Source organism: Gossypium arboreum, chromosome 4, assembly GCF_025698485.1.
Source record: "Gossypium arboreum isolate Shixiya-1 chromosome 4, ASM2569848v2, whole genome shotgun sequence".
NCBI classification, from domain to species: domain Eukaryota; kingdom Viridiplantae; phylum Streptophyta; class Magnoliopsida; order Malvales; family Malvaceae; genus Gossypium; species Gossypium arboreum.
The window spans coordinates 119,160,206-119,303,308 of record NC_069073.1 but is presented as its reverse complement, the minus strand read 5'-3'; the positions used below and the strand labels follow the sequence as shown (position 1 = coordinate 119,303,308).

General features: G+C 30.6%; 17 protein-coding genes, 1 long non-coding RNA gene, 1 other non-coding gene and 1 pseudogene across 27 annotated transcripts in view; 11 read left to right on the top strand and 9 right to left on the bottom strand.

Annotated features, from left to right (window-relative positions):
- Nucleotides 1-1,090, top strand: part of LOC108460887 (uncharacterized) — a 4,609-nt gene extending 3,519 nt beyond the window's left edge. For 2 of the 3 annotated variants that reach the window (XM_053026583.1, XM_017760580.2), the window contains one exon: nt 665-1,090. In XM_053026583.1, the coding sequence (XP_052882543.1) occupies nt 665-889 (225 nt within the window). In that variant the 3' untranslated portion in view covers nt 890-1,090. Of the gene's footprint in view, nt 1-390; nt 516-664 lie in introns of all 3 variants that reach the window. The other variant, XM_017760581.2, reaches the window with a different exon arrangement.
- Nucleotides 1,091-9,503: 8,413 nt separating this feature from the next.
- LOC108460401 (probable polyamine transporter At1g31830) lies at nt 9,504-11,716 on the top strand. Its single transcript, XM_017759886.2, has 2 exons — nt 9,504-10,075; nt 10,173-11,716. The coding sequence occupies exons 1-2, from the start codon at nt 10,073-10,075 to the stop codon at nt 11,625-11,627; spliced, it is 1,458 nt and encodes a 485-aa protein (XP_017615375.1). The 5' UTR covers nt 9,504-10,072; the 3' UTR covers nt 11,628-11,716.
- Nucleotides 11,681-14,711, bottom strand: LOC108460402 (probable protein phosphatase 2C 46). 2 transcript variants are annotated; one of them, XM_017759887.2, is made up of 5 exons: nt 14,295-14,711; nt 13,465-13,904; nt 12,996-13,363; nt 12,245-12,481; nt 11,681-12,155 (listed from the first exon to the last, which is right to left on the bottom strand). In XM_017759887.2, exons 2-5 carry the CDS (start codon nt 13,781-13,783, stop codon nt 11,889-11,891), a joined length of 1,191 nt encoding a protein of 396 aa, XP_017615376.1. In that variant the 5' UTR covers nt 13,784-13,904; nt 14,295-14,711; the 3' UTR covers nt 11,681-11,888. The 2 variants fall into 2 exon arrangements, with proteins under 2 accessions (XP_017615376.1, XP_052882542.1); XM_053026582.1 differs by lacking the exon at nt 14,295-14,711 and adding an exon at nt 14,093-14,219.
- A 35,507-nt stretch (nt 14,712-50,218) lies between these two features.
- LOC108458332 (monooxygenase 2-like) lies at nt 50,219-53,486 on the top strand. Its single transcript, XM_017757685.2, has 5 exons — nt 50,219-50,443; nt 50,517-50,663; nt 51,469-51,691; nt 52,398-52,626; nt 52,789-53,486. Exons 1-5 carry the CDS (start codon nt 50,349-50,351, stop codon nt 53,307-53,309), a joined length of 1,215 nt encoding a protein of 404 aa, XP_017613174.1. The 5' UTR covers nt 50,219-50,348; the 3' UTR covers nt 53,310-53,486.
- Nucleotides 53,487-54,804: 1,318 nt separating this feature from the next.
- LOC108460040 (monooxygenase 2-like) lies at nt 54,805-58,491 on the top strand (annotated as a pseudogene).
- A 6,747-nt stretch (nt 58,492-65,238) lies between these two features.
- On the top strand, nt 65,239-72,280 carry LOC108460544 (probable ubiquitin-conjugating enzyme E2 23). Of its 6 annotated transcripts, none has more exons than XR_008281315.1 (9): nt 65,245-65,445; nt 66,162-68,240; nt 68,770-68,835; nt 69,350-69,805; nt 70,421-70,490; nt 70,581-70,720; nt 70,825-71,136; nt 71,214-71,523; nt 72,003-72,280. XR_008281315.1 is itself a non-coding variant. In XM_017760066.2 (9 exons), exons 2-9 carry the CDS (start codon nt 66,162-66,164, stop codon nt 71,463-71,465), a joined length of 3,282 nt encoding a protein of 1,093 aa, XP_017615555.1. In that variant the 5' UTR covers nt 65,245-65,445; the 3' UTR covers nt 71,466-71,900. The 6 variants fall into 6 exon arrangements, 4 of the variants coding, with proteins under 4 accessions (XP_017615552.1, XP_017615555.1, XP_017615554.1 ...); XR_008281314.1 differs by having other exon boundaries at nt 68,770-68,907; XM_017760066.2 differs by lacking the exon at nt 72,003-72,280 and having other exon boundaries at nt 69,350-69,392; nt 69,486-69,805; nt 71,214-71,900.
- A 2,662-nt stretch (nt 72,281-74,942) lies between these two features.
- On the top strand, nt 74,943-77,920 carry LOC108460442 (uncharacterized). Its single transcript, XM_017759934.2, has 7 exons — nt 74,943-75,188; nt 75,468-75,611; nt 76,008-76,204; nt 76,296-76,536; nt 76,778-76,914; nt 77,003-77,231; nt 77,598-77,920. The coding sequence occupies exons 2-6, from the start codon at nt 75,488-75,490 to the stop codon at nt 77,228-77,230; spliced, it is 927 nt and encodes a 308-aa protein (XP_017615423.1). The 5' UTR covers nt 74,943-75,188; nt 75,468-75,487; the 3' UTR covers nt 77,231; nt 77,598-77,920.
- Nucleotides 77,921-79,121: 1,201 nt separating this feature from the next.
- Nucleotides 79,122-82,540, bottom strand: LOC108460441 (26S proteasome non-ATPase regulatory subunit 4 homolog). Its single transcript, XM_017759933.2, has 10 exons — nt 82,396-82,540; nt 82,135-82,248; nt 81,927-82,032; nt 81,212-81,326; nt 80,915-81,124; nt 80,460-80,751; nt 80,257-80,380; nt 79,793-79,896; nt 79,637-79,705; nt 79,122-79,518 (listed from the first exon to the last, which is right to left on the bottom strand). The coding sequence occupies exons 1-10, from the start codon at nt 82,405-82,407 to the stop codon at nt 79,471-79,473; spliced, it is 1,194 nt and encodes a 397-aa protein (XP_017615422.1). The 5' UTR covers nt 82,408-82,540; the 3' UTR covers nt 79,122-79,470.
- Nucleotides 82,541-82,582: 42 nt separating this feature from the next.
- Nucleotides 82,583-82,875, top strand: LOC128291506 (uncharacterized). The gene is made up of 2 exons (XR_008281312.1): nt 82,583-82,613; nt 82,720-82,875. It is a non-coding gene; the product is annotated as an uncharacterized LOC128291506 (long non-coding RNA).
- Nucleotides 82,876-83,540: 665 nt separating this feature from the next.
- LOC108458956 (dirigent protein 4-like) lies at nt 83,541-84,234 on the bottom strand. Its single transcript, XM_017758343.2, has one exon. It carries the CDS (start codon nt 84,182-84,184, stop codon nt 83,648-83,650), a length of 537 nt encoding a protein of 178 aa, XP_017613832.2. The 5' UTR covers nt 84,185-84,234; the 3' UTR covers nt 83,541-83,647.
- Nucleotides 84,235-92,637: 8,403 nt separating this feature from the next.
- Nucleotides 92,638-93,623, bottom strand: LOC108459654 (dirigent protein 4-like). Its single transcript, XM_017759056.2, has one exon. The coding sequence runs from the start codon at nt 93,406-93,408 to the stop codon at nt 92,860-92,862; it is 549 nt and encodes a 182-aa protein (XP_017614545.1). The 5' UTR covers nt 93,409-93,623; the 3' UTR covers nt 92,638-92,859.
- A 300-nt stretch (nt 93,624-93,923) lies between these two features.
- Nucleotides 93,924-94,733, bottom strand: LOC108458955 (probable CCR4-associated factor 1 homolog 11). The gene has a single exon (XM_017758342.1). The coding sequence runs from the start codon at nt 94,731-94,733 to the stop codon at nt 93,924-93,926; it is 810 nt and encodes a 269-aa protein (XP_017613831.1).
- A 3,071-nt stretch (nt 94,734-97,804) lies between these two features.
- Nucleotides 97,805-98,614, bottom strand: LOC108458954 (probable CCR4-associated factor 1 homolog 11). The gene has a single exon (XM_017758341.1). It carries the CDS (start codon nt 98,612-98,614, stop codon nt 97,805-97,807), a length of 810 nt encoding a protein of 269 aa, XP_017613830.1.
- Nucleotides 98,615-100,103: 1,489 nt separating this feature from the next.
- On the top strand, nt 100,104-104,425 carry LOC108457781 (phenylalanine--tRNA ligase alpha subunit, cytoplasmic). The gene is made up of 17 exons (XM_017756918.2): nt 100,104-100,459; nt 100,555-100,644; nt 100,750-100,806; nt 100,904-100,959; nt 101,065-101,157; nt 101,235-101,325; nt 101,757-101,794; nt 102,100-102,138; nt 102,342-102,418; nt 102,501-102,585; nt 102,675-102,771; nt 103,103-103,199; nt 103,357-103,428; nt 103,547-103,613; nt 103,695-103,820; nt 103,925-103,979; nt 104,061-104,425. The coding sequence occupies exons 1-17, from the start codon at nt 100,187-100,189 to the stop codon at nt 104,112-104,114; spliced, it is 1,467 nt and encodes a 488-aa protein (XP_017612407.1). The 5' UTR covers nt 100,104-100,186; the 3' UTR covers nt 104,115-104,425.
- Nucleotides 104,426-105,627: 1,202 nt separating this feature from the next.
- On the top strand, nt 105,628-105,699 carry TRNAQ-CUG (transfer RNA glutamine (anticodon CUG)). The gene has a single exon. It is a non-coding gene; the product is annotated as a tRNA-Gln (tRNA).
- A 1,431-nt stretch (nt 105,700-107,130) lies between these two features.
- LOC108459748 (protein RADIALIS-like 3) lies at nt 107,131-109,093 on the bottom strand. Its single transcript, XM_017759154.2, has 2 exons — nt 108,686-109,093; nt 107,131-107,318 (listed from the first exon to the last, which is right to left on the bottom strand). The coding sequence occupies exon 1, from the start codon at nt 109,055-109,057 to the stop codon at nt 108,707-108,709; it is 351 nt and encodes a 116-aa protein (XP_017614643.2). The 5' UTR covers nt 109,058-109,093; the 3' UTR covers nt 107,131-107,318; nt 108,686-108,706.
- Nucleotides 109,094-115,393: 6,300 nt separating this feature from the next.
- Nucleotides 115,394-121,304, bottom strand: LOC108458953 (universal stress protein PHOS32-like). Its single transcript, XM_053027312.1, has 5 exons — nt 120,912-121,304; nt 120,209-120,288; nt 117,953-118,071; nt 116,425-116,501; nt 115,394-115,632 (listed from the first exon to the last, which is right to left on the bottom strand). Exons 1-5 carry the CDS (start codon nt 121,285-121,287, stop codon nt 115,601-115,603), a joined length of 684 nt encoding a protein of 227 aa, XP_052883272.1. The 5' UTR covers nt 121,288-121,304; the 3' UTR covers nt 115,394-115,600.
- A 1,521-nt stretch (nt 121,305-122,825) lies between these two features.
- Nucleotides 122,826-124,547, bottom strand: LOC108458306 (40S ribosomal protein S25-4-like). The gene is made up of 4 exons (XM_017757656.2): nt 124,414-124,547; nt 124,207-124,281; nt 123,957-124,091; nt 122,826-123,129 (listed from the first exon to the last, which is right to left on the bottom strand). The coding sequence occupies exons 1-4, from the start codon at nt 124,414-124,416 to the stop codon at nt 123,016-123,018; spliced, it is 327 nt and encodes a 108-aa protein (XP_017613145.1). The 5' UTR covers nt 124,417-124,547; the 3' UTR covers nt 122,826-123,015.
- A 3,142-nt stretch (nt 124,548-127,689) lies between these two features.
- Nucleotides 127,690-132,036, top strand: LOC108460588 (phosphatidylinositol/phosphatidylcholine transfer protein SFH1-like). Its single transcript, XM_017760132.2, has 14 exons — nt 127,690-128,094; nt 128,363-128,437; nt 128,567-128,828; nt 129,008-129,107; nt 129,208-129,474; nt 129,565-129,642; nt 129,993-130,094; nt 130,183-130,232; nt 130,435-130,534; nt 130,635-130,706; nt 130,813-130,893; nt 130,993-131,116; nt 131,207-131,589; nt 131,687-132,036. Exons 2-14 carry the CDS (start codon nt 128,392-128,394, stop codon nt 131,792-131,794), a joined length of 1,773 nt encoding a protein of 590 aa, XP_017615621.2. The 5' UTR covers nt 127,690-128,094; nt 128,363-128,391; the 3' UTR covers nt 131,795-132,036.
- Nucleotides 132,037-135,483: 3,447 nt separating this feature from the next.
- On the top strand, nt 135,484-136,884 carry LOC108460589 (bZIP transcription factor 11-like). The gene has a single exon (XM_017760135.2). It carries the CDS (start codon nt 136,191-136,193, stop codon nt 136,659-136,661), a length of 471 nt encoding a protein of 156 aa, XP_017615624.1. The 5' UTR covers nt 135,484-136,190; the 3' UTR covers nt 136,662-136,884.
- Nucleotides 136,885-143,103: the final 6,219 nt, after the last annotated feature.

Below are 143,103 nucleotides of genomic sequence, written 5' to 3'. Positions count from 1 at the left end.
AGGTCAATGGTTTTCAGTAGGGTTTTCTTGTTTAGTTTCTCTTTGAGATAAACTATTGTACGGAATTTGACAGAGATAAGGCAACATTTAGTCCTTAAATTGTGCAGCTTTTTCCAATTTTGGTACATGTGGTGATGTGAAACGATATCAAAGTGTCACGTCATCACATTGACCAAAATCGGGAAAATTTGTCAAGCTCCAACATTAATGTGGATTAAAAAATTCAGGGATTAAGTTGGAAAAAGTTGACAAGTTCAGCGTTTGCTTTATCCCAATCTGACATGCATTTGTAGTTGGCATGGTAGCTTGCCCTCCATCACTATAAATGTTTGAATTCAATGCCAATGGTGCTTATTGTTCTGAATCATGTAACGTACATGGATTGGCTAGCAATATCCATTCAAAAGATCTATGACAAGCAAAGGAGCTGATCTCTCAGCCATTACTATGTCTATGCAAATGGCTTTGAAACAAGCTCTCTTCTCGTTTCTTGTCTCTTGCTGCATTCAACAAAGGTAATGATCATTATAAAACCTTTTGATATTGATGATGATGACTATGAGAACAACGATAATGAGGAAGATGACACCGATAATGATAATGATTATAGCGATGACAATGTTAACGATTGCTACGATTATAACTTTGCATTTCTTGTTTCCAGTTCAAACCGAAACCTAAGGGCTGGATGTACCGATTAACCACGCCTCAAGACCTGATGTTGCACTTATTTTCGCTGCAAAGGCGAGAGGCTAGCCCGGAACGGAACGGAGAAAACTCGTCAGCAGCAAGCCGAGAACTTCTAGAACTTATATTGACATTCAATGCCAATAGTGATGCTTCTTCTGATGGAGGTAATGCCTCTGGTCCCGAAGACTTGTTTAGTTAAATGATCGTATGCATTCATGCTATGGCAAGTAACCATGCTTAGTAATTGTACATAAACATAGGGGCTTTAAACAAGTGGGGTTTCACAAATATTTATACCCACTCATTATATTGAAGTTTCTCTCTTTTGTTCTTTAAGATGTTTTTTCATGGAACAAAATCATTATGGCTTATGTAAATGCCTTCCATGGATTTGGGAGAACACTCACTTTGTCCTTGAAAATGATAGACAATGGTGGCCGAATTTAATAAAAATGTTTAAAAAAATTAGGGTTTTGGGCCAATTTCTGGGATATTTAGGAAAATAGATCGATTTTGGAAAGAGAAGTGAAAACTTGTCCTACAGGGCGTGCTTTCTGACTTTTTGATGCATCATCTCCTTTGGTCAAATAGTTAAATGTTGATGGTTTTATCTTTGAGTCTTGGGTTCGATTTGTTTCAAGCTTTACTTTTATTTTTAATTACTATTTTAAACACATTAGCTCTTGTGGTTAGATGGTCAATTAATAGTGATTTTATTTTAGCTTCAATTCCTCTTCTATGTACATTTTTATTTTTTTATTTCAGCTTGATTCAAGCTTTTTCTTTTTGATTCATGTTTTTAATTGATAACTCTTTTATTTATAAAATCAAATGATTATTGCCAATTATATAAAAAAATAGATTTTTGATAAAAATGATATTTATCATTATGTTAAATATTTAATTTCTCTATTTATATTGTGAGTATGGTAAATTTTGGTATTATATATTTTCTCCATTTATGTCAAATATACTAAAATTGAAGAATCGAATCTAGGACTCAAAGATAAAATCACTAAACATTTAACCATCTAACCAAAGGAGTTGATGTGTCAAAAGGTTAGAAAGCACGCCTCGTAGGATGTGTCTTACAGGACGCGTTTTCAACAGTTTCTTGCAAGACACGTTTTTTATTTTTTTTTTCAAAATCAACCTATGTCCTTAAATGGGACGCGTTTTCAACGGCTTCTTTCAAGATATATTTTTTTATTTTTTTTACAAAATTGACCTATGTCCTTAAATATCCTAAAAATCAGTCTTAAACTTTATATAGTTTTTTAAATCAACATTTTTATCAAAATGGGCCAGAAAATGGTATGAATATCATATATGAGTGTGTATATATATATGTATATATATGAATGATAGGAGATTATTCAATGTATTGATATATACATCTACATTTTTAGCACGTATTAAATACCAAAGTAAGAGATCAAATCACTTAAATTATTGGTTCAATCAGATCTATTGATTGGTCCAATAATAAAAAGTAATTTTTTATAAATATAAATAAATAACAGTAAGGACATGAACTTTAATTATACATTTCAACTTCAATTAAAATTTAGAACATTAACAAAGTTAACTATAGTCTTCTTTAGATTGTTTTAATTTTGCTGCTTTAGACCCTCAGTACCCAGATTTAGGTTAGTTTTTTCTCATTTTTAAAACTTTTTGTGTTTGAGTTGGTGGTTTAAGTAATTTGAGCTAAAAACAGTAATAGATCCGATCTCAGCTCAGTTCTACTTCAAATTTGAATATTTTCTTGGAAAAACAGTTTTTTTTTCATCTGTTAGCGTTTGAAGAATGCCCAAAGGACAGGCGGATTCAGGCCCAATACGTTGTTGTAATTCTACATATATTTCTCTTTCTAACCATATAATTAGTAGTACACTTATTGTGATTCTCAATACAAGAGTCAAAATAGGTACCGACATCCATACGATTCTATAGACCTCTTTTAAAGATTTCAGCAATCTACTTCTTCCATAATAATATCTATGCTACTTAGTATAGTCATAATATCAGTCAATTTCATTCCTTTAACTAATTGAGGAAGAATTTGCAAATTGATAAAACTCAGCAGGTGAATTTTCCATCTCTAAGGAAAAAAAGCTTTGATCCTCTATCAGAAAAATTCTTAATTCTCCCTTTGGGGTTTCCATTCTCACATAAAATTTTTGTCCCGGTAATTCAATTATGGGAGAAGGCTTTTTACTAATGAATCAATAATCAAAATCATTCTATTTTGAATCCCTTTCTTGATCAAAGCGTCGGATTTCTAAATTCTTATAGGGACCACCTGGAATTTCTTTCACGGCCTGTTAAATTATTTTTATAGATTCCGCCAATTTACTAATTCAGACTCAATAAGGAGCTAATGAATTTTTAATCTGATCAATCTCACATTCTATTTCTTTTTTGATACAATATTTAAAATTATTTTTAGTTCCTCAATTTTAAAATAAGAGAAAATAAATTTAAATTCATATTCTCTTGTATTTACAATACTAATTAATTCACATCTCACTTTCTATTTTAGTTTTATCAACTTTGAAATTAACAAAAAGTAGCATTTTCCACCGACCATAAAGAAAACAGACAAAAGGAGTATTGACGACACAAATGTTGTTTGGCAGACAAATATAAGCTCCTCGAAGTTTCCAAAATAGAAAAAAAAACCGTCACAAAATTTATGGTAATAAAACATCCAATCAAAGGCTAAATATCTTCAATTATTGTGACACTGACATTTTTTAGATATGTGATCCAAACATATTTCTTTCTATTTCATATTTATATTCGAGAAGATATGAAATTTCTATTATATCGAATTAAAAATTTTTATTGTATAAAAATTATGATGTAAAATCATTCTAGGTTTACTCGGATTCAAATCAGTTTCCATATTTAAAAATTGAACCACCACAAAACTTAAAATTATTATTTTAGTCAAATTTCTTTCCATTAGTTAAAACAATGTGAATGGCACAAAATGTACCCAATATTCACAACACATTCCCTTAATCCCAATACACAATTTAAGTAACGAATATGCTCATGAATATTAAACAAACAGATATAATATACATAATTTTAAAGAATAAATAAAAATAAACAAACGAACATAAATAAATTATTTCAACCAATTCTGATTTGCAATCCAAATATGATACTGTTGGTACCAAAATCAATCTAACCCTTTTATGAACTAATATAGAACTAATTACCCATCAATCACCAATATTTAGATTAACATAATAAAAAAATACAAAAACTAAAAGCAAATTTCCACTTTTCACCAACCAAAACAAAATTGTTGACAAACAAAATATGTAAAGCTACTCGAAAGAAAAGAAAAGAAAATATTATCCAAATATCACTTATTATTGTGATGTTGATATATATCAAATATGTGATCAAAATACATTTGTCTCCAAATAAATAGCCAAATTTATAATCAAACTTTAACCACAAAAATATTACTAATTGACCAAACAATAAAGTATGACCAAACTACCACATTTTCTCAAGAAAATGACAAAATGCAATGTTTTTTTTTATAAAAAAACCACAAAATGTATCAACTTTACAACAAAATAACAAAATAATTTTCCTGAAATCAAGTTGTAACTGTTGAAAAGTTGTAACAAAAAAAAAAATTCTGTATTTACAAATTAAACCACTGTCCATAGCTGAAAATCTAAACTTACTATTTCAGTCAACTTTCTCTTTATCCTCGTAATAATTATCATCAACGTAATCGGCACCAGTGGCGGAGACTTCCCTTATTGGCCAAAACACTTTCTTTGCGTTTTTCGAAATAACATCGAACATCCATGAAACGCACCCACATTCACTGCTACAGTTTTCCTTAATCCTCTCGAAAAAACCCTTTTCTCCGGGTGGCGGCAAACTCTCCATAGGCTGCAAATAAGCCAACGCGGCTTGCTTAACGAGTGGATTCTTGATGGGAATTTCATTCCAACTCGAATTATGTATTGTCGACGTCGTCGGAGAAATGATCGTCGGAGACGATGCAGGCAACAACTCTTTCAAGCTCGTGTAAGAAGTCATCATCTCTACTTCAGAAGACTGAGATGAACTTAAACCGTTGTGAAACAAAAAAGCTGATGACCTCGAGTTTATCGAAGGATAGTGATCATGATCAAGATTTTGATTGGCTCCTTTGATTATATGATTTGTTGTGGTGTTTTCAATAATGGGATTTTCAGTATCCATGAATGGAAGAAGAAAAAAAATTCCTTTTTCTGAATTTTCTGGGAATGGAAAATGGCGAAAGAAAATGAGAACTGAAATTTTAAGGAAAATAGGAGGAAGAATGAAGGGTAATTCCCACGCTCCAGATTGAAGCGTTTATCAAACGTACCAATAGATTAAGAACATTTGTTAGACAATTGACTAACAAAGGATTTATAATTGTAACTGCGAGTGGGGAAAAATCAAAGAGATGTTTGGTTTTTAAGAACACAGTCACTGAAAATGGCAGTAACTAAATAAGATTCTATTTTATTTTATTTTTAATTTTAAATTTTAAAATTTAAATAAATTAAAATATGTAGATCTCAACTGTTTATCAACTGAAGGATATTTAAATGGAAAAAATATATATGGATAATTCATGTTTTGGTTGACTGAGTTTAGCTTCAACTGTTTTGATTTTTTTTAAATTATATATTTACTGGATAATAAGAAATTCGATTTTTAAAATTTTTAAATTTAAATTCGTGAATGAAAAAAAACAGCCTTGGAAAGCAAGCAAAGAGGAATTAAAATCGTATTTTTTTTTTCATTTAACAAAGAAATTAGAAGAGATTAAGTTGAATTACTAATATTTAGCATGGATTAAATTTGGGATTGTAGCATTTAATCAAAGGGCCAAGACCCAACCAATAAGTTTCTCCCATTTAGGTTAGCTTAAATCAGATTTAGGTGGGTTTTAATAGACGGTGTGTTTATTTGTTGTTAGTGTAAAAATAGCGGTGATGGTAAGAAACAAAAAGTAATTTAAATGTACCGCACTGCACCTTACTGCCCATCCAAATCGCCCGTAGACAAAACCTTATTTAGCTATCAAACACTAATAGGTAGATCATGACTAAACTTGATCATGGGTCGGGTCATCTATCCAAGTTTGAAGATTTGTTCAAAAAGTGAGAAAGTTTGAGAAAAAATATAGGTACGAAAAATTGGTTTAGACAAAAAAAAAAAAAGAGTAAGGTTTGTTTTCTAAATGGGCTAGGCTTCGGGTAGGATTTTTTTTGCCCAAGCCTGGCCTGACCCGACCCAAATAAGCCTAAACTTTTATTTCCTATTGTTTTGCTGTTGTTTTGTTGTTATTGTTTGGATTGTATAACTCTTGTAATATTGTTAATTTTGTTACTATTTTAGAAACATTTGCTTCTTAAGTTGCACTTATATTAGTGTTATTTAAGTATAAAGATTTTTTTTAATATTTTTAGTGTATTTGATTTATTATATTTTTTAATATAAAAGAATTAATACGGGCGGGTCGGGTTTGGTTTAACATTTTTAATTTAGGTGAAGTTGAGCAAAATTTTAGACTCATTTTTCGGACCCAACCCAAATCTAAAATTTTAGTTTAGTACTATGATCAAGTCTAATAATAGCATATTAATGATATATATAGGTTTAAAAAATGTAGAAGTATATTTATTAAAATTTTATGTAAAATCAAAATAAAACTTTGATTAAAATGTTAATATTTAATATTTAAAACAATAGTTTCTTATGTTGAAATCTCATGTGTGGGCTCCTTTTCTTGGTGTTATATAAAAATATAAAAGACAAAAACCACCTTCAAAAAATATAATTTATTTTGTAAAATTATGATTTTTAGTCATTTCCTCAAAATTAAAAAGACACTCATAGTGTAATTGAAATAAAATTATATAATAAATATATTTATTAAAAGATTTTTTTGAATGATAAATATTTTTAAGAAATTAAAATAGTAAAATTAAATGTTTAAAATTCACTATGGGATAAGTTCAAATTTTACACTTATTTTAATTGAGTTTTTACTGATTTTATATAAAAATACAACAACACTTTAAACTATTCCCAAGCAAAATTTTTAAGGGTGATACTATCTCATTTGAAATATAATAAAAAATTAATATATATATATATATCATAGATTTTCGTACTCTTCACAGATTTAGAATTTAGTTTCTATATTTTTTTTATTTTTAAGAATTTATTCTTTTACTTTTTCTATCTTAAAATTCAAGTCCAATAGTTAATACTCATTTCATAACAATGTAACTAAAAAAAGACGTCGTAATGAACCTAAATTTAATAAAATAACTTTAAAAAAGTTAACAATTGAGCTTAAATTTTGAAATATAAAAAGTAGAGAAACTAAATTCTTATAAATAAAAATAAAAAAAATTCTAAATTTATGAAGATTACGGAAACTTATGGTATATTTTAATCAAAATTAAAATATATACAAACAATATACCAATGTTTTGTCCTACCAAAATTTTCACCAATGATAAATCTGGATTCTTCTTATCAAACCCTGTATAATAAATAACTTTAGGAAATCTCTCAAAGAAATTATTTTTAAAATAGGTATTGATTTGAAACAAGTTTAGGGTTTTAAAAGTTTTTTAATTGATTAAATCTTATCTCGATTGGTATGAGTATTATTGCCAATGTAGGAGGACGTGAATTCAAGTGCATTATAGCGCATTATCCTCTTATTTATGAGTTGGGGAAGGATTATGGGTAATTCTAAGCATTATGTCAAAAAGAGTAGATATGATCAGAACCTATAACAAAATTATTCAAAAAATAAATAAATTCTAAACTTATTAACTAATATATTTTAAAAGTAAGCAAATTCAGCACTATTCCTTTCAAAAGAAGAAAGCCTAGATGATTTTTTTTTCCGAGTAAACTAAGATAAAAATGATAATTCAAGTGTCAAAGTGGGATAAGAAATATTTAAATACCAAAGTGGAAAAATATGTATAATTTAGAGATCAAATCGTGACCTAAACCCCAAATATAATGATAAAATACAATCACAATCAATACATTCAAATAGTTACAATCATAATCAAAATTACAATACGCGATCAGATTGATAAACAAAATATATCCAAATCTAAACAAAAATAAATCTAAATAAATACTCTTACATGATAAGACTCGAACTCAAACTTATAGGTAATTCAATCTTTGTCTAATTGATTTTTTTTTTTTTGAATTCTACTCAACAAAGCTTAAACATTCCAATGGAGGGAGTAGACTATTAGGGTCCACATTTATGTTTTATCAATTCATGGAAAAGGGGTTATCTTCAAAATTTGCTAGAAACATACTCCACTCCTTAGAAATGGATTTTCAAGGTGGGCATTGTTTAATACCAATATCAAAATTATATTTTAAAATGTTTTATTCTTCCTTATTCAAAGGAAGCAACCCATAAATATTGAAGTAAATTTGTCTCATATGTATAATTTCATGTTACTAGTTCTATTTGATCTGATCGATTGGTTTATTTTGGGTCGAGTTTGAATTTATGTTTTTTATTTTAAGTTAGTTTAATTTGACTCGTTTTATTGTTTAAAAATAGGATAAATTATCAAAATAGTTACTTTTATTTGTCTCAGGATATGTTTCAATCATTTGTGTTTGAAATGTTACGTTTTAGTTACTTACGTTATCGTGTTAATTCCCGTCAACGGTATAACGATAAGCTGACGTGATACGTTAAATCATCATTTCAAACGAAAATTTTAAGTTAAATTTTAAAATTGATCTCTATATTTTTTTCATTTTGAACAATTTAATTTTTTTTCTTTTATGTTCTTTTAATTTTTTTTTTAAATTTTTTTTCCATTCTCTAAGAAAATTTGAAGGTTTCAAGCTTGATTTGGTTAAAAATGGTGGAAAATGACTAAATGAAAGAAAATAAAAGTTTCCTTAATACATGTGTTATCTCATGTTAGTACTATTCCCGACTCTGGGGGGTTTTTGAGGATGCTACAATGTCACCCTCAATCGAGTAACCGGCTTGGTTAGAAAAATTATCGAAATACCCTTCAATAATTAAAATAAGTTATATCATTTGAGAGTGTTTTAGTCTTATCATTTTAATAAAAATATACATATAATGGGGTTTAAACCCGCATTAATTGGATTATTAAACTGTAAAATTTACCACTCAACCAAAGTTTCATTAAACCTGCATTAATTCAGATTGATCCCATCTAAAACTAATATTTTTTAAATTATACCAGTGGTCGAACCAATGAGCTCGTCTATTTGTCGGCCTGATTAAAAATTTTATTAAAATTTCAAAAATAAAAATTCAGTTCAACATGTTCAATCGATTGGTTCAGTTAGTTTTTTGTCTGGTTCAACCTATTCGCATCAATTCCCTAATCAAAAGATTTAAAGGCCCTCTCTAGACCAATACCTCAATTGATTCTCAACCTATCAGGTTTGACCGGCCAATTTAATTCGATTCAAGCAACATTACATAAAATCAACTAGACCTGTCTATAGATCGAGTAACCCACTAGGCCCAATAGGCTTGACCCTTCTTGGGTCGGACTTGGATAAGTATTTTTGCATCTCAAGCCAAGTCGAGCCAAAATTCAATATAAACAATAAAAAATATTTAAAAATTAAATTTAATTATAAAACTATATAAAATATTAACTAAAATTATATTTTTATTATTTTATTATTTTTTTAACAATAAAATTGACGTTTTAAGAATCAAATCAAGGAAAATTATTTTTGAAATCGATCTAACTCGACCCATCGGTTCTGAAAAAACCCAATTTCTTTAAGAAAAAATTTATAAACCGTTATTCAAAACTTAAAATCTCAATTCTAAATCCATGAATGTAAACCCAAAGAAAATTGGTTTATTTCGTTTCTTAATCTTCATTAGCAAATCCCATCTTTTCGGAAATGGCAAATTAAACAGTGATTTGCTCATTTTAAGGGGAAATCCATAATCAAAACCACCATGCAAAAAATTCTATCACAGAAGAATGTTCTCTAAACAAATATTATATAGATTTTTTATTTAAACATCAGCAGAAAAACTGTCGGATCAGATCAGATCCGATCCTTCAAAACCCAGACTCCCTTTTATCGAGATCTGATTAACCCAGTTCTTATTTCTCGTACGGATCGATAAAGACACGATCAAAGAGACGAAGACACGTTACAAGCTTTGTCATTCTTGTCACGTTTTCTCTTGTGCCGACACGTCCTCTTGTTGCTTTGCCTTAATCTCTTATCAATTATCATTTCCCCAGAAAGAAAAAAACATTGCAATGCAATTGAAGCCTCTTCTTCTTCGTACATGGTTAGTTTCATTGTTTTTACGCTTTGGGTTCTTTTTTAATTTCATAAAGGTACCCTTTTTTTTTTTTGTTTTAGATTTGAATGTTTTGATTTTTCAGAAACAGAGAAGCTTGTTGTCATCAAAACGAACCCTGGCTGAAATGGTGGATCCAAGCAGCGGCGAGGCTGCCGCTGCCGACTATGTCGAATTGGGTGAACGACCATCTTCCCCAAAGTCAGAAAAATATCAAAAGGTTTCCGTCATACCCCTTGTTTTCTTAATCTTTTATGAAGTCTCCGGTGGACCTTTTGGTGTTGAAGACAGTGTTAAAGCAGCTGGTCCTCTCTTAGCCCTTCTTGGATTCTTATTAGTTCCATTCGTATGGAGTGTCCCGGAGGCGTTGATCACGGCGGAGTTAGGCACAATGTTCCCTGAGAACGGCGGCTACGTCGTATGGGTCTCATCAGCTTTGGGACCTTATTGGGGTTTCCAACAAGGATGGATGAAATGGTTAAGTGGTGTCATTGATAATGCTTTATATCCAGTTTTATTCCTTGATTACCTCAAATCGGCGATCCCCGCCTTGGAAAATGGTCTGCCGAGGACGGTAGCGGTGTTGGTTTTAACGGTGGTGCTCACTTATATGAGCTATAGAGGGTTAACTATTGTAGGATGGGTAGCTATATTTCTTGGGGTATTTTCACTTTTACCCTTCATTTTCATGGGGTTTATAGCTATTCCTCGATTGAACCCTGCAACTTGGTTCATTATGGACCTTGATAAGATAGATTGGACTTTATATTTAAATACCCTCTTTTGGAACTTGAATTATTGGGACTCCATTAGTACGCTTACAGGTGAAGTTGAAAACCCAAGTAAAACCCTTCCTAAAGGTCTTTTTTATGCTCTATTGTTAGTTGTTTTCGGGTACTTTTTCCCGCTTTTGGTCGGTACCGGCGCGGTTCCACTCAACCGCGAGCTTTGGACCGACGGGTATTTCTCCAACATCGCTAAAATGCTTGGAGGTGTTTGGTTGTTAACATGGGTTCAAGCGGCGGCTGCTTTATCCAACATGGGAATGTTCCTCGCCGAGATGAGTAGTGACTCGTTCCAGCTCGAGGGAATGGCATCTAGGGGGATGCTTCCTGAACTTTTTGCTAAAAGGTCCCGTTACGGAACCCCTTTGGTCGGGATTTTATTCTCGGCATCCGGTGTCATACTCTTGTCTTGGTTGAGCTTCCAAGAGATTATAGCAGCGGAGAACTTTTTGTATTGTTTCGGGATGATCATGGAGTTCATAGCGTTCGTGAAGCTAAGAATAGATCGTCCTGCAGAATCGAGACCGTACAAGATCCCAGTCGGGACAGCTGGGGCGATTTTAATGTGTATCCCACCAACATTGTTGATCCTCGTGGTTTTAGCCATTGCATCTTTTAAAGTCATGGTGGTTAGCATGGTGGCAGTGATGATAGGACTTGCTCTTGAGCCATGTTTAAGGTATTCGGAGAGAAAAAGATGGCTCAAATTCACCATGAACCCTGATCTTTATGATCTTTGTTCTCCTTACCAGTAATGTAATAAAAAAAAACATCATGTTATGTTTTTCTTTTATGTTTCATCAAGCTGTTTTAGTTAAATATAATAGAGATTATTACATATAAATACGTATCCGATACAAATATATTCGTAAAAAAAGAAAAAAAGCCATTAAAAGCTCAAGCACCAGATAGTTGTACTTACAATTTCGATACCTAATTGCAGAAGTGTTAAAAAAGAACATGTTTCACTACAAGATATACATAGTTTGCAGTTAAATTCCAGGCTCTCGGTTTTGTTATCCAGTAGTTTCCGTCGGTGTAGTACAAGGAGCTAATGTATTAGAAGGGAAGTTAATTCCGCCCCCTCTAACCGATATGTTTGGACCCTTCACGGAGCTAGCCTTGCTGATGAGGTTCGAGTCAAGGAACAGCACGATTACTGTGATGTCATCGTGGAAATGCCGACGTACGCCACGGTCTATCTTCTTCAGGTCGGAATATCGCATTTCTCTCTTTTTTGCTGCTTCTTGTAGAGCTGTTTTTACGAGCCTCCTTGCACTTCCCTGCATGAAAAAAGTCCGAAAACGGAACTTAAATTGCATATGCAACGCTTTTTATATGTGAATGCACGTGATTTAAGGCTTAAACTTACGGTTCGTGAATGCTTTTGAACTATGTCAACGGCTTCTTGATTGGTTAAGTGCTCCCAGAGCCCATCGGATGCAAAGATCACGAATTTATCGTGTGGTAGCAACCTGTGCACTGATATAGACGGGTCTGCACTCAATATTGGCTTTTTAAAAGGTTCGCGGAGTCGAAACCTGGGATATAATGGCTCCCTGTTGAACTCGGCCTTCTTCAAATATACATCGCCAATGGATCGGGAAATCTGTAATGGTCAACAATTCTTTCGATTAAACATAGCAAGGAAATTCTACACAGCAGATGATCATATGGCAGCAGCAACAGTTTACGATATTTATAAAGATCCCATATTTAGCTTCTCGAAAGATTTGACCAAACATCGGAAACCTCGTCATCACTTAATTGAGTTCAAAGGTGTCCTGTTGGATTTTGTAATAAGCCAAGATATAGATTCCTAATCTGAAGTCCGGAAACATAGGAAGTACAAATATCAATCATCGAAACAAGGGGTGGCTCCGACCATCTTTCAAAGCCACTATGACCATGCGAGTCAAAAGACAGCAATAAAACCGAGCGCGTTAGGGTATTCATGCACAAAGCTTATTAGCGCCTTCGGAATTTAGTCATATAATCATATTTCCGGTCCAAAATTCTAAAGACCCGGTTTATTTTCTTTAACAGCATGCTTTTATATAGTGCTCAACTAGGACAAGAACTGGTTCGAGCTCTGAAAGTTTTTTGCATAGTGACAAATTTACCTGTATGAGACCTTTTACACGCCATACATTGTGCTTCAAAACAACAATTTGCGAGTCATCCGGGTGCAACAACTGCAGCTCCTGCCTTACAGATTCTATGCAAGCGTTATGCTCGGCTGACAACTGAATGGCTAGATACTCTTCGGTTTCCTTTATGGCTCTCCCCAAAACAGCACGTGAATCACCAAGGTTGGCGACATAAAGGTTCGTGCCACAGACAACACCGACCAGGCAACATGATCCAACAGCCGCGAGTTGTGGTGTCATAGGCCATTGTCTAGCAACGAGAGACGAAAAACCCTCTTCTGTTGCTTGATATGCTTTTCGTATTACATCAACCGACATTGACTGTTGCTCATAAGTGAACCCTGAAACATAACAAATATATCAGAATAACAAACATCTAACAAGCTAACCAAACTAATTCCTTTCGCCTACTTTCCTAATTAGTAAGTACAAGGCGTCTTACGCTTGAGATGTTGAAAGAGATGATCGTTGACGTAGCGTGAAGTCTCCGGTCCCCCATGACCGTCATATACGCCAACGAAAGTGCCATAGGGACCTGACTCGTGTGTACTCAAACAACCGGACTCGAGCTGGCTTTGATCTTCAAGTAAATTGTTGGCTTGAACCACCGCCATCGAGAACTCACCGTTAACATGCTGTCCTGTGTCTTTGTACCACAATAGCCCATCTTGATGGCCTCCGGTATCTGCATTTTTGTGAATGAATCGATCTGATCTCGGCCGAAAACAGGCCTTCAATAAGTTCATCAACCTTGATAACATCCCTCATCTCATCCAAAAAACCCTCCAAACCATCTCATTTAAACAATCACTGAATACAACCAAGCCGAGACAAACCCCAACCCACTCCTCCTATTTGCTTTCTCAACACAATAGTGGATCACTACAAGAACATCAAAGAGGTCAAAACAACACTGAAATGTAAAATACAGTTACCAGCATCAATTCAAAAAGGAAAATATTCAGTTGAATATAACTATATATATATATATAAGCAATAACTAGCAGATCAATCAATGATGTATAAGAAGCCAACATTGAGCTTAAAAATGAAAAAAGTCATAACTTTACCAGCTCCATAAGCTGAAAAAATCAACAAAAGACAAAGGGTTTTTTTTTTAAAAGGAATTGGTCAAAGCTCACTTTTTTTTTGGTCAGCCATTAGAATATCCAGAAGGTCTCATGTTTCACATTGAGAGACTTTAAACAAAACCCAGTTCTATATAATCCCTTTTTACACACATTAATGAACATAAAATACAAAAAAGCTTACCTTTTTGTTAGACTATTTTGCAAAGAAGGATCTGGAACCATCATCTCAAATTAGAATTTGTAGATCTATAGATCAATCAAAACAAAGGGTATAAAAGAAGAAGGAAAAAGAAGTTTGGGATTTTGGTTTTTGATTTGGTAAATGAAATGGATGTGTTTTTGTTTATGTTAAAGATTATGGTTTGGGGACTCAACAACTTATAAAAACCCTTCCTTTTGTCACTTTGTTTTGCTCTTCTTCTTTTTTTTTTTTTTTTGCTATCTGTTTTTCTCTTTGTTTTTCTCCCTCTAATTCTTCAGCAGACAATGACTCATGGAAGACCAACAATGGAGAGCTTGAAGCCAGCTAAGCAAAGGTCCAGTTTTGGGCTCCACATTCCTCCCCTATATTAATAAGGGGAGGGAGAAAGGACAAAATAAATAGACAAAAGAAAAGATAGAGAGAAGCTTCTTAAGGGTAAAATTACTATGGAGGCTCTGCACATTAAGTCAAATTATATTTTGGTCCCTTATTAAAAAAATTTAATCTTTGTGCTTAAGATAGAGGTGTGCAAATTTTGAGGAAAACTGAATTAATTTGGTTAACTGACGAAATTCAACCAATCGGTCGGTTAACTGAATTAATTCTGTAGGGGTCAGTTAATAATTTTTTGGAAGTTCGGTTAACTATTAATTCGGTTCGAAATCGGTCGATTAACTGAATTTAATAAATAATATTATAATATATAAGTATTCGGTCGGTTCGGTTAATTTTTTGTAAATATAAATTAATCTGTCGTTTAAGTCGACTAATTTTTTATATGTTTTATACTTGTTTTAACTAAAAATAAAAAATATACATATAAATTTTGGTTAATTCGGTTAACCGATCGAATTAACTGAAAAAGTTCAGTTCGATTAATTTTTTTTGAAAAAATATCGGTTCGGTTAAAGATTAAGGGTTTAAAAGGGTCGATTAATTCTGTTGATGGTAGTTCGGGTCGATTAACCGATTGAACATCCCTAGCATCAGATCAAAGAGAAAATTAGTTCTTTATGTTAAAATTTTTATTCATTTATACTGTTAAAAATTAGCGTAGTTAACAAAATAACCAGACAATTACATGTGGCATGTCACATGTACCTTATGCTAGCGTACAAGGGCCAATTTTTAAAAGTGAAAATGGATGAATTTTTTAATAAAAGGACCAGTTTGCTCTTTGATTTATCATATAGGGACTAATTTCTTAATTTTTTAGTAGAGAGGGCAAAATATAATCCAAGCTCCTAATACAATGGCCTCCATGGTACTTTCACACTTAGAGGGGAAAAATCACTTTATGGTGTAATTGACAAAGTTATTATTTAGGCATAAGGACTTATTTGGCAATTTAACTTTATAAAAAAAAATTCATTTTAGCTCTTCATTTAGTTTTTTTTTTTAGCTCTTAAATTTACTTTATTTATCAAATCACTCAAAATAGATAAAAAAGTTAATGTTTATTAACTTTGCTTATACCAATAGGTTGTCATGTGGATACCACATCGGTAATTAATTATTTTTAAAATTTAAAATTAAAAAATTAAAAAGTATTTAAAGTATTAAGAAACTATAAAAAATATCTTAAAATATTTTTTATACTTTAATTTTTTAAATTAATTAATTGCTAATGTATGCATACATGGACTGCAACGTGGATGATATATCAATAAAGTTAACAAGCAATAATTTTTTCATTTTGAGGTAATTTGACAAACAATGCAAGATCAATGACTAAAAGAGACGAAAAATTAAATGGAATGCTAAAATGATTTTCTTTTGTAAAGTTTGAGAGCCAAATAAATCATTATACCTATTTTTAATAGGTTGATTACACATAAAGTTACTAAACTATTAGTAAGTTTACGTTTTAATCACTCAAATTCAAAAAATTATAAAATGGTCATTAAACTGTTTGAAATTTTTCATTCAAGTTGTTGAACAATTTTAAAGTTTTCATTTAAGTCAATGAGTGGTTAAGTTTTTTTTAACTCCGGCCAGTAAGCTCTAAGCGATGATTTAACAATCGATACGATGGATTAGTACCCATCAACAAGTAGAACATACTTTAGATCCAAGTTGATGTGATGGCTAGTTTCAAATATTGGAGAAGACAGATATTTCGATTTGGTTCACAAATCGTCACATTCAAAATTGTTTTATGAAAATAATATTAAATGGTAAAATATTAGAGTTTGATTTAAAAATAAATATTAAATTTTGCTTACATTTACTTTGTCTTAAAGTTCTACTCCAAGGCAAGTAATTTGAGAATATTGATGTCTATTATTTTAGGGGAAACTAGGTGATCAGTAATTTTATGTTTTAGTTATTAAAATTTAAAAAATTACAAAATAGTTATTGAATTATTCGAAAGTTTTCATTTAAATTATTAGATTTGTTAAAATCATTGATATATGGTCATTTCCGTTCGCTCCACGTATACCAATTGAAAGCTCTTCTTCCCTTTTCTCTTTTACAAGTCAATTTTTTTTTCATGAAATAGGTTTGAATGTCACATATCAATGAATCAAAATCCAATAGTTTTCTTCTTTGATCTTTGACATTGACTGTCAAATCGACTTAGATCTAAGGTATGTTCTTCTACTCGGCGATGGGTATTGATTGGTTTAAAATCTACTTTGTTACTTTTTCATCCATTAATATCCAGTACAGTAATAATCATCATTCAAATGTATAGGACTCATCTATTAAAAGAATATGCATTGGATATTAATAGATGTAAAAGTAATGGAGTGGAGCCAAACTCATACTGATCTATCGTATTGATCATCAAATTTTGGCTTGAAACTCGCCAGTCAAACTTTAAAAAAAAACTTAACAGTTCAATGACTTAAATAAAAACTTTTGAATAGTTTAATAACTTAAATGAAAACTTTCGAATAATTCAATAACCATTTTGTAACTTTTTTAAGTTAAGTGACCAAAAGATAAATTTATTAACAGTTTAGTTTACCCAGAAACAAGAATGGTTATACGTGGCAGCAAACTGGTTTGCCACGACCCTTATATTATTAGAGATGATTTTTTGTTTTGGTCCACCATTTTGTTACACGTGTTAGTTTATGGTAAGTGTTACGAAATCATTGTGCCTTTGGTGGTGGTGGTTATTACTGTTACAGAGGGAGTGTGTTTTTTTTTATTATAAATTATAGGTCCGTTTGTTTACATGTAAAAGGTTTTATGGAAAATATTTTTTGCATTTTTTTGTTTTTGTTTCACAGTAAATAGTTTGGTTAACGGAAAATGGCTTACAGGTCAACGGAAAATAAGCCTTTTTTTCCTGTAAAATGACTTACCCTCTTGAAAAGCGTAAGTAATTTTCCAGAAAGGAGCTCATCTATAGATAATTTTATTTATTTTTTGAAAATTAACTTAAATCAAGCTTAATATTATTATATTGATAATAAATTTTATTTTTATTTTTATTTTTAAAAATATTTAAAATATTATATTTTTCAACATTATTAAACATACATATTTAATTATTTATATTAGTCCTATAATAAATTATTAATATAATAAATATAATTTATTATTTTAATAAATTATTTAATATTTTAATTTTATTTTAATAATAAATTTTAAAAATAATAATTTTAAATAATATTATTCACATATTATTGAAAATTTAATATTAATATTTTAATAATAAATATTTATTAAAATTATAAATATATTAATAATAAATGTTTTGTAGTATAAAAGTTAAAATATGTCATAAGTCTATGTACACTTTACAGATTTATAATTTAGTCTTTGTACTTTTATTTTCAAGAATTTAGTCCTTTTGCTTTTCAAATTTGAAAATCAAGTCCAATAGTTGACATCGTTAATTTTTTTGTCAATTTTGTTGATGTCACATTTTAAATAAAAATACTCACTTAATAGTCATGTAATTAAAAATTACTTTGTAATTAATCTGAATTTAACATAATATTTTTAATATACGCAAAAACAATGTAAAATATAAAATTATAGATAAAAATAAATTCAATTAAACAATGAAAAAAATCTCAAATTTATGTTTGTTTAATTGAAAACAATATTTATGAAATATTTTAAGAAATCTACCAAACAATAGAAAATATTTTACAGATCCATCTAAACACCGAAATATTAACTTTTCCAAAAAGTAAATTATTTTCCGAAATTATTTTCGAAAGTCATTTCAGTGAAACAAACGGAGCCTATATTAGTATTCACTTAATTATGAAAAATTATAAAATAATATTCAATTATTTAATTTTATTTTTTTATCATTCAATTGGTCATCTAATTATTTTGGATTTTTAGGTGTTTTTATTTTTACGTTAATCAATTGATGATAAAAAGATAAAATTAAATAATTAAATGATCATTTTATAATTTTTCAAAGTTAGATGATCAAAAAAACTGTAGTTTAGTAACTTCTATTATAATTTACCCTTTTTGGATAAATATTATTTTTTAAGGAGTTTTAAATTACCCATAAAAAATGCATTTTGATAAATTAAAATTAGAATCAATTAAAATTAATATGCAGTTAGACAGAGTCTATACATCAAGTGCAAAGCTAAAAATTTGTATCACAGGGTCGATGTCCAAAAGATTAAAATTAAAGTCTAAATTTATAAAAGGGACTGTAAAGAGAAATTATCCCATTTTAACTAATCTCAAAATAATTTAAAAATATACCCATAATATTTACGCATAATAATACTCAAATTTAAATGATAACTATTATCTTATTGGCTAATACTATTGGTTTGTGCTAAAATGTTAAAATTGAACTAATAAGCGGTTAGGTGTAATAATAAGACACATTGCACTTCTAAAATGATTGTATGAAACTGTAATTTTATGTCATTCTTATCCATTTCCAGTAAGAGAATTACAATTTGATACAATCATTTCTCTATTATTAAAAGAGATAGTCACAAACTTTGAACAGTAAATAATATAAAAAAAATAGAATTGAAAAAATATCACGTATATCAAATCATATATATTTTGATGTCAAATCTAAAATTATTAAGCAACGTGGAGCAAAGGGAAAAATTATGATAATGATGTTCAAAGTTTGAATTTTGAGGGCACCATTCTATCATTTAAATGGCATTAATGATGAACATATTGATTACCAAATATACAAATGAATAACCCAAATTAGACTGTTTGAATTGGATAATAGTTTCCTTAAAAATAAAATTGGGATAATATTTTAAATATAATTAAACAAAATGGTTATATTGCAATTTTTACCCTCTTAAAAATTAGTAATTTAATTTAACTTTTTTAGCATAAAATGTTTAGGTTTGGCATCCCCAACAATTTATATTTTTCTTGCCCTAATAAAAATTTCCGGTTATTAGTTCAATCATTTTGATTATGATTATTCGGATGTATATTATTACGTATAATTTCAAAATTAATTTTGTATTAATATGATTTATGTTTGAAATAAATTTTAAAATGAATGAAAATTGTAATTATTTACTTTTATTATCTTTAACATATACAAAATCTAAATTTAAAATTAAATAAACCAACAAATATTCAGATGTAAATGCATAAAGATTAAGATGAACTTTTCAAGGGTGGATTTTAATGCCAGGTAGCAATTCCAAGTACAATTGGCATTAAAGTAATGGTTTAGACGGGCTCTTTAATTGGAAAGTTAGGGTGAATCTATCCTAATTTACCAATATCTGTTACAGAACATATTCTTACTTTATTATTATTATTATTATTATTATTATTATTATTATTACAAGGTAACTCTTTAATCACTAAAACAATCATATTCTTTTTAGAATTAAATCCTAATATTCTATGTATTAATATTTGATTCATTAGAATTAAATTTGTTAATTGGTGGGGCTAGCGGTCCAGGTCTGTTTGAAATTTGAGAGGGTTTGAAAAAAAAAATAGGCTGCTTTAAAATATGAGTCGGATTCGGCTTGAATATTCAAGGCACGATTTGTTTTAAAGTTTGTATTATGTTATTTTTATATATTATGTAATTTAGAACATATTAAAAAATAAACCTATATTAAATATATAATACTACTCTAATGTAAACATTAAAATAATGTTAAGATGACTATATAAAAATTTCAATAAATAAAAATATATAAAATTATTAAGTATTAAAAAATATAATATAAATATATATATTTAAAATTTAAAAATAATATGGGCATAACTAAAATGGGCTTGAGTCAGTCTTTTGCAAATATGAGCAGGTTTCGGGAAAAAATTTAAACCCATATTTCGGGTCAGGTCGGGTCGGGCTTGGGCAAGTATAAAGTATGTTAATATCATGCTTATACCCGGCTTGACCCGGCCTATGAACACCTCTAATTAGAACTAATTTTTTAAAAAATTTTACAAGTCGAGTCAAAATAATTGTCATTTTTTAAAATATTTAACTTTTCCTCTTTTACTACGTGTCATTCTGATAACTTTATTTGTGGAATCTAAAAAACCTATTATTATTTTTCTTTCAAATGGTAGGGTTGTATTGGGATCGAACTTGAGATTGGTGTTAAGTTAACTAGATTTGTTCAAGACTTAGGCAACTCATTCAAGCCCGAAAGCCGACACAAAATTTAGGAGTGCTTGGGTCAAAATATTAAGCCCGAAAAATGGGTTTAGACAAAAAAAATAGGTTAGTATAAAATATGAGCTAGGCTTGAACTCAAACATTCAAGACTCGGGCCTGGCTCGCCCCATTTTCTAAGTATATAATATATTTTATTATGTTATATAATTTTTAACACATAAAAATTGAATCTATAGTAATACATAGCACTAGAAGGTAACAAGTAGAAAATGTTAAATTATCTATAATATAAAATTTCAATAAATGAAAAATATAAATTATAAATAACATAAGCATTTTTAAAAAACTAAAAAAAATATAAGTTGAATTAAAATGGCTTGGATTAGTCATTTATAAATATAAGTGGGTTTTACCAAAATTTTAGACTTATATTTCAAGGCAAATTTGACTTAAACAAACATAAAATAATTTAATATCATACTTAAACTCGACCCGTGAACGCCTTTCGTGTTAGCTGAAGACTTAAACACGTATTGCGTACTACTCAACTTGTGATTCAATCCACCATAGATTCTTTTATCTTATATCCAAAAAAATAAACCCATAACTCACTATCGAAAAATGATAATAAAGTTACATTTGAAAGCAAAGACATTGTGGGTAAGCCAAAGAAGAAGAGTGTGTCAAAGTGGTTCACAAGGCACTATCAAATTTGAAAATAAAAATTGGGTAAAATATGATAGGAACCAATGTGCAAGCAACAATGCATTGTTTGGTCTGTAAATGGTTGAAATATTGGGTCCATTTTATAAGGTCACTTTATTTTCTTTCCCTTTATATGCAATGTATCAATTAATGCAATGCATGCATGCATGTACATATACCCATATTAACATAGCATAGTGTGAACTTCACATCAAAATGTTCAAAATCTTGTTTCACCTATAAAGGATTTAGGGTTTTTAACTGTGGAAAAAGTAGATAATTATAGCAAAAGGCTAAATGATATATAGAGTATAGACCACATGCATTATGCATTATTATATTCATTGCATTTGATCTTGGGTTCCTTTTTTCGTTTGACCATAATATGTTTTTTCGCTTTCGAATATTTATTCGAATTCGAAAAAAACAGACCGTCATTCTTTAAAATTTATTCTTATTGACTTTTTTCCATCAATATTTAAAATAATGGCTACATTTGTGGATCATGTTATTGTATTTCAAGAACCTAACATTGAACTTGGTCATGGAGGTTGGAGTTTGAAAGTTATGATTCAAAGTATTTTTTCTTTTTGTTTGTTGAAAATTTTACCTTATCGATATATAAATTAAATTATGATATGTTATTATTTGATTCATTGATAATAATATTTTATATTATAAATAAAATAATTTAATTTTCAAATCACTTTCATTGACCATTGATTTGGAATATTTTTCTTTATGTAATCCAGATTAGATGAAAGCAAAAGTTTGTATATAGCAACGTGAATGTTGTTTTTATTATGAATTTTATTTTCTGCATAATGAAAATTGTTCAACTGTTGCTGATGTGTCTATGATTGGTTGATATATATACACGTAATTATATATATATATATATATATATATATATATAGGTCAAATTCTTATATGATGCTTATGTTGTGGATTTAAATTTTTGTATGTTGTCGAAACCATTTTTTTGAAAAAAGCGGGATTCGACTTTGGTTTTAGAATGAAAACGAAAAAAGGGAGTCTCCACTGATCTTTATTAGGTGTGATCGGATCACCTTTGTTTTAATAAAACATTTTGGTTTACTAAAACAACATTTTTGATCTACGAAACTCGAGAGAACAGGTTCGGGAGTGATTACGTGTGAGGAAAGATTAGCACCTTCGACACGCCCAAAAAATGGTACCGAATTGATTAGCTAGTGTTTTAATGTCGAAAGTTGAAAATCGGGAACGGATTTAAGATACGATCCTTTTTATTAACGTCGATTTTAAAAAAGCTTGAATTGGTCCAAAACGATTGTTAAAGACTTCCTCGTCTCGAGATATCGGAGTATCACATCCCGTAAGTTAGGACACAATACTATGAACTCCCGAGCACAAGTTTGTCTTTAATTTTAATTGGAATTCCGTATATTTTAAAACTCAAAAGGATATTTGGCTCTTTAGAATCAACGAGAAAACCGAAACCCCGTAAGTTAGAGCACAATTCCTCGATATTCCATGTAGTAGCCCAAATTTGACCCAACTTAAAACCCATTTACAATAACCCTATTTACCAGCCCAAATTAAACTAAACAAAACCCACCCCAATCTTTTCAAATCCATTAACTACTTACCCAATCAGACCCCGCCACTCAAACAATTACCCATTTACCCCTTTTATAACCCAAACCCCAAATATTAATAACCCATTAAGCCCAACTAATACCTCAGCCCATTACAATAACCCAACTACCCATAAACCAATAAAATTAAACCCAATACCCTTTACAACCAGAACCAAACCCCAAAACCCAGAGGCCCAATCATAAACCTAAATACATTTTAAACCCAACAGCTCAATACCCAAACCCAAGATACTAGCCCAAACCCAAAACAAAAAAACAAAATACCTAACCCTAATCAGCACCAACTCTATCGGCCACCTACCCCTCTGCCACACCGTCTGCCTCCACCAGCCCCTCTGTCACCGGCCATGCCCTTCAAGCAATAAAGAGGAAGTGACAACAAATATTAAATAAAAATATTGTAAAGGCTATAAAAAGCCATCAAAACAACAAATGGGGGGTACAGTTTAAAAAAAAAAGAAGAAATACGAACTACATACAATTTTTGAGCAAATATCACTTCCATCGGCATTTAAATACAAATATCATACCAAATCAGGAGACCCAAGGGACCAAAATCGAAAGCCAAAAAAAAAACCTAAGGTGACTATTATTATTATTATTTTTATATATTCGAATCTACTCTATTCACACCTATATATACATAAATATAAAACATAAATAAAGGAAAAAATAATATAAAAAAATAAAACAAAAAAATTAGAATTTTTTTTTACCTTTCCGGCCACCGGCGGTGAAGGTCCGTGATTTGACGGTGACCCCCCCGGCGGATTTCTCTTCTCTCCCCCTTCTCCCTCTTTTTTTTTCTTTCCCAACTCAAAATGATTTTTTTTTCTGTTTTTTAGGCTATTTATAGCCTTTCAAAACGGTGTCGTTTTTGGCATTAAAATTCAGGACTGAAACGGCGTCGTTTCGCCGTGGATCGGGTCGACCCGACCCTACCCACTAGGATCAGCGTGTTTTTTCGTTGGAAGGGCTAATTGCGCTTTCAGCCCCTCCACTTTCTTATGGTTTTACAATCAGATTTATTGTGTTTTTTTTTTTAATTTAGCCCTTTTATTTGTTGCACTTTCTAATCTGGTCCCGTTCAATGCTGTGCGTTTTAGAATTCCGGGAAAATTGCCCATTTGGCCCCCCATAGTTTCATGCGTGTTCTAATAAGTCCTCTCCTCCTTATTTTCTTTTAAATTAGCCCCAAAATTTAGTTTCCCAATTCAATTTAGTCCTTTTTTACATTTTGTTCGTTATTCTACTTTAATTTATTATTATTATTATTATTATTATTATTATTATTATTATTGTAGCACCCCAAACCCGGCCCAGAAGTTATGGCCGGATCCGGCATGCCACATCAAAACGTAAAAAAAATTTCCATTCTAAGTCCAGAAAATCGTACTTGATGTTCAAAAGATTAATTCATTAAGGGTTAAAGTGAAAGGAAGCTTTGCACCGGTAGGAAACCGAAAAGAGGTGGTGAGTCCATCGGACCGCTAAGTACCAAGCTCCTTCGGATCCAATCCTAGACATGCATACCGCCATTGCCACACCTTAACGTCATGGATATTTCTAGAAACCGATTTGATTAAGTCATTTTAGGAAAAGTGATTAATTTTGGAAAATACTTTCATTGCGGAAGCTTTGCTTGTTGTCGTGTTATTTTGAAATCAACTGTTGTTTTTGAAAACGCGCTAAAAGCTATCCAATTTCAACAGTTAAAATAAATATTATCTATCTTAATAAAACATATAAAAACCAACAAAAATAAATAAGCGGCCTTATTACATTTAAAAGCCCAAAACCTCAAACGTAATTAAAAGGATGTCCAGTTCACGGAAGAAAATCAAACTTTCGAGCGGGTGGCCACTCAAATTCCCTCACGACTCCAAGCCCACTATGGTTGGGGATTTCTGCGTGGATGAAAATAAAAGGGTGAGTTTGGGGAAACTCGGTGTGTAAGGAAAACCCATTCAAAGCCCAAGTCACTCAAGCCTATTGGGCCTAAGCCCATTCAGTGTAATGATTGGTACTGGGCTAGAGCCCTTTTCAGATTACAATAAACCGGGCCTTAGCCCTTATTCAGATAATGTGATGGCCCATAGGCCCATTTCAAAATACATGCAACATCAATAACATATGCAAGCCCATTTGGGTAACAGTGGTCTTGGGCCAAAGCCCTTTTCAGATTACAATAAACTAGGCCTTAGCCCTTATTCAGATAACGATGGCCCATAGGCCCATTTCAAAATACATGCAACATCAAGAAACATATGCAAGCCCATTTGGGAGACTACTCAACCCACCAACCACTACACTCCACCCATACCAGCCATACACTCCATGTGGGGATAGCTCAACCCACCCAAATTTAACACTCCACAGCTTGCCTTTCTCACGCTCGCTTATCAATAATTGAGGCAAAGCCTCCAAGACGTGGACAAGCCACTTTCAGACTTCCTCCGTCAATATCCCAATCCCATGCATCAGATAATAACAACATGGCATGCAGTAAATAACAACAGTCAAACATGCATTTAGGTCAATTTAACCCTAGGGGTATTTCGGTAATTTTGCACCTAGGGGTATAACAGTAATTTTTCATACATAGGGGTATTATAATAATTTAGCTGCTTTTAGGGTTTTTCATGCATATTCCTACCTTTCACGTATAACGTAATCACGCATCGAGGGTTCTTACCGAATTGGGCCGTTGGCCCATCATTCCAATTTTGGCCCATTAAGCCCAAAAATATCGAGGCACGAAATCATGCACTTTGCAGTCCAAATTTTGCAGCTTACAAAAACATTAATCGATTTACCTCACGAGCATTCGCACACTCGCAAATCTACAAAATACCGGTTTTCGGCATTTCGGCTTTTTGACTTTTGCCGATCTAGACTAAGAAAGAGGGTGTTAGTTACACACCTGTTTGCGACGATATGCTGACGAGATCCACACACGAACCGCCTACAATTGGATTACTAACACGTTAATCCAACTATTCAAATACAAACTACGTATTAACCCCTTACAATATTCGGCCAACCACACCTACAGATCATAGTAAGCTTATAAGAAATCAATAAGCAATTCATTAACAAATTTTTGTCAATGTTTACCACATAATCATAATTTCACTGCAAGCTGTCTTCCTGAGCAACAGTCACTAAATTATTTATAACTGGAGCTACGAAACTCCAAATCAAGTGCCGTTAATTTTCCATGAAAATAGACTCATATATCTTCTATCCATAAAATTTTCAGAATTTTTGGTATGGCCAATCAATACCAGATTTTTCTTAAAGTTTTCCATGTTTCACTGTTTGACTAATCTGACCACTCTTCATTTCAAATCAAATTTCTCATTTTACAGAATTCAAAATATATTCTTGTTTATTTCATTTGAAACTAGACTCATTAAGCTTTAATTACATAATTTATTCAGCTTCTAATTCATCTCCCACAATTTATGGTGATTTTCCAAAGTCACGTTACTGCTGCTGTCCCAAGCAGATTTATTACCAAATCACTCTTTCACACATACCTTGCATGCATGTTATTTAAACATGTATATCACCAATCAATCATCACATATCTATGATTTTACTTAAATATAATCTCCATTTCATCATTTTAAAGCACAACATGTTAGCTGATTTTTCCCTTTAACATCTAAGGCACATGCATGCTTATTTGTTTGGCTCAACTTCACCTATCTTCCATTTTTCATCAAAAGAACATGAAACAACAACCATTTCCTTCATTTTAATTCATGACTAAATGCTCACAACACAACTAAAAATCAAAATATACTTCAACAGTTAAGGTAGAATCAAGAAGAACTCATGAACCTCAAAATAGAAGCAAGGTACCAAGAACTTACCTTCAATTTTCCTCCTCCTAATGACCAAATACTCAAGAGCTTTCTCCTCTCCTTTCTCTTCTCTAACTTTCAGCTATGATGAACAAAGATGGACAAAACTTTGTTCTTTTCACCCCTTTTTCTTTTAATAAAACTTCATATTTCATCCATTTAATTCTTTAATACAAAAGACATGAAATTCTTATCATGAAACATTTACCTAACCCATTATCATGAAACATTTACCTAACCCATTATCATGGAACATTTACCTAACCTATTATCATTGAATATTTACCTAACCTATTATCAATTTGTATCAATTTGTATCAATTTGTACCATAAATTATGGATATCAAGTACTCATATTGTCTACAACAACATGATGGCTAGCCACTTCATGTAAAATCGGAGGTTTATCATGCAAATCCTCCTATTTTGCACTCCTATTTATTTGGCCACTTCAATTTAGCCTAAGCATTTTCAAACATTTTCACATAGGTCCTATTTCATAATTTCACTCCCTTTTTCTTATGGAACAAAAATTAACTAAAATTACCGGGTTCTATCTTAAGCTTGAGCCTTCTAGAGGCCCACTAACATAATTAAACCTATGCCAACATTCACAGGATTCCCGAAAATTGGGGCGTTACAATTATTATTATTATTATTATTATTATTATTATTATTATGTGTTGTCATATATATACCTTAAATACCTATATGAATATATTTAATTAATATTATTAATAGTTATTATTATTTCAAATGTGTCTATATTATGTATTATTTTATGTATATATATATATTTATACGTTATATATACTTTTAATACTATATTTTATATATTATGTATATTTTAGTATATATATATATTTGTGAAGCATTATCAATAGTTTTTTATATATATTTATTATTATATTAGATATGTATATATTGTATATATATTATATATTTTTATATACATTGTATGTATAGATGTTTAATGTTATTAGTTATATATTTCTTTACTATTCCATGTATATATTATGTTTGTATTTTAATACTACGTTCTATATATATTTTTATATTATGTATATATTTTAAATTATTATATATTAAGTATTTCTAATCTCCTTATTATTTATACCCATGTACATACATATCTATGTAATGTATTAGCAAGTTCATTTTATATTGTTGTCGTTTCTAGTATATGTATATATTATATGTATTTATATATTATGTATATTATTATTTTTATCATACATATTATGTATATATTTTTAAAATCATGTTATTTATATATTTTATTACATTTGTATATATATCTTTAATATATATATATATATATAGGTATATCTTTATGTAAAATTGGTATTTTTATGTTTTTTAACGTTATTAGTACATTTATTTTATTCCTATTATATTTATTATTAATTTTAGTACCTATATTTTATTAATACGTGCATATGTATTTTTATATAGTATTATTTTCATTTATTATTGTACTCATTAAAATACTTGTATTTCCCTATTATCACTTATCATTTTATTTTAGTATTGTTTTGTGTTATTTGGTGTACATATATCTTTTCCTTATTATTATTATTATTATTATTACTATTATCATTAGTATCGTCTCATTATATATGTATATTGCATATGTCCATACGTAAATACATATATTATGTACTTATATTTAGTATTGTTATGCAAACATCTTTCATTCCTATATTACGTACATACTCTTAATATCGTTATTACATATGTATATTCATTGTCTTTTTTCGTGTTTGATACTATTGTTACATTTAATATCGCGTGCATTATCATCGTCTTTAATATTATTATCGTATGTATTATGTGCCTTGATGTATTTCTAACTATTATCTTTCGTTTCCCGCCCATTTTTATATATTACCTCGTTGTTCATTATTTTAAAATGTTTATTCGTGTTTTTATTTATTCTAATAAGCAAGGCAACGTGCCGATTTAAACACTATGTCATCGATTTCATCGCTATGTTGGGTGAACATCAATTGACTCGTGTTAAAACGGTATATCTTTCTCAAAAAATATAAAAATTAAAAGTTCTCGTGTTCTGGTCGGATCAAAATTAAATCTTACATTGAACTCGTATTTTTGAAAATCAAGACAACACGTGTTTTACAAGATACCAATTTTGGGCGTCGCGAGGGTGCTAATACCTTCCTCGCGCGTAACCGACTCCCGAACCCTAATTTTTCTCTGGATTTTGACGTAGATCTAAACTCGGCCTCCTTTTTTTTAAAAATAAATTTATTAGGTGTCCGATCACACCTATAAAAAAGGATTGGTGACGACTCCTTTTTTATTTCAAAATCAAATTTCAGTTTTCAAGTTTTCAATAAATCGCCACAATTAGCGACCAAGCCAAGCTAAAAATTTTTACGTCGCTACATTCCAAAACGCGAAACATTGCCTTATTTTGTAATTTTTATTTTTGAATAATAGCAAATACGATATTTAAACGACATGCGTTATTTGTTTGGAGTAAAAAAAAATAGAACGATCCATATTGGATAAAACGTTGTAGCTTAATTCATGATGCGATTTGAATAAAATAACTAAAAAAACGATGCAGAACATGAGGTAATAACATACAAATGCTATGAATGACAATAATATGAAATTACAAGTAAATGAATCATAGTATATACGAAGATGACAATCATGCAACATTTATCATTTAAATAAGAACATTAATAAATAAAGGTTGATAAATTAAATAATATATATAACAATTTAAAAATTTATAACGCAACTTAAAATAAATAAAATGTAAAAACAAATTTAAAATGATAATAAATGAATTTAAAATAAATATTGTGAAAAAGAAATTTAATATCAACAATACATAAAACAATTTAAAAATAGATTATGCTTTTTTTAAAAATAGGCAATATAGGCGAAAGTTTGAAATAAATGATATATGAGGAAAAAAGTTTAAAACAAATAATATGTAAAATAATTTAAGATAAATAATATATAAATGAATTTAAAGTAAATGTTATGTAAAAAGAAATTCAAAATAAGTACTATACAAAACATTAAAATAATAATAATAATAAATAAATGGTATATAAAAAGGATAATACATATAAAAATTTGAAATTGATAATATATGAAAAAAATTAATGTAAATAATAAAACAATTTAAAATGAATAATACATAAAACAAAATTAAAATAAATAATATACAAAACAATTTAAAGTGTATAGTATATAAAATAATTTAAAATAATATATCTAAAACAATTTAAAACAGTTTAATGTATGAAATTTAAGATAAATAAAAATAGTTTAAAACAAATAATAATAAAAAGAGTCTAAATTTATGAAAAGGGTTAGATTACAAATAAAATGAAAATTTAGGGTTCAAATTCGAATAAAATAAATGCAAGTATTTAAAAAGGACTAAATCAAAATCTAAATAAAATTAAAGGAAGAATTCAGACAAAAAAATGAAGCGACAGACCGGTTTAAAACGAGCTGAAACCTTGAGGGACCGATTGGGAAATATTCCCAACCCCTTATGCGCAACGTTTCAAGGGCCTGCTTCTTCAAATGGCCCGAGGACCAAATTGAAACAGAGGCAAACTTCTGGGGTAAAAAATCAAAATAATAAAAAGGGAACATGGGACCATATTGAAATGCGATAAGAAAACGGAGGCATCCAACGCGAAAATAGACCATTAGGTCAAAATGCGTGGATCCTCCGTGGGTACGGGTCGGGTCGCGCGGTTCCCCCCTAAACGACGTCGTTTTGAGGCGTTGGAGGGGGAGGGTCATGAAATGGTGTTGTTTCATCATTATTATTCAAACCAAAAACTTTTTTTTATTTCATTTCCAGCCCTTTTTTTTTTAACAAACAGAGAACAGCCTTTTGCTCTTTCCTTCTCCCTTCCCCATGGCCGACCATGGGTTCATTGGGGGGTCCTCCGCGCCTACGCCACGAACGACGACCGATGTTACACGAAACGGGTCCCTTTGACCCTCTTTTTGAATAGGTCCGAAGAAAGAGCCCTCATGACCGCAGCAACACAAGGAAAAAGGGAAGGATCCTTCGGTTCTTTGCTCTCTGCTGCAGCCAATGGTCGAACCCCCAGGGATTCGACAACCTTCAGATCAGCAAGAGGACGCCGGAGCGCACCCAAACAGTGAATCGAATGTGTGTTTTTTTATTATTATTTGATTCTTTTATTACTATTTTTGTATAAAAAAATAAGAAAAATAGAATACGGAAATTAGAAACTGAAATGCAAACAAGAAATACCTTTAGGAAAGTTTGTTCTATTTTTGATTAATCTTATTTGTAAAGTGTTCGTCACCGATTACAAAGAATAGATCTTGGCTTTTAAAGCCAATCTACAAACTGTTCGTTTCATGGTTTTTGTTCTTTTGCTATTTACTTCTTCTGATGCTTTGCATTAATCTCTCTGCAGGTGTCAGAGATGGCGTGCGGTGCGACGAAATGGCACTCGTGGTGGCCCTGCTGATGAGGAGCGGCGGTTAAAAATTTTGGCAGCTAGGGTTGCTGCTGTTTTCTTTGTAATGGGCTAGGGTTAGAATTGGGCTTGGGTAGTTTGGGTTTTAATTAGGTTTTAAAATTTGGGCTCTGTAGCACCCCAAACCCGGCCCAGATGTTATGACCGGATCCGACATGCCATATCGAAGCGTTCAAAACATTTTATATTGTTGATCCAGAAAAAAAAAAACTTACTTAGTGTTTTAAAAGATAATTTCATTATAGGTTAAAATGAATGGAAGCTGTGCACCAGGTAGGAAACCGGAAAAGAGGTGGTGAGTCCATCGGACTGCTTAAGTACCAAGCTCCCTTCGGATCCAATCCTAGACATGCATACCGCCATTGCCACACCTTAACGTCATGGATATTTCTAGGAAACCGATTTTGATTAAGTCATTTTTAGGAAAAGTGATTAATTTTGGAAAATACTTTCATTGCGGAAGCTTTGCTTATTGTCGTATTATTTTGAAATCAATTGTTGTTTTTGAAAACGCGCCCTAAAGCTATCCAATTTCAACAGTTAAAATAAGTAATACCTATCTTAGTAACACATATTAAAACCATCAAAAATAATTAAGCGGCCTTATTACATTTAAAAACCCAAACCTCAACGTAAATAATAGGATGTCCAGTTCATCAGAAGAAAACCAAACTTTCAGAACGGGTGGCCACTCCGAATTCCCTCACAGCTCCAAGCCCACTATGGTTGGGGATTTCCTGCGTGGATGAAAATAAAAGGGGTGAGTTTGGGGAAACTCAGTGTGTAAGGAAAACCCATTCAAAGCCCAAGTCAGCTCAAGCCCATTGGGCTTAAGCCCATTCAGGTAATAGTGATACTGGGCCAGAGCCCTTTTCAAATTACATAAACTGGGCCTTAGCCCCTTATTCAGATAACAGTATGGCCCATAGGCCCATTTGGAAATACATGCAACATCAATAAACATATGCAAGCCCATTTGGGAGACTACTCAACCCACCAACCACTACACTCCACCGTACCAGCCATACACTCTATGTGGGGAATAGCTCAACCCACCCACCTAACACTCCACGATTCTTGACCTTCTTTGCGCTTCGATTATCATAGAATTGAGGCAAAGCCTCCAAGACGTGGACAAGCCACTTTCAGTACTTCCTCATCAATATCCCAATCCCATGCATCGATAATAACAACATGGCATGCAGTAAATAACAACATCAAACATGCATTTAGGTCAATTTAACCCTAGGGGTATTTGGTAATTTATCTACTAGGGTAAAGCGTAAATTTTCACTTTTAAAGGTATTTCAGTAATTTATCTATTTTAGGGTTTTTATGCATATTCCTACTTTTCAAGTACTAACAGAATCACGCATCGAGGGTTCTTACGAATTGGGCCGTTGGCCCATCATTCCAATTTTGGCCCATTAAGCCCAAAAATATCGAGGGCACAGAAATCATGCACTTTACAGTCCAAATTTTGCAGCTTACCAAAAACATTAATCGATTTACCTCACGAGCATTCGCTTTTCTCGCAAATCTACAAAATATCGATTTTCGGCATTTCGCTTTTCGACTTTTGCCGATCCAGACTAAGAAAGAGGGTGTTAGTTACACACCTGTTTGCGACGATATGCTGACGAGATCCACACACGAACCGCCTACAATTGGATTACTAACACGTTAATCTAACTATTCAAATACAAACTACGTATTAACCCCTTACAATATTCGGCCAACCACACCTACAGATCATAGTAAGCTTATAAGAAATCAATAAGCAACTCATTAACAAATTTTTGTCAATGTTTACCACATAATCATAATCTCACTGCAAGCTGTCTTCCTGAACAACAGTCACTAAATCATTTATAACTGGAGCTACGAAACTCCAAATCAAGTACCGTTAATTTTCCCTGAAAATAGACTCATATATCTTCTATCCATAAAATTTTCAGAATTTTTGGTTTGGCCAATCAATACCAGATTTTTCTTAAAGTTTCGCATGTTTCACTGTTTGATTAATCTGACCACTCTTCATTACAAATCAAATTTCTCATTGTACAGAATTCAAAATATGTTTTCGTTTATTCCATTTGAAACTAGACTTATTAAGCTTTAATTACATAATTTATGCAGCTTCTAACTCATCTCCCACAATTTATGGTGATTTTCAAAGTCACGTTACTGCTGCTGTCCCAAGTAGATTTATTACCAAATCACTCTTTCACACATAACTTGCATGCATGTTTTTTTTTAAACATGTATGTCACCAATCAATCATTACATATCTATGATTTTACTTAAGTATAATCTCCATTTCATCATTTTAAAGCATAACATATTAGCCGATTTTTCCCCTTAGCATCTAAGCACATGCATGCTCATTTGTTTAGCTCAACTTCACATATCTTCCATTTTTCATCAAAAGAACATGAAACAACAACCATTTCCTTCATTTTAATTCATGACCAAATGCTCACAACACAACCAAAAACCAAAATATGCTTCAAGAGTTAAGGTAGAACCAAGAAGAACTCATGAACATCAAGATAGAAGCAAACTACCATGAACTTACCTTCAATTTTCTTCCCCAAGTGACCGAACATTCAAGAGCTTTCTCCTCTCCTTTCTCTTCTCTAACTTTAGGCTATGATGAACAAAGATGGACAAAACTTTGTTCTTTTCACCCCTTTTTCTTTTAATAAAATTTCATATTTCATCCATTTAATTCTTTAATACAAAAGACATGAAATTCCCATCATGGAACATTTACCTAAACCATTATCATAGAACATTTACCTAAACCATTATCATGGAACATTTACCTAATCCATTATCATGGAACATTTACCTAACCCATTATCAATTTGTACCAATTTGTACCATAAATTATGGATATCAAGTGCTTATATTGTCTACAACAACACGATGGCTGGCCACTTCATGTAAAATGGGAGGTTTGTCATGCAAATCCTCCTATTTTGCACTCCTATTTATTTGGCCACTTCAATTTAGCCTATAGCATTTTCAAACATTTTCACATAGGTCCTATTTCATAATTTCACCCCCTTTTTCTTATGGAACAAAAATTAACTAAAATTTCCAGGTTCTATCTTAAGCTTGGGCCTTCTAGAGGCCCACTAACATAATTAAACCTATGCCAACATTCACAGAATTCCCGAAAATTGGGGCGTTACAGGCTCTTTATTATTTATTTGAGTTTTATTTTGTTTGGGTGATATGGGTCAAAATTGGCTATTTGTAAGTGTCTATGAGCCAAATTAGATCGAGACCTCGATTTTAAAAATTTTTAAAATTGGACTCGAGCTCACTCAAAAGTCCATATTATTATTTAAAAAGAAAAAAAAGAAAAAAAAACATTTTATTTACATTCGAATTCATCTATTAACAAAAACTTTTTGCTTAATACTCGTCCAATTGATTTGACCGAATCAAGAGGGCTACCAACCCATTGGACAGCTCTAATCCAACAAATATTACTCTAATTACTCGTTTCTAAGCTTGGGATCGGCCGACCGCCATGATCAGCTGGTTCTTGCTAATGGAATGATCCTCACAAACCAAGTGTATGTAGCAACGTAAAAATTTCGCTTTGGTCGCTAGTTGAGGCGATTATTTGAAAATTTGAAAATGGAATTTCAGTTTTAAAAAGAAAAGGAGTCGCCACCGATCTTTTTTCTAGGTGTGATCGGACACCTAATAAATCCTCTTTTTTTAAAAGAAAATTTATTTTTGAACAAAAATGAAGGCCGAATTTGGGTCTACGCGAAGATCCAGAGGAAAATAGGGTTCGAGAGTCGGTTACGCATGAGGAAGGTATTAGCACCCTCGCGACGCCCAAAATTGGTATCTTGTTAACACGCGTTGTCTTAATTCTCAAAAATACAAGTTTAATTTAATATTTAATCGCGATCTGATTGAACTATGAGAATTTGAAATTTTGGTTTTTTAGAAAGACATCTCGTTTTTAACACGAGCCAATGATATTCACCCAACATAGCGATGAAATCAGTGACTTAGTGTTGAAATCGGTACATTGCCTTATTTATTAAAGTTAATTAAAAACATAAAAAATAATATTATTCGCAACAAGAATTTGTAAATAATGCAAACAATTATACAATTAATGAAAAATATTAAAATACAATATTAGAATAAAAATAACAATAATATTAATATATACACAAATAATAATGAAATAATAATAATAATGACACGACAAATCAAAGTAGAAAATAATAAAATATTATCAATAGTAACAATCATAAATTAATAAAATGATGACATGTTAACAAGGACAATAATAAATAATAATTAATAATGCTAAATTAATTAATAATAAATAAATAAATAAACACAAAAGGAAGACATATAATATAATAATAATATTAAAATAAAGTAATTAAAATAATACTATATATATAAATATATATATATATATATAATAGAAACATACACTAATATTAATAATAATAATAATAATAATAATATGTATTAAATGGTAAAAGAATAATAGTAACAATGTTTTAAAATGATAATAGTAATAAAAATAAAAATAATAGTGATAATAATAGTAATAATAATAAATAGTAATAGTAATAAAAGTAAAAATAATAGTAGTAATAACAGTAAATACAAATAGTAATAACAATAAGACAAATAATAAATAATTTAAGGTTTGAAATTATTTAAAAAGATAAAAATAAATGATGAGATATTAATAATAAGAGTAATGATATATAAAATAAGTGTGCTAAAATATATACATATTAAATTAGTTAACGTAAAAAAATAACATATGAGTAAATACAAATAAAAGGAAAATTTAATAATAATAGCAATAATACAATAATAATAATAATAATAATAATAATAATAATAATAATAAGGTATAATAATACATTAGATAGTAATAATAATAATAATAATAATAATAATAATGATGATGATGATGATGATGATGATGATGATGATGATGATGATGATGATGATGATGATGATGATGATGATGATGATGATGATGATGATGATGATGATGATGATGATGATGATGATGATGATGATGATGATGATGATGATGATGATGATGATGAGTGATATTAGTAATAATAATAATAGAAATAAAAATAATATTAATAATATTAATAATTTTAGAAAAAATAATAAGAATATTTAATAAAGAAACGAAAATAAACGAAAAAGGACTAAAATTGAACTAAAAACAGAGTTTTGGGGCAAATTTAAAAAGAAATAAAGGGAAAAGGACTAAATCAAGCGCGCAAACAAAGAAGAGGGACTAAATCGGGCAATAAACCGTCCCTCCAAAACGTGCAGCACCGCAAGGGACCTGATTGAAATCCAAGCATAAATTCAGGGCAAAATTAAAAATCCCTAAAAACTTAATTGTTAATTAGCAGAAAAGCAGAAGGGCTAAAAGCGCAATTAGCCCTTCCAAACAAAACACGCGAATCCTGAGGCTGACGGGTCGGGTTGCGGGTCGGCCATGGGTTAAGGCTCAAAACAACGTCGTTTTGGTGCTTAAAAGGCCTACCCAAAACAACGTCGTTTTGAAGGTCTATTTAAGGCTAATTTTTTAAAAAAAAAATCACTTTTTACACTTTTTCAAAAAAAAAAACTTCTCCCCCTTTTGTTTTTCTCTGAAGGGGCTGAAAGTTCGGCAAGAAATTTGACCGATCATCGCCGTGTCCCGCCGCCGTCGCTGGCCACCACGCACGGTAGCCGAAAGTAAAAAAATGTATTTTTTTATTTTTTCTTATATTTTATATATGTCTATATATATGCTATTTTTTAAAAAGAAAAGTAATATACATATATATATATATGTATTCAAATGAAAAAAATGAAGAGAAAAGTAAACTAAAAAACCTTTGCTCAATGAATCTGTTCTTGATCTGCTTGCTTGCTATTTGTCTTTCGTATTTAGATGATATTTGCTTTAAAATCTAGTGCTTTTTTGTATATCAATATTGCAGAATCTACAAAATGATTTTGGCTTGCCTTTTTAAAGCCATTTTACATGCTTTTTTTATTATTTTCTGTCTCTTCTTCATTAAATCTTACAGGTGGTGGCAGAGGTGCTGACGTCGGCAGCATGGCAGAGGCAGTGGCTAGGGGTGGCACTAGGTTTAGGGAGGCTAGGTTTTTTTCTGAAAAATATTTAAAGTTTTGGGCTTTTAGGTTTAGGCTAGGGTTTTTTAATTTTGGGCTATTTGGTTTAGTGATTAGGTGGACTGTTTTAGTTTAGTTTGGGTTTGATTTGTTTGGGTTAGTTGGGTTTTGGGTGTGGGTTTTATGTATGAGGTCAAAATTGGCCTACAACTGTGTAAATTACTATGATATGGATACTGTCGATCAATATGAAACCAAAATCGATGGCTTCGTTAATGGAGATCCATTGCCATGTTGGTTTTTTCATATAGGTGGTGTTAATCTCCATGTCCGTTCTGCCATAGGCTTTATATTCGGCTAATATTCGTGTTAGATACATATTTTTAGCATATGCCTTTCCGAATCCTTAATAAAACTGGATATCTATAAACTATATTTATTAATGCACATTTTGTCTTTGGGGGGTTAAAATCACTTTTTTGGGCTATATTTTTTTTCAAGTTAAGCCCTAAATTTGACAATTGTTTCAATATTAGGGTCTAATTTTTTTTGTCTAAATTAGACTCTGAATTTGAAAGTTGTTCCCACATTGGAGCTTAGAGTACTTTTTTGACCAAGTTAGTCCCTGATATTTACTTGAAAACCCTAAAGTTTAAGCCCCTATGTGGAAACAATTACCAAGTTCAGGGACTAACTTGGACAAAAAAAAAACTTCAAGCCTTAATTTGAGAACAATTATCAAGTTAAATGATTAACTTGGACAAAAAAAAATGTACAAGCCCTAATGTAGAAGTTGTTGTGTAACGTCCCCTAACCCTATACCGTCGCCGAAATAGGGTTACGAGACATTACCAGTCAGTACAGTCCAATTCCGGTCATTAATTAAAATAAATACTCACACTCATCCTAGTTTTAAGATGCCGTCCCTTTAATGGGCCCTCGCGGTCCGATATGAACAGTAAATTCAATTCAGAACTAATTTAGAATCACTACGAATTTTTAATAAATTTCAAAATTCATACTATATACCATTGCCAACCATAATTTACTTATTTCATCAATACTTTTACAGCCTAAATGACTCTCATTAAACATCCTAGGTACATGCCATTATCAATACTCAACATACTTTACCTCATTGAATTCAGGATCGGCCTGGGATGCTGATTCAACAGTCTAGCCTTAACTTAACTCGCATGAAACAAACCGCATGTGAGTATACACTCAGTGGTATTTCTATAATCTGAACACTTAAGCAATTATAAAACTTATTAATTTATATATATCGAACTATTCAAACTCAACGAGTATTCAAACATTCACTTTCCAACCAATGTTTTGGTCTACTTTAAATTTTAAATCATTTATTAATTTCAATAGCAATTAATCAATCAGTAATGTTCATTAACAATCAGAACAATTATTTATTCAGTAACAGTCAATATTCGGTAACAATCAATTATTCAATAATAACCAGTTATTCAGTATCGATCAATTGATCGATTATCCAGTAACAGTCAATTATTTAGTAAAATCAGATATTCAGTAGCAATTAAGTTATTCAGTAACAATCATTTATTCAGTGACAATCAGTTATTCAGTAATGATCATTTATTCAGTAATATTCAATTATTCAGTAACAGTCTATTATCCAGTAACAATCAGTTACTCGGTAACAATCAATTATTCAGAAATAATCAGTTATTTTATACCTTTATTTACCCCTATTAACATTACTCGGACTCAGACGGATACACGGATCCAACCAACACACCAGTACGGCACATAGTGCCACATCGGCCAAAGCCGAAACAGTAACAATAACAGTAGCAATACAGTACATAGAGTACTTCATCGGAACAAATCCGGAACAGTAATAGTAAAAGTAACAGTATTCAACACACAAAGTCTTTGAATCGATAACTTGATAAGATAACGATTCGACACACAAAGTGCCGAATCGAATAACGATATGATAACGATAATAGTAGTCGGCACATAAGTGCCTGATCAGTAAGTCGGTAAAACCCGTACTCTTCCATATCCTATGGCATGCCAACTATATCCGATTAGCCCGACTAGTTAATAGGGTATTTAATTCACTTTTCAGTATAATTTCTATCTTAGTTCAAGATCAATTATAATTCACTTTCTCAATTCAATAATTTTTCCTTAATATACCATTCCAATAATTACATATATTCACACATTTTCACAATCTCATACATTTTCATTCAATTCAATATATATATCTCAATTATTCACATTAATTCATAATTTAATACAATTCAATTCACTTTTCATTTTCATATAATTAAATTCCACAATAAACACATACTCATAATTATTTCACCACATTTTCAAATCAAATCATTTCAATAAAAACACAATACCAATAATTCATACTTTAATTATTTACCATAACATTCAATTAAAATACAACAATTATTAATTAAATTCACCCTTCAATTTCAATCAATATTCATTTTATTTCAAATAATTTAATCAATGCACCTACCATACATAATAAATAATAAATTCAATAATTAAATATTAAGTTTGGGTTATAGAAATACAAACCGTAATTTTCGAGCTAACTCCCGTTGACTTTTTCTTGTCCTTTCTTAGCCGAGATTTTAGGTACCACATTGACTACGAAATTAATACAATTCATAATCATTAATATATTACTAATTTATATCTTGAGTTACAGAATTCTAAATTAAGATCCGCTAATTTTTCCTGAAACTAGACTCACAAATCTTTTGAAACTAGACTCACAAATCTTCTTACCATAAAATTTTCAAAATTTTTGGTTTAGCCATTAAGTACAGTTTATTCTTTAAATTCACCCCTATTCTGCTGTCTGATAGTTTCGACCCTTCTTCACTTAAAATTAATTATCTCACAATACAGAACTCGGATAATATTCCCGTTGATTTCTCCTGAAAATAGACTCATTAAGGATTCTAAAAATATAACTTTAAGCCTCTAATTATTTTTCTCCAATTTTTTGTGATTTTCCAAAGTCAGAAAAGGGAACCTGAATTCATTCTAACATTGTCTCACAAAATTCATTATATCTCATAATTTACAATTCAATTTCTTATACCATTTCTTCTATAAGAAACTAGACTCAATAAGCTTTAATTACATATTTATTCATCCTCTAATTCAATTTCTATAATTTTTGGTGTTTTTCAAACTTAGACTACTGCTGCTGTCCAAAATAGTCTTAGTGCAAAATGTTGATTTTCTACTTTTAATTTCAATTTAATCCTAACTAAATTCACTTACTTTTCTATCTTAATTCATACTTTATTTCTACTCAATTTTTAACCAAACTTAGCCATAATTATCTATTTTTCACCATAAAACCATAATTTCAAAATTCTTTCAATTTAGTCCTTAAAGCATAAAACTTATGAATCACTTTACAATTCAATCCTTATTTCATTTCTAACTTGAATTTCTATCAATTTAGCCCTTAATTCATCTTTTTATTCAAAAAAGAACAATATCTAGAAATCTAACAACTTTCAAAATTTTCACTTAAATCAAGTAGTATTCATCTCTAGGATGCCATAAACTCAAAATTTACAAGAAAAGGGATTAAATTGACTTATCAAATTAACTTTGAACCTTGAAACCCTAAATTTTCCTTTTTCTTTTTCTTTCATTCTTTCTCCCCTGTTTCTTCTCTGTTTCGTTTCAATTTCCTTCTGTTTCTTATGTTTTTTACTTATTTATATAATATAATATATAATATAAAATAATATAATATAATATAATAACAATTTCATATATTTTAAGTAATTATTTAGTTGTATTACAAATGTATGTATTTAATTTATTACACATGTATTTATAATTACCATACAATTGTTAAAATAATATTATAATATCATTAGTATAAATTACAATATAATAAAATAATAATATAGTCTTATTAAATAATACATTCATGAAAAAAATCTAAGATTTTTATCCACATTTGCCGCCTCATTTATGGGACTTGATATATTTCCTATTTGGTCCCCTTAACTTTTCTTTAATTTATAATTAAACTTTCACACTTAATTCAATTTAATCCTTTCCACTAATTACTATTAATTAAGCTAAATTTACTTAATTAAAGTCTAATTAACTACTCAATTGACTTCTTAAATATTTTTAATAAATATTTACGAATCCATTTTTCAGAAATGGAGACCCGGAAATTCACTTTCCCGATAACCGTAAAATTTGGGTCATTACATTTGCCCAGTTTAGCCCCAAATAATGATTTAAATTTTTTTTATAATTTTTTTAAAAATGATTAAATTTTAGTTTTGACCCCTCTAATATGCCTAAATTTGATATTTAATCTCTTTACTTTGGTTTCTACCACAATTTGGTCCCTATATATTTTTTATAATGCTATTTAGTTCAAATAGTTAACGTTGTTAACTTTTCTATAAACATTATATGGTTTATATATAATTTGAATACTCTAAAGGTCATAAAACTTACATGTGGCTTTGTATTTCTTTTAGGTTAGTGTCGCTTTTTTTTTTCTTTTACATTACAAAACGATGGTTAAATTTCAATTTTATCCCCAAGACTATGTTGAAACTTAAGATTTAATATATATATTTTAATTTTTGGCATAATTAGGTCCCTCTATTTTTATAATATTATTAGTTAGTGTAAACAGTTAATTTTGTTAACTATTTCAATCAAAATGTTGATATCAATTTTCTTAAGAAAAACTATTCCAACAGGAAAAAATTATTTTTCCATGGTGATTTCAAATAGGTGTTTTAAGGAAAAAGATCATAATCAATATTTTCAACTTCGTTTTTTTTTGTTAAATGACTATCAAGTGATTTTTAAAAAAAATCAAAATATCGCACCAAAGAATTTAGTAAAAGAATTTTAACGGTGATAACAACCAGATTACAATTTTAAATATGAAAGTAAAAGACTATATTTCTTAAAATAAAAGTATGGAGGCTAAATTTTGAATGTACGAAATGTATAGAGACTTATAATATATTTTAACTTTCAAATTTTTACTTTATAATTTAACACAAATAAAAAATCAACCCATCGCGAAGTACGGGCTAGAAACCGCACTAGTGGAGAAAAAAATAAAGTGAAGAAAAATAATCCAAAAAGAAGATACTAAGAGAGATAGACATGAGATTGAAGAAAGTTGAGCCTAGTAGCAAGGAGATTAATGTCTTTCAATAGGGGAAGAAACTAAAAAAAACCAAAAATTTTATGTAAGGACCAAAATAGAATTAAAATATTTTTGGAGGGATTAAAGTTAAAAAATTGTGTTGAAATGGTTTAAATTGAATAATTAATATTTTAGAGGGACCCAAATATGTAATTTTCATTTGATCAAAACTAAAAGAGATTAAATTGAATTTTAATTTTAAGATGAACTAATAATGTAATTAGACCATTTAATTAAAGGAGAGTTTGAATCTTATGACCACAAAATAATGCAAAACCCTAAATTTCTGGATTGAAAAAAGAATAATGAAAATAATCAAAGAGATAAGTTTATAAAAAGAAAGTAAAAACAATTAAAGAAAATCTAATAATGGAAGAAATTTGAACTTATTTTTTTAGGCCACGTGGCTTTAAATTGGCTAGTACATGTGATTTGAAATACAAATATAAAGTAACGATTGAGTCTAGCTCGATTAGCATGTGTATTGTTGTCAATATAAGAGGATATGAGTTCAAGTGCGTCGAAACATATTATCCTCCTATTTATAGGCTGAGAAAGGACTATGAGTAATTTTAAACATTGTCTTAAAAAGAGTAGACATGATCAAAATATATAATAAAATTGTTAAAAAAAATAATTATTATAACCATAAATGATATTTGTCTAATTGTTACAAATGATCAAAGAGACTTTGTTCATCATAATTTTTACAAAGTTCTTTTTTAAGTGGTTGGAAATAAAACTAATCATAGGTTGGGTCGGGTTAGGCCGATGTAAATTTTTAGGTCTATTTTTTAGGTTCGAGTTCGACCCGGTCCAAAAAATGGCATTAAAATTTTGCCCAATCTCGGTCCAGATAAAAAAAGTTAAACCCAAGCTCAACTTGTCTGTATTAATTTTTTTATATAAAAATAAATTTAAAAATATAATAAATCAAACATACTAAAATTTTTAATAAATATTTCCCAACAAATTGAAAATATATTAAAAAAGTCTTTATACTCAAATAACATTAATATAGTTGCAAATTAGCAAGCAAATACCTCTAACATAGGAGTAAAACCAATAATAAAACAAGAACTATACAATATCCAAATAATAATGACAAAATTGTAGCAATATAATAGAAAAACAACAGCAAAGAAACAATAAATAACAGTAGTAAACAATAGTAGGGAAAAAAATTACACAAACTAAAAAATCTTACCGGAAACTCGACCCGTTTTCTAAAAGGCCTTATTTTTTGTTTAAACTTATTTTTCGAAACCTGTATTTTTTTCTAAACTCTTTCACTTTTCAAGCGAACATTCACACCTGAGTAGGTGACTTGACTTATGAATAAATCTAGTTGGAGAATCGATTCGGTGTGACATAAAAATAATGTTAATGAAATTGGATTTAGTATGAGCTCGATGGACCATCCGGACCATGGCAAGTTACACTTCAAGGTTGGATTTGACTTTTGAGTGTGCCTAGCTTTGTATTTTTCTTGAATATTATTGCATCTCTCTTTTTTTGACTAAGAAAAAATAGTTTAATGGTCAAAACTCGAAAGAGAAACCAATTTGGCTTTGAATCACTTATAAATGGGTTAAATTACTTTAAAAATCCTGTATTATATTGACCGAATCAAATTAATCCCTCTATTAGTAAATAGATCAATTTAGTCCTTATATTGTTAAAAAAATTAAGTCTAAATTGTAACAGAACTGACATTTGTTGTATTAAAACCGTCTTGGAAATTATTATTATTTCAATTGAATTTCAATTCCAAACAAAAGATTTTATTTATAGAACCATAAAAGCTTTAAAATATTAACTCTTTTAAATAATAAATGATATTTTTTAAAACAATAAAGGTTAATTCTATTTCAATTTAGACTTATTTGATTCTTTTTAATAGTAGAAGAACTAAATTAATTTATTCAATAGTAGAGTGATTTGATTATAGGGACCTCTCAAATACATTCACCCTTATAAATGTATTCGATATTTTTCCCTTTTATCTCTAATTCGATTAAATATTGTTAGTATTTTATCCTTCACAAAATTTGAGATTTAATCCATGTTTTTAGAATAATTAATAAGTAAGTTTGCTTACTTTTTCAATTTAAAAATATCAGTTCAATTATTAACATTATTATTTGTCAAAATTTGTCAATTTTATGGCACGTTATTGACAGAAAATAAATATACTAAATTGATAACTTTGACAGAAACTACCATTGTCAACCATATATGGACACGGATATAAAATTAAAAAATAAAAAGATTGAGCTTTTAACTTTTAAAATACAAGGATTGACCAATTATGTCTCAGCTTGTTTGGTATGAACATTATTGTCAATGCAGGATGACTTGGGTTTGAGTGCACTTAAACGCATTATTTTCTTGTTTATGGGTTGGGCAGGAAGGACTATAGGTAGTTTTAGGCATTGTGTCAAAAGGAACAGATATGATCAAAATCTATAATGAACAATTAATAACATTAAGATAGTTACAAATTAGAAAGTAAATGCTTCTAAAATAGTAGCAAAATTAATAATAAAAATAAGAGTTATACAATATCCAGATAATAACAACAAAATAGTAGCAATATATTAGTAAAATGACAACAAACAATGGTCAATAATAGTAGGAAAAAAAATTAGACAAACTAAAAAAATCTTATTCGAGATTCGGCTCGTTTTCTAAACATGTATTATTTTTTGTCTAAACCCATTTTTTGAGCTTATATTTTTTTAAATCTTTTCACTTTTCGAGCAAGCCTTCAAACCTGAGTAGATGACATGACTAATGAATAGATCTAATTGAAAATAAGTTGAATTTGATTCGAATCAAATCAATGTTACATAAAAATAATGTTAATCAAATTGGATTTAGTATGAGCTCAACGGATCATCGTGACCATGGCCTGTTACAGTTAAAAGGTTGGATTTGACTATTGAGTGAGGCTAGCTTTGTATTTTTCTTGAATATTATTGCATCTCTCTCTCTCTCTCTCTCTCTCTCTCTTGACTAAAATAAATAAAAAATTTAATGGGCTTTGAATCACTTATAAAGGGTTAAATTCCTTGGAAAATCCCTGTATTATGGTGACCGAATCAAATTAATCCCTCTATTAATAAATCGATCAATTTAGTCCTTGTACCGTTAAAAAATTAAATAAGTCCAAATTGTAACATAACTAATATTTGTTGTATTAAAACTGTCTTGGAAATTATTATTTTCAATTGAATTTCAATTCCAAACAAAAATTTCATTGAAAGAATCATAAAAGCTTTAAAATATTAACTCTGTTAAAAATAAGCGATGTTTTTAAAATAATAAATGTTAATTATATTTCAATTTGGACTTATTTGATTATTTTAAAAGTACAACGAGTAAATTGATTTATTTAATTGTAGAGAGTGATTTAATTATAGGGACCTCTCAAATATATTCACCCTTATAAATGTATTCAATTTTTATCTCTATTTCGATTAAAATATTGTCGGTGTTTATCCTTCACAAAATTTGAGATTTAATCTATGTTCTTAAAAATAATTAATAAGTAAATTAAACTTACTTTTTCAATTTAAAACATCAGTTCAATTATTAATATTATTATTATTTGTCAAAATTTGTCAATTTGACATGTTGATTAAGTTATCCTCATATATGTGGCACATTATTGACAGAAAATAAATATACTAAGTTGATAAAGATATAAAATTAAAAAAAAAAGATTGAGTTTTTAACTTTTAAAATACAAGGACTGGCCGATTAAGTCTTAGCTCGATTGGCATAGGTATTCTTGTCCATGCAAGATGAAATAGGTTCGAGTATGTTGAAACGCATTATTTTCTTGTTTATGGGTTGGGGAGAAGAGGCTATAAATAGTTTTAGGCATTGTGTCAAAAGGAACAGATACAACATATTTTAACCTCTAATTGGTATTGAAATAGACTTGATTCGCTCTATCCTTATAGGGGCAACGCAAAGAAGTTTTTTTTATTAAATTTTTTATTTGAATATTAATCTCATTATATATTCTTATTATATCTGATTTTTTTGATTCAATGCCTACAACTGCCAATAACCTCTCCACAATCTTTAAATAGGAGGATAATGCGCTTCACCACACTTGAACCCAAGTCTTCCTGTATTGGCAACAATGTCAATGCCAATCGAACTAAGGCTCACTCAGCTTCTAATTGAAATTTGGGATGTCATATTTAGGCAAAATTCGACCCATGTCAATATATTTTCTAAAATGCAACTATTTTAATTTTATAACTATTTTTATATTTTAAATTATAATTTTTAAATTTTATAATATTTTATAACACATATTTTAATATTAAAATATTATATATTTTATTACAATTTCTTAATTTTATAGGGTTTTATAAATATATTTTATTGAATCTTATATTTTTTATTAGAATTAAATTTAATAAAATCCACGGCTTTTCACCTAAATAATACAAAAATAAAATTAATAACTGAAATGGTATGCCTATAAAATTATTTACCAAAATGGTATAGTTTTACTGACGCTACTTGTCAAATTGTTGGCACCAGACTGAAATGTAATGATCTAAAATATTTAGGGACCTGTTATGAAAATTTTCCATTTATAGTGGCTGCTAGGAAAAAAGAGAAAGGGTGCTGCCTGATAGTGTGGCGGCACCAAACTTTAAATATGGCTAATTTCCTTGTAAGCCCTCCTTATTTATATTTCTTTTTATTCCCCTTCAACTCACTATATTGTTTTTAAACAAGCCCTTAACCTATTTTTGTAGTTAAATAAGCCATTAACTTATGGTTTTTACTCATAAAAGCCCTTTATCTTAATATTAAAGTAAATATATTTTGAATTTCAAGCTCTTATCTTAATTTTTGTTGATGCAATAAAATTATATGCACTTTAACATCAACATAAAATCTAAAAAGTAATCAAAATTTTCGAAAGAGTAGTTAAGAATATTATGTATATAAGCACTCTCAAGAAATTTATTTATTTTTATATAATAAACTATTCACATCAACATAAAATGTGGATTAGTTTATATTTTTTAAATAGCTTTACTATGGGTAAAATATATTTACTTTAATATTAAAATAAAGGGCTTTTATTAGTAAAAACCATAAGTTAAGGGCTTATTTAAAAATAATATAGTGAGTTGAGAGGAATAAAAGAAAATAATAAATAATGAGGGCTTACAAGGCAATTAGCCATATTTTTTTGTGCCGCCACACTGTCAGGCGGCACCCTTTTCCCTTTTTTCAGTAGCCATTCTAAATGGAAAAATTCCATAACAAGTCCCTGAATACTTCAGATCATTCGCCAATTTGATAGGCGACATCAGTAAAACTATACTATTTTGGTAAATAATCTTATGGGCATACCATTTTAGTTATTAATTTTATTTTTTGTATTATTTAGGTAAAAAAAGCCTAAATTCCACTCTAAAATCCAAAATAAACAACAACAATAAGATCATATTTAACAAATTAAGCACAAAGTTGAACAAATTCACAATTAACCCTAAATTCATTCCATTAACAAAACCATGAAAATTCAAACATGATAATATTAACAATTAACTTTCATCAAATCAACCTTAAAACATGAGTCAAACATAAAAAAAAGGCATAATGGCAAGTTTAGCCACTAGCGTTTACCCATTTTGTCACTTTAGCCCTAAAATTCTTTCTTTTATCACTTTGGTCCTCAACATTCAAATTTAGTCAAACTATTTTTATTTTTTTTTACTGACAAGTAGATGGAAGTATTAAAATTTTAATGGTAATGTGACAGCTCGTATGGGAGTCTACATGTATGTTATTGTTAATTTGGATAATTTAAAAATATATATAAACTTTTATGATTTTTTAAATAATTTTCATTTTTTTAAAATTTTATAAAGTACACGTAAATTGCTACATGAGTTGCTATGACAACGCCATTAAAACTTTAACAGTCAAGTCAACTTTTCCATCTAAAAGAAAAGGAATTTGACTAAAATTTGAGAGTCGACAACCAAAATTATACAAAAGAAGAAGAAGAAGAATTAGGGTCAAAGTGACAAAAGAGGTATGCCAAAAATTAATACGATTAACTTTGAGTATTAAAATGTATAATTTTTGTCAAATATAAGTGCCATATTGGACCAAATTTTAAAAATATCAAACTTAGGTACAAAATAGGTAAAAGTACCATGGAGGCCCTTATACTAGGAGTTGGATTGCATTTTACCCCCTCTACTAAAAAAATGAATAAATTAGTCCCTATATGTTGGATCAAAGAGCAAATTGATCATTTTGTTAAAAATTTTATCCATGTCTACTATTAAAAACTGATCTCTATACGTCAATATGAGGTACACGTGGGTGTAACTATTTGGTTATTCTGATAGCCATGTCAACTTTTAAAAGTAGAAATTGATGAAATTTTTAATAGAAATGACTAGTTTGCTCTTTGATCTAACTACAGGGACTAATTTGCCCCTTTTTTGAGTAAAGAGACCAATAGGCAATTTAACTCATAATACAGAGGCCTCTGTGTACTTTTACTGTACAAAATAATAAAATGATATATTTTAGGAAAAGGAAAATTAAAGTGGGAAAAGGGGTAAACTATGCCATTAGTCATTAAATTATGGGTAAGTTTTTGTTTTGGTCACTTAACTAAAAGGAGTTACAATTTGGTCATTGAACTATTCAAAAGTTTTTATTTAAGTCATTGAACTATTAAATTTTTTTTTATGTGACTGGGTTGTTAAGTTTTTTTTTTTTAAGTTTCACCAGCGATCTCCAAGTAATAATTCAATGATTGATATGGTGGATTAGTAGCTATTGATGTGGAGAACAATATACCTTAGATCCTAGTCGATTTGACGACCAGTGTTGGAGATAGAATAAAAAAGTTGTTTGAATTTTGGTTAGTAAATTCGTGAAGTCTAAAGTTGTTTCGTGAAAAAAAAAACTAAACTGTAGGAGAGAAGGGAAAAGAGAACGTTCGATTGGTACATGTAGTGCAAATAGAGAAAGCCATATATCATCGATTTTAGTGGCCCAGTGACTTAAATTAAAACTTTTGAATAGTTCAGTAACTAAATTCTAACTTTTGTTAAGTGACCAAAACAAAAATTTACCCATAATTTAATGACTAATAATGCAATTTACCCAAAAACAAGATACTTGCAGATAACGTTTTATCCAAATGTATTGTGTCTGCCCACTGTACAATGAATGATTGAACCTGGGTTCAGTATTACATATGTGCTGACACCATCGTTTTATCTCCTTTCTTTCACTATATATATCTATAGATAGATAGATATAGATATATACCCAAGTTCCTATTATGAGCAGCCACAGTGTTGGAATGGAGATTGTAGAAGACGTAGTGATAGTAGGGGCTGGAATTGCTGGTCTCACCACAGCCTTGGGACTCCATAGGTAATGAATTTATTATTATTATTATTATTATTATTATGAAGTGATTGAATATTTGAAATAATTTGATTTGCAGGCTGGGAATTCGTAGTTTAGTATTGGAATCATCGGAGAGATTAAGGATCACCGGATTTGCTTTCACGACGTGGGAAAATGCATGGAAAGCTTTGGATGCTATTGGCATCGGTGAATCTCTACGCCGTCAACATTACCTGATGTCTAGGTAAATGAACCACAACTAGGCACCAACCTTCTCTTAAAATCTACCGTATTTAAAAACTCATTTAGTAATTAGATTTATAGTCTAATAATTTATAATTACTTATGCATGGTTATTATGATTAAATTTTAGCTTGAATTGTATCGACATTGTTGTCAATATAGGACTCATTTAGTAATTAGATTTGTAGCCTAATAATTTATAATTACTTATGCATGGTTATTATGATTAAATTTTAGCTTGAATTACATCGACATTGTTGTCAATGTAGGAAGTTGTGAGTTCAAGTGCACTGAAGCACATTATCCTCTTATGTAAGGGTTGGAGAGGCTCTATGGATAGTTCTAGAGTTGTATTATCAAACATTACATAAGAAATTCAGATTTCACTCTACTAGTCAAACATATCTAGAAAATTAAAATTCATTGTAATTGTAAGAGGGTGTAATAATTGTCCTAGTAATTACGTTTTTCCTGCAGTTACTCTAAGGTATCCAAGTACACTCTAAAATGGGTAATAGACTTATCGGAAAATATTGATCTAATTCTGGTTTTAATGTCTTCACTATTCTGAAACACTATTAATTGTTACCATTAAAATTATATGAATTCTTGCTTTTACCATAACTTGGTCTCATACTCATTTCAACTAATAATAAATTTACATGTTTGTTAAATGTTAATATTGTTCTTAAAAAAGCTTTCAACTGATAATATTATCGATTTATATCTATTAATGACATTATAAAAATATCGATTTTAGTTTACCATAAACAGAGCTGATGACACTTAGAATTATTCAAATGCAGCATAGTAGTTGCTTCTACATTCTTAGAGAAGCCGGCGGTATCGGAGATGTCATTCAAGGGTCATGATATTCGTTGTGTTCAACGGCGATCATTGTTGGAAACATTAGCAAAGGAACTCCCCAATGGAACCATAAGGTTCTCTTCTAAAGTGGTTTCCATTGATGAATCTGACGACCACTTTAAAAGACTGCATCTTGCCGATGGAACCATCCTCAAAACCAAGGTCAAAATCCACTTTGTATTGTTTTATAACTTCATAAATTATAGGGTAAATTCATCTGAACTCTCAAATTACGACTTAAACTTTAAATTGTTTCGAGTTCTTAAAGTGTCAATATCTTATCAATCGGATAAAAACTTAGACATACGAATATTTATTCCATAAACAACTTGGATTTAACGTGTTAAAAAGAATAACCCTATTTTTAAAACATGTTAATTACAAGTTGTCAATGTTGTAGGTACAAACATGTTTAATATATGTTTTTTAAATATGTTTTACGTCAGATTCAAGCTAACAACTAGGAAAAGACTAAATTGATATGGTATTGATATTTTGTGGACTCAATTACAAAGTTTAGGACCAATTTTGAATCTAGATTATAATTTTGGGGCCATTGATGCAAATAACTTAGAATTTTATGTGTATGTATGTATTGTTGAAAGAGGGTGTAAAAATGCTATCCATTATTATTGTTAAAATCTAATTCTTGTACATCAAAATGAGATATACATAACACGTCACATGTTGTTGCACTAATTTTTAACAATAGAAATATTTGTAGTTTTTAACAGAAATAATTAATTTACTTTTTGATCTAAGTATAATGACTAATATATTTATTTTTTGAGTAGAAAAAACAAAATACGATGTACGGACTCATGGTACTTTTACAAAGAGGCTAATGGGTATGGTGAAATTAAAACAGGTCTTGATAGGGTGCGATGGAGTGAACTCAGCGGTGGCAAAATGGCTTGGTTTACAAAACCCTGTTTTCTCAGGTCGATCAGCAATTCGAGGCAATGCGCATTTCAAAGGCGGCCATGGATTTGAACCCAAATACAGACAGTTCGTTGGCAAAGGTGTTCGATCAGGATTCCTTCCTTGTGATGATGAGAATGTTTATTGGTTTTTTACTTGGACTCCAGCCACAAAAGGTAACCTTACCTGATTCTGATAATAGGTATCAGCCCACTCGAACTCATAAATAAAAAAGGGTGCTAATGATTTAACCCCAAATTTTAACTTTCAGCTTGGTCCCAATAATGAATTGTTATGATTGCTAAAATTCCATCATTATTGATTTTTAACATCTGTAGAAGAAGAAATGGAAGACAAACCACTTAAGCTAAAGCAATTGGTAACAAGCAAGCTCAAAGATACATCCGATGAAATGAAATCTGTCATCGAAAAAACACTGCTAGACGACATCATATCATCGCCATTAAGATACAGAAAACCATGGGAGCTGCTTTGGGGAAACATTAGCAAAGGCAACGTTTGTGTAGCCGGTGATGCTCTTCATCCCATGACCCCAGATATCGGCCAAGGTGGGTGTTTAGCCATGGAAGACGGCGTCGTTCTCGCTAGATGCCTTGGTGAAGCCTTGTTGAAACCAGGGGTTGAGGATGAAGAATATGAGAGGATTGAAATGGGGTTGAAGAAATATGGTCAAGAAAGAAAATGGAGAAGCTTTGATTTGATTACTACTGCTTTCATGGTGGGTTTTATACAACAAAACGATGGGAAGGTGCTGAGTTATTTGAGGGATAACTTTATGTTGAGGTTCTTGTCTGGGCTGTTGTTAAGGAAGGCTGGTTTTGATTGTGGTAAGCTTTGATTAATGAATGTCTTTAGTTTTAAAAGTAGAAGTTTAAATTCTCAATGGATTAAATTATAAATGTAAGAAAAGTATAGGGTTTTAGAATATATTTTAATATTTATTTAAATTAGTCTTTGAGCTTAAGCCTCTGTTTTTTTTTTTGTTTAATGTATAAATCAGTATGAGTTTGATACATTTTTAATGTGATATTTGTATTATTTTTGGTCTAGTACCATACATGTATATTCCAAAATTATATATTTTGCTACCGGGAGATAACAATGTAAAATTGATTTCAAGAAAATTCACAATTATTTAATAATATTAGTAATCAACCTAAAACCGAATTATATTACATTTATCGGACTATATTGGACAAATTAAATGCAATATTAAGCGAATTCACAATTAACATTAAATTTATTATATTAACAAAATATAAAAATTCAAACCTAATCATATTAGCAATGAACTTTCATCAAAATCAACTCTAAAATCCAAATTAAACACTAAAAAGTTAACATTACCACCTTCGGGGTATCAAAATATAAAACTTCTATCAAATTCAGGTACCAAATTAAACAAAAAAATAACATAAATACCACATTAGAAAAAAGTTTCAAACTTACCTAAATAATATATTTAGGGTGAGTATTTGGTGCACTAACAGTATAATTTTTTTTTGTCCAATTTACTCTTTGAATTTAGCTTCATATTGGAGCTTGAATTTGTTTAGTTCCTAGTTGGTCCTTAATATTTTCTTAAAAAAAGAGTTTAAGTCTTAGTGGGAAAACAATTATCAATAATTAGCTAGTTCAAGCCCAAATGTTAGGAGAATTATCAAATTCGGAGATTAATTTGGACTAAAACAAATTCAAGCATAAAAAAATGGTTTCACCCATTAAATTATATTAGAGAGACTAAATATGCATAAAATGAAAAATACAATGATTTTTTTATAAAATTTGACCTAAATCATTTACAAATATAACTTCGATAATTCATTGAATTGATGTCTTCTATTAATTGGATCTCAACTCAAGTGAGTAATTATTGAAAAATTAGTTCTTTTATAAAATAATAAACATTACTGTGAAAGTATTTTTATCATTTTATATTTTTATGTAAAATCTAGAAAAATAACCATAATGATATTTGAACCTAAAGCATCGTAGTATTCAATATCATACCTTCACCGTTCAATCAAAATCTCATTTAAAAACATATATTTTAAATATATCTGTACCATAATTTCAGAGGCGAATTCAAGAGTTGACGTGGCCTCGACCCCTTTAAAATAGAAAATTATTGTTTTGGCCCTTTAAAAAATTTTTAAAGTTTAAATTAGTGAATGTAAAATTACACTTTGCCCCCTAAAATTAAAATAATTTAATTTAATCCTTTAAAAATTATAAAGATATAGACTATTAAAAATTAAAATTTTATTTCAGACCTCTTAAAAAAAATTTCTAGTTTCACCCCTACATAATTTTCTTTAAATCACATCATCGAGTGTGACATAATCTAGCATTTCATATTCTATTTCAAATTCATACATAATTTTTAAATATATTAAATAATTTTAAAAGTATCTAATAAAATACTATATTTATAGATATGCAAATAATTTTTTTCACTATGGTACTTGAAATTGACAATAATGTTTATTGTGATCAGATACCGGCGGCTCCTGCCAAGGGGAAAAGAGGTTAAAAGCTTTTTATCCAGTGCGACAAACGACCCGCTACCTGTTCGATAAAATGTCACTAAGAAACACACACAAGGAAAAAAAAAAAGTGGAAAACAACAAGCACTAGGATTAATTATTACAATGACAACGTTTAATCCAACGTCAGTCGTCCACGCACTCTCCGATCAGACAAAGCATCTGATTATTCTATTAAGTATTAACTGAACCTGGATTCAGTATTACATATGTGCTGACACCATTATATCATATTCTTTCATTCACATTTCAATATATATATACACATACACAAGTATCTTCTGACCCAAATTACAGTTCAAGAATTAAGAGCAACCCAAAGTGTCAAAAGATGGAAATTGTTGAAGATGTTGTAATTGTGGGGGCTGGAATTGCTGGTCTCACCACATCTTTGGGTCTCCATAGGTAAATGAAATTATTATTATGATGATGATTTTTATATATAATTTAAAGTGATTGAATGTTTGAAATAATTTGATTTGCAGGCTGGGAATTCGTAGTTTAGTGTTGGAATCATCGGACAAACTGAGGATCACTGGGTTTGCATTCACGACGTGGAGCAATGCATGGAAAGCGTTGGATGCTATTGGTATCGGTGAATCTCTACGCTGTCAACATCACCTCATCACAAGGCAATTTAACTACCCCGATCCTTCTCTTAAAATATCTCTTTTTTTTTTTTGAGTTACTACAAATAATATGTCTAAATAATTATAATAAAATTAACTATTATAAAGTAAGATTAGATTAATAATCTAAATATATATAAATTTATATAAAAATAAATTTAGGCAGAATACATATATGTTCAGACTTAAAATTGTAATAAATATGGATAGAACTCACACATAATTTACGTAACATGAAAATATAGAAATTTAAAATTTAGATTTAGGGTTTAAGTTTGAGATTTAAGATTTAGGGTTTAGATTTAAGGGTCAGAGTTTGAGGATCTGGGTTTAGGATAAAAAATTACCAAAATTATGTATCAATGGCATGGAAAAAATTGCTAAAAAGTCATTAAATAGTTAAAAAAAGACCATAGATGATATGATAGGAAAGGTTCATAAAATAATTAAAAAATAGATTAAAAAAAAGTAACAAATACATACTTTTAAGTATCAAATTGAGCCAAAAAAAATTAAATACCAAAATGGGAAAATGGGTATACTTGAGGAGCCAAATTGTAATAAACGTTTTAGTTTTTGCTATAAACTAAGCTTGGTTTTACCCGAATCATCAACTTGCAGCATGGTTATTGCTTCAACGTTCTCAGACAAACCGCCATCAGAGGCACCATATAAGGGTCTCGAAGTACGCTGTCTTCAACGGAGATTATTGTTGGAAACATTAGCAAAAGATGTTCCCAATGGAACCATAAGGTTCTCTTCTAAAGTGGTTTCCATTGACGAATCTGAAGGCCACTTTAAACGACTCCATCTTGCTGATGGAACCATCCTCAAAACCAAGGTTAAAAATCCACTTAATTCATACGATTGTTTGTTTGAGAGTGGCTAATAATGTTTATTGTGAAAGAACAGGTGTTGATAGGGTGCGATGGAGTGAACTCAGTGGTGGCAAAATGGCTTGGTTTACAAAAGCCTGCTTTCGCAGGTCGATCGGCGGTTAGAGGCAATGCGCATTTTTAAAGCGGCCACGGATTTGAACACAAATTCAAGCAGTTGATTGGCAAAGTTGGTCGATTAGGGTTCTTACCTTGTGATGATGAGAATGTTTTTGGTTTTTTACTTGGATTCCAGCCACTGAAGGTAACCTTCAACCTTTGAAAACCCTGCTTGAAATTGCATATATAATAAAATTGTAATTCCAATGCTAAATTTCAGTTAAAGTATCTTCTTTATACCTGTATTATAGGAACTGGATCAAATTAATCCCTTTAATATTAAGTGGATCAAATCAGTCCTTGTACTACAAAAATAAATTAGATAAGTTTATTTTGTAAAAAGATAACATTTACTATATAATTCTTGAATTTTTTTTTAATTGTAGTTCGATTCCAAATAAAAGATTTCATTTATATAACCATAAAAATTTTAAAATATTCTTTGTTAAACAGTAAATGTTAGCTCTATTCGAATTTGGCATTATTTGATTCTTTTTAATAATATAGGACTAAATTGATCTATTTAATAGTAAAACGTCTAATTTGATCAAGTTCCTATAATAGATGGACTTCTAAATTTCTATTGTTATTGATTTTAGGGTTAATATAACTTTTTGCCCATTAATTTGATAATTAGATCTATTTTAGTACATTTTTTGTTCTCATTTTAGTATTTAACTTGATAACTAAATTCATTTTAACCTTAAAACTTGACAAATGTAAATTTTTGTTTGTGTGTAAAGCTAGTGAATCAAACCTAAGCTCGAAAAATTACTCATGTCAATTCAAGCTTGTAATGATTTGATTCTGAGAAAATCTAAACCATAATGATTTGAGCTTGAGAAAATCTAAGTATAAAAAATTTTGAGCTCGTAATCGGAATCTAATTAGAAAACTTGAGCCTGAAACTAAAAAAATCCAAATCCAAAAGTGCTTGAAATTCGAAAGTTTGAGTCAATGAAAATTTTAAGCTTAATAAAACTCGAGCTGATCCCAACCTGAGATAATTTAAGTTTAAAATAATCCAATTTTGGAAATAGCTCGAATCAAGGCTGCTTAACCTATTCATTTTCCACATCTAACGATATGATAGTAATTTCAAAGTGTTCATCGAAAAATGTGGAAAAACGTGGAGTTCAAAAATACGAAAATGGACTAAAAATTATATTAACCTTTGGTTTTAACTTATGCAGAAGAAGGAATGGAAGAAGACCCAATTAAGCTGAAACAATTCGTAGCAAACGAGCTTAAAGATGCATCAGATGAGATGAAATCAGTCATCGAAAACACTTCGCTAGAATGCATTATATCATCTCCATTAAGGTATAGGAAACCACTGGAGCTGCTTCTGTGGGGAAATATCAGCAAAGGCAACGTTTGTGTAGCCGGTGATGCTCTTCATCCCATGACCCCAGACCTCGGCCAAGGTGCGTGTTCAGCCATGGAAGATGGTGTTACTCTCGCTAGATGCCTAGGTGAAGCCTTGTTGAAACCAGGGGCTGAGGATGATGATGAAGAATATAAGAGGATTGAAATGGGGTTGAAGAAATATGGTCGAGAAAGAAGATGGAGAAGCTTTGATTTGGTTACTACTGCTTTCATGGTGGGTTTTGTATTGCGAAATGATGGGAAGATGATTAGGTATTTGAGGGATAAGTTTTTGTTGGGATTTATAGCTGGGTTGTTGTTAAGGAAGGCAGGTTTTGATTGTGGTAAGCTTTGATGTTAATGTATATAGGTTTTGATGTAAGTCTTGTGTTTTGCTTGTTTGAGTTTGCTTTTTAGTTGGGTTTTTGTGTCCAACTGGTTTGGTTATATTTTCTCTTTGAATGAAAGCTTCTTTCAATTGATTTTGGATTGTTTTACCTTCAAGAAAAATACATGGTTTCCGGACCTAAATTGGACCGGTGGGTCGGTCGGACTGACTAGACTACAAATTAATTAGTGTATCGGTTAAAAACAAGAGGTTGGGTTGATTAGCTTGTAAACCAGAACAGACTGATTGAATCGAGTTAAAAAGCGGTTGAATATGCTGTTAAATTTTTTTCTATTTATTATGATTTTTTAATAATTTTTAATCGAATCAATCGGACCGGTGAATCAATGGTTTGATTGATTCAATCACCAATTCGATTATGAAAACTTTAAAAATATAATTTTTTATAGAAATTATGGGCAGAGATTGTTCAATGATTGAACTCGAGACTAGGCATGTTCATATGTCGGACTACTTGCCTAAGGCCTAAGACTCATTCAAATTTTGAGAGGGTTTGGATTAAAATTATATTATGTTAATATATATTATATAATTTATTACACATAGAAATTAAATTTATAATAATATATCATACTATAATATAAATATAAAAAAAAGTTGAGATGTCTATTTATAAAATTTTAATAAATGGAACTATATAATAATTAAATATTAAATTAAAAACAATAAAATATTTTTAAAATTTTTAAAAATATGTAATTGGATCTAAAATTGGTTTATATTAACTATTTAGAAATATAGGTAAGATTAAACAAAATTTTATGTCTATATCTCTAGCGGGACTTGGGTAATCATAAAGTGAGTTAATAGCGGTGCTATGGTTGTTCAAGCAGCGGCCCTCGGGCTGCTGACAGGAGATCCGCTGCCATAAGAGAGAAGACAAAATTTGATATAGTGATCGAGGAGGTTCATAGCAATGCACCGATTGCGGTGATTAAAGTCGTTAGGACTCTGATAAGTTTGGCTTTGGAGTTTTTTGAAGGTTGACCGAAGAAGTTCAAAGAATGAGCTTTGAAAGAGGAAGCGGATGATGCCAAGAAACAACTTGAAGAGGCTAGAGCTAAAGTTTCATTGCTTAGAACAACATTTTGAAGGTTTGCTTTTTATGTCTTTAAATGAACAAGATAAATTTAAAATAAATAATTGTTTAACGGTGTTATATAAGTAGATTTATTCATGGGTCGGGTTACTCGTCTAAACCCGAAGATTAAAAGGTCTATTTAAAATATGAGTTGAGCTCAGGCTTGAATAGTCAAGGCCCAAGCCCAACCCAATACGACTCATTTTTAAGTTTATAATATTTTATATTATGTTATTTTTATATATGTTATGTAATTTAGAACATGTTAAAAAAAAAAAACTTATACTAAACATATAACACAAACATTAAAATAATGTTAAAATTTTCAATAAATAAAAAATGTATAAAATTTTAAATATTAAAATAATATGGGCTGGCCTAAAATGGGATTGAGTTTGTCTTTTGCAAATTTAAACAAAATTTTAAGCCAATATTTCGGCAGAGCCTAACTTCAACAAATATAAAATATGTTAATATCATGTTTAAGCCCAATCCGATCCGTCCTATGAACACCTCCATATATAAGTGACTTACTTTGTTAATAATAAAAGTATAAGGATGTAATTTAATTAAATTAAAGTTTAAGTGGTATATGTGAAAATTGAAATTAAATTTAGTGATTTAGATTGTAAAATACTCTTAATCAAGTATTATATAATTTATATAAAAACTAATTAAATGATACAAAATTTATTATCTTAAAATAAAATATAAAATAAAATTTATTCTTCCCTTTAAAACCTAAAATTGATTAGGTTCTTTAAAGTATTTCCTTGCAAACAAAGGCTACCTTGCCTTCCTAATAAAACAAAATCTCCCAATAAAGCTATCCCTTTCTTTAATAAAAACCTCCAAATTAAGATATTGCACAAATTTTAATATTATGTATCTTTTGACACATAAAAAGAATAACAAAATGTCATTATATATTCCTTTTCAAGAGTATATATTCCTCCAAATATTTTCCACTTGATTTTTGCTTAAACTTAGAACTTAATTTGAATTTTAGCACTATGCCTATCAACTAAATCAAATTCATATGATAAAAGTTTAATAAAATTTAAAATTCTAACTAAAATATATTTACAAATAGTTACAAATAGGAAAAAAACTATAATAAACTCGATTTTTAAAAACCCTTTAAAATTAAGTCAAATTCATTATTATTAGAGGTGTTCATGGGCTAGGTTGTGTCGGATTCGGGCTGGGTTCGACCCAAAATCTTAGGCCTGCTCGCTGAGCTTGGACAGGCTCGAAAAATGGGCTTATAAGTTTGTCTGAGCTTAGCTCGGCCAACCTGTATTAGCTTTTTTATATGAAACTTTTTTTATTTAAATATAGTACATCAAAAATATTAAAAACATTAAAATAAATGTTTCCCAACAGATTGAACATATTTATACCTCTAAACTAGTAATAAAATTAACAATAAAACAAGAGTTATACGATATCCAAACAATAACAATAAAATAATAGCAACATAACAGTGAAACTGTAGCAAAATAGTGAGAAAATAACAAGAAAATAGCAACAAAACAATTAAAAAAAATGAAACAACAATATTTTTTTATTTTTGCAAATTCAGGCTGAGTCAAGCCGAGCTCGTGCCAAAAAATCCTTACTCTAGGCTTGACCTGTTTTCTATATGGGCCTTATCTTTTTGCTCAAGGCTATTTTTCGGGCCTATATTTTTACCTAAATCCTCCTACTTTTCGAACGGACCTTTGGGCGGCCGGACCCATAGACAAGTCTAATTATTATACTAAATTTGAGATTTAGTTTCATATATTTTAATTTACATAATTATTATTTTTAATGTTATTAGTTATGTCAAACAATTAATCTTATTAACTATTATGATTAAAATGTTAATGTGGATTTTTAAAAGAATATTTTTCCCAACACATAAAAAACTTATGTCAACATTATGAGTTAGAATAAGTGTTTTTTTAAATCACATTATCATTTTAATCGAATTGCTAAAACCATTATTAATGATATTATAGAAGTAAATGATCAATTATGTTAAATTATAAGTATAGGAACTAAATCTCAAATTTAAGCATATAATAAAGGGGTCACCATCATAATTTGATGATTATTTTATCAATCTTATTTACAATAATATTCCCATGTACTTGAAAAAATAATTTATTAACGAGGGTATGGTGTGGTGGTTGCTCACCTCATCCCTTGATCATATGGTCTAAGGTTTGATCCCCATCCATGGGAATGGAGCACATTTCGTAGTCAGTCATTTTCCTCTTCGAAGAGCACCTATAGCAAGGGGATTAGTTATTGTTGACAATGGTGAATCCCTGATTTTGACTAGAAAAAGAAAACCTTTTTCACATTTTCCCATCTCTTCTTTTGCCCCCTCTTTTTTCAAAGTTTCCAAACTCTTTGTTCAAGTTGAGTGTAGTTAACCACTAGATTAGCTATCGCATAAACTCTTCTCTGCCTGTTTCTCAAGCCATCTCTTTCCCACCATCTTCTTTTTTCTTTTTGTTTTCCTTTCGAGTTTTTTATGAGGTTTTCTCATTTTCCCTTTTCTTGGACTATCATGGTTTTTAATGGTGGGGTTTTTTCCATCTTCAATGGAGCTTCTCTCCCTCCCCATAGGTGGATTTGCTTGAGTTATTGTAGCTCTCCTTCCTTCTCCATAATAGAAGTCTTTGCCTCCTCCATTTAGTAGCCTTTCTCTACCTAACGTGCCATCTAAGGCTTGTTGGATCATTGCTTTTAATGTTACTTGAGCTTCACTACTTCTACTTCAAGTCTCATCGAAGTATCTATTCCCATGAAGAGTGAGATCCTAGGCCGAGACTCTTTTGCATTAAGGTGATCTTTCACCTCGATGTTCGTCCACCAAAGTTATCAACGTGAGTTTTCCCTTGCTTTGAAGTCGAGCAACAATAAAAGCCTAATTTGTTTTGAAGATACAATTGTTTCAGTAGAATCAACAATTAAAAGGATTGAATTGAATAAATAGTAACCATCTTAATTCAAACTAACTAGAATAAATCTAAGAGAACCCACACATTTACAAAAGGTGAGACTCGAACCTAAAACCTTAAGGCCATTTAATTATTCAAAAGTTTTCATTTAAGTCATTGGGTTGTAAAAGTTACTATTGTATGGCTTCTCTATTCGCACTGTTAGATCTGGTGCTACAAGTGTAGTATTTTCATCTATGTACACTTGTATTTTTTCAAATAAATTGGTTTAATAAAAATATTAATAAATTATATTAATACCCTTGTATATTATCCTCAATGGTCTTTGCACGCAAAGCAAAATGAAAGCAAACATTGGCTCATTGGTTATACAACGTTTAACTAATATTAAGTGGTATTACGTGGTTGAATTGTAATGCGAAAAGACAACTTATATTAGTAGATGAACCTAAACATGTTCTTAGTCTAATCAAAAATGAAAAAATCGATCGAAAGATTAATATGCCATCTATCAAGTCTAATTGGGAAGATGCTTTACCTTAAACATTAGAGTGAATGACTCCCAAAAAATAAAGACATAGATGTGACTGACTAGATTAACAGTACATTAGATACGACCTAAGTAGAATAGATCTTGAATCCGTTTATGGATTTATCCACTTGTGACATTCATAGTTTGACATATCTTAATTCTGAATGGATGATAGACTATATATGCGTGACTTGTATACGTTGATATAAGTAAAAGCCTGAGTTCAAATAGATAAGGAACCAGAAACTGGTGTATTGGGTATATGACTTCTGCAATATATAGCATCATTCACAATATTGGAATTCATAGCCCAGAAAATGAATAAATGATATCATCTCATTGGCATTACATAATAGATGAAAAATAAATGTGGCTACGAGTCGTTTGTCTTTGTGATAAATGACTTAATTACTATTTGATAGTAATTAAATTTTCAAAAAGGAAGATGTAATTGTCACCATAAGACAAAATAAGATCATATTGGGAGAACGAATTTATCTCAAAGAGGTTAAGGATATCCTATAAGGATAACACGCTTATGACAAGGTCATTAGACTAGCACTGATTAAGTAACTTTTGTAATCGTATATAATTGGGAAGAGTTTAGTCACAATACCATAGTGGAATGACTTCATGACTAAATGAGTTTATAATTAATATGCAAAAAACTGGAACTTAATTATAAATCATTTAAGCTCTAATTACACATGTTCAGTCCATCCCTCTGCTAGCTCGTTGATACCAGAAATGAATTGCATATAGAATCAAATGAACAAAAATTGATAGAAATGATAAAGTTAAAAAAATGAGTTAAGTTAAAAAATGAACGCGGTTTCTCACTAAGTGTGGAAATGACCTGAAAATTAATTTAAGATTTTCGAATTATTATTTAAGTAAATAATTAAAGTTCAAAAATTAAATTAAATTAATTGGCCATCGTGAATTAGTTGAATGTAGAAATTAAATATATTTTCTCATAAATTCATTTACGATAAAGTTGTTATGATTTTAATGGAATTAGAATTTAGTTGAGAAAATTATTTAATTAGAAACTTAATCCATCTAAATTAATTTAATAAATAATATTTATTTTTGGAAATAGAAAAACATGTAGTAGGTTGAATTAAATTATAAAGTGCTGACCTAAAAGTCTAGGAAGCATATATAATTGGACCCAATACATAGAGATCAATACTACCTCCTCTCTCCCAGTAGAACTAGGAGACTTGTTTTTCTATCTAATAAGTATTATTTGTATTCTACTAATTCAACTAGAATTCTTCTATCTGTCATTATAAATAGATAACATTGGTAGAGCTATTTACACATGAGTTTTCAATATTGTTATTTTACCCGAAAATAGTTAGAATTTATTTTTAAGTATAAATTTTATTTTATAGGAATAACAATTCGACCGGTTTCTATTAAGAGATAATTACTTTCCTACTAAAAATAAGGACTTTTTTTTTTGGTTCTATGTTTGATTCGAAATTGTTCGAGCTCATACTCGAAGTGATTCGTGATATGAGAATAGAGGAGAGGACCGTTTGATTGAAAGTTGGGAACGTGTAGGCTTTGTCTCACACAAAACACAAGTACTTTTCAGTAAAAGTTTATTGTTATAAATATCTCAAATTGGTTCGATTTTTAATTTTTTAATTTTTTGCTATGACAAAAAATCGTTTTTAAATCAGATTTTTTCCAACACGCACCGCTTGCACCAATTGAAAGCTTTCATTTCCCTATTCTTATACAATTTAGTTTTTTATTTCATGAAACAACTTTGAACGTCACGAATCTAAAAATCAAAATTCAAGTAAGTTTCTTCTCTAATTTTTAACATTGACTGCCAAATCGACTTGGATCTAAAATATGTTCTTCTACTTGTTGATGGGTACTGATTGTTGTTCAGAGCTCATTAGTCAAATTAAAAAAAACTTAACTGCTTAGTGACTTAAAGAAAAACTTTTGACGCTTTTGAATAGTTTAGTGACCATTTTATAACTTTTTGAAGTTGAGTGAGACCAAAACATAAACTTACAAACAATTTAATGACCTTGGATGCAATTTACCCTAAAAAATTTAATATATTTATAAAAATTAGCAAATCCAACGGCCGGGATGAAATTTCAAGATTATTGGATCCATAATGGCCCAAAAACATCCAAACACACGAGACAAACAACAAAACTTAATTTACAAATCTACCCCTACACACCGCTTCAAAGAGTTTTAACGCTTTTTCAAATTAGCGTTTATTAATTTTCTCCAATTTTTCTTTATTTTCTTTTTCTTTTTTCCTTTTCAATACAAAATCAACTTTAACATTTTACAACAACAGACCCACCCCCCTTTGGTTTTAAAATAAGAACAGCTCCTCTGGTTCTATTTCTCTCTCTCGCTCGCTCGCTCGCTTGCTCGCTCTCGCTATTCATAATAATCGCCGATTTTCATCAGGTAAAGAAAAAAAATTCATTTTAGATCATCTTTTTCTTTTTGACATCTGCCGATTAATTACCGATGAAAGCTGAACCAGTATTTTTCATTTCCTTATTTTGTATGATTTTTAATGGAATGAGATGGTTTAGTGTGGATTTGATCTACCTGCTATTATTTAAAAAATAAATTTGATTATTTGTTGTCTAGATTAAATTTTGAGCTGTTTTTGGAGAATTTTTTTTTTATCTTTATTAGAATCTGAGAATATTTATATTTTGTTTCGGCATTTAAATTAATAATCTTTTTTCTTATTGCGATTGAATAGATGATGTTTGTTTCTGGAATGATTTGGAGCACTGTTTTATTTGTGTTTGGAATAGGATATTGAAAAGTTAGAAGCGATTTTAGGTGAAATTATATGCTTTGATTTTAATCGGAAGAGAAAGAGCTGAATGTTAGTTTAAAATGTATAGATATTTTGCAAGGAACTGGTTTAAGAGTGTTGTGGAATTTTATTTGCCGATATGCAATAATCAATCATGGAAACCTTGTCTGTTTATGTTGAGCTAGGTGTGGCGTTTTGTTGGTAAGGTTAAGAAGAAAAAAGTACTGCAAAACCTTAGATGATTTGTTGAGCAAATGGCTTGGAAATAAGAATGAAATGCTTGATAGGTTGAAACTTGCTTTGGAATTGTGCTAATTGATGGTTTAACAATGTTTGCATGTATTCTCAGATGGAGATGAAGCAGCAAGACTTATCTGCTTTTGAGACTAATGAATCTACCACTACAAGTTTGCATGAAAGTAACACTTTGAGTAAGGGTGATTCTACAACAAATGGGTCTGTCAATGATCAAAATGTAAATAACCCAACTAATGTTGGAGTTGGTAAACAAAATGAGGCTTCTGGTAACTCACATAGTGTTCCTTACATTTATCGACAAGATGTTGTCAGGAGTAATATAAATGGTTCGATTGGGATTGTGAGTGAAGTTGCTGGTGACTCCGATTCAGATGGAAGCATAACTGATGATGAAGACGATGAAGATGAAGATAAAGATAATGAGGACGGTGAAGATGAAAGCGGTGATGTTGATGCCAATAGCAATGCTAATGTAAATGGTGAGGGGAACAAAGGTGACCGCGATTATAAGTGTGGTGATCTTCAAGCTGATCAAATTCGGGTACTGTGGATGGATGATACTGAACCTGTTCAGAGTATTAAGAATGTAACTGTTGTTGATCGGGGTTTCTTGCATGGTGATTATGTAGCTGCTGCTTCAAATTCAACTGGGCAGGTGGGTGTTGTGGTGGATGTCAATATCTCTATCGATCTGTTAGCTCCTGATGGATCTACTATAAAAGATATCTCCACTAGAGATTTGCAACGTGTGAGGGATTTTGCTGTGGGTGATTATGTGGTCCTTGGTCCTTGGCTAGGTAGAATAGATGACGTTTTAGATAATGTCAACGTGTTGTTTGATGATGGCTCTGAGTGCAAAGTTATGAGGGCTGAACCATTGCGTCTCAAACCAACTACTAGGAATACCCTTGAAGATGATAGTAATTTTCCATATTATCCTGGCCAGCGTGTAAAGGCAAGCTCTTCGTCTGTTTTCAAGAACTCTAGGTGGTTATCTGGTTTATGGAAGCCAAACCGGTTGGAAGGTACAGTAACTAAAGTTACAGCCGGATCTGTGTTTACTTACTGGATAGCCTCTGCTGGCTATGGGCCTGATTCTTCCACTGCACCAGCTGAAGAACAGAATCCAAAGAATCTAAGACTGTTGTCTTGTTTTACACATGCGAATTGGCAAGTGGGTGATTGGTGTCTTCTTCCAACTTCATTGCAATCCATTCCTTTGGACAAGGGTTTTTCTAACCTGCAACTTAATGGCTCCATGAGAAATGGGAGAAATCATGAATGTGATTCAGAAGAGGTTACTCCTGATGAACCAAATGATAATACTGAATCCATGGATCTTGATGAAATGCCTACACCTGATGAAAACAATGCAATTGTTGAAACTAAAGACAATGGAAATGTTGAAAATAAAGTCTCATTTGAATCTAGCTCTTGTAGCAGTTCATTATCAGTTTCAAAGGAGCCTGTCCATGAGCATTGGCCTCTTCACCGCAAGAAAGTCCGTAAAGTTGTGATTAGGAAAGACAAGAAAGCAAAAAAGAAAGGGGATAATTTTGAAAGGGCTCTTTTAATTGTCAATAGTAGAACAAGGGTTGATGTCGCATGGCAGGATGGAACAGTGGAACGTGGAGTGGATGCAACAAAGTTGGTCCCAATTGAAACTCCTGGTGATCATGAATTTGTTGCAGAGCAGTATGTGGTGGAGAAAACCTCTGATGATGGTGATGATGCATATGAACCCAGGCGTGTTGGGGTGGTCAAAAGTGTTAATGCAAAGGAACGGACAGCTTGTGTAAAGTGGTTGAAGCCAGTAACCAGGGCAGAGGACCCTCGTGAGTTTGACAAGGAGGAAATTGTAAGTGTGTACGAGCTGGAAGGACATCCAGATTATGATTACTGTTATGGTGATGTAGTAGTTCGATTACCTCCAGCTTCTTTTCCCATTCAACCTGCTTCTGAAGAAGGCTCCCTTAAGGAACCAAAGCAGGAAGATGGATCAAAGGAGGTGAAACTGGACTTCCAAAAGCACTCAGGAAGTAACAAAGTAGAAGATGCCCCGCTTAATGAAGCTTCCATGGACTTCACAGATCTCTCTTGGGTTGGGAACATAACTGGCCTGAAAAATGGTGATATTGAGGTTACATGGGCTGATGGGATGGTTTCAACGGTAAACTTGATGCCTTATTCTGTGAACTAATATTTTATTTTCTTTCTCCTTTGAGTTGTCTTTGGCTTCTGAAGTCTAAACTTTGTATCTTTTTTCAGTTGGTTTTCTTATATTTATTACAGTGGTAACCTCTCTTCCTATCAATTGGCTGACTTAAAATGTTAGAGGCTCTTTTATCTCAATGGATATTGTCATTTTGGTAGGGATGAAAGAAGCTGCTCTTTGTTTTGTTCTTGACTAGTTTATTCTTTATGTAAGTATTAATCCTCTCACATACATCCCAAGGAGGCTAAATATGAGCATTATAACCTTAGAGAAGGTTTCTGGTGATATTTTTAGATTATCATAATCAGTAAATTTATCTTCCTTTGCTTATAAACTATTTTTACCTGCTTATTTTAGGAATATCTTAATTAAGTGTCTGTTCTATCGTGTGATGATTACTGATAATTATTTCATACTGTTTACTTGATCCCTTGTGGAGGAGCATAGTTATTGTTTTGACAAATTGATCTTTAATTTTTTTTAGGTTGGACCTCAAGCAATTTATGTTGTTGGCCGAGATGATGATGAATCAATTGCTGCTGGGAGTGAAGTAAGTGATGATGCTGCTAGTTGGGAAACTGTTAATGATGATGAGATGGATGCTCTTGAGAATGCTCAAGAGGTTTGTTTCTGTTTGAAACAATAGCATGGTAGTCCATAAATTTAAATCTGTCAACATATCAATTATATGCAAGCAGGTTTTCCAAAAAGGGGTTTTTAAAGTTGTTGATCTCAGCTGTTCATTCTGAAACACAGTTTTATGAGCCAGAATATGGTCTGGATTTGGTCTTGATGGGTTGGGATAGAACTTTGAGATTAAAAAATGTTAACGTATTAACCACATATGTTTGGAGAAAAAACTATATATTTTTGCCTTGTAGTGCTGGTAGGACCATTAGATGGTTAAAAAAATATCTAGATGCCTTCTGCACATATATGACCACCAAAGCTTTTATGCACCATGCTAGTACAATTATCAGTATATGATTGTGCAATCTTAAATTCTAATAATTCATTTATTTTGGTCCTCCATTGAGTGAATGCTATGAGTATTTGTTGTTCAGGATCTGGAGCCACTAAAAGCCAGTGTTTCAGAAGCAGAAGAGGGTATGGAAAATAATTCTGGAAGGAATAAAGCATTATCTCTCCCCTTAGCTGCATTTGATTTTGTCACCAGACTAGCAAGTGGATTGTTTTCAGGAAGACGAAAAAATGATCAAATTGGTTTGGATTCCGAAGGAGAAAATGAATATGAACCTCAGGGCAGAGATTCCAGCTATGAGTCTAGCTCGCAGAAGTCCAATGTTGATAATTCCAGTGGGAAAAATGTTAGTGGAAAAGGTCTGGAACATGTTGAAGTAGAGGTGCAGAAACAGTCACTTCCTTTGGAAGATTCGAGCAACTTGAGAATTGAAAACTTGGATCCTAAAACAGCTGATGAGGACAATGCTTGCAGTTTCAAGCGGTTTGATACAGCTAAAGATCCTCTAGATCATTATTTTCTTGGTGCAAGTGGTCAGGTATATGACCTTCATATACTAGCTCTGAGCCACTGACACTTAATAACTTGCTTTGTTGATTTGAGCTATAACATTAAGAAAATGAAATATAATTTTTGGATGTGGACTTATCTTGTTGTCTTAGTATGATTGGGACCTTCTATTAATTTGGCTGTGCAATTTAAAATCCACTTCGATATATATAGTGCAAGTTTGGAAATCTGTATTGATATGTTGCTTGAGGAGACTCTAATATGTTAATATGTTAAATTTTTGAGGTTTTGTGTTCACTACCTCTACTGCAATGTTATTGGAGCTGGACCAGACCAGGAACGGTCTGGTATATTGGTCCAGAAAAAGGGGTTGAATTGGTCTCTGAGAGAACTGCTCAGAACCGGTAAAAACCAGAGCAAAACCCACGAACCAGTTTTATTCTTTTTAATTTTTATTTAATTATTGTTGGACCAGCGGTTGAACCAGAACCGAAAACTGGTGGTCTGACCGGTCTGACCACTGGTCCAGTTTTATAAAACTTTGCTCTAGTGTAGTGTTATTACTTAATGGTAATTGCAATGTATAACATGTATAGTTATGTCTCTTAGATTTTGAGTCTTTCTATGTTAATCATGCTTGCAGAATAATGCTGGAAGGAAGTGGCTAAAGAAGGTTCAACAAGATTGGAACATCCTTCAGAACAACCTGCCAGGTAAGGATTGTATAGTCTCGGTGTATTTAAAAGGTTTCTTGTCCTTGGCCGTATCAACCTTTGTTTTAAGCACTTATAACTATTTAACAGATGGAATCTATGTACGAGTATATGAGGATCGGATGGACCTCTTGAGGGCCGTAATAGTTGGGGCATATGGTACACCTTATCAAGATGGTCTTTTCTTCTTCGATTTTCACCTTCCTCCTGAGTATCCTGATGTGCCACCGGTAAGATCCCTAAGATTCTCTTAACTTTTTGGATTGTCTTTAATATGTCATAGGAAAGTGATTCATGTTACTGGGTTTTCCGACTCGGATTTTAATTTCTGCAGTCAGCGTACTATCATTCGGGTGGTTGGAGGCTAAATCCTAATTTATACGAGGAAGGGAAGGTGTGCCTTAGCCTTCTAAACACATGGACGGGCAAGGGAAACGAAGTTTGGGATCCATCGTCTTCAAGCATCCTTCAAGTCCTAGTTTCACTGCAAGGGTTAGTGCTAAATGCTAAGCCATATTTCAACGAAGCTGGGTATGATAAGCAGGTTGGGACAGCCGAAGGAGAGAAAAATTCATTGGCATACAACGAGAATACTTTCTTACTCAACTGCAAGTCAATGATGTATCTAATGCGGAAGCCCCCGAAGGTAATTATTCCATTTCACTAGTATGTTCTCGTTATTGAGTTGCTGTTGCACATGATTAACTTCATAATCATATCTAGGACTTTGAACAACTCATCAAAGAGCATTTCAGACAACGCGGTTATTACATCCTTAAAGCCTGTAATGCATATATGAAAGGCTACTTAATCGGTTCTCTAACTAAAGACGCCTCTATTAGTGACGCAAACAATGCAGACTCCAATTCAGTTGGATTCAAGTTGATGTTAGGCAAGATTGTGCCGAAGCTGTTATCAGCACTTAATGAAATCGGAGCTGATTGTCAAGAATTCAAGCATCTCCAGCAGTCGTAATGTCGGGTTTCTAAAGACATTAAAAAAACTCAATATCCCCCATCAAAGCAAAACAAAGGTCAGTGCTGGAATTTTCAAATGTAAATATACAACTTCGGTGAAACATTCTTCTTTCCTGTTTGAAAAAAAAAAAAAAGCGCTTATAAACATATTAGGAGCTGGATGCACTTCCTTGGAGCAAAAATCACAGGGTTCCTTTTCTCTGTCATTTTGAAATTCTTTTTTTTTTTTTTAACTAACTTAGAATATTCAAAACTTGTGCTGATTTTTCTTATTTTACTTCATTTTTTTGAGTGAATTTTGGTTTTTTTCACTGATTTTGTTTTAGAACCCTAGGAAATAGGATTGAGAAGAGAGTCAGGGTTTGGGATTGATTGTTGACTTCAAATGATAAATTGATTTAAATTGAAGAAAAAAGTATCCTATTGTCTCAAAGTCTCATTATATGTTCATGGACTACTCTGTTATGAATATTACCTTAGTTAATGGTTTATTTTCAATTACATTTCTTTTTTACTCTTAAAATCTTTTTTCTAGGATGGATTGGATATGAGAATGTGTTGGATACGAGTATGAACAGAGATATGAATATGACACTCAAAATTGTGAAAAGAATAATAATTAAAATTTTATGGTTTAGTATTTGATTCAGTGAAAAGTTGGTAGGTTTCCAACACTTCCAGTTACATGTATACATTTTTTTTTATGTTTGATGTTTTTTTTTTGTTTTTTTCACTATTTTGTAAAACGGTATTTGTGGTAGGGTTGTTCAAACCGATCGAATTAGTATTAATCGAATTAATCAGACTTTTTAATTCTTTAATTGTTAACCGAATTGAATTTTTTAAGAAAAATTAATGGAATCAAAATATTTCGTTAATTTGGTTATCCAAAATTTATATATATATATATATATATATATATATATTATTAAAACAAGTATAAAATGTATCAAAAGAAAATAAATTGATAATGTTTATTTATCTGAATTATTGAATTAAATTACATATAGTTTGTATTATTAATTGTTAAGTTTGGTTAATTTGGTTAATTATTCAATTTTGAACCAAATTAATGGATAACCGAATTTTTAAAAAATTATTTTTTGATATTCGACCGAATTAGATCGGTTAATTGATCGATTAACGAATTAGATCCGTTCGATCGATTAATTCGGTTTTAATCTAAATTTAAACACTCTTACTAGGTGTTAGATTACAAAAGGATCAAAGAGTAAACTATCTAAGAGTAGATTGATTTTTTAAAATTAATATTACAAAAGGATCAAAGAGTAAATTATCTAAGAGTATATTGATTTTTTAAATTAAAAAATCATTTATTATTATTATTATAGACTAATATAATTAATAAAATAATCAAATTGTGACACGTAACATGTCAAGTGTACATTCTATTAATGCTTAATATTATTTTTAACCGTAACAATGAATAAAATTTTTCTAAGAAAGTTAACTCACTCTTTCATGTAATGTATAATGTATTGGGGTCAATCTGTTTTTTTTTTAGAAGAGATAAAATATAATTCAACTTTAGATACATGACATATAAAATTAAATTTTAAATAAAGAGATCTGATTTTTTTTTTGTCTAAATTAGGCTTTAAACTTGACGATTGTTTCTACATTGGGATTTAAACAAGTGTTTCCATATTGGGGCTTGAACTTTTTTTTGTTCAAGTTAATCTTTGAACTTGGTAATTGATTCCACATTTGGATTTAAACTCTAAGGGCTTCAAGGATTAACTTGGACAAAAAAAATCCAAACTCTAATATGAGAGCACTTGCCTAATTCAGGGCCTAACTTAAATAAAAAAAAGTTCATGTCTTAATATGAGAAAAGTTATCAAGTTCAGACCCAAAAAGTGATTTAACCCCTTATTAAAATATTGCAATTTTCCGTTGATCCAATAAAGCTCAAAATCTGGCCCTTAGTTTTTTTTATCACAGGCCAGTTAACAATGGTGACTTCTAAAATTGGCATAATAGTAACTTTAACTCTCAATATTTATACATTATGTCAATTTAGTCTTAATTTTAAAAATCCAACCCTTTGTGTAATTATATATATTTTTGCAGTTTTACTTTTATTTGTAACTGTTTCACCTAAAAAGTTTCAAAATTATCAAATAAACAAAAGAAATTAGAAATACCCAAAAATACAAGATAATAATTTTGTATTTTCTCATTCTTTTAAAATTAACCCTCAATGTTACAAAGAAAATAAAAATTGCAAAAGAAAATAGTCAAATTACGAACGTGTAAATGTTGAGAATTAATTTTTCTATAATCAAGAATAATTTAACATAATTTATAATTGTTGAGGGTTAAAATTGTTATTTTTCAATTTTAAAAGCTGTCATTAGTAGCTGATTGGTGATTATAAAAGACAAAATTTAATAGTTGAGTTTTAAAAAATAAATTTACTAATAGTTGGAAGACTATTAATGTAGTTTACCCTTGAACTTTTCAGTTAACTAAATTCTAACACCTCAACATTTTTAATTTTTAATTTATAAATATTAAAAAAATTTAAATGTGACTAATTTATGTTAAAATTAAAATATATATACAGTTTTAATTTATTTATTGAAATTTAAAATTCATTAAAGTATGTAGTTTTATTAATTTATTTAAATTTAATTAAACTAAATATATAAAGTAATTAATATAAAAGTAATTAAAATCTTTAGTAAGTTTACTAACAAATGCTGGATATAGTGTTAAAGTACATCACACTCCTAAAGAAATAATATAAGTTAGAATTTTGACATGATATTGTCGAGAAAACCGACTACGAACTTTAAACATAAACCATACATCAAGTGTTAAGAATATAATTTCTATCAGTCTAGTTCTTAAACACATCTTAAAGAACTTGGTGCGTATTAAAAACATTGTCTTTTCCATTCTTCCAAAGGTAAAGACTAATGCAACAAACCTCACAATTTCACTATTGAGGACTTAACAAGCTTCGCTCTTAAGCACAGTACACTAAGATTCGTAAGTAAAAATATAACGTGAGTACGGTCACATCATGTTATGATGTAATTCAACGACATTAAGATTGACCTAAAACGAGGGGTCTAAGCGCAAAATGAAATATCTCACAGGAAAGTGGGTCATGGTTTTAATATAGTTATGTTCCTTAAAGAATTAAGCGTTTCGGATTAATGTTTCTACCTTTTGAACCATTTCAAGATGATTCTTCACATTGAACTATTTTCTGATCATCTAAGCTCGGGAAATCGTATCAAAATCATATCATCCTCTGTATAAATTACATTCAAAAGGATTATTATCTCAATTCTCTACAAATCTAATCAAAATTTTAAAATTTAATTTGCATTGGATTATCTAGAATTAAGGTTAATTTAATAGAATGTATAATTGTTAAGGACTAAATATGTTATTATACCAAAATAGAAGGGACGGAATTGAAAGTTTTGTAATGAGTTTACCCATAAAATTATATATCAAAAGTTCCTTTTTTCTCTAAAATTTCTTTTGAAAATTCCCGACCCACCATTATCTCATCTCTCTTTACAGATCTGCCGGCGGTGCCGCCAAACAAGCCTCTGACGACCGCTCTGTCCCGGCCTCGTCCTTTTGTCCCTCCAGTCAGCTCAATTCTCCTCCTTCTACAGTGCATGACCCAAGCCCTCTCTTACCTTAAAGTCTCCAATAGACCAAGAAGTTAAATAAGGTAATTTTTTGAAGCCCTAAACTTAACTTGAAGATTGATTGCTACTTGAACCCCGAGTTACACTGTTGTGTGCTTCCACAATCCACTGCTATTAGTGTGAAATTTGTTCACACTGAGGTGTTTAGCGGTGGTGGACGGTGCCACTGCCACCGTGAAGTATCAGCCGCGCACCTTTACGCCGCCACTATTTGGAATCCCAGGGTTAATTTTCTTTTAATTACAAATAAAATTAGTTGAAGCATACGCTTAAGCTTTAATTGTTTTAAGTTTATTTTTCAGGTAAAGGCTAACCAAAATAAATGGAAGAAGACCGCCGAGTTCACCCGGATTGTATCAACGCGTCGAATCCGTACCATGAATGTGTTGAATATTGCTTTAGAAAGATTGTTGAAGCCAAGGCAAAAAAGGATCAAGAAAAACCAGGTGTTTTAATGCTGTTCTTGTACTTCTACAATTAATGGTTTTGTTTGTGGTAAAAGTATTATGGAGGCTTTGTATTAGGAGTGAGATTGGGTAAATTAGTTCTTGTACATCATATCAAAGAGCAAACTGTTTTTTTATGTTAAATATTTCATCCCTTCATACCGTTAAAAATTGGCATGGCTGATCAACTAGCTAGGGTGCCACATGCAATTTATGTTGTTGAATAGAGATCAGTTTTTAACGATGAAATTTTTGACATATAAAGGATCAGTTTACTCTTTGATATAATGTTGGACTAATTTGCCTAGGGGCCTTCATGATACTTTTACCTTTTGTTTATGTACGCTGTCTTCAATGTTTTAGTAACTTGGCTGCTCTTTTTCTTTTTTGTGGCAGAAACTGTGCAACGTGATCATGATCAACCTGTTAGATGTGTTGCTTACCAAGAACAAGATGTACAAAGTGGAGCACCAGAACCAGAACAAAATTCCGATGATGACAATAACAACCAGCTAGCTGAGGAGAACATTGAAGGAGACATTACAAAACTTACCGGTAGACAGAAAAAATTATTCGAGTTGAGACTAAAGATGGTTAGTTTGCTTACCATTTCCGTTTTATCTTTTATGTTTAATTTCATTATAAATAAGAACAAATTATCGATGATGATTATGTGATTCTCAGAACGAAGCAAGAAAAGCTAATCAAACGGCTATGGTGGCTGAAAAGAAACGAATGGAAGCTCCACCTGAATCTAGAGGAATTTCTAAGCAAAAATGGCTCGAGGAAAGGAAGAAAAAGATTGGGAAACTCTTGGATGCAAATGGGTTGGATTTGCAAAAAGCGTATATGCTCGATACTCAAGAGGCAGCCGAGGCAAAATATAAGAAATGGGAAAAAGATCCTGCTCCGTTCGGTTGGGACGGTATGTTTCCATCTGTTACTTGTTTTGCTTTTCCAGACTTCCATTTCTTACCATCTATTTACGCATGCATATATTGAACTCCTAATGTAATAGCCCCCATAGGATGTCTAATATAGAAACACTCATAGGCGTGGTTTGCTTGATGCTTTTGCATTTTCGCTCTTTCAGTAGAACAAGGACAAATAGCGAAAATCGAGAACACTTTAATACATCAACGAGGCTAATTTTGTGTTTTTTTTAGTATTCAATCAGAAGACATTGTACAATGCATACAAAAAACGGACAAAGAACATCGACATTGACTTAGAAGAATATAACAAAATGAAAGAATCTGACCCAGAGTTCTTCCGTGAAGCTTCAAGCCTCCAATATGGGAAGGTATGGTTTTGCTTGATTTCTTTCTCACCATTATCTCACCAATGTGATTGTGAAGTATTCAATATGAGTTTCTTATGTTTTCGTGTAGGCACCTAAGGTTTCAGAAGATAAGATTGATAAGATGGTAAAGGAACTTAAGGACCGGGAAGAAAAACGCAAGTCATTTAGTAGGAGGAGGAAATTTCACGAAGAGAAGGATATCGATTCGATCAATGACCGTAACGAGCATTTCAATAAGAAGATCGAACGGGCCTTTGGGAAATACACATTGGAAATCAAAAATAATCTTGAACGAGGAACCGCATTGCCTGATTAAGGTATACTTTTACTCATTGCAAATGTTCTTTTGTTGTTGTTGAACGAGCACTGCATCGAGTGCTTATTTAAAGTTATGGCTATGCATTTTATTTTCTGAGATTCTCTACTTAGCTTTCTGGTTTTAATTTGATGATACTCAATTTGATGCTTGATTTTGTTTTGTATGTAAAATATTTACTTCTGGTCTTTTATGTAAAATTCAGAGTTGGTCAAATATCCTATTATTTTGATCTAGAATATTGCTAGCATATTGAAATATATATATTGATATAGATAGGCTTGGTCACTCCAGATTAGGGATGAAAATAGAGTGGGTCGGAAAAAGATGTTAAATTCACCATTGTTACCTTATCTTCTATTTCTAGGCCCAAGCCAGTACCTCCAGGAATTCGAGCAATTTTCTATTGCATGATACTTGGTTATACATCGACAACCAAGAAGAAAAAAGAAATTATCTAGCACTTCACATTGATATACTGTTTGAAATTGCATTGCTGTGTCAGAAGAAGGATAGTTATACTGATTCAATATACTCTAAAAGTATCTTTGGTACAATGTTGACGATCTATATTACTATCTGTCTTGTTCTACTATAGATGTATAATATTAAAATTATTATCATTTTTATGAATGTTGGATGTATCCATCTTGTCTCAACTCAATCCACTTAAATTTAATTTTTCTTTTATTTTTAATATTTTCAATTTTTTAAATGTAAATAAATATTTAAACATAAAACACACTTTTTTCCTATAATATATTATTATATTTTATTCTCTTAGTAATTATATATACAAATACTAATAAAATGGTAAAATCATATAGTATTACATTTTTTTAATAATTATATATATAAAAATAAAATAATAATTTTATATAGTGAGGCGGGATGAGGTGAAGTAAATAATTATTATAATCGTTCTGTCTAGGAAATAATCAATCATGTCTTGTCTTATATTCATATTCAACATTCAAAGGAAAAAATCTACCCATTTGTAGCGGATTAGTTTGCGGTCTATTTTTAACATCCTTACGCTAATGTTTTTGTGCTATAGGTCAAATTTAAAATTTGTTCATCATTATATGTGGGTCCATTGGACTTAGAACATGTGTATTTTACTTGCATCACATAAAATTGTATATTTATGCCACTTGCTAGATTAATTTCAATGGAATAAGCTATAATAGTCTGAGTTGTTCTCGGAATGTGACATTTGGCATTTGGATTCATTGTCTAGGTCGAGAGAGGGATGCCCTCTCACACTACCTTCATGTAAGCACTCTCAAATGGGATGAAGTTTTTTAAAAAAATTGGAGATTTTAAAAATGCTAACATTAGATTATTAGATTTTTATGAATAAAGAATAATTATAAAAAAAAATAATTATATTAAAAATAAATAATAATAATAAATTCAACATGTATATGTTTTAAAACATCAGTCATGAATTTTGAAATTCATCAAAATTTTTACCCAAGCAAACAAATGCACTTTTAAAATATTCAAAACATAACTACACAAATGAAATTTCCCCTACAATTCCCCTATCCAAACACATCCTCAAAATTGAGGTTGTATTGATCTCGATGTTTAAAGCAAGATTTTTAAACTAGACTAATGATTAAATTGGTTAATTGATCCAAAGAGTCTGATGAATTTGTTCAATTTAATTAAATAAATAATTAAAAATTTCTTAAAAAAATATTTAAAAAATTAAAAAAATTCAGTTTAAGCCATCCGTACCAATTTTCGGATCATCCATCAAATGAATACCTTCTCCAACTCAGTCCTTCAAAATCATTCATTTGCTTTTAATACTTATTCTACTTTCAAATTGTTAAATATCGACTTTAAAAACAATCTATTGAATATAAAGTTTTACAAATAATTATATACACCCAATTAAACTCCATTTTGGATTCAATTATAGTCCTATTTTCGTATCTTTTTAATCAATTAATATTCATGAAAATTAAATAGGCACATCAGAAAGGGGAGACTAGAAATACTCTATATCATCAAACACCAACAAATCCTGCTTTTCCTATGCAAATAAAAGTTCAGACACGGAATGATATCGTCCTAATCTCGTACATTCAAATCGAAAAACGAAAATGTTTCTACCGAGCCCACAATTCAGCACAGTTTTGACACATTTCTCAAGTCTCTGGAGAAAAAAGAACTTAACTCGGCTAGAAATCGGCTCACACATCGATTGTTAGAAGGAATGTAGATCTTCACTTGTCATCTTTGGGTTGTTCATCTTCTTCTTCCTTTTCTTGCGGCTGGTAGCAAGTGAAAATTACGATAACCGATCAGTTAACTGCTGGACTACCAATCTAAATCGTCGTATGCAAACAGGACATTGAGTGTTCAGGTTATGGTAAGTTCAATGAAACAAACCTCAGATTGGCTGGGCAAAGATGCTAGCAAATCTTTTACTTTTGGATCGTTCGGGTCAACTCCCGGAAGCTGTAAAAGCCATAACAGATCAGAATGTAGGCACCTGAAGGGAGAAACCAATTATGGGTTTAGAAAAGCAAATTCGATTGGACTTACCGATGAAAGAATGGATGACATAAAAGACTGATCCCCCAACACCTTGCTGACATCTGATTGAGCTGACGAATCTTTTGATCCGTCCTGCATGGACATCTGAAGTGCTGCATGGAAGAAAGTTCGGAATTTAGCTTAGAAGTGGGTGATATAGATGCATTGGAGTCTAGCATCTTAAGCCAGTAAAAAAATACAATGCAACACTCAATTATATAGATTAAGATATCTACATATCAAAAAGGCATAAATAACTATTACCCTTACATTATAGAGAAACAATTGTGCTATGTGTACGAACTAAACCTAGTATCGTTTAGTCTTAAGTGAGGTTGAGGTTCAATTGGTAGGATTTGGTCGCTGCACTCACATGGACCATTTTTCACATTTAGTAAACCTAGTATCATTTTTCAGCTTGATGTGCAGTATACACCCTACTACGTTAAAACAACTGATGAAATAGGACATACCCAAGGCGAATTCCTGGTCGTCATTAGTTGCCTCAGACATTTGAGCATCACCTGCAGAAGAATCAGATCCAGGGATATTCATCGACAATGCAAGGGCCTGCTTTAGCAAAGCGTCATCCTCATCCTGCAATAACATCAGTTAGCCAAAACCCGATTTAAGGCTTCAGTTGTATTATCCAATGTTAACAGATAGTAATGCCAACCATTGGGTCAGAAGCTTTTTCAGTAGCATTCATTGTTGCATTCTGAGAATCGGACTGTGGTTGTGCTTCCTCTCCTTTTTCTTGTCTAGTGGCTTCCTCAGCAGCTCTCTTGGCAGCAGCTTCTTGCCTTGCCCTCTCCTCTTCCATGGAAACCCTTAGAGCAAGAGCCAGCTCAGGATCTATGTTTGGATCCACGCCAAAATCAAAGTCAGAAACCCCACCCGCTGCAGCTGCAGCAGCAGCAGCAGCAAAGCCGCTTCCTCCTTCCCCATCCCCGGTGAACACAGGCGTGCTGACATAAAAATAAAAAAAATATCATTCACACAATCACTATTTGGTAAGCAATATAAGCCAAGAGACATGAAGTGATAGCTTCTTATTCACGTGTGAGAATTTATATATCTGTATGTGTGTATATAAGGAAAACTAAGAATCAGAAGGAACTAAGCAAAAACCTGATAAGGACATCTGAAAGTGCATTTTGACCAGCAGGAACATGAACTATGTGACTAGTATCATTATTATTAACAGATGCGAGAAGAGCCTCCAATTTTTCTGGCTTTCCATCTTCGTCCTCACCAAAATCGACAATATCAAGAGCTACGCTATTCTTTTTCAGCTTCTTCCCAATCATCTCCAATGCCTTTTTTTCATGCTTAATAGGACTGAGCACAAAGCATACAGGAAAAGAAAAGAAAAAAGTTATTTTCGAATTGAAGTAAACGAGCAAATCAACAGCCAATATAACATACCTTCCAGCAAAAACTATAATCCTTTGCTGCTGATTTTTGTTTTGGCGGTGCTTTAGAGCCAACTGAGCAATCTGAATTCCAGCTGCTAGGTTCATCTCACCCCCCATTTCAAGACCTGTATGCATTGAAACGTACATAGAGAATAAGAAGGGAACAATGATGGCATAACTAATAGAGTGGAAGGAAGATGACCTTTAATTCAGAAATATGTAAACAAAATATCATAGATTACTCATTAATTACATGCTACTTTTGCATAAAAATGGCAAGCTACACTAAATATAACTCCTGAAACCCAACAGCAATGACAAGTTCTCCATTTCTAAACTCTAACAAAAAAGATGCTTGGCTTTCACAGAGGTTATCAAACATGGATTTCTCACAGAACTGCATGCTTTACATAGGTCATGGTACAGATTTGCTAAAGTTAAGTAAAGTAAAATACTCGTATGATCCAAATAACAAGCCCTAAAACTATTAATGCTGTTTTTCCTTCAATATATACGTCAATTTTTCTTATTCGAAGAAACCAAAGTATCCTCCATGTCCGTTATAAGTTCATAAAGACTAATCCTTTTGAGTTCGTCTCTAAGGTTGTAAGTTCGAACCCAAGTTCTCTCTCTAGGAGTGCAATGGTAAAGCAATACACGTACTCCTAGCTTAGATAAACTTAATCTCCAAACATGACTGAAAAAAATAAGTGAATTAACAGTACCGTGCATGCAAGACAAGATTTTTCCAAGATCACTAGTAGGAGTAGCCAATACACGTACTCCTTTGCCCGCCATAGTCAATATCCCCACCGTATTCTCCGGATTAGACTGCCATTAATTCATTAAACGAAATCAAATTCCCAATCCTCATTAGAAAAGCAAGGAAAACCTAGCGTAATTTTACATTCCATTAAAAGGCAATCATTTTACCTGGGTTTTAGCTCCACAGATAAGACTAACAGCATCAGCTTGGGCTTGAAATCGAGACGGAGAATAATCACCGTTTCGCATCCATTCTGAGTTATCAATGCATATCATAGTAGCCTAATTGACCGATTTGAAAATTGAAAACCAAAAAAGAAAAATCAACAAAACCCTAACTTGAGTAACGAAAAAAGAAGAAGAAAATACTAAAAAAATTGATGATTTAGAAGAAGTAAATCAAAAGAGGAATCCAATTGAATAGCTTACCTCGAGAACCATGACTGCAAAAGCGACGAAAGACACAGAAGAGAAAGTAGGCTTGGAAGAGAAGAAAAGCAGTAGAAAATATAATACACCGATGTCTTTGTTGATTTGCTTAACTGCTCCCTTTTAAATGCATATATATAATATATATTTACATTCCAATCCCTAAAGCTTTTCGCTTTTGTCGATTAGGTTCGGATCATCAAATATTACTTAAACAGGTTAACTTCAGCAAATAGTGCCTGTAATATATTAGTTTTGAATTTAGTCCCAAGATTCTAATTATGATTTTTTTTTTTTTTGGTATTCTTCTTATTTGTTTTACAGTCTATGTTCAGTGTTCGTGACTTTCCCCTAATAATGTCATTTCCAAGGTTTAAACATTTGTCCCTCCTTAGGGATACGATGTGCTTTACCATTACACCCAACATTTGTTGGTTCTAATTTCGTATTTCTAATCATTATACTTTTCAAATTTTAAAATTTCAGTCTTAATTATTAAATAATAACTGTTATCTTTGTTAGATTATGGTATCTCTAAGATATTTTATAATGTATAATGCTATGTCATGTTGTTATTTTCACGTAATACTACAAAAATGTCAAGTCATATTAATAGAATTTCAAATTTTATATATGGATTAAATTCACAATTTATGTATAGTACAAGACTAATAATAGAATTTCATCTAAATAAAATTTACTAAATGAACAGTATAAACAAGGCATATTTGATTAATTTATGTTCGTTTAAAGTGTGTTTAATAAATCATTTAAATCTCATTTAATGTTATTTGTTATTAAATTATTATATAATAATAATTATTTACGTGTTAATTTATTATTAAATGATCATGTTAGTTTAATGTTCCACGAACAATTTAACTTAATTTAAACGAATGAACATGAGCATACATAATTTTTGAAATTATAAACAAACATCAACCAACACAAACAAACTTAAAAAAATAAATAAATGAACATGAAGAGATATTTACTCGTTTAAGCCTGATTCATTTATAGCCCCGCTCAATTCAAGTCAAATTAAATCCATTAATCAAATAAACAATTTCATTATTAAAAAAAAAGTAAAATAAGTTATCGAATCAATTTTGACCATATTCAAATATCAATAAACATTATAAAAATTTTGTATGTATACAATTAGTGGTGTTTATGGATCGGACAAAATCGAGTAACAACATGTTTGTGACTCAACTCTTATGTCCTATACATCAACTCTCAAATGCCAATCTTAGTAATGAATCACAGTTACATTATATTCAACAACCAAACTGGTATTACTTATAAAGGTAGTCTTAAGCAATGCATACCCTTCAGCTAACTTGAACTTCCCTCTCCCTCCGATCACCGCAAGCTCACGTTCCGTCTCCGTCGCCGGATTCCTCGAAAACACGCTAATAGAGCTGCCGTTCAATTCTCCTTCAGTAAACCCGAAGTCCAAGTACACCACCACGGTGGTTGTATCTCGACCCGCGAATACCTCGAGTCCTTGAGCATTCCCGATGGTCTTCGATGTTGGTTCGGGACCAACGGTTAGTGGAGCATGGTCGACAACTATGCTGTTAGATGGCCCTAGCAAAGAAGAGTTAGCACGGGCCACGGTGACCGCCGTAGTATTCTCGCCACCGAGGATGCCGTGAAAAAAGAATCGGAGATTGGTAGCTTTTCTCAAGTTGGAAACGCGTGATTCGGTTTTCGAGTAGTATCCGCCATAAGCCATGGGGAAGCAAAGGAGAAGGATCAAACACAATATCAAAGTTCTCTCCATTGTTTCTGTTTGTTATGCATCTCATTTCATTGACTTCGTATTCATATATACAATTATGAATTAAACAGCTAATTAAGATTTTTTATATAAAAAAAATCTTTCATTTACCACCAACCACCGAGTGTGAATAATAAAAATAAATAATAAAATTTTGTAATTATTTATCAATAAATTATTTTTAACATAAAAACAATTTAAATATTATTTAGTATAAATTATTTTTAACATGAATATAGCTTTAATAATTTTAATTATTATTTAACCTATTTATTTAGAATAAATACAAAATTTAATTTTATATATATCTAATTTAATAATCTTATTGTTTTTTTCTTAAAAATAGTATGAACAATAATTTTGAGACGAAAAAATAATTGATTTTCATTATTAAAATAAAGTCAACCATGGTTAATTTTAAATTCGTGCTATGTACAAATATACGAATATTCAATTATAATATCACTCACAGCAATAAAAAAATATTAATGAAATTTATATGAAAAAAAGAGTAAATTGGATTGGTAATTATAAAGTAAATTTTTGTTGTGGTCACTTGATTAAAAAAGTTACAATTTGATCACTAAATTGTTCACAAATTTTCATTTAAGTCACTAGGATATTAAAATTCAAGATGTTTGGTTTTCTTTTATCGCATTGCTTGCTCCAATCAAAAGTTCTATATTTCCTTTTCTTCTACATTTTAGTTTGTTTCATGAAATAGTTTTAGATGTCATGAATCTACAAACTAAAATTCAAATAGCTTTTATCTCAGATCTCTAATATTGACTATCAAATCAACTTAAATCTAAAATAGGTTCTGATAATTGTACCAATCATCAGATCTTGATTAGGAACCCGTTGGTGGAACTTTTTAAAAAAAAAAATTTAACATTCCAATGACTTTAATAAAAAATTTTAAATAATGCAGTGACTTAAATGATAATTTTTTATCTCTCATATTTAATCCTTTTATTTTCAGATTTTGAAATTATTCTCGACTTATTCCACCCTTCATCATTTACCTCTTCTATTTGTCGGTGATATGTTACGAACATAGTGTTGCTCCATTTGCAGGCAGGGTTCTTTGCGCATCTGGTTGGACCCAATATTGCTGCTGCTTCAGCCCGGAGTTCACTTAAATGATGATCTGGTACTTGTCCGAACATTCAACTGGCAGCAAGGAACTGCTTTATTTTGGAAGATCCACCAGATGAAAAGGAGGAACCGACATGTTCTGAGAGGTACACGTTAACCTATGCCAAGCTTATATTTTCTTAGCAATTTGTGAACGTTATCTGATGTCAGTCAGAGACACACAGTGTCGCCAATGATACGGATATCCGGGGTGCTCAGAATGTGAAAAACTCGGAAGACGAAAGCCTCAAGGGGGATCAGAAAAGTTCATTGAGCAACCATGGTGACCAAAACACTGAAGTTTCTCTTCGTGAAGATAATGTGACATCACCTTCACCCAATGACCCACCCACGGATAAAAAAGAGTCAAGCAATTTTGCCACTAATGAGGATGTTAGAATTAAGTGACCCAAATTCTTATTTAAATAAAATACGATGGAAAATAAAATAAAAGTAAAATCCATATAGAACTAGACTTCTTTTATTTTATTTTAGAATAAGGTTTTTAAACCTTATTAAACTCCATCTATTTTATATTGATTAGGATAAGGTGTTTCAATCCTACTAGAATATGGCTTTGCAAGCCTATAAATAGACATAGTCTATTCATCTTGTATTTGAGTAAAAATTTTTCGACATAGTGAATTTTCTTCTCCTCTGCCTGTGTGGTTTTTTTCCGAAAGGGTTTCACGTAAAATTTATGTGTTCTTTATTTTTATTTATTTTATTCTATTTTATTTTTCACAAATTGGTATCGAGCTTAGGGTTATTCATCTCGATCACGGTAATGGCGTCTTTGAAGTATGAAATTCATTGTTGGATCGCAACACAGTTTGCGTTGTGGCAAATTAAGATGCAAGCGTTCTTGCAGATGGATCTAGAGGATGCCTGCTAGGATAGATAAGATGCCTTCGACATTAACGAGATGAAGAGAAGAAGCGTAAGGATCGAAAGGCATTAACACAATTACATCTGCATTTGTCCAACGAAATTTTGCGAGGATGTGATGAAAGAAAAAACTGCCATTGCATTATGGAAGAGGCTAGAACAAATATGTATGTCGAAAACTCTAACAAGCAAGTTGCATATGAAGCAGCGTCTTTATGCTCATCGTTTGGAGGAAGGTGCGTCTGTACACGAACACTTAACAGTGTTTAAAGAAATTCTCTCAAACTTGGAGGCCATGGAGGTTTAGTATGATAAGGAAGATCTAGGGTTGATTCTACTTTGTTCGTTGCCCCCGTCTTATTCAACCTTTAGAGACACGATTTTATATAGCCGCGAGTCTCTCACAGTTGATGAGGTTTATGATTCTTTAACCTCGTATGATAAGATGAAGCATCTTGTGGTTAAATCCAACTCTCAGGGAGAGGGTCTCATTGTTCGTGGGAGACAAGACCGGAATGTTGATGATGATCGTGGTAGAACACAGGAACGGAATCCTCGTGGTAAATCTAAGGGTAGATCGAAATCTTCAAGCAGAGGTAAAACTTGCAACTTCGCAAGAAGAAAGGGCACATTAAATCTGAGTGCTATAAGCTACAAAATAAGATTAAAAGGGAGGTGCGAATCAAAAGGAAAACACCCGGAAAATTCGGTGAAGGCGATGTTGTAGAAGACTACAATGATGGTGAACTTCTAGTTGCTTCATCAATGATTCTAAAGTAAGCGAGGAGTGGATACTTGATTCAGTGCACCTTCCACATGAGTCAATCGGGATTGGTTTACAACTTATGAAACGATGATCTGAAGGTGTTGTTTTGATGGGAAATAATGCTTCATGTAAAATCGCGGTGTTGGAACAATTAAAGTTAAGATGTTTGATGGAGTTGTCGAACACTTAGTGACGTGCGGCATGTTCGAATTGAAAAGAAATTTAATTTCGTTGAGTACTCTTGATTCAAAAGGGCATGAGATACACGGTGAAAGTGGGGTTTTAAAGATTTCAAAGGTCCTTGTTGTGATGAAAGGGCAAAGAAAGATTGCCAAGTTATATGTTTCTGAGGTTCTCTCATATCTTGGTGATGCAATTGTCGCTTCCTCTTCCTTGTCGGATGATGATATTACTAAACTTTGGCATATGCGCCTAGGGCATATGAGTGAGAATGGCATGGCGAATTAAGCAAAGAGGACTTCTTAATGGGCAAGGAATTTGCAAACCGAATTTCTGTGAGCACTTTGTTTTTGGGAAGCAAAAGAGAGTTCGATTCACTAGAGGAATCCATAACACGAAGGAAGCGTTGGAGTATATCCATTACGATCTGTGGGGCCGTCCGAGTGCCTTCGAGAGGTGGAGCTAATTATATGCTAACCTTTATTGATGATTTTTCCGAAAAAGTTTGGGCGTTCTTCACAAGCGAAAAGCGATGTGTTTTCCACATTTAAGTCTTGGAAAATTATGATTGAAAAACAGACGGAAAAGCAGATAAAATACCTCCGTGCACAATGGCTTAGAGTTACGCTTACGATGAGTTTAATAGATTGTGCAAGTCGAAGGGATCATGAGACACTTGACGATTCGTCATACTCCACAAAAAAAGCGGCGTTGCGAAGCGAATGAACGAACGATCATGGAGAAGGTTCGATGTATGTTGTCAAATGCCAACTTACAAGTCATTTTGGGCGACGCGACCTCTCTTGCATGTTTTTGATCAACCGATCTCCATCCGTTGCCATTGAGAAAAGACTCCACAAGAGGTATGGTGCGTAATCCTGCTAATTATTACGATTTAAAGATTTTTGGGTGTCTGCGTATGCTCATGTTGATAATGGAAAATTGGAACCGAGATCCATTAAATGCGTTTTCTTGGTTATAAAGTGGTGTAAAAGGCTATAAGTTATGGTGTCCCGAAAATAGAAAAGTTGTGATTAGCGGAGATGTTGTTTTGATGAAACGCTATGCTACCTAACTTATCTCTTAAAGACTCTTCCAATAAAGAAAACCAAAAGCGGTGGAGCATCGATTAATCGAATCAACTCCTCAAGCCGTACAAAAATTGAGAATAGAGTTGCTTCTTCACCGCAATACTCTATCGCCAAAAACAGGACAAGAAGAGAAATTAAACCTCCAAAGAAGTATGCGAGGTTGATCTAGTTGCTTATGCTTTAAATGTGGTGAAGATATAGATGCGAATCAAGAGCCATTTAATTATTACGAGGCGATTAGTGTGAAGACTCGAAAAGTGGATGTTTGCTATGCAAGAGGAGATGGAATCACTCCACAAAAACGAACATGGGATCTTGTAAAACTTCCTAAAGGTAAAAAGGCATTCGTTGTAAATGGGTGTTTAAAAGAAAGAAGGGACTCGGGAGTTGAAGAACCCGGATATAAAGCAAGGCTTGTTGCAAAGGGTTCTGATCAAATTCGAGTGGACTTCACAGATGTGTTCTCTCGGTTGTTAAGCATAGTTCGATTCGAGCTTTGCTTGGTATTGTAGCCATGCATGATTTGGAGCTTGAGCGTTAGGCGTAAAAGCGCATTTTGCATGGAGAACTTGAGGAAGATATTTACATGCAACAACCAGAGGGTTTTATAGTCTCAGAAAAAGAGGACTATGTTTGCTTGTTGAAAAAGTCCCTTTACGGTTTGAAACAGTCACCAAGACAGTGGTACAAGAGGTTTGATTCCTTTATGACTTCTCATGATTTCAAAAGAAGTAGTTTTGACAGTTGTGTCTACTTTAAGAAAAACAGTGATGGTTCTTTTGTGTATCTACTTCTTTATGTTGATGACATGTTGATAGCGACAAAAGATAAAGAGAGATAAGAAAGGTTAAAGCCCAACTAAGTGAAGAATTTGAGATGAAAGATTTAGGACCAGAAAAGAAGATACTTGGTATGGAGATTCTCGAGATAGAAAAGCAAGTAAATTGTACCTAAGTCGGAAGGGGTACATTGAGAAAGTTCTTTGCGAGTTCAATATGCAGAGTGCTAAGCTGTTAGTACTCCTTTAGCATTTCATTTCGGACTTTCATCGGCCTTATCTCCTCAATCGATAATGAGATTGAGTACATGTCACATGTTCCATACTCTAGTGCGATGGGATCTCTCATGTATGCTATGGTTTGTTCACGTCCGATTTATCATATGCGATCGGTCGATTAGCGATACATGGCGAATCTCGGTAAAGAACACTGGAAAGCGATTCGATGGATTTTAAGATACTTACGAGGCACTACTAATGTTTGCTTACAGTTTGGAAGAACTAAAGATGGAGTTATAGGGTATGTTGATGCTTGATTTTCTTGGAGACCTTGATAGAAGAAGATCTCTCACGAGTTACGTCTTTACAATCGGAGGTTGTGCAATTAGTTGGAAAGCCACTTTGCAAACTACGATCGCTTTGTCTACCACTGAAGGTGAGTACATGGCGATTCTTGAGGCTTGTAAAGAAGCTATTTGGTTGAAGGACTATTTAGTGAACTCAATGAAGACCTTCAAATCAGCACAATATTTTGTGACGGTCAGTGCCATCTTTCTTACAAAAGATCAAATGTTTCATGAGAGAACAAAACACATTGATATTCGGTATCATTTTGTTCGTGATATTATTGCTCGTGGTGATATTGTTGTGAGCAAAATTAGCACTCATGAAAATCCTGCAGATATGATGACTAAGTCACTTCCTATAACCAAGTTTGAGCATTGCTTAGACTTGGTTGGTGTTCATTGTTGAAGTTAAACCCTTAAGGGTTTTTGGAAGAGGTGAAGAACTTGTTTATTGAAAGTTCGCGATGAAGAACTTGTTCATTGAGAATTTGTGTCAAGGTGGAGATTGTTAGAATTAAGTGACCCAAATTCTTATTTAAATAAAATACGATGGAAAATAAAATAAAAGTAAAATCCATATAGAACTAGACTTCTTTTATTTTATTTTAGAATAAGGTTTTAAACCTTATTAAACTCCATCTATTTTATATTGATTAGGATAAGGTGTTTCAATCCTACTAGAATATGGCTTTGCAAGCCTATAAATAGACATAGTCTATTCCTCTTGTATTTGAGTAAAAAATTTTCGACATAGTGAATTTTCTTCTCCTCTGCCCGTGGTTTTTTTCCCGAAAGGGTTTCCACGTAAAATTTATATGTTCTTTATTTTTATTTATTTTATTCTATTTTATTTTTCACAGAGGAAGATAAAAAAAAAGCTAATTCGAATGAATCCAGTATTATTAACCAATCAAAGGATCATCAACCAAGTATAACAAGGGTATTATATAACTTAACATCCCAGGTTGTACCAAGTTCACTAGAGGAGACAGGTGGGAGGGAAACAGCTAAAGAACCTTCTCAGCCTCCAAAAGCAGTGAAGGAAATAGATATGTCTGATAAAAAGAATGAGCCTTGTGATGCGGCTGCATCAAAGCCAGCGGGAGAGCTATCTGAACCAGCAAATGCATCAGAAAATCTAGAGACAGCTTCCAGCTCTCCATCCAGATAAAAGAATGAGCGAAAAACTTCTAAACCAAGCCTTGGTGGGGAATCTACGAAGCCTGCAGAGGCATTAAATGATGTTCAAATGGTGTCTTTTTCTGAACCATCTGAAAGGAGTAAACCTCCACAGCCAGACACATCGAATTAAGTAAATGAAAATGGAGTAACGACAGGTTTCTCTCTCTTTCTTCTATAAATATCTTGTTAGAAAGTGGAAATTGCATTAACAGAATCTAACTCTACTGCAAAATGCTTAGCAATATCTTATGGGAATGTGTAGGGATAGATAGCGTCTGATTTAAAATATACAAAGAAGGCTAGAAGGAATAGTTGGTCCTATAAGGTTGAGTGTATGCTATCTTTATTGGTTTTACACAGAGAAGCTAGGAAAATTGAAGCTTGATACGTAATGGTGTTTTTGCAAGGTTCTGTAAAAGTATGTATTCTAAGAACCACATGCTGGTAAAATGTATAGATCAATTTTGGGTTGTATGGGTTATCTTCTTGTTCTTTGCAGCCAAGATCGAAGAAGGTAAAAGCAAGAACCATGACTCTACAGAGAGAGAAGATAACAGAAGCATTGATAAATTAAAGCGCGCTGCAGTTACAGCACTCTCAGCAGCAGCAGTGAAGGCAAAACTTTTAGCAGACCAGGAAGAGGACCAAATCGATAACTTACCACATCATTAATAGAAAAGCAGGTAGGTTAGTTGCTAAATATATGCAGTCTCTTTTTCCTATGCACATCCAACTGGAGCAATATCTAACCTGTCGGAAGCTTTAACTCAATCCAGTTACATAAGAAGGAAGCCAAATTATCTTTCTTCGATGAGATGGAGGGAGTTGTAATTAGGGTGAAGGAGCAATTGGACAGGTCAAGGCAAAGGCTTTACCATGAGCGAACACAGATAATTGCTGCTCGACTGGGCTTACCAGCTTCCTCCTCTAGAGCAATGCCGCCACCAAATGCTGCAAATAGAATTGCAACAAACTTTGCAAACTCGGTTGCAAGGCCTCCAATGAGCATTAAAGTCCCAAGACCACCATTGTCGAGACCCATGGGTTCTATGACCCCTACCCCTTCCAACCCATATGTATCCACTACAGTTGCAGGGAGTTCAGTTCGACCTGGTAGCCAAGACGATCTTTCCTCCGTTGGAACCAAGTAGTCTCTATTCATATTACTTGTGGATAGAATTTTTCAATCCATTCTTATACAACGGTCATCCATCATGATATGTATCTGGTTAGTACCCCCTTTATTTTATTGCTGCAGTTTCCGTTCTTAACTCTGCCAGTCATCTTGGGTGCATTTAAGATCTTGAGAATATACTCAAGCTGAACTCATAGCATATTCATATCTGATGTTTTCTGCTAATTCCAGCCACACCACTGATTTATCTCCGGATACTGCAGCCTATATTACATAATTGACTGGCATCACATCATCATAGGAGGAAGGAGTAGATGGTTATTGTTCTCCCTTCAATCCTAATTTAGTCAAAAACAGTCTATAGCCTATGTCTTACTTGGAATTTTCGTCAATGCTTTTGGTTTTTTGTAAGTCTAGTTTGTAGTTGATATTTTGAGACCTCAAATGATGAATTTAGGTACTGCAAAGTTAAACATCCGTAACCTTACCAAATTCTTAGCTCATCTTTAAGGTCAGATATAACCAATGTATTCTATATTTATGGATGAACAGATGTGTTTTTGTTGTTACAAAATGGCGTAAATCTCTTGGTTTGAAGCTCCCTTTTCTCACCTGTAATGGCTTCCTTTGGTGTCATGCATATATCCGACTACCCAAATTGCATTATTTGCCTCTCGAGAACACCACACAGCACAGGCAGGAAAGTTAGATCAGCTGAAATCAGGCTGCAAAATAATTTCTAAAAATGGATTAATTTTTAAATATTATAACAACATTGATATGGATGGAGCTCAATCCGCGTAAACAAAACATCAAATAAATTTATTACAATCAAGTCCCTAAAATCTGACACGTTTCAAACCTAACGAAAGCAACAGGGGGCCAACATTATTGGAGGAATAAACAATCACTCCTAACCCATAGAAGAAGAAAAAAAACTAGCAAGATAATCATCTTAATAATGAATTACAGTCACATTATACTCAACAATGGCGTCGCCAGTCTTGAAATTTACGGAATAAGTCTTGAGTTGTGCATACCCTTTCGCCATCCTGAACTTCCCTTTCCCTCCGACCACCGCAAGCTCACGCTCCGATTCGGTAATTGGATTCCTCGACAAAACACTGATAGAGCTGCCGTTGAATTCACCTTTCGTAAACCCGATGTCCAAGCACGCCATCAGTGTCAAAAAGTCTTTGTCTGTCGACACCCAGAGGCCTTGAGCGTTCCCTATGACCTCTGATGTTATGTCGGGGCCAACGGTGAGTGGATCATCGAAAGCTATCACGCCGCCGAAGCCCGTCGTGGTTGTGTTTGGACTGACTATGGGGACTGCACTAGGATTGTTGCCGCTCATAGTGTCGTGTAAAAAGAAGTGGAGATAGGTTACTTTTCGTGGAGGTGGAACGTATAGTCCGCCATGGGAGTAATAATCTTGGCAACGAGCTACTGCCATGGCGGTGCTGAGAATCAAAATCCAGGCTAATATCATATTTTTCTCCATTGGTAGTGGTCAATGGGATTTCACTACTGTGATTATTGTATTATGGCAGCTAATCGATAGGTTCAATTTATCCTTTTTTTTAATTAATTTTTTTCATTAAACTTAAAAAAAAAAAGTTAATATTTTATCTTATAAAAAAAAAAGTTAAATTGATGATTATGCAATTTAAGTATAGAGAAGGCAATCTCTGCCCAAGCTCTCACTCAATTGAAGGCATCCTCTGTGTAATTAAATTTTGGCACGTAATGACATTGTTATAGCAAAACGTAAGCAACCATCTATAGGCCCCCTTCCCTAGGGTTAATTAAAATTCAGTAATACTAATGTATTTGTGCTATCTACAAATATAGAATTATAATCTTATGCGTGGCCAAAATAAACGATAATACTAATGTATTTTATATAAAATTAATATAAAGTAGATAAGTAAAATTTAGTATAAATTCATAAATTTATTAATTTTTAAAATAACACAACTTCATAAATAAGAATAATTAATAAATTATATTTCTAACTCAAACCAGTCCGTACAATGCTAAGACTGGCAACTTTTGGTTACATTGCTTAAAAGCTTTCGTATCCTTAATCTGCATAAAACAACGGAGGATGAGAAGACTATCAGATCCTGCTTGATGGCTTAATCCAATAACACGAGCCACGTTTAAAGTTTTTGCCACTTTTTCTAGTCCACCGTGTAAATTAAATATCTTAAAATCGTACTTGATGTCAAAAATTCTACAACCGAAGTAATAAGTCAAATGCCGCATGAAAGACTTGAGATCAGGCGGTAATGGATGTTGAGTCAAAATCTTCAACAAAAACCCGAAATCATAACCGCTGTGAAAAGTTACCCAAGTCAATGCACTGAAACCCAGCCCGGAAGTCAGAAACATCATGCCGAAATCTCTTGAATAAATGCCTTTTTCCTTATTCTTCGTAAAATTTATACCTTGCTGTCTAAGTAATTTAATAGACTCTTTATCATAATAATCTTTGCCAATATCAAAATCTTTAAAATTAAACTCCCATATATAACAAAAAGGAGTTTCGAAATCTGGCAAATTACCTTCAGAATCAGAGAGCGTTAAACCAAGTTGAATGATCTTCATAGCATCGACATTAACTTTCATGAACCTGTAATTGACTTCGGGATTTCCTAATTGAACGAATTTTTTGTCTGGTTTAAAAATTGTACCAGGAAATTCGGTATCCATAAAAACAAAAGAATAGTTGTGGAGCACACTTTGAATTAACATAAACTCGTATTCCAAATTGTCAGCAAATACTTCCCTAACAATCACTGGTTTGTTGACAAAAATCGACATTTTTTTTTCTTTTTCTTGACTTATGCTTGAAACTGAAACTATTGAACTCTATATCTAATTTGCGTGACCCTAATTCAATTCTAACTAATATATAAATATAAATTTCGTAATCCTAAATCAATTCTAACTAATATATATTTATAAAATATAATTTTCTTAATCCTAATTAAGTTATAAGATAGTGTATTAATATAAGGAGGGTACTGTCTTATATATAATTCCTTTATTTAATTTCTTTTTATTAAATTCGTTTTAGGAAAGGAAATATAAAATTAGGGTGGACTCTAATCTTATTTTTATGCTTTAAAGAAATAAAAGTAATATGTTGTCATGGGTAAGGTTTAGTGTTTAGATTTTATATTTTATGTTTTATAATAATAATAATAATAATAATAATAATAATAATAATAATAATAATAATAATAATATAAAAGGTGTAACAATTATATATTTTAAAAAATATAATTTAATATTAATTACACATTTAAAAATAATTATAATTTAATTCACAATTATTAATTAAAATAATTGTGTTAATTTTAAAACAAAGTTCTTATCTGAATAAAATTTTAAGCATAAAATATAGGAAAAAGTTGTAATAATTATAATTATAAGTTAAACCACAATTATTAGTTAAAAAGAAGTTGACGTAAACAAGAAGTTGCGGTAACTTTATTGAAGTAGAATAGAATTCTAATAATCTTAATTATCACTTAATTAATATTAGGGTTAATTATTTATTGTTTTGAATAATATTACTTTAAATTAATTATATAAAGTAAAACTATATTACATATTGAATATGTTAAAAATGCTTTAATTATGATTTAAAAATTTTCTATTATAATATTTGAATCGATAAGTTAATATATTTTAGTAATATTTAATAATTTAAATAAAAATGTTATTTTACGTTAATTATGCATGGGTCTAAGTACTCTATACAAATTTGGAATTTAGTCCATATGCTTTTATTCTCAAAAATTGAGTCATTCTATTTTCAAGTTTCGACATTTAGGTCTAATTATTAAACATTGCTAAATTTATTAGTGTGACATTTTGAAATAAAATAAATACTCATTTGGTAACAATGTAACTAAAAAAATGACATTGTTATGGACCTGAATTTAACAAAGTAATTTTAACAGATTAATAGTTAAACTTAAATTTTGAAATCTGAAAAGTTGAGGATTAAATTCCTAAAAATAAAAATATAGAGACTAAATTCTAAGTTGATAGCAAACCTTTTATTTCAGTTATGTATGACAGGTTTGTTAAATTTGTTGAATTTTTATATTTAGGATTAAATTGATAGAATGTGTAAATATTAAAGAGTTAAATTTATTATTAAATTAATGAAAAAATTGATATCAACTTTCCATCAATCTAACAATAATTAGTTTGAATAGTTTAATAATTAAATCTAAAAAAATGATAATTGAGTTGTCAAAATAAAACTATCTTATATTGAGAAAGGATTTTATGGAATAGGAATATCCCTTTCTAATAATAGAAAAAATATTAGGAATTAATTCCCAATAAATAAGAAATAATTGAGCGTGAAAACCAAATGAATAGAAAGGTTCATGTTCGGTTCGGAAGGGATCATGAAATTTTTGAAATAAAAAAAAATGAATGGAAAGATAATCTATTTTCATTATGTGATTTATTAGATAATAAAAAAGATAGGATCTCGAATAATATTCAAAATCTAGAAGAACCACGCGAAGGGCTATTGAACGGCTAGAAAAGGCCTGGGCTCGCTTACAGAAAGTAGAAATGGAGGCGGATCAGTTTCGAGTGAATGGATACTCCAAGAAAGAATGAAAATAATTGAATTTGATTAGTTCAACTTATAAGATTTTAGAACAATTAGAAAATTACAAAAATGAAACCATTTATTTTGAACATCAAAGAGCGATTAATCAAGTCCGACAACGAGTTTTCCAACAAGCTTTACAAGGAGCACATAAGTAATTTCATCCTGAATTTCAGGATTTTCATTTTCATTTGATTTTTTTCAAATACCGCGAGAAGAAATTTAGAACACTTGTGTTATTGATTCAATATTTCCCCATCTTATGTATTAGCCCAAAATCCATTAGCATATACATTTTTTATGACCTCTGATGTTATGTCGGGGCCAACGGTGAGTGGATCATCGAAAGCTATCACGCAGCCGAAGCCCGTCGAGGTGGTGGTGTTGGGACTGACTATGGGGACTGCACTAGGGTTGTTGCCGCTAATAGTGTCGTGTAAAAAGAAGTGGAGATAGGTTACTTTTTGTAGAGGTGGAACGTATGGTCCGCCATGGGAGTAATAATCTTGGTAACGAGCTACTGCCATGGCGGTGCTGAGAATCAAAATCCAGGCTAATATCATATTTTTCTCCATTGGTAATGGTCAATGGGATTTCACTACTGTGATTTTTGTATTATGGCAGCTAATCGATAGGTTCAATTTATCCTTTTTTAATTACTTTTTTCATTAAACTTAAAAAAGTTAAATATTTTGTTTAACAAATTACTACTTAAAAATTATGTCAGCGTCACAATTAATATGATAATTTACGTGTATTTTATCCTATAAAAAATAAATAAAATCTTTTTAAAATTTTAATGGTCAAATTAAATTCTTTTTAAAAGATTTAGAACTAAATTTAACTATAAAAAGATAAATTAATAAAATATATAAATATTAAACACTAAATTAATGATTATGCAATTTAATTATAGAGAAGGCAATCTCTGCCCCAGCTCTCACTCAATTGAAGGCATCCTCTGTGTAATTAAACTCTGGCACGTAATGACATTGTTATAGCAAAACTTAAGCAACTATCTAAGGGCCCCCTTCCCTAGGGTTAATTAAAATTCAGTAATACTAATGTATTTGTGCTATGTACAAATATAAAATTATAATCTTATGGGTGGACAAAATAAACGATAATACTAATGTATTTTATATAAAATTAATATAAAGTAGATAAATAAAATTTAGAATAAATTCATAAATCTATTAATTTTGAAAATAATATAGAGAAATAAGAATAATTAACAAATTATACTTCTAACTCAAACCAGTCCGTACAATGCTAAGGCTGACAACTTTTGGTTACATTGCTTAAAAGCTTTCGTATCCTTTATCTGCATAAAACAACGGAGGATGAGAAGACTATCAGATCCTGCTTGATGGCTTAATCCAATAACACGAGCCACGTTTAAAGTTTTTGCCACCTTTTCCAGTCCACCGTGTAAGTTAAAGAACTTGAAATTGTACTTGATGTCAAAAACTCTACAACCGAAGTAAAAAGTCAAATGTCGCATGAAAGACTTGAGATCAGGCGGTAATGGATGTTGAGTCAAAATCTTCAACAAAAACCCGAAATCATAACCGCTGTGAAAAGTTACCCAAGTCAATTCACTGAAACCTAACCCGGAAATCAAAAACATCATGCCAAAATCTCTCGAACAAATGCCTTTTTCCTTATTCTTCGTAAAATTTATACCTTGTTGCCTAAGTAATTTAATAGACTCTTTATCATAATAATCTTTTCCAATATCAAAATCTTTAAAATTAAACTCCCATATATAACAAAAAGGAGTTCCGAAATCTGGCAAATTACCTTCAGAATCAGAGAGCGTTAAACCAAGTTGAATGATCTTCATAGCATCGACATTAATTTTCATGAACCTGTAATTGACTTCGGGATTTCCTAATTGAACGAATTTTTTGTCAGGCTTAAAAATTGTACCAGGAAATTCAGTATCCATAGAAACAAAAGAATAGTTGTGGAGCACACTTCGAATTAACATAAACTCATATTCCAAATTGTCAGCAAATACTTCCCTAACAATCACTGGTTTGTTGACAAAAATCGACATTTTTTTTCTTGTTCTTGACTTATGCTTTAAACTGAAACTATTGAACTCTATATATAATTTTCGTGACCCTAATTCAATTCTAGCTAAGATATATATAAATATAAATTCCGTAATCCTAATTCAATTCTAACTAATATATATTTATAAAATATAATTTTCTTAATCCTAATTAAGTTATAAGATAGTGTATTAATATAAGGAGGGTACTGTCTTATATATACTTTCTTTATTTAATTTCTTTTTACTAAATTCGTTTTAGTAAAGGAAAAATAAAATTAGGGGTGGACTCTAATCTTATTTGTACGCTTTAAAGAAATAAAAGTACTATGTTTTCATGGGTAAGGTTTAGTGTTTAGATTTTTAAGTTTATGTTTTATCAATAATAATAATAATAATAATAATAATAATAATAATAATAATAATAATATAAAGGTGTCACAATTATATATTTTAAAAATATAATTTAATACAAATTGTGTTAATTACACATTTAAAAATAATTATAATTTAATTTACAATTATTAATTAAAATAATTGTGTTAATTTTAAAAAAGTTGTTATCTAAATAAAATTTTAAGTTGTAATAATTATAATTATAAGTTAAATAACAATTATTAGTTAAAAAGAAGTTGACATAAACAAAAAGGTATGCTAATTTTATTGAAGTAGAATAGAATTTTAATAATCTTAATTATCACTTAATTAATATTAGAGTTAATTAGGTTATTGTTTTGAATAATGTTACTTTAAATTTAGTGAAACTATGTTACATATTGAATATATTAAAAATGTTTTAATTATGATTTGAAAAATTTCTATTATAATATTTGAATTGATAAGTTAATATATTTTAGTTATATTTAATGATTTGAAATTTAGGTCAAATTATCAAACATTGTTAAATTTATTGGTGTGGCATTTTGAAATAAAGAAATACTCATTTAGTAACAATGTGACTAAAAAGATGGAGCTGAATTTAATAAAATAATTTTAACAGTATTAACAGTTGAACTTGAATTTTGAATTATGAAAAGTTCAAGAACGAAATTCTAAGTTGACAGCAAAGCTTTTATTTTGGTTGTGTATGACAGGTTTGTTAAATTTTTTATATTTAGGATTAAATTAATAGAATGGGTAAATATTAAAGAGTTAAAATTATTATTAAATTAATGAAAAACAGATATCAACTTTCGGTCAATCTAACAACAATTAATTTTGAATATTTTAATAATTAAATCTAAATAAAATTAATAATTAAGTTGTCAAAATAAAATTCACACTTACTTTTATAGTTTACTCTAGAAAAGAATTGTCTGGAATAGGAATATCTCGTTAGAAATTTCATTCTGAATTTATGAATTTTCATTTAGATTTATTTATTTTAAAGATGAAAATATTAAAATTCAACGTGAAAACATTGGAGAAGAAATATAGATGACGTGGTGTTATAAATATTTTCCCACGTTATGTATAAGCCCAAAATAAAGCCCAAAATCCATTTTTTTAGCTTTACATTTGTTCATAGCCGTCGCAACCAAACATTCAGGGTTTGATAGTGGTTTGCATTCAACAATGGCAGAAGAAGCAATACTAGGTTACCTAGCGACGTCTGAAGAAATCCCAGATTCAGGCCAATTCGCATCCCAACACGGTTTCCAACACAACGATGTCGTCAATGTCATCAAGAGCCTCCATGGTTTCCGCTACATCGATGCTCAAGACATTAAAAGGGAGAGTTGGGTCCTCACTGATGAAGGCAAGAAGTATGCCGCCGATGGCTCCCCTGAAGTTCAACTCTTCTTAGCCGTCCCTCAAGAAGGCTCTATTTCTAAAGACGAATTACAGGTCAGTGTTACTGGACGTTTTCTTTTTTTCTTTTTGGTTTGGATCCATAATTTGTAAGCTATTTTCTAACATGCAAACTGTTTTCATTGTTGCAGAAAAAGTTAGAGCCTTCGGTTTTCAAAATTGGTTGCTCACAAGCTGGGAAAAACAAATGGGTCGACATGGGAAAACAAGTTTCGAGAAAAGTAAAATAGTATTTATGGTTTATGTTTTATGGATTCTCATGTTTTTATGTGAATTTTCTGTTATTTACCCGTTCAGATTTGGTTTTTTTTTTTTTTTTTTACTAGGTTCAACATGTGGAAGATAAGGTCAAGGATTTGCTTATTAGAATACAAAAGGGAGATGTATGTCACCACATTAATTTACATATGGAATCAATGTGGATGGGTTTAATTTTGTTTGTTCAATTAAGTGATTAAAATCGAATTTTTCTTACGCCAGGCACTCGGCAAAGATGACATTAATTCACTTAAAGCTAGGAAGCTTATTGTTGCACAGTGATCATCGAGTCCCTTGCCTCTAATTTTTTATCGCATTTTTCTTTCAGTGTATGTGTATTTTGTTCACATTGTTTATGCTCTACCAATTACATCTTGTTTTAGGACATGGAAAGGTTATTCAGTGAAAAAAGGGCCTAACTATGCCCCTACAAGAAAGAAAGTTGCTACTGATCTGACTCGAGAGAATCTACAGAGGTATTTTGTTAACCATCGTGCTTTGCTCCAGAGGGATTTTATTGGACCGATATTTATATCTGGTTACTTTCTTTTAGGGGTGACTGGAAGGAACAAGAGTTCAAAGAGTATAACTTCAATGCTAAAGGACCACCTGCTGAAGCTGGCCATCTTCATCCATTACTCAAGGCAAGTATAGGACACTATATTTATCAACTTCATTTAGCTTATGGCAAATATGTAACTGTTAAATATATGTATTGTTTTTATGAACATCGTAATTATATAATCATTTGCAACTATGTAATCGTTAAAGGTTTATATTTCCTAGCTTCCATAAGAATGGATAGAACAAAACTTGTCATGGGAGACTATAATTTTTGCGAGGATATATAAACTGGGCCTCCCATTTTGGTCTGAGAATGACATTATGATTATTCTTCAAGGTACCTATACTTAAATGTGTGAACATCATCTATTATGCACAATATGATGCAAATGATTCTCTTCGGAAGTTCTTTCACTCTGCCTTTTGCTTGATTGAGGCTGTAACTTTTGATTGCTTAGGCATCCGCTTGTCTATATGGAATTAACATTTTTAAACCTTATTTTATATTCAGGTGAAACAACAATTAAAGAACATATTTCTTCAGTTGGGGTGAGTTTTGAGCTTTATTATGTAACACTTATATGTGCATTCAGATACTTGTTTTATATTTAATATTACATGGTGATGTCGGTGCTATGAGAACCATTGATGGACATCAATTTGTAGTGCATATGGAACACTCACTGGCTTGCCTTGATGTTTTTAATTTTCTATGACATTATTATGCTTGTTTCTTTAATATAAAGTTCACTTGACAGTTGTCATTTCTCTGCAAGTTTGAAATGATTATATTTGCAGCGATTAGTTTGTCAACTTTAACTTTGATATATGTTTCCATTTTGTGTTGACTGCAGTTTTGAGGAGATGCCAACAAATAATTTTGTCGAAAGCAGGTAGTTGACATGGCCGGCTCTTACTTTTTCATTCTCGTGTTTCTCTGATAGTTGATTTTAAGTGGAGCTTCTTTGAGAAAGCAACATATACTTGGAAGGAACCTTAAATCCTACATTCATGGTCTCATTAATTCTTTCTTTCATGTTTGGCTGGAATAAATTTGTTTCTAAAGTTGGTTTCCTATATCTGTTTCCACTTGTAGCTTCTGGAACTTTGATGCATTGTTCCAGCCACAACAACACCCTGCACGTGATTCACATGATACATTCTTTCTGGAAGGTATGTTTCGATTGACGGAATGTCTTATAACATGCCTTTACTACTATCTGTTTTGTTACTTATTTGGAGAATTCATTCGCAGTTCCATCTACTACAAGGGAACTGCCTGAAGATTATGTGAAGTTGGTGAAGCGTGTTCATGAATCTGGTGGTTATGGCTCCAGGGGGTATGCCATTTTCCTTTTTTCCTGTTACTATTGCTTCCATATTTCACAACAATGAAATTGGTTAATTTGTTTATTTGTTTTTCCAAAAGATACATGTATGACTGGAAAAGAGAAGAAGCAAACAAAAACCTATTGCGTACTCACACAACTGCTGTCTCTACTCGAATGCTTTATGCTCTTGCAAAGGTTTGATTGTCTTCAATCTCCTCACTTATCTCTGGGGTTAGAAACCTCCTTCAACTCGCTGCTTTTTCTAAATTCAAAAGCCTTCTTTTCTTAAGTATTTGTCATTATCTTTTGAACGAGCATCATACTACCATTGTAATTACCTGCACTGCACCGTGATGCTTATTGCGCGAACAATCCATCAATGATCAGAATCTGTGTTGCATGTAAAACTTGACTATATATTTTATGCTGTCATAATAGTTAGTAGTTGTTGTTGATGTTGGTGGTATCATTTTTAATCAATACCTATGAAAGTTAATACTCATTTGCTTTATGATTTCATCTTCAGCAACCTTTTACCCCCAAAAGATATTTCTCTATAGATCGTGTGTTCAGAAATGAATCTGTGGACAGAACTCATCTTGCAGAGTTCCATCAGATTGAAGGTATTTATAAGCTGCATGCATATCAACTAGTTGGTGATTATGTTACCTGGATCCAAGCTGGGACCAATATCTATTGTACTAATAGCCGATTAATGTTTTCATTTGGAATGCATATAATGATTCACTGACCATCTGAAAATTCTCTCTTTTGGTTTAGGCTTGGTATGTGACAAGGGGCTTACTCTTGGTGATTTGATTGGTGTCCTGAATGACTTCTTCTCACGACTAGGTAACAATCATCAATCATCATCTTTGATCGGTTTAGTCTTTTACAGTTCAATATATGGAAGCTTGTAGTGTTCCCGGATAAGGTTTGTCCCATAACAGTTGGTTTATCTCTTTTTCAGGAATGTCCAAGTTGCGCTTCAAGCCTGCTTACAACCCATATACTGAACCTAGCATGGAGATATTCAGGTGATAACCAACACTTTTCTCTTAATTTTATTGCCTATTCGGTAAATGTTAGACTTGATGGATCATTTTTGTTGTTATCAGTTACCATGAAGGCTTGAAGAAATGGGTGGAAATCGGAAATTCGGGCATGTTCAGACCTGAAATGTTGCTTCCAATGGGATTCCCTGAGGATGTTCGTGTTATTGCTTGGGGCCTGTCTCTCGAAAGGTAATATTAGTCTTTCTCTGAAGAAGGTTCTGAATGGTTTAACATTTTCCTGAACCAAAATTTGAACCGTCTTGATATTTCTTTCTTGTTTGCATGACATATAGACCAACTATGATACTCTACGGAGTCGATAACATCCGGGATCTATTCGGACATAAGGTATGCTGGCATATTTTCTTCATTCTACATTCTGGTTGTTTTCAGACGGAATATGCTTAATAAGCACGGTTGTTATTACAGGTGGATCTTAGCCTCATGAAACGAAACCCCATCTGTCGTCTCGGAATTGATTAGATTATTGTTATGTGGGATAATTCCCTTATCATTCCATTCTTCTCTTTTGGTAATTGAACCAAGGATACACCATCAATTCACATTGCACATGGTAGTTTTATAGCATCATATACAACGGAGCAATGGTTGTATTTAAACATTTTTGGTTACTTTGCTTTCAGTTTTTCTGCTTTGGAAGTGACTGATCATAAGTTTGCACATTTTGTATTTTATGTTTTTAAAAAACATGTCCATGATTTGGTCTAAATTTAGGCATTTACTGTACCATTTTGTTAAAGATATATGTTAATTGAAGCTGTTTTGAGATAAAAGCACCCAATCCATTATTCCTACTTGCATTGGATATTTAATTGTCTGTTTTCTATTCTATGGCATGGTGTCTTAAAAATGGATCAAGATGATGCATCTTTTAAACAACGTCGTGTTTGTTTTTTTTCCCCAAAAAATTTGATAACATAAATTATTAATTTTTGTAAAAAAAATTCAACATAATTATAATATTTGTATTTAAGTGAATTCCTATATTGGCTTCCAAACCTGGATTGTGTCATTGTTTAGGTTTTTTCTTCAACAGCCTAAACTGCAATTTCTTTTTTAAAAGCTCAAATTTATATATAGAAAGTTGTAAAAAAATTATGAAGACTACAAATTATATAAAAATTATAGGAAATTTATAAATAATTACAAATAAATAAAATAATTCTTAAAACTTATAAAAATATAAAAAATAAAAAGCATTAAATCTTTTCAAATGGGGAGGATATACTTTCATAACTTAAATGGTTTACATCTTTTGTAATTTTTATGTGATTAATATTTTAACAATCTATTTATTAAATTTATTAATATATTTATATTTGTCATGTAAAATTTTGAATCGATCCGTATTCTTATCATACTAAAAATTTTAATTTATACAAAATTTGACATGCACAATTTATATGAATGAAAATGATATATGACAATTAAATTATTAAAATATTAATTGTATAAAAATTATGGAAGAATTGATATAAGTGGATCCCTTCCGTTTTAAATTATTTGTTTGGAATTAAAAAATTGAGAATTTATTTTGAAATTATTTTTTCAAATATCAAAACATATAAAATTACTTTTACAAAAGTGTTTAGAAATAAAAAAAAATGGAGATACATTTGGTCTTGTTAATTCTACATGTGCATCTTTTACTATTTTTAAACAACATTTTACATTTTTATAAATTTTATATGTTTTATTTTATAAATTTATACAATTTTATATTTGTTAAAAAGAATTATATATATTTAGAAAAGCAGGTGATAATAATGTAATGTTCTCTTAACGAACATGTAATTACCTCTTAATAATTTTAAAAATAAATTATTTAACGAAATTCAAAAAATTTAAAGCTTATTAACTCACGTGATAGACATCATATATTAAACAAACCCAAAATTATACTGCCAATAATTTTAGATCTTCATTTTTATATTATATCTTTAAAATAATATATTGAACGCCTATAGCAACAAGTGGTTCCATGGTCTAGTGGTCAGGACATTGGACTCTGAATCCAGTAACCCGAGTTCAAATCTCGGTGGAACCTTAACTTGTTTTCTGATTTTATAGTTATTTTCTTGTTCTTTGCGTTTTCCCAACTTTGTGACTTTCTAAACTCCTTGTTATTTGATCTACTAAATTATTGAGACTTAATTTGTGCTTACTTCTTTGTTCTTTAGTATCAATGCGTCTTCTGTTTGAATTACAATTGCTCAGGTTTAGCTTAAGATAACTGTCATGTCCATTATAATAATTAAATTTATAATTGTTTAATTAATTCTAATAATTTTAGCATTTAACATTCATCAAGTCAACCTTAAAACCTAAATTAAACATTAAAAATTAATATATTTATTTTTGGTACCAAAATATAGAACTTTTATTAAATATAAGTACTAGATCGAACAAAAAAAAAACACAAATGTTATACTAAAAAGAAGTGTCAAAGTCAAATATAAAATAATATATTAATATTTTTAATTACTCTAAATTCAACTATCGATATAATAGACTAAACTTGTTTAAATAACTTTTTAAAAATAATTATAAATAATTTTATACTTCATAAAATAAAAACATTATATTAATGCTTTTGTATTAAATAATGACAGTATTTTTTTTAAATATTTTTTATTAGTTGAATTATCTATATGTTTTGGGAAATTCTTAGCTACAATATCAATTTGAACAGATAATACAGTTAAAATGTACTATAAATATCTGTATTCTTTACAAATTTAGAATTTATTTTTGTACTTTTATTTACAAGATTTTAGTACTACTTTTCAAATTTCAAATTCCAGTTTCAACTGTTAGTCTTGATAAAATCATTTTGTTAAATTCAGGTTTATTATGAGTTTCTTTTAGTTACATAACTACCAAGTGAATATATTTTTATCAATTTAATTTACTGAAAAAATTTAATTGTATTAACACTAGAAACTAAAATTAAAATCTAAAAATAAAAAGACTAAATACTAAATTATTGATTCTTTTATCAACCCAAGGATGGATTGATTTTATTACTTGAATTTTAACTCAAAACATAATTATTTATATATGGTCTTATTAGAATAGTTATTATTATCTGCGCAAAAACCAAATAAGTTTGGGCCGGATTCTATTGAGCTCCCAGGAGTAGTTCGCAAACCGAGTTTGCTTTCCTGCGAAGTTGCACGTGTCAAGTCTAGAGTAGGATACATATTTGTATACATGATATCTACCTAGTATATCATATTAATGAACAGTACCCCATATCATATAAATATATAAACACCACAGTCTTAGAGAGACAGGAAAAAATACTCAACAATCTAATTATATACACTCTCATTTTTATGATTTTGTGTTTGCATGCTTAATTTGTAAAACCTTATATTATCAAAGTTCAAACTAAGAAATAGTGGAGAAAATAAGAGGAAAAAGAAAATTAAACCCAAATTTTCTATTTGAATTTCAACATTTACCATACCAAAAATGAAAGAAAGAAAATTATGGTATTGAAAAATAGATAATTTTCATTACAATTCATGAAGATAATAATAATAGAAGGAAGAAAAAAATAAAAAAAAAAAATAAAAAGGAGAAATGGGGTCTCATAGCATTTAAAAGTTAGGCCACCAGTCTTGGACTTCAATGCAACTTCGAAAGACAAAACTCCTAAGCCTGTAAAACACAAGTAAGAAAATTTAATAGAATATATATCAACTCAAAAATAATATATAAAACAAGCATAATATTCTATAAAAAAAGGAAACTAATGGTTGAGATGATTCGATCTTCGTCGGTTTATTCTTTACCAGTTTTATAATATTCGTACTTGAGAATTAAATTAGGTAATATCTGAATGTTAAGGACTAAATTTATTATTATACTAATTTTAAAAGTTGTCATGTTATTTTTTCGTTAACACTTAACAATTAATGATTAAAAAAATTAAATAGTTGGATAATTATTTTATAATTTTTCATAATTAAATATATATCTCTAAATACAACACAAATAATTAAAAAATAATTATTGTAGGTAGACTTGTTCATGGGCTGTGTTTTATCAAAATTTCAGACTCATTTGTTATGTCCAGGCTCGGCCTGCGTAAATTAATTTTTTTATATTATTTATATATATAAAAATTAAAATATAATACATTAAAAATATTAAAAATATTAAAATAAATGTTTCCCATCAAATTTAAAATATATATTTATATTTAAATAACGCTAAAATAGGTGTAACTTAATAAATAAATGCCTCTATAATAGTAATAAAATTAACAATAAAACAAGAATTATTTAATATCTAAATAATAATAACAAAATAGTGAAAAATAAAAATAAAATAGCAGCAAAAGAAAAGCAAGAAAATAACAAATTTCTAAAAAAATATTTTTACTATTTCGAATCGGGTTAAGCCGAATTTTTAAACAAATCTTACTTTTTTATCCAAGCATATTTTTCATACCTATAATTTTTACCAAAAATCTCTCAATTTTCCGACCAACCAACCGATGATGGGCAGTTCTAATTGTAGGGTAAGGAAGTGGCTTTTCACAAACTGAAATATCAGATGGAGGAGATGATATTTTGAAGCACTTAATCACTTGTCATATCTTTTTTGACTTTTTCTAAGACCTTAATTTTGGCGTTTTGCGTTAATCATCAATTGATTTATGTTTGGTTATAACGTACTCCAAGTCCTTCTACTTCTCTTGCACTTACAATTTAGTCTTATTTTTTCATTTTCAATTATAAACATTATTAAAATTATTCTATTAAATTAGTTGTTACATAGTTATCAAGTGAATATATTTTTTACTTCAAAATATCATATCAACAAATTTAAAAAAATAATTTTGATTGGACGTGAATTTTAAATTCAAAAAATAAAGAGACTAAATTTCAAATGTATAAAAGATACAGGGCTTAGAGTAGAATTTATCCTTTATATTTTCATAACTTTAGAGCCATAAAAATTGAACAGATAATCCAGTTGAAAACCATGCAAACTGGTAGTAAATTTACCATCCCCATTACCTTTTCTTTTTTCCTTCTCGATCACCGGCCATTGCCGCCGCCGCCACTCGACTTATATTTGGGAATCGGAATCCGACCTGACTCGATATGTTCGAGATCTTGGATGAGGATTTCGTAATGTCTCTTAACTTCTTCAGCAGTTTTACTACCACCAACAGCCTTGGCAACATTTTGCCAACGATCTGGTGTATCTTTATCGAACTGTGCCAATGCTTTTTCGAACAGTTTGTTCTGTTTTGGGGTCCATGTTGAACCTGAATCTTTGGAACGTAAAGAGCTTGAAGCCATTACCAGATTCAAATGTAAGAAGAAAAAACAAAACAAGATGAAGCAAAGATGTGTTTTTGTTTGGGGTGCTTGAGAGACAGCCATGGATGCTGTATTTATAAGCAGTGGGGTTTGAGCTTGAGCCACTTGGGGGGAATCTATATGACTCGTCTTCATTAAAAACCACATCTGTAAGAGAGGAGCTGTTTCTTTGAGACAAGCAAATTAAGTTAATTAAACTACAAAAAAAGGACAGCCAAAAACTGGGTTTTTGGATGTTTAATCCTGTAATAATAAGTTAGAACTTGGAAGATTGAGATAAATCTTTAAAGAAAACATATGAAATTGGTTAAAATTTGGATAATATTAGACAAACAAAACTTGATAAAACTAGATTCTTATTGGATGATTTTATCACCCAATGGAATAGCATGCAAGTTTAACCTGTCTGTAAGGCACTCCGTGATTTTTTATTTATTATAAAATTTTGAGGGGTTAAAATTAAAAAAAAAATTGTATTAAAGTCCGGGCGAGCTAAGTAACTAATCATTTGTATTCTGTAGGCCCGTTAAAGGGTAAATGCTAACCACAAATTTTAAAATTACTTTTAAACATAAAGATGAGGTGAATTTTCTAACTTTTAAATAGGCCAAAATTACAACCTTTCCATTTAAATTGGACTATTTATGTTTAAAAATCACTTAAATAATTATTAAACTATTTAGAAAGATAAGGTCATTGCTTGTCTTTTTTGGTTACGTTCTTGATCTAGAGTTGAGTCAGATTGAATCTCAAAAAAAGTGAAACTCTTCTATTATTGTTTTTTTTTTTAAATTGGCATCCAACTTTTTGTCAGTCAATCCAACAAACGTTAATTAGATTATTTTTCTATGTTAATTTTCGGTTTTTATCATCGGTGTAGGTCATTTTATATTGAGAAATACGACATAACATATATAACAATAGTAATTACATGTTATTATTTATTATTATACAAGATTAGTTTAGATTAAAGTGATCTAATTTGGTTAAAATTTATTGAGCTTTAGTTATTAGATAATTTATGAGTCAAATATGTCTGGGTACATTAATAACTAATTTCTAATTGATGGTGGGTTAGATTAAAAATTAGTGTTAATACACAAAAGTTAATTACATGTTCGTAACTTTTCTAATATCCAATCTTTAGAAAGGAGAGAGCCACATTCTCTGTGTTACTTGTATACAAATTTGGACAATCAAAACTACAAGATCAAAGATTCCAAGAAATTAATGGGTTCAGATACAATTCTGCCATTTAATTTTGTTCTTTAATGATTTGATATGATAAATCTTGGCTAATAAAATTTTATATCAGATCTTGTGTTACGATACTAACATCTTAAACATGTTACTTGAATTTAAAGGTTAAATACGAATATAACATTACATTACGCTAATTTTTAATAATAAGAATAGACGAATCTTTTACCAGAAATGATAAGTTTACCTTTATACTAATTTTACCATTTTATCATCATATTTGAGGATACATGAAGGTGGAACCCTTTGATGAATGACAGCAGTGGGAGTGAAATTAAAAAGAAAATCCTATCTGGACACTGAACATACAGACAAGAAAAGTGACAGAGCATTTTGATTTGTTTTCAGATCATTGGTATTTGAGCTTCTCTCAAACAGTGTTCCAAAAAGCAACCTGAAACCCTACTCTACTCATCTTTTTTTCATCAATTTATCATTTCTATTATTTTTTTCTTATTTTATTTTCATTGGATCAGTCAACTGGAGCTGCTAGTTTTCTAGTTGGATAAGAGGATGAATTCTGTGTCAGTTGATTGGTTAGTCAAGGTGGCAAACTTTTTTTTTCTTCTAAATTGTAAATATTAAAATTCAAACTTTAAATTTATTTAATATGTTATAATAAACGTGGATAATAACGGTAGAACGATAGCAAAGTAATAAGAAAATATAAATTTTACGTGAAAAACCTTTTTAGAAAAAATTTTAAACAGAGAAAGAGAAATTCACTTATGTTAAAAAATAAATGATACAAGAAGAGTTTTGGCTATATCTATTTAAGGGTTTGAAAATCCCTGTTCTAATTAAAATTAAATAGAAGAAGAATAGTTCTATACGGATTCAACTTATGCTGAATGGTTGACCCTCGACCCTTCGCCCCCATATATTCCTTTATTTTGTCACTATATTTATTTATTTAATAAGTGACGAGATTCGGGTCACACAAACTCTAACATGATATTCATTTTTAGAAAAAGAAAAAGAAACAATGCATAAATTAGCTAAGGTTTTCGGTACATTACCTTTTGTTCAATGAGTTTCGTAACAGGAAAATTGATTTTGGATAAAAGTATTTTGAAGGTTATTGTATTAGGTCTTAGATTACATTTTATCCTATTTATTCAGAGAAAATTAGCCTTTATATGTTAGATTAATAAGTAAATTGATTATTTCTAATAAAAATTCATTTATTTTTTGCTGATGAAATAACCAGACATGTATACCTCATGCTGACGTATAGAGACCGGTCTTTAACATTACAAAATGGATAAAATTTTTAATAGAAAGACCGGTTTTATCTTTGGTCTAACACATATAGATTAATTTTTCTATTTTTGGTAGAAAAAATAAACTCCAATCTGACTCTTATTATAAGAACCTCCATATATACTTTTACCATTGATTCTCTTGTTGATATTTTTTTCTAAATATAATAAATTAAAATATTATTTACTAATATCACATCATTAAAATTATTTATCAAAATATAAATTTTATTATTAATAATTCGAGTTTCCATGAAAGAATAAAAAAAAAAGGTAAAAGGAATACACTTATCCTTATGATTTTAGGAATATCTATCTATCTTTCAAGTTGGAAGAAAATATCATAAAACCCTTGAAATCTATTTATTAAATAAATTTAAAAATAAAAATAATTATATTCTTGTTTTATTTATTTATGCATTTTATTTTATTTATATTTTAATTATAAAATAATATTAAATAAATTTATTTCTTTTTCAAAAATAAAATTATGATTTTGATGTTAAATTTGATCATTGATGTGGACATATGCTGAAAAAAGACATTGGAAATGTTGTTCATTTTGGACCATAAAATGATTATTGGGTCATTGTCTTGAGAATCAAAGGACAAAGATATACTGGTCCGAACCAGTAAATTACTGATTATATGATAGTGATTTTTCAGAAATAAAAAATCCCAATTATTAATTTCCAGCCCAATCTGATCTTTCCTACTGTTTCTATGATTTGACTTTTGAGTTTATAATGAATTTGGTAATTAAATTTATTTTGGCACGTAAAGTTAGTAATTAAATTTATTTTAATTTTGAATTTAGATTAAGTTAAGATTTAACGGCATGATCAACGTTTTTGAAATATGATTGAATTAATTGTTCAGATCGATTAGATTAAAAATTGGCTGGTATATTAGTTCAGATGAAATAATTAAACAGATTGAATCAGAAACTACTTAAAATTGATAAAAATAAAAAGTTATAAGTTGAATAGGTTGAACTAGTTTAATAATTTTTTATTTCTTAAATTTTTTTATGAATTTTTAATTAATTATTTAATTATTGTGGGTCTAGCAGAAGAGCCGATTAAACTTGATGAATTGAAATTAGTGGTTTGATCAATTCGATTTATTAGAACAATTGTAACACGACATCACCTGGAAAATTATATAATTTTTTTTTTTAATTTTCAAGTGATGATATGGTATAATATCAACGTACCACATCATCAAATTTTTATATTTTTTAAGTTTAGAGGCCTAAACTTGAATCTAGTTGTTAAATTCAAATACCATAATGAATAAAAAAAATTCAAGTATTAAAATAGATCTAATTAAGCAAGTTAGTTGTTTCGAGTTTTGTAAATAAAAAGATAAAGTTAAGAGATATTACATTGTATAAAAATTCGATGTGGCTCGATTTTAGATATAGTGAAGAAGCAATAAAAATTTATGAGAAAAGTGAAAAGGAATTCTTAGAGGACCATATGCTCATACCCAATGTATGGATACTTGCAAAAATTAAAAACAAACATTAGAGCAACACCTTTTCTCTTACAATTTATGATCCTGCCCTAACAAGATGGAAGGAACCATGATAAAAGTCTCTCAAAATATAATACCAGTTTTTGTAATTAAAAAGTTAAAACAATTACATATTCTTACTTTTATGTTTTAAAAGTTGTATATTGATTTTTTACTATCATATATACATAGGAAGTTGATAATGATTTGTGTTGAGGCAATTACGGGTAGTGGTTATTGCGTTTGACATTGCGACGAACAAAATAATTTGTCATATTTGAAGTTCAAATATTTCGTAAGAAAAGTTTTGGGTTGTGAATCTTGCTATTATAGTTCATATATGAAGAACAATACATTTAAAGCAACATATCTTAAAAATTAAATTGGATTGGATCAAGCAAGTGGATCCTTTGAAATAAGGAAATCGAATCGTGATTGCATTGAAGAATGATATGTAAATATCTTCTGAATATCTTAGACTTTATTAATATATTGTGTATATTATTTTAGTTGCGGTTTAAGAGGGGAATTGATTGTAATTGATCTAATATGCAAGTCTCGAAACCTTATATATTTGAGGAGACTTGTATAGATCTAGTATGTTAGAGAATTAGCGTTGACACTTATCCGTTGATGAATCTGTTTTTGTGAGCTTTAATAGAGTAAACAAGTGTGTTACTTGGTTTATAGTTGAAGTTTCTAAAAAAAACTTTTAGGTGAAAGAACTAAATAGTACAAAAATGAGGTTGCTACATTAGAATGCATTAGGACTTAAATCAGTTGTTACATAAGATTGAAAGTTAGTAAGTAAATTATCTCAATGAAATAAACTTCGTAGGCGTGAAGAAACCGAACTACGAATGGTGCTTTTTTTTCTGTGTTCTTATTGCAATGCCACTTCCAACGAGCACTACCTGCTTTTAAGCCTAAAATATTATCCTTAAACTGAAGTGAGAGCATATTTTAAGCCTAAAAGTTCATAGGCTTTTGTGAGAGTGGGTGTGTGTGAATAATAGGCGTCTACGTAGAAGAATGAATTATGGTGGCTTTGGTTTGAGTGTACCAAGCTCTTTTTTATCTTTTTCAAGTCCCCACTTGGCCCACAAAACGGTGACGGTTCAAACAGCTCAAAAGCTCCAACCACTGGCATCTGGTCCATGCAATCAACTAGAATGCATAATCACGACAAGAAATAAAGAATACCCAAACATGAACACGAATCTATTTCGAGCAAGAGGGAGATTTTTCTTTGAAACAGAAGAAAAAGTGCTTTGGGTTTGAGAGGATAAGCAAAAAAACGTACGAGTATTGGGTACCAACCAATGGGAATCGTGGAGAAGTGAATGAACTTTTTTTTTTCTTTTATTACACAACTTGACAACTTGACTTGGTTTGATGTTTTTTTAATCATTTGGAACAAGATCAAAGTCCCCTCAAACTATAGCCACATATATATATACACATACATATTATGTAAATAATCTCGAATGTTTGAATCTTTCAAAAATAGCTTAAACAAGAGTTTAGAGGTTTGATTCTCTAATTATTATTCACCAGTATGATATTTATGAATGAGTTTTACGAATTTGAATATTGATAATTAGTGTACAAAAAATTAATGAATAAAAAAGTGATGGAAGATTAAGCAAGTGGGTTGGTGTAAGCCACCACAAGAGTGAGTGAAACTCAATATTAATGGAGCTCAAGAATCGAATGACTAGTTGCAGATACGTGGTGAGAATGGGAAGTGACTAATTGGCTATAATAGGAGCATAGGTATGTGTGTGATTTTTTTTTTTGCAATGTTTTCTTTTACCTATAATCTCATCTCAACTCTTAAATCGAAAGAGAAACACTTAACTCACGTTCTCCTCAAAAGTATCAACTGAACAAAAACTCATCAAGAAAATTGTTGAGTCATCAATAATAGACTTAAAATCACTTAGGAGATGGGATTGGGGAAATTACCAGTCGACAATAATAATAGTGTAGTAGTGAAGTTGGTTAAGAATCATGATGCAAAAAACAAAGGACTTACCATAGTAAAACTCATCAAGGACCTATGCAAGCAACAATTTGGCTACTTTCTTTTGAGAAATATTTTTGTTCATCGCTAATTGAATAAAAACTCTTTACAAGCGAATTTAGGATGATGTCAAGTTTCATTTTTATTATTATTTCATTATTCTCTAAAAACAAATAACATCATCATAGGTCAACTACTCCACAAACAACGTACGATATAATAATTCTCTATCCTGTTACAAGTTTTACTTTGTTGATGTCAACAATTAATTACACACAAACTAGCATGTTAGCATAATAACGATTGAGTTGACAATTGTTAATAGCTACATCATTTCAATAACGATCAAAAATATTTTTATGTTGGTTAAATTTTAAATTTTTAACATTTATCTTAACCCAATCCATAAAAATTGAAATGACTAACCATAATCACAACATACATTGAGTTCACTTGGAATCAAATCATGTAAACATTCTCAAAAAATAGAAAAGAACCATTCACCTAGATTAGGGTTTCAGCTAATCAAGATTGAAACAATCAATTCCAAGTTAGTGAGCCATCTCCAGCATCTTCAAAGCAAGTTATATGAAAAGAAAAAAAAAAGGGTAAGAAATTAGTGAAAAATTCCAAATTTCCAATAGATTATAAGTAAAAAAGAAAATAAATGTAATTAGAGATTCCATGAATAACGAGCGATTCTACTATATGCTCAGGAAAAAGAAATTACATACTAAAATTTCTAATGCTATATTAGAGGGTTCATAGGTTAGGTTAGGCCGGGTTCGGGTCGGGTCTAAGCATGATATTAACATATTTTATATTTGTTTAAGCTCGGTTCGACCCAAAATTTTATCCAAACTCGTCCATATTTACAAAAGACTAACCCAAACTCATTTTAAGTCCATCCATATCATATTATTTTTAAAAAATTTTTAAACAATATTTATATTATATTATTTTAATGTTTAATAATTTTATACAATTTTATTTATTAAAACTTTTAGTCATTTTAACATTATTTTAATATTTACATTAGAGTAGTATTATATAAAAAATATAAAATAAAGTATTATGAATTTAAAATAATTCGAGCTAAGTTTAAGTTTGAACATTTAAGGCCCAAGCTCGGCCTATATTTTAAACATATCTAATTTTTTGCCTAAATTCATTTTTTAGACCTAATATTTTTGTTTAAACCCTCACAAATTTCAGACGAACTTTCATGTCTAAATAAATAACCAGGAACATAAACAGGTATACGGTATATCAATACCAAAGTTTCTAATGCTTTATTAGATTGGTAATTGGTAGAAATTTTAGTGTGTGCTTTCGTAAAATTTGGCGAATAACAAAAACAGTACCTTTCCCGGGTACGATTATTACAGGAGCAGATTTGCAATTGTGGACGCAATAATCACTAACACTTCCTTGAAAAACACTGCAAAAAAGTATGAAAAATCTTGAGTTAAGTATGTGTTTGGTACGGATATGTTTGATTATGAAAAATCTTGAGTTCAGTATGTGTTTAATACGGATATGTTTGATTTTCTTTTAAAGAAATTTGTGTATATGAACGTCTTGTTTTCATATTTGTGTCCAAGGGTGAAACTAGAAACTGTGTGATGGAAGATCGAGATCAAATTAAAAAGAAATCAAAGGGCCAAAACAAAAACAATTGTAATCAAATGGCTTAAATTCAACTTTTTACTTTTGAAAGAAGTAAAAAAAAATACTTTTTTTTTTCATTTAATAAAGAATCAAGAGGAAATTAAATTGAATTATTAATACTTAAAAGGAACTAAGGTTGCAATTATACCATCAACCAAGGAGGCTAGGGAAAAAATGAAGAGTGGACCTAGGCTTGTTCATGAGTCGTGTTACCCGCTTAGGCTCGAAGGTCCTCCCGAAATTTGGAAGGGTTTGAGAAAAATATTAGGCCCAAAAAATGGGCTTGAGAAAAAAAAGTCCCGTTTAAAATATGGGTCGGGCTTGAGCTTGAACATTCAAGGCCTGAGCTCGACCTGACCCGTTTTAAGTTTATAATACTTTATATTATGTTATTTTTATACATTATGTAATTTAGAACACATTAAAAAATAAACCTATACTAAATATATAATATTATTCTAATGTAAATATAAAAATAGTGTTAAGATGACTATATAAAAATTTCAATAAATAAAAAATATTAAATTATTAATATTAAATTAATATAATATAAATATTTTTAAAAAAATTTAAAAATACAATGAGTATGCCTAAATTGAGCTTGTATTAGTCTTTTACAAATATGAGTAAGTTTGGACAAAATTTTAAACCTAGATTTTGAGCCGGGTTTAGGTAAGCATAAAATATATTAATATCATGCTTGAGTCTGACCCCACCCATGAGCACTTCTAAATCGACCTAACACGTAAGAGAGAAAAGCAAAGAAAAGAGAGGGTAATTTTCCATATATTCTCATGGAATGGCAAAGTAACAAAATCAAAAGCATAGGGGGAAGCTCAAAAGTTTATTTTAGTTGTCAAAATTAAATTATGTATTTTTATGAGAGTTAAAATGATTGAATTAAAATTTTATCAAGTGTAATTTTACGATATACTAATTTAAAATTTATGAAATTTTAAAGGGAAAAACATGAGATTTCTCGTTTTAGAGAGACCGAGAGCCTTACCAACTCTTCCTAACGCCACCCATGTCAAGTATTGACTTTTAAATATGTAACTTTTAATTAGGTGTTAATGTTAAGTATAAACAATGAATACAAGTATATATATAAAACGAGTATATTCATTTTTATCTTTATTTATTTATTTGGAGGATTCTTTAATCATCATTTCTCATAACCATCAAACATGAATACTTGAAGGTATAAGGGAAAAAGCAAACCTTTGTATTAAGCTTCTACCACGGGTTCCCATAACAACAGCTGCAGGCTTCACCCTTTCTGCTTCCTTGCAAATCACTTTGCCTGCATCCCCCGACACGATTCGAGCCATCGTTCTTACCTTCGATTTCAATCCATAATTGTTAATGTGTGTATGAGAAAGTGTAAATATGTAATTACCTTGAATATATTGACTATTTCTTTATTTTTCAATAGTATGGAAGGGACAACAGAAATATATTGTTCTTTTTTCAGCAATTTTTGATCTTTAGTGGACCTTTTAATAGGATTCGAATCTAGATGAAATTTTAACTATCTATCGAAGAAAAAAAAAGGATTGGATCTTGTAAAATTACCAAGAAATTCTTCGATTTCTTCCCGCAGCAAATGATTATTCATCCGCTTCTCACAGTTTTATGAATAGCCGAGGCATTGAAGAATATCTAGAAAGGCACTTAGGAAATCGGTTTGATTCTTTCTCTGTTTGAAGAAAAGAAAGATGCTAAAGAATCGATGTTTCTTTTAGTTCAAGAATGAAACTAACCAACCTATATATTTTGCATTATGAATCGATTTGTGTTCATAAAAATTGTTGCCATTTTCTTTCTTAATAAAACAGGGAACTAATTTGCCTATCACAAGTCAATCTATTGAAACAATAGACAAGAGATGAATGCATCAAAGTTTAGTGTATGTTTAAATATTCCTACACAAGGCACACAATCTCCATTGATTTGGCAATATTAGAAAAGGGTTTAAGCAGGGAAGTGAAAATGGTGAGGGTTCATCTTTAGGGACAGCAAGGTGCTTTTTTGATTCTCTATCTCCAAGAGAAAATTTTAGAATAGAAGGTGTGTTTGACATTGATGTCAAGAAGATAGGTGGGAATCAATTTTTAATTTCTTTTGAAGACGAAGAGATGTGAGATTAAGGTCGTGGTTGAGGACTTGGTTCTCTGAGATTGACCCTTGGACCAAGCAGTCATGTAAGAGGTGTAGAGAAACCTGGGTAGCAGTGTTTGGATTGCCTTTACATGTATGGTCTTATGCAATGTCTAAAAAAATTGCCAGACTATGAGGTGATTTTGTTTCAATTGGTGGAGATACTCTAAAAATGCAAGATTTTAGCTAATGACAAGTCAATTACAAGAGATTAATGAATTTATTACTGTTCAGAGTGGTGATGAGAGATATTTTGAATCAAAAATCTGTAAAAAAGAGCACCAGAGGGAAGAAGGCGAAGCAACTATTGAAGTGCAAAGCAAGAACCCCTGACGACAAAATTGCTAATCTATCTCTTTGAATCGAAGACTAGCTATCTTAAAGGAGGCAGAGGAAACTTTTTAGCTGGGAAAAAGACTGGGTTTAAAATCAGTGGGTGGGAATGAGGAGATTATAGATGAATTAGCATCGATGGAAAGCAATCGACTTAGGGTTGTTTCTGGTTGCTGAGTTGGGAGATTGAAGTGTATGCAAAATGATGATATTATCTTGGAACATTCGTGGAGTGGATTCTAAATCGAAGCAAGTGGCAATTAAGCTGGTTCATGAGACTACCAGGAGTCCAAAATGGCTGAAGTCTCTAACGTGGTAATTCATAGTTTATGGTCAGACGATGACATTGGTTTTGCTTTTTCAAGTACTACAAGCAGATTATTATTATTATTATTTTTTTTTTTTTGGGGGGGGGGGGGGAGGGTTGCAATAATGGTATGAGTTAAGTCTGTGTTCCAAATGAAAATTTTTGTGGGTTAGGAGGAATTTTATAGTCGTTGAAGGTCATTGGTTTAGGGATGATTTTGGTTATGCTGTTGCAAATGTCTATGCTCCATGTTTACTAGGGAAGTAAACAAAGCTTTAGAAGGAAATCCTGAAAGATAACAGCCAACGTGGTGCATAACCGTGAGGAAAGAATGGGCTGTTTGAATTTTGAGCAAGGAAGTTTGATATTATGCATGTCTGTTTTACAGCCTATATTCGGAGTTTGTGGCTGTCCTTTCCAATAATATTGTTTTCAAGATTTAAACCTATGTTTTTCTGCGTATAATATGCCTTACCATTATATGACATGTGATTACTGTTGACTGTAATATTCTATTATTATATCAATAAATTTTATAGTTGAGAAAAGAGCAAAACTCAACAATACTAACTTCTCAATTTTCACAAAATACGAGAATCAAGTTAATAAAAGGACTAATTTATTAATTTTCATAAAATATAGGGTTGAAATTCAAAATAAACCCAATAAGAACTAACCATCGCAATCTGAAAAGCCTCCACACTTAGCTTCTCCATAAGTGCTTGACTGGCTTCATAAACAGTCTCACTTCTTACACCTATTATAAAAGGGAATTTGAGAAATATTAACAAAAAAGAACCAAGAAAAGAAGTGTTAAAGGGTTGAATATATAGGAATAGGTCCTCAACACGTTCGATATTGTCTTCAGTGACGGTTTTGCCTCCCGATCTTATTAAGAATTTGATGAGGCGGTGAGTAGAGACGAACTAAAAAAAATTGTTTAGTGAAGATTGAGTCAAGATTATAAAATTGAGGGGTCAAAACTAAAAATCTTACTTTAAAAATGCTTAAACTAGATTATCAATTTTTCCAAAGAGCTAAAATTATAAATTTTCCATTTAATCAAAATTTTAAAAAAATCCAAATTGAATATTTTAATTGTGGGAGGGTCTACAAAGTAATTTACCCATTTAGCCAAAAGGCCCCTATTCACCCCTTTTGGCTACACCCGTGGCGTTGAGTTGGGTTCATAGAACAAGAACGCCTCTTCAAGTGCTTAAGAAGACAAACCGTGCAGGTTACTCATGGTTAAACTCTAATTCGCCGCCTCTTCAAACATTAAGGCTCTCGCCAAGATCAGGAGACGAAACACGCGACAATACCTGATATGTCGGCATCCGACCCTTGAAAAAGAAAAAAAGCAAGTGAGAAAATGATAACTGGAAACAGCATGAACGAGATAGAGTGTATCAGCAAGCCTAACAAGATGAATAAGAGCCCAATCAAAGGCATGTTTGCTATTAGGACCATGATCAATGGCTATCACTATATCTCTCCCTCTCCTTCTCTCCACCGTCCCTCTCTCTAAAGCCGGTGCTGGAATTCTAGGGATCAATGTCGGCAAGAACACATCTCTATAAGTGTATTCTTCATCTTCCATTACCGTCTCCATTTTGTCTGAATTATGGTTGGTCGCCGCCAAGGCACAACAGTTACAAGGTTGATGTTTGAACATTGTGTGTGTCGTGTCCAAAAACCATAGATTTGTAGACACGAGTTTGTTGCAATGTTTTTTGATGTTCCAACCAAATCCCATTATTTCAGTGCCGATGACCAAGCATTAGGTTACATCTACCATGTCGCTTTAAGAAAAAAGCTCAACGAAATTAAAGGGTTGACACAATACCATCACCCTTTGATTTTGTATTAATAATCATCATTTTTCTATTTAATGTTTAAATCGATTCACCAATAAAATTTTGGGTCTATAAGTACTTAAGTTTGAATCCTATTATTCATAATTGCGATTTATGAACTCGATTTTTTTCGAATTGATCTAGTTTTGTCCAATTCTTTCTGTATTTTACTTTTGAAACTTATATATTTTTAACAATTTTTAGTACTACTCATAATTCTTTAAAACCCTTAACTTAAAAGATAGTATGCACGTAATTGCATATAAATCCGCTTTTTTTAATTGTTATAATAGTAATTATGTTAATTGAATTAAGACTCGATCAACTTAAAAATTTAAAATTTTCGAATCCGCACATGATGAATCCATTAAGTGGAGTATGTCCTTAATTGGATGGTTCAAATTGAATGTTGATGCAACTTCGAAGAGGTGTGAGATTACATTTGTTGATAAGCATATAAATCTTGATTTATTTTTATAATTTTCTTTTGAATTCAACTATTTAAGTCCTTAATTATTTCAGAGCAAATAATTATGTTTGTATTTAAAACTTTGAAACATTATATATATATATAATACATAATAATTTTTTTAGCTCTTCAACATTACAAAAAAAATTAAATTCATTTAATTTTTGTCTCTTTTAGTAATTGAACTTACATTTTTTATCAAATCAACTTAAAATGGATAGAAAAATTAACGATTGTTAACTCTTTTGATGCAACTTACACGTGATTGTTGTATGAATGTCATGTCAAGATTTAATTAATTTTTTAAAATATTAAAATATTAAAAATATATTTTATATTCTTTTATAATTTTTAATTTTTAAAAATATTTTATAATTTTTAATATTTTTAAAAATTTTAAAAGAAATAATTAAGTGTTAACATAACATCTACGTGTATGTAACATTAGTAAATTAAAAAAGCATTAACTTTTTATTTATTTTAAAAATAATTTGACATAAAAATATAAATTTAAAGATTAAAAAGACAAAAGTCCAATGATATACTAAAACAATTTTTTGTAAAATTAGAAGGTACAAATAAATCATTATGAATATATATAATTATGAAATGCAGCATAACAACCTATATTCTTCACAAATTTAAAATTTAATCTATGTACTTTAATTTATAAAAATTAATCCTCTATTTTTAAGATTTCAAAATTAAACTCATCTATTACCACTATTAAAATTATTTTGTTAAATTCAAGTGCATTCTAAAATATCACGGCAATAAATGTAATAATAAATTTTAACAATGTATACAATTAGACCTAAATTTTGAAATCCGAAAATAGAAGGGACTAAATTCCAAAATTGTTTATTGGTTTATGTTATTGGATTATTTATATAATAAGTACCTCAAGAACCCAGAGTTCATATAACCAAGCAACCCTCAATTTCAAGAAATTTGGGAACCACGGCTCACTTGGGAACAAAATCTGAAAAGTACATCCTTTAAACCATAACAATATCAAGAACTTGTTGCTTAAACATTGTAGAGGGAAAAAAAGTGACTACAGGGAAGTCTTAAATAAATAACAAAAGAAAGCATTCAATGATGATAAACTCAGCAAATATAATTCTAAATAATAACTAAATTAAGGGGAAAAATGATCCTAAGTGTTGGTAGCCCTAGTGTAAATCTGCTGGCTAGAATGAGCAGACACCAATCTAATCGACCCCCTTGCCATCAATTCCCTTATAGCCTTCCTTGCAAGTGATCCATTGATCTGTGAGTGTTCATGCAAAAACCAAAATTTAATAGCAGATTATAGTTCTCATATAGAGCTCACACATGCATAAGAACAGCAACCGATCTTACTAGGACTCTGTTATGAGTGCCAGGGCACAGATATGTGACTTATGAGCATGTTCAAATTTCTCCAAGATTTTTAATATAGGTATCAGATAAGAAAACCAAAAGGCCCGTGTACTAAGAGTTGGATTGCATTTTGTCCCGTCTACTCAAAAAATGAACAAATTAGTCTCTGTACATTAGTCAAGGAGAAAACTGATCATTGTTCATCAACATGAAGTATCCATGGCACGTGTGATTGTCTGGTAATTTTGTTAGCCATGCCAGTTTCTCTTTAATCTAAAGTATAGGGACTAACTTGCCCTTTTTTTAATAAATGGGGTAAAATGCAATCTGACACTTAGTGTAGAGGCCCCATGAAAACTTTGCTGCATCTACTCTTTCTTACAAGTGTAGCAAGAACACCACTTTGAATGAAATTACTATGTTTTGTACAGCAACTACATACAATTAATCAAATTCCAAGAAATTTAGATCCTATGCTGCTCCGACTCTTTTCCGAGAACACTTCAAAATACTTGAAAAGAAATTTGAACATGTCACATTTCAGCATCGAACACACACCTAAATCCGAGTAACATAGCCTAAATCTCCAACATCCAAGCAAGAGACAAACATGAATCAAACTAAAACCTAATAACATACGGATTGTAAAAAGCAATGCAAAATATCATCCATCAAAAACAAGCAAACACAAAAAAAGTGGGGACTAATAACGAGAAAAAAGAGAGAGAAAAGTACCCTCATACGATCAGAAAGAATAGAGGGGGTGATGAGCTTGTATTTAGGAGCTTCAGAGAGAAGCTTGTCATAGGTAGCTTGATCAAATAGCACCATGTTGTTCACCTTCTCCTTTTGCTTTCCCTTGCTCCACTTCTATTTACCACAACAAAATAAAAACAAAACCAATAAATAAATAAAAACCCATTTCTTATCTAACTCCAAAAAAGCAGAAAAATTCAAAAAAAAAAGAAAGAAAAAGAAAGATGACCTTCTTCTTTTGTTTGCCACCTCCAGATTTTGCGGGCTTAGAGGAAGGAGGGGGAGCTTTGTCTTTCTTTGGGGCCTGCAAAAGCAAATCCAAAAATAGAACCGAAACTATGTTGCTTTACAATTAAAAAACCAAAATTGATTTGGGATTTCTTTTTTTTCTTTTTTTTGGTATAAAAGGATTGATAGTGCAGGGAGATGAACATACCATGGTATCTGCTGGTTAAGGAGGAGGCGCAGTTTTTGCAGATGCGACGAGAAGTGGGGGTGGAAACGTGAGAGCTTTCTTTTTAAGTTCTAAACCCTAGGGTTTGGTTGCTTGTTAATCTAATTTTTATTTCAGTCCTTGTACTTCTTATAAATTTTAAACTTAGTCCTTTTATTTTGGAATAAAGCAATGTTGCGTCTATGAATTTGGAAACTTTGCTCAACTTAATTTTTTTTTTCCATGCAGTGATGTGGCACTATGGTATTGTGACATGTCATTATCTAAAAAATTATATATTTTTATTAATAAAAACTTTAGGTGACCAAAGTGTCACATTATCACAAGGATCAAAGTGTCACATTATTCCTTTCATACATCAATTTTGAAAATGAACAAATTTTTTTCTCTCAATAAAAATTACAAAAAGTATTCAAAATAATTTTCATAAATTCAAAATATTTATAAAATTCTCAATTTTATATTTTTTAAAAAAATAAAAAATCTAAAAATATATAAAGAAAGTTTAAATTTAAAAAATTATAAAATAATAATTTTGGGATCTAAATAAGTTAATTAATGATTCAAGTTTATCGTACTAAAATATTTTCTTCTTTTTTATTTTGCTTTGAAATAGTTTTCAAATATACATAGTTCCAAATTTATATGCTCTAACGAAGAATTAGTTATACTATAACAAGATTTTAATTTGGCATGTTTAATTTTTTTAATTTAACTTGAACAATTTCACTCGAGTCAACTCGATTCTAATTTCATTTCACTCAATTCGGTTTGAAAAAATTTCAAATCGAGTTAGGATGATAAAATAAGACTCACCAACTCGAAATTTTTTACTCGATTCGACTCAATTCGACCGAATGCTCACCCCCACTTAGACTTCAAATAGAAGAATGACTAAATTTTTGAGATAAAAGTTGAGGGATTAAAATTCAGGGTGACTAATGATGCACTCTCGGAGTAAATGGTTGAAGTTCTTAATTTTCTTGGTGTCGATGCTCCTTTGCCGTCTCATTTGATGTGGCGGCAAGAAATTTTGACAAGCTAATGCTAGTCGAGGAGAGGGAATCTACTAACTTTGTGTTCAGTTATGTGTGCGAACATTTGCACATTCGAACCCACATCCTCGTGCATTGATAATAATGCCTAAACTAATTAAACTAAAATTCAATCAGTCTGAATATTAGAGTTTAACTCTAGTTTAATATGTCATAATTTCGTCTTTTATTTTTTAATGTTTGAATCTAATAATACAATTAATTGTTGTTACATAATTTTTTTTTAGACCACGACATTAGGACTACCTGAAAATCCAATTAAGTATTTTCATACCGATAATAAATTTGCATGTGTTGAATGTTTAAGATTATTTAAAACAGATTTTCTAGAAATTATTATGAGTCCAAACCTCAACTAATGTAACTCTCTTTGTCTTAAGGCGATGAAATTAATCCTATGCGGAAGATCTATTAAGAGAATGCTCAATAAGCCTTGCTAGTGCAAGAATAGTCTATCGTAAGGGTGTGTTTGAGTGAAGAATTTGTATCAATGTTTTTAAAATTTTAAAAATGAAATTACTTACTTGGGTAAATATGTTGTAGAATTTCAAAATTTTTGGGTGATTTCAGGAGGAAATTTTAATAACTCAAATTTCTCAAACTTAAACTTCAAAAACTTATTTAATTATAATATATATTTTAAATTCTATTTTATTAAAACTATTTATATTTTTTCAAAAACATAAAACAATATCCATATTGAAATTTTTATATTATTTATTTTTAATATAATTATTCTTTTATAATTATTTTTAATTTGTAAAATTTCATTAACCTAATATTTTTAAATAAATTATTTATCCAAACAAAAGAGTTCCAAATCCTAGTATTTTGAATCTACAAATTCTAAAATGCTAGCATTCTAAAAATTTTACCCTTGCACTAGACCTCGTTGCCAACTATAGAAATCTAGTAAGGTATAACCTCATACATATAAAAAAGCTCGACCGCATGACCTTGCTAGGAAAGCAACACACCTCACTTAAACATTATATCACACCAATCAAGCTTATGCTCATATAAGATATAATGGAAAGAATTCCCGATGACATTCTCAATCTATCACATCTAAGCTTGGAAAGCGCCTCGTCCAACCCCTTCAGGCTAACGCCAAAAGTGTTCTAACCTGACATCCATCATCCTGTAATGACTCCCATGGAGTAAGGAACACAATGGCTATAACCCACGCCTAGCCATCCTTCCTCTATAAATACCCCTCAACATCAAAGTAAAAGCACGAAAGATCTATATAATCCACACCTTGTAAAAACTCAATCAAAAACTCTCTCAAATCATTAGTCTAGTGGTCATTCGCACACTATATAGTATAAACTACCTTCATTCTAATGGCTCTCTACACCTCATTCACTGGGAACCACCCTATTATATCCTTAAACGCTGTATATAACTATAGTTATTATAACAAAGTTAATAAATCCAATCAATTCAAATGCTGAAATTTTGTTCAAATTCGTTCAATTATAAATACAGTTGGAGCCTGTTTTAAAAATTAAAATTGAATTGAATTTCAAATAATATTTTAATTTTGTTGAACAATATTTTTATTTTAAAGTAAAATAAAAATATACAAATATTATTAGTAATATCTTCATTTAGACCTAATCATATTAAATATAAATTAATTAAGTTTTAATTCAATTAACATTGTTACTTACCGATAAAATGAAATCTTTTAAAATTTCGACCTACCATATTCAAAGAGGTTTTTATTCTAATTTAAATCTTATTATAAATAGGTGGGTTGTAGTTTTCAAAATTTATGTGATAAAAATTATTAATATATATTAAATTTATAAAAATATAAAATTTATTAAACACAATAATCATACAATAAAATAAAAGTTAAAAAATTAGAAAAATAAGGTTAAATTTTTTCACAAGTCCCTCATACTCTTTATAAATTTAAAATTTAGTCTATTTATTTTTAGATTTCAAATTCAGATCTAACTATTAACGCTATTATTTTTTGTTCAATTTATTAGTGTGGTATTCTGAAATAAAAATAATATTCGTAGCTATGTAACAGAAAAATGACAGGGTAAAAAAACCGAAATTTAAAAAATGATTTTAACATCGTTAACAGTTGGACATGAATTTTAAAATAGAAAAAGTATTTAAATTATTAAAATAAAACTACAAGGAATTATTTCATATTTTAACCAAAAATTATAATAGCAGCCAGCAAAATCTTCCGGGAAAAGGTTGGATTCAGTTGACAAAGTTAGTTAAGAGACACAAAAAAAAAATGAAAAAAAAAAAGGAGAAGGTTTTTCAATGGAGTCCCATGCAAATCGCACCAAACTCTAATTCACCATTTTTAACAGAAAAATAAAAAAAAAAGTTTTAATTTTTTCAACAAAAAAAATGTTTGGGTTTTTTTTAGAGCTTCGTCAAGATTAGTAAACGTAAAAAGAATCTCGAAATTAATTTTTTTTTTCGAAAGAACTAAATCTGTAAAAAAAAAAAAAGTTCAATCAATGGCCATTTGGAATTTATAGACAAATTGTCTTCAATAGCCATCTATTCAAGAGATTTATTCGGGTCTCCTTTCTCTATTAGCCCCTCAACCTTGTCCTCTCACATGCTGGTAAACATCTCTTCTTTTCCTTTGTTCTTCAATTTTTTTTTTATTTTTTCACTTAATTTTCTGTCATTGTATCTTCTTTTATGCTTCAAACTTTTCATCTTTTTTATCCTCCATAGACATTTGGTTTTTTAACATCAATCTCCTTGTACTTATTACATATATATGTTTTGGGTTGGGTTGGTGATGATGAACATTGTGTATTGATGTCATGTGTTTGATCTTTGCGTATGCAAACATGGAAATCTAAGGCTAACCCATTTTTAACCAGGTGTTGAACGACATTTCAAGGTTATAATCATGGCTGAAACTTCGTCTTTACTTGTTGATCGACAAGCTCGAATGGGTGAGTCATTTTACAAACATGTTGCAGTCTTGCAGACCCTTTCTTTTTTTTGAATCAATCATACCAATTACATTAAAAATGACAAACTGGGGGTGTTTTTTTGTGTGTGGATTTTTTCGAGTTTTACAGGTGTTGAAAAATCCGATGTAGAGAGTTCTGAGGATGAGAAGAAGACAAGGCTTGGGGGTCTTAAGAAAAAAGCAGTAAGTTCATCCACCAAATTCAGACATTCTCTTAAGAAGATAAGGAGACATAGCAGAGTTATGTCTGCTGATTGTATTGAGGATGAACTTGATGCAAAAGAGTTACAATCGGTGACCGCATTTCGCCAAGCCCTTTTTGTTGATGATCTATTACCTACTAAACATGATGATCGTCATATGATGCTAAGGTCACAATCTTTTTCATCCTTTCTTCTTAATGCTATGTTGTTCGGTCTCTTCATTTTTCTTACATTACGTATGTACGATAACGTAATTGGACATCATTGTCGGGGCTTTGATGCATTAGGTTAGGATGAAAACTATGAAGGCCTAGGGTCATTAACATCACTACTTGGTATAAGTACAGATTTCTTAAGGCCAGGAAATTTGATCAAGATAAAGCAAAGCAAATGTGGGCTGATATGCTTCAATGGCGGAAAGATTTTGGAGCTGACACAATCAGGGAGGTATATTTATGTGTGTGTGTGTGTGTGTGTATGTATTGACTATGTATTTCATCTTTGTGGATTGTGTCTGAAATTTCTTGTGTCGGATTCGTTTACCTAGGACTTCGATTTCAAGGAATATGATGAAGTGATTAAATACTATCCACAAGGATATCATGGAGTCGATAAAGGTGGACGACCAGTTTATATCGAAAGACTTGGTCAAGTCGATGTAAACAAGCTAACTCAAGTAACAACAATAGACCGCTATTTGAGGTACCATGTAAAGGACTTTGAAAAGACCTTGAATGTTAAGTTCCCTGCTGCATCAATTGCAGCAAAAAGGCACATTACTCAGAACACAACTATATTGGATGTTGAAGGAGTGGTATGTTGAAGGCGAATTTTTGTTGTTCATTTCTCCAAATTTTTGATTCATTGCACTTTTAATATTTACATTATATATATGAGCGTTCAGGGGCTTAAAAGCTTCAACAAGTCTGCAAGGGAGCTCCTTCAACGTCTTCAGAAGATTGATGGTGACAATTATCCTGAGGTAAGTCGTTATCTGTAAGCTCTATGTTTAATCTGCACTGAGACTCGTTGTCTATATCCTCCTATATTTTACATATCCATACGATTCGAGTCCTTGGTTCCGAAATAGTGTAAGAAGAACTGCTTCGAATAATTGCTATTTGACCCTGACTCCCTAACCTGTTCTAATAAATCTAGGCACTTCGAATTGTTTTGTTGACAAGGAAAAATCCAGGGAAAAAATCTATTGTCTCGTGATAGCCTGCTCCAGTTCCCTTATGAAACTTTCGTTATTGAATTAGTCATACACTTACACATGTTTTTGATTCAGTCAAGATGTAGCTAATTGAATGCTTCATATACATATTGCAGACTCTGAACCGCATGTTTATCATCAATGCTGGTTCTGGATTTAAGCTGTTATGGAGCACAGTTAAATCATTTCTTGACCCAAAGACCACTGCAAAAATCCATGTAAGTATAAATCACCAATTCACTCGAAACTAGATTTGCTTTTGATGCTTTAATGTTGCTAAACAACTTTTTATGTTATATTCACCAGGTTTTGGGTAATAAATACCACAGTAAGTTGCTTGAAATTATTGATGCTAGGTAAGTCTCATCTCAACCGATTGGAATGTCATTCCAATACTTCATTTTTTCTTAAAGTATACGTGTACAATACCTACGTCTAATGCATATCTCTGAACATGGATATAGTCATATAGGGATATGATTCTTCCTCGGTTCGTGGAGGATAAGAGTTTCTCTTAGTATTTAAAGGGTTCCATGGTTAAACATGTTTTTTTAACAGTGAACTGCCTGAGTTTTTTGGCGGTAGTTGCAATTGTGCAGACAAAGGAGGTTGCATGGTTTCTGATAAGGGTCCATGGAATGATCCAGAGATATTAAAGGTATTCACCTAAGATATGATAGATTGATTTTTGGGATAATATATAATTTTACATTGCTCTTGGAATAATGAAAACTAACAACTTTCACATCGATGAGCAGAGAGTTGAAAATGGTGAGGCCAAGTGCACTTGGAGAACTCTGTCAGGCATCGATGAGAAAGCATGCCGAGTGGTAAGTTGATCACTTATAGCCAAGGCTATGTGCAACACATGCCTTAATATCTAGTTTCTACAAGTTCATTGCCTAACATTTTGTTTTGATGTTTTGGACCATGAAGCTTAATTCCTTTGACACAGAAGTTTCTATGGACAATGCTGAATGCCGTGCAGAGGCTCCATTATTGTCTCCTGTTCCTGAAGTAAGTCTGTAAAGTGATCCCGTTGTAAGTACGGGGGTTTGAGATTTAGCATCTGCAACTCTTTCCCGAGATAACTACATGTTTTTTTGCGTATTGCAGACTCCGATCAAGAAAAAATGCCAGGATTCCTTTACCTATGACGAACTTATTCCTATAGTTGAAAAGGGTGTGGATGCTTCTTGGTCTAAACCAGTGGAAAATGAAATGTTAGCCATCTCTAAAGGTTAAGTCCTTGAAAGGCTGCAAATGTTAGGATTCAAAGTCCGGATCCGGTTGGATACCACCTTTAAAGATTATAATATTTCAACTGCAGATTGTTACCAGGTGAAGAATGGCAGACAGGAAAGTGACAGAATTGGCAGCAGCATTTTCGGAGGAATCATGGCGTTTGTAATGGGAATCGTAACCATGGTTCGAATGTCCCGTACCGCGCCAAAGAAACAAAGTGAAGCAACCGTGTACAGCGGTGGTCAAGTTTACTATCCTAAACACATCACAGTCCCTGCCTCTCAGTTGCCAGCACCGATCACTAGCGCAGAATTCATCACCATGGCGAAACGCATGGCCGAACTTGAAGAAAAAGTGGTCGTTCTTAGCGCGAAACCGGCGGTCATGCCTCCTGAAAAAGAAGAGATGTTGAATGCAGCTTTAAGAAGAGTCTGCATTCTGGAAAAAGAACTATCTGAAGCTAAAAGGGTACATACATACATACATACATACATACATACATACATACATACATTCATTCGCACATGCATGCATGCATTCATTGTTTGCTTTCTTCCATATGCAGGAACTTGAGGAAGCCCTTAATAAACAGAGGGTGCTTCAAACATTGATCGCCAAGTCAGAGATGAAGAAAGCTGCAAGTCACCAAAGTTTTTACTGCTTCAAATGCTAAAAAGAAACACGCAAAATATATATTTATATTGAAAAGCTTGATCTTCATGTTTCATTTTTGCATAGATTTATTATGATTTGCAGAAGCCGTAATATGGAAACTTGATGTTGGTGGCGTTGGAGAGATAATTCAGCCCCACAGATCAATACATATACTGTTTTGCCTTGTACAATATTAAATTCCAAGACCTTGTAAACTATGGAGTTTAACATCTTTAATAAATCTTACGTATATTCTTTGAATTATACTTGGTAAGTAAGGTTTAATTTTGACTTGAAATTATCTGAATCCGACTCGAAAAATCTCGAATAAATTCGATAATTTTAGATGCGAATTGATTATTCTATATGAAATTAAAGACGGGTTGCTTTCGATTACATATTTGGGCCGGCCGCTAAATTTTACTATTAGTCCTTGTATTATATGTTAGTGCTGAATTTAGCCCTATGTTTTTTATTTGGTCGTTTTTAATTTTTGTACTTTTTGAATGTTAAAATTCCAATCCTGACCAAATGAAAGTATTAAGTTCATTAAGTTAACTTTCGTTATTTCCAAAATCTCATGTTGCAAACTTATTATCATATATGCAGGGGCGAAGCCAGGGTAATTTTTTAAGGGGTCGAGTAAAATTTTAATTTTTTATAATCTATATCTTTACAATTTTTAAAGAATTAAATCAAATTTTTATAAATTTAGAGGGGGATAAAGTACAATTTTACCTTTATTAATTTAAATTTTAAAAAATTTTAAGGGCCTAAATAACAATTTTATATTTTAAAGGGGTCGGGACCCTTGCCAGGCCCGCTAGATTCGCCTTTGCATATATGTAATGACATGTCAACTTATATTAAGACTAGATTTTCAGAATTCAGAAAGCATAGAGATTGAACATGGACTAAATCCACATCTTTACACATAATGCAAAGCTAATAGTAAAATTCAATTTGAAAAGTACAAGGTTAAAATTGACTAAATTAAAGTATAAGGAAAAAATCCATAACTTTTACATAGGTACAAGGTCTAATAGCCAAATTTGACCAATATTTTCCTTCATGACGAAGTCTCAGCAATGAAAGAGGGTGGGGTGGGGGTGGGGTGGGGGATCAAGTGATTAAATATAACATGTTTTCATATCTAACTGTACTGCTTTGGCAGCTAATTATAAGATTTGGGAACCTCAGGGCCTGCAGGTTTGAAAAGACAGATTTGCCCTGTAAATACTGAACATATTATGCTAAACCAAAGGGTAGTTTAGACAAATTCGATACCAGTACTAAAAATAAATAATTACCAAACGTGCTCTTACCCAAGTTTGTCGTGTCAAAATATCATCGGTGAAAAAAGCATTTCGGAAAGGCGAGTATTTAGTAAGGGGTCTAATTCTATCCCCAGTACCTATTTTCTTTGGGCTTTTGCAATTTAATCCTTCTACTTTTAGTTCTAAGAATTTAGCTCCTTTACTTATCCGATTTAAAAAATTAAAATCTAATTGATAATATTGTTAAATATAAATATATTATCAATTAGATTTTAATTTTTTAATCAGACATTCGAATATTAAAACGTGACATGGCATTCCGAAAATGGGTTATATAAGCCTCTAGAATAAGTAGTACTTTGGGGATTAAATTTAAAAAATCTGAAAAATTCAGAGACTAGAGGTATAATAAAACCTTGGTAATATGATTGTTTGCAATTTAGATAAATTCATTATATCAATAATTTAGTTTTTTTAAATATATTTTAAAAATATTTAATCTTCATCAACTTGGCACTTATTGCTTCAAAATTTAGATTTATAGACAGATGGTCTTCATCTAGATCAATTTGTGGGCCAAATGCATTGATTCGGATTCTTTAGGAAATTTCATTAAATATCTCATTAATTTTTTTTCTCCGAGTTTATAAATGTAAATAGAGTATAATTACATATACATATTTAAATAAAATTTAAATTAATATAAAATAAGACATCAAGAGTCACTTAATTACGTTTTTTTTTCTCTTTTTTTGGTCACTTCATTATAAAAAGTTACAAATTTTTTATTATGAGTTGGCTAACGTAATAACAGAAACACCCAAAATTTCAAAATAATTGGGTGGCCGGAAAAAGATAAAATTAAATAGTTGAATAATAATAAAAAAAGTATAGTTAATGTAGTTTACCTTATAAAAATAGATAAATTAAGAACTGGAATAAGCTAAATTAAAACCAACTAATCAAGCTAAAACTGACATGTAATAACAACGCATTGTAAGATTGAATACCCATATATGATGATTGTTCATAATAAAACTCGAATTTAGATACTAAAAATTCTAAACCCTCGATCTTCGTTGATAGTAACAAAGTTGCATTAACAAATTACTTTTTTTTTTCAAATTCATTATTTATGGTTCATTAAAAGAGTTCTATTCATTAAATTTTGACATAATGATAAATTTAGTTTCTAAATCTCAATGATTGTATTTTTTTTGTCGACTTTATTCATTTTAAACTAAATTTAATTATAAACCTTTTAAAAAGAGTCAAATCACCATTTTGTTTTTTACGGAAATGTTAACTAAAACTTTAATTTTTGAATGATATTAGCATGGCAACTAACGTGACAGTCCACGTGTACTTCATGCTTACATATCATATCAACAAATAATTTAAAATTTATAAAATTTTTAAAAAATTTAAAAATCGTAAAATGAAAAATTCATAAAGGATTGCCATAAGAACGGTCATTTTAAAAATTTAACATTTTAGATAATATTTTGTAAAAAAAGATTTAATTTTTAAAAGGTTAATTGTCAAATAATTCTTCTTCTTTTTAAGGTAAAGGATCAAATTTATCTGAAAAATAAGAATCAATTTGACAAAAATATAAATATTAACCAATTATTTTAATACAAAATAAGTACTAAACCAAGATCAAGTTCCAAATTCATTGAACCCCAAAAAAAAATCAGGATGAAGTTCAACATTGTCCTTTAGCATTACATTTTCACAAATAAAATTTTTATGCATATTTTAAAACTAAAGTTAAAAAGAAAATCAAGAATTTTGGCATTTTATTAGATAAGCTTTCATTTTTATTATACTTAAATAAATCATTTTGGAAGAGTCCTTGTCATGGGTTTAATCATTCCCATCAGTGATAGATACTTTGGTTTCAAATAAGGGATAATATCATTTTTTGTCTTTGAATTTCACATCTAATTCATTTTAGTATCTGAAACGTGACATTCTGAAACCGTGCCACATCGTCACTTGAAAATTAAAAAATTATATAAAGTTTTAGATGATGGCATAGTACAAATATCATATCCAATGTTCTAATAACTGAATTGATAGATTGAACCGATTAGATCATAAATTTCCATATTCAACCAATTTAATCGGTTCAACTATTAGACCAACAATAATTAAATATATAAATAATATTCATAAAAAATTAAACTAGTTTAACCTGTTTAACTACTGATATTTGTTCCGCTTTTGAATTTTAACAATTTTAAATAAATTTTATCTAATCAATCTAACCTTTTTATTCAATTAATATATTGATTGATTTTCTATTCATCCAGTCTGATTGACCAATCCAAATTACAAACTAAAATTAATCTAATTATCATGTTCAGGTACGAATATATGTATATATCAATATATAATATTCAGGAGAAAGAAACAAATTTAACTTAAGCTATATGCCCACCAATGATGTAAACAAAGATGGTTCCCAGCTGTATCTGCCCAGTTGTGGGCTCCTTTCACTCTCTCCCTCACCCCACATGTTCCCATCACCTTTTTCTCTCTCTCACTCCATATTCCATTTTCTTTTTTCTGCTATTTTTTTTTTTTTACAAAATTTTGATTATCTTTCATCAACTTGAATGTCCTTTTTCCTTACTATAAAATCACTCTCCATTCACTTGATTAAATCCTCTACTTCCTCTCCACTTCCTTTATAAATCCTTTACCCACATTTTCTTTTACCACAATTCTCTTCATATTATCTTCTCATTTGATTCAATCCAAGTTCTGGGTTTAGTTTCTTTAACTTCAAAATCCATTACCCATATTGGATTTATTAGGGTTTTTTGTTTTGTTTTTATAAAACAAATCAAATATCTTGATGCTCAACCTTTTTGTGTTAATGTTTGAGATTCATGTTTCCAATTCTCAGTGAAATCTTCTTTTCTGGGTTTATGATAAATTCCACATTCATACGCAGGACCCATCTTGTTCAATCTTTCTCTGTTGTTTTCCTCTACTGGTTATATTACGTTTCATAAAGAAATAATCATCTTTTTTTAACTTATTTATCTTTACTACTAAGGTTTTTCTTTTTTTTTTTTAATTTTATTTGGGTCCTGCTATTATATATTATAAACAATAACTCCTATAATGGCTACATCCTCGGGTTCATCAGCAACACAAATCAACTCAGGCTCAGAAGAAGCATTAATGGACGAAAGGAAAAGGAAACGAATGATATCGAACAGGGAATCAGCAAGGAGATCAAGGATGAGGAAACAAAAGCATTTAGATGATCTAATGACTCAGTTGACTCAGTTGCAGAAACAAAACCATGAGATCATCACAAACATAAACTTCACCACACAACACCTCTTGAATGTTGAGTCAGAGAACTCGGTGCTTAGAGCTCAACTCAATGAACTCACTCATAGGTTACAGTCCTTGAATGAAATCATCAGCTTCTTGAATGATGATCATGGCGATGACGACGACGATGATGATAAAACAAGCATTGACTTCACTCAGCCTGCTGTAGCTGATACTGCCTTCCTTAATCCTTTCCATTTGGCTTTCTTGAATCAACCTATCATGGCCTCTGCTGATAACACGTTTCAGTAGTAATTTTCTATAATGCCATAATTTTAATGGGATTTTTAATCTCAGTTTATATATATATATATATATAGTTGTACAAGCAGTAGTATGAAATAAAATATGTGAAAATCATAAAGCTATGGTATGGTTAATGGTAGATTTTTTTCAGCTTTGTGGTGTTTCCAAAGGTTGTTGATAACAGTTGTTTTTGACCGCTGAATAATATGAAAGAACATATAATGCTCAATTTCCGAACTTGAATTTAAAATTTTGAATTTTAATTATTAAGTAAATGTTAAAAATAAATTAATAAATTTATTAAAATTACGATTAAAAGTTAAAATATTCTTTTTAAACATGATAGTAAATTTAATATAATAATACCTAAAATATAAATTTTAAATAACTCTTAAGTAATTAATATAAATTATTTGTAAAATTAATGATATATAAAATATTTAAAAAATTAATTTTATAATAAATAAGATTTACAAAATTTAATATAATGAAAACCTTTTATATAACTATTAAATAGTTAATATATATAAAGATATTTTAATAATCCTCACCTCCAAATATGAAAACTCCAAAGTCAAAAGCACTTAAATCTTAACTTTTGAGTTTGGGTGGAAAAAAAACTTTTTAACCGCACTTTTAACGGCAAAAGCTAAATGTTCTTCATTACTTCTACGATAGAAAAACACTTTTAACCCAAAAGTGTTTTTTCAAGTTTGGGTGGAAAAAATCTTTTTAACGGCAAAAGCTAAATGTTCTTCGTTACTTTTACGATGGAAAAACATTTTTAACCTAAAAGTATTTTTTTTAAATAACGGAGAACCCTAAATTGGACAAATTTAGTGGTTCAACCCTAAATTGTGTTTCATACAAATTTTTACTCTTGTATCATTTTTGCACAAGTGTTTTTGAAATTGGAGTAGTGGTCAAACTGGTTAGGTCAATAATTTTTTGTTCATTTATATTAAATTGTTAAGCATTTATGATTTTTTTTTAAAAAGTAATAATTTTTTTTATAAAATCCAATTTAACTCCTAAATTCAATTCATTTTTTATACCGGTTTATATCGATTCACAGATTAATAGATTCTTTCTTTTGTTCCAAATTAATGTAGCAATTGATTCCTAGTTCAACCAACCTATATTTAATCTGATTTCGATAACCACTAGTAATTATTCGGGTAAACCATACCTAAGGTCACTAAACTATTAGTAACTCTACGTTTTGGTTACTAAACTTCAAAAAGTTACAAAATGGTCATTGAACTATTCAAAAAATTTTATTTAAGTCACTAAATTATTTAAGATTTTTTATTTAAGTTAATGAGTTGCTAAGTTTTTTTTTTTATTTTATATAAAAGAAAGTCTAGTAAACAAGTTCCAAGCGACGATTCGACGATTAGTATGATGGATCAGTTTCCATCAATGACTAGAAGAACATACCTTAGATCCAAGTTGACTTAACGGTTAGTGTTAAAGATCGAAGAAGAAAGTTATTTAAATTTTAATTTGTAGATTCGTGACGTTCAAAATTATTTTATGAAAAAAAAATTGTGGAAGAGAAGAAAAATAAGAGCTTTCAATTGGTGCAGATGGTGTGAATATAAAAGGTCATACAATAACGATTTTAACAATCCAGTGACTTAAATGAAAACTTTTGAATAATTTAGTAATTATTTTATAACTTTTAAAGTTGAGTAAATAAAACATAAATAATTTAATAATTTAATGATATTGACTGCAATTTTTCTAATTATTTATTTTCATTATGTTTTCTTGTGAAATCACAGTGTTGGAAGAGTTGACATCCCATCATATTGGAACTGATAAAAGTTTCAATAAAAAGTGATAAAATGAAGGAAAATATAATTAAAATTTTAAAATATTGATTAAATATGACAAAACAAAGTTAAAGCTATCAAAGGTAATTGATGGAAAGATAAATTTTAAAGTAAAAAGCAAGTTAAGAAAGAAGACAATTTTTCTAACAAAGTTAAAGTAAAATAATTTATTATTTTAATCATTTATATATTTTTATTTTTAATGTATTTATCGGAAATGAACCCAAGAATTAATCTTTCATATTTTGTAAGCTTATTAAAGGGTAAATGCTGACAACAAGTTTTAAAACTACTCCATACCCAAAGCGAGGATCGAACCCTCAAATCATTAATTAAAGTAGGAGATATTTTAATCACTTATTGACCACCATAATGTATGGTAATATTAACTGCTATTTGATTAGTAGTTGAAAATTTTAAATTAATATTTTTAATGAATATATTTGATATTTTATAATAAAAATTTTTAATAAATTTTTAATAAAAATATATTAAAATAATAAATAGATAAAATTACTTATCATAATAAATAATAGGTTGAATTTATTTTATTAATTTGCTTTTCTTTTAAGACTATGTTATTTCCTTTGCTACTTAACTACTCTTTTTCTTGAGTACAAATTTTCAGATTACATTTTTTAGGACAAAACTTTCCTAAGCATCAACATTCAAATTTAAACATAAATTTATTTTCAAATATAAATTTAGAATTTAAGGTAATTTTAAATAAATAAAAATATTTAAAAGCATGGATGAAAAAGTAAAATATATATTTTCATAATTTAAAATTTACATTTACCAAATAGTATAATTATATTCAATATTTAATTTTGAGTAACTTATTAAACATATTTTATAATTCAATTTGTATGCTTTGGTAAATCTAGTTTTAGTTGGCACCATTGCTATTGTAACAATCGAAAGACGTAGGTTTAAGTGCGTTTAAGTGCATATTTACATAAATCTAATCTCTAGTTAAAATTTACTGTCTTTTTTTTTTAATTTTGATTAAAATCGCATCAATCATTAATACTATTGACATTTTTGTCAAATTCAACCTCGCATGTTTATTCCTCATCAATCATATGCAACATAAAGTAAATAATTGAAATAAAATTTTAATTAAAAAATAAAAAAATAATTATTAATATTTAAATATATGAACTAAATTTAAAAATTTATCAAATACATCCTTTTAACCATTTTTTATTTTCCTAGAAGAAATCTTATTAATTCAAAATGAATCAGTTCGGTTCTGTTCATTAATTTTTTTAATTTTGAAAAACATGTATCTTTTCTCGAGAAAGGACAGTATGAAATTATAATTCGACATCATCTTTATTCCTTTCCAACTTAGATATTTTTCTCCGGATATTCAACATTTTTAGTTGGATTTAAATTTTTTCAGGAAGAAAAAACTGAATATTAAGAGGAAAAATTTAATTTATCATTCTCCTATTGGAAAGGGATAGGGATGACGTGGAACCACAGTTTCATACAATTATTTCTCATCTTTTCTCTATTATACTTTTAGGTATTTTTAGAGATTTAAAAATAAAATATTTTTTTATAAATTATAAAAATTGGGTAATTAAAAAGAGATTAAATTATTTACTTACGGTGGGTTTGGATGGGCGATTAGGTGCAGTACAATGCGTTTAGCTTACTTTTTATCTTACGCTACAGTATCATTATAATATTTAATTTTACCGCTACCACTATTTTTACACTAAGCCCATCCAAACCCATCCTTAAATATTTATCTTAATTTCTTCCACCAATGGTCTCTCAACAAGTGAGATGAAAAAAAGATGATTTTTTATTATTACATTTCACTGCTATATTCCACTAATTGCTTGACCAATAAAAAAAGTATAACAAGTACCAAAAAATAATAATGATTAAAACTTTAAAAGAGAAAAAAAAAAAAGTCGGTGTATTTAGTATGGTGGTTGGTTCCTTTTCTCTTCTATTTTCAAACCCTAAAAGAAAATGATGATTTTTTAAATGTTTTTTTATTAAAAATTTGTACTTGCATATTAAAGGAGATCCATTGCTTTGTCTTGCCTTTACCTTTTTCCTTTTTGTATTTAATTGCATGTTTATGAAAAGAATAAAAACAACATTAAATACGAAAAAATTAATATGAACCGAACGTACCAAAAGATATATATATATATATAATAAAAGACACATACATATATTATAAGTTAAGATTCTGAAGAGCATGTGGCCAACCATGTTCTTGTGGGGCTCACATGAGCCATGGAAAAAAGGGTGTATGTAATCTTTGGTTTTGTTTCAAGTATTACACAAATTGTCGTCTCTCTTTTACTCAAATAGGTAAATCAATTGGGATTAATTCGTATAGACGATGAATAAGAAAAGTAAAGAAGATAAAGACACAAATATTACGTGAAAAATCTTAAGTTAAGAGGATAAAAAATTACATGCAAAGGAGGTTTTAGATTTTCTTTAAATGAGTAAACAAATGAGAGTACAATATAAAGAAAATAAACTTAAATGTACTGAAATGTACAAAACCCAAATACTAAATACAAAGTCTTAATTCCGATACAAAGTTCTCTTCATAGCTATCACGAAACTCTCTCTAAAACTTATCTTGCTACTACATCTTAATTGACCTCACAAAACAAGGATACAATGGCCTCTTTTATACTAAGATTAAAGTTCTAATCATACTAAAATATTTCTGGTATAAAGTAACCCTATTGGGAGTTTAATTATGTAACTGCTTTAAGTTGGAATTCGTCGCGTCGTCGTCTATTGGAGATGTCACGATACGGGCTGTGATACGAGCCTAAAAGTGTCCGAAAATGCAAGACACATTCCATAAAATTAATTTTTTATACGTTCAATTAAAGAGTAAATAAGTCTTTTCTGTTAAAAATTTCATCCATTTTTAGTATTAAAAACTGTCATGGATGATAAAATAACCAAACAGTTACACATAGTGTGCCATATATACCTTATGCTGAAGTATAGGATCAATTTTTAATAGAAAAAATAGATGATATTTTTAACAGAAAGACCAATTTATTCTTGATCTAACATACGAGAACCATTTTATCCTTTTTTGAATAAAAAAATAAAATGCAATTGGATTCTTAATACAAAAGTCTCCATGATATTTCTACCTATATATATGAATTTTGTTTTAAAAATACTTTTTAGATAGTATATAATAATATTTATATATAATACATTAAAATGAAAAGAAAAAATCAATAACCATATTTGATTTAATAATATTATTATGAAAAACATATTGGCTAACCTTAAAAAAGCAATGTGTATATATATATGTGTGTGTGTATATATATAAAGTTTTGGTAATGGAGGGATGAAATTGGGTAGGCAGTGAGTGATATTCTAAAGCTTTGTCTGTCGACCTAATCTTAATTTAAAGACAAAAACAAAAAGGTCTTAATTGATAATGATGTCTTATTAGTTGAGCATGAACGGTTGGTGTAAAATGTAAATCACAATTTGACTAAAATCCCACATACTATCATTAAATCCGGGATTGGGTGTAATAATAAGATGTGTTATATTTTTGGTAAAAATTCAATTTTAAACTCTAAAGATAATATTGTTGAAAAGGATAACAATAAACCCCAAAAGAGTCTTTATGAATTGTAAAATGGGTATAGAGAATGCCCAAATTATACCCAAAAAAATAAACCCGATACTTAATCGGAATAATTCATTGGTTTTTTTTTTTAAAAAATTACGAATTCTTATAAAAATTTATTTATCAGAGCATATCATATTGATAACATAAAAGCATCGCCTTTTTTAGGTGCTACTAAATAACTAACTCGTCTTTAAAATTGTGTTTCCTAACTCGAATAGAGTTTTGCCACAATTGCTTATGAATAGTTTCTAAGAGCTCATGGGTTTGAACTTTATCCAAAGGGCAAAGCCAAAAATGTAAGTTCATAAAATTTGAAAGGATTATATAAATAAATTTTCATTTTCGGGAAGTCAATGCCGCTGCCAACCCCCTGTTTACTCTACAACGGCTTCAAAAAGCATCCTCAGGCTCTCTTCAAAGTAGTAGAAGGGCAAAACATTAAAAGTGTATCGACTCTTCAACACCACCTAAAGAAAGACAATATCTTCACGTAATCAGCACGATATACTCTAATGATTTTTAATCTATAGTAGTTTCAATAAAATATGGTTTTGGAATTTCTATAATTAGCATTAGGGAATAAGAACATGTTAGTGGATTTAGTGGGAAATCGAATTTCAATCAAGCATAAATAAAGATAAGGAATTGCTTGACATGGATAATATTCTCTTCTCTTTCAAATAGTTAGGCCCCAATTTGATATATCAGCCCTACCAATTTTGAATTCTTTCATCTAACATGCATCCAATACAAATGTAAAGCCATAAATTTTGATGTAGACATAAAACTGAAAAAAGAATATGCTGATCATCATCCTCCACATTCAACTATTTTATTAATTTTAAATTTTTTAATAAAATTAGAGGAAATTATTAAAATATAATTAAAATACGTTACAAGTTTTTATACTCTTCAAAATTTAGAATTTAATTTTTATATTTTTATTTTTAAA

What these genes read in the sequence shown, in the direction of transcription:
- LOC108460402 (XM_017759887.2), bottom strand. Translation starts at nt 13,783, where the DNA reads ATGTTATCAAGGTTGATGAACTTATTGAAGGCCTGTTTTCGGCCGAGA. An exon ending in TCTCTTTCAACATCTCAAGC is followed by an intron (nt 13,364 to 13,464) that starts GTAAGACGCCTT and finishes GTTATGTTTCAG; the next exon opens with GGTTCACTTATGAGCAACAG. An exon ending in TTCAAAAGCATTCACGAACC is followed by an intron (nt 12,156 to 12,244) that starts GTAAGTTTAAGC and finishes TTTTTCATGCAG; the next exon opens with GGAAGTGCAAGGAGGCTCGT.
- LOC108458332 (XM_017757685.2), top strand. Translation starts at nt 50,349, where the DNA reads ATGAGCAGCCACAGTGTTGGAATGGAGATTGTAGAAGACGTAGTGATA. An exon ending in ACAGCCTTGGGACTCCATAG is followed by an intron (nt 50,444 to 50,516) that starts GTAATGAATTTA and finishes TTTGATTTGCAG; the next exon opens with GCTGGGAATTCGTAGTTTAG. An exon ending in GAACCATCCTCAAAACCAAG is followed by an intron (nt 51,692 to 52,397) that starts GTCAAAATCCAC and finishes AAATTAAAACAG; the next exon opens with GTCTTGATAGGGTGCGATGG.
- LOC108460544 (XM_017760063.2), top strand. Translation starts at nt 66,162, where the DNA reads ATGGAGATGAAGCAGCAAGACTTATCTGCTTTTGAGACTAATGAATCT. An exon ending in CCTTCAGAACAACCTGCCAG is followed by an intron (nt 70,491 to 70,580) that starts GTAAGGATTGTA and finishes ACTATTTAACAG; the next exon opens with ATGGAATCTATGTACGAGTA. An exon ending in TAATGCGGAAGCCCCCGAAG is followed by an intron (nt 71,137 to 71,213) that starts GTAATTATTCCA and finishes AATCATATCTAG; the next exon opens with GACTTTGAACAACTCATCAA.
- LOC108460442 (XM_017759934.2), top strand. Translation starts at nt 75,488, where the DNA reads ATGGAAGAAGACCGCCGAGTTCACCCGGATTGTATCAACGCGTCGAAT. An exon ending in AAAGGATCAAGAAAAACCAG is followed by an intron (nt 75,612 to 76,007) that starts GTGTTTTAATGC and finishes TTTTTGTGGCAG; the next exon opens with AAACTGTGCAACGTGATCAT. An exon ending in TCGAGTTGAGACTAAAGATG is followed by an intron (nt 76,205 to 76,295) that starts GTTAGTTTGCTT and finishes TGTGATTCTCAG; the next exon opens with AACGAAGCAAGAAAAGCTAA.
- LOC108460441 (XM_017759933.2), bottom strand. An exon ending in ATTATAGTTTTTGCTGGAAG is followed by an intron (nt 81,125 to 81,211) that starts GTATGTTATATT and finishes CTTTGTGCTCAG; the next exon opens with TCCTATTAAGCATGAAAAAA. An exon ending in CTTTCAGATGTCCTTATCAG is followed by an intron (nt 80,752 to 80,914) that starts GTTTTTGCTTAG and finishes TTTTTATGTCAG; the next exon opens with CACGCCTGTGTTCACCGGGG.
- LOC108458956 (XM_017758343.2), bottom strand. Translation starts at nt 84,184, where the DNA reads ATGGAGAGAACTTTGATATTGTGTTTGATCCTTCTCCTTTGCTTCCCC.
- LOC108459654 (XM_017759056.2), bottom strand. Translation starts at nt 93,408, where the DNA reads ATGGAGAAAAATATGATATTAGCCTGGATTTTGATTCTCAGCACCGCC.
- LOC108458955 (XM_017758342.1), bottom strand. Translation starts at nt 94,733, where the DNA reads ATGTCGATTTTTGTCAACAAACCAGTGATTGTTAGGGAAGTATTTGCT.
- LOC108458954 (XM_017758341.1), bottom strand. Translation starts at nt 98,614, where the DNA reads ATGTCGATTTTTGTCAACAAACCAGTGATTGTTAGGGAAGTATTTGCT.
- LOC108457781 (XM_017756918.2), top strand. Translation starts at nt 100,187, where the DNA reads ATGGCAGAAGAAGCAATACTAGGTTACCTAGCGACGTCTGAAGAAATC. An exon ending in ACTCGAGAGAATCTACAGAG is followed by an intron (nt 101,158 to 101,234) that starts GTATTTTGTTAA and finishes ACTTTCTTTTAG; the next exon opens with GGGTGACTGGAAGGAACAAG. An exon ending in AATAATTTTGTCGAAAGCAG is followed by an intron (nt 102,139 to 102,341) that starts GTAGTTGACATG and finishes TTCCACTTGTAG; the next exon opens with CTTCTGGAACTTTGATGCAT.
- LOC108459748 (XM_017759154.2), bottom strand. Translation starts at nt 109,057, where the DNA reads ATGGCTGTCTCTCAAGCACCCCAAACAAAAACACATCTTTGCTTCATC.
- LOC108458953 (XM_053027312.1), bottom strand. Translation starts at nt 121,287, where the DNA reads ATGGGATTTGGTTGGAACATCAAAAAACATTGCAACAAACTCGTGTCT. An exon ending in TCTCGTTCATGCTGTTTCCA is followed by an intron (nt 120,289 to 120,911) that starts GTTATCATTTTC and finishes CTTTTATAATAG; the next exon opens with GTGTAAGAAGTGAGACTGTT. An exon ending in AATAATCGTACCCGGGAAAG is followed by an intron (nt 115,633 to 116,424) that starts GTACTGTTTTTG and finishes CTTGCTTTGAAG; the next exon opens with ATGCTGGAGATGGCTCACTA.
- LOC108458306 (XM_017757656.2), bottom strand. An exon ending in GTGGCAAACAAAAGAAGAAG is followed by an intron (nt 124,092 to 124,206) that starts GTCATCTTTCTT and finishes TGTGGTAAATAG; the next exon opens with AAGTGGAGCAAGGGAAAGCA. An exon ending in TTCTTTCTGATCGTATGAGG is followed by an intron (nt 123,130 to 123,956) that starts GTACTTTTCTCT and finishes GAACACTCACAG; the next exon opens with ATCAATGGATCACTTGCAAG.
- LOC108460588 (XM_017760132.2), top strand. Translation starts at nt 128,392, where the DNA reads ATGGCTGAAACTTCGTCTTTACTTGTTGATCGACAAGCTCGAATGG. An exon ending in GAGCTGACACAATCAGGGAG is followed by an intron (nt 129,108 to 129,207) that starts GTATATTTATGT and finishes TCGTTTACCTAG; the next exon opens with GACTTCGATTTCAAGGAATA. An exon ending in TATTGTCTCCTGTTCCTGAA is followed by an intron (nt 130,894 to 130,992) that starts GTAAGTCTGTAA and finishes TGCGTATTGCAG; the next exon opens with ACTCCGATCAAGAAAAAATG.
- LOC108460589 (XM_017760135.2), top strand. Translation starts at nt 136,191, where the DNA reads ATGGCTACATCCTCGGGTTCATCAGCAACACAAATCAACTCAGGCTCA.